This window comes from Lissotriton helveticus, chromosome 4_1 (genome assembly GCF_964261635.1).
Source record: "Lissotriton helveticus chromosome 4_1, aLisHel1.1, whole genome shotgun sequence".
Lineage (NCBI taxonomy): Eukaryota > Metazoa > Chordata > Amphibia > Caudata > Salamandridae > Lissotriton > Lissotriton helveticus.
In genome coordinates this window covers 35,369,348-35,513,526 of record NC_136063.1, presented here as the reverse complement: position 1 = coordinate 35,513,526, position 144,179 = coordinate 35,369,348, and the positions used below count along the sequence as shown (strand labels likewise).

The following is a 144,179-nucleotide window of genomic DNA, read 5'->3' as shown; positions in this document are numbered from 1 at the left end:
GTGTCATCTGAAGAGGGACAAATGAGAGACAGAAGGCTATGCATCCCCCAGTTAATGACAACTTGCTCCTGATATCCTCCATTGTGTGTGAAGCGTTCACTTTGTTGACTGTCACTGAAGTCTACCACATGGAACGGAGAATCTAAGTTGGACCAATGACTCAAACGCCTGTGAACTTGGCTCCGAAAATTTCATCTACTGGCACTACCAACTCCTCTGTGAGTTTTGGACTTCAAACCTAAATTGTGTACAGCACTATACCTTTCTTGTAAAATTTCACACATGCACTTGAATAAATTATTATTCACACAATACGTGCTTCTGTCATAAATGAAACACGGTTTTCAGATAGAAATGATGATGAAAAAAAGGAATGGAATGAAAATTACATTGGCTGAAAAACAAGTACATTAATTTACCAATTGTCTTGTGAGTAAATGTAACCTGACACATATGAAAGATACACACAACAAGGTCATCACAACACACAGAGTACATTGCATAGATCCTCATTGCCTCAAATAATGTAAAATGAAACAACATTTCTATGCACAAACAATAATCATTGTCAGATAAACTGAACATCAGGGCACATATACATTGTGCAAATGAATGTTGGATGTTTGGAAAAGGTCAAAACACACCTCAATTTGGGGAACAGGTTTATTACATAGGCACTACATATTGCCTTCACAACAAATGCAATCAAATGCAATCAAATCACACTGTGACAATAAGCACAAATTAACCAAGACGTTTTAAACATTTCAGAAGTGAGTGTTTGGCACAGATTCCTGATCCCAAGAAAAGTTGCTATCTGGAACTGCATTTTGTGCCTGGGAGGTTACATGTCTCCATACAACAGTCAAAGGACGCTATGAAGGAGAGACATAGAACAGTCTGCAAATCCCAAATTATTTGCATACATCTTCAAGAGACATTTCATACTTCACATTTTGAACATGTTCACACTAGCTAGTAGTCATGTCACCACTATACTGGTGACCAAACTAACTTAATAGACACCAAACAACTCCAAGGATCATGTTAAGTAACATAGACCCACACATTTACAAACATATCATACAATGGACACATATCATGCACAGACAGTGATTTGTCATCAAATCATTGCATCCTTACAATCATGAGAAAAGGTTGTTGATGAGCTATCTCCGAACATCCTCCTCCTCCTCATCATCATTGGCAACATGTCCCAGTCCTGGATCCTCCCCTGCTGGAGGCTGCTGATCTCCATCATCTTGTATGAGAGGTAGCTCATTTCTAACTGCCCAGTTGTGGAGCATCTAACACACAATGATGATCATACACACCTTTGATGGTGCATATTGGAGGGCTCCTCCTGTATGGTCCAGGCAGCGAAATCTTGTTTTTAGTAGGCCAAATGTCCGCTCAACCACTCACCTGGTATGCCCATGTGCCTCATTAAAACTAACCTCAGCAGGGGTGACAGTGTTCTGGAGTGTTGTCAGCAATCACACCATGTTGGGGTATCCAGAGTCTCCTAAACTGAACACAGAAAATACTTCAGTTTTCTGAAAACAGGGTACAACCTGGCATACAAGCAACACACAACATAAACATACAACAATACCCACCAACAAGCCAGGCACCCTCATTTTGCAGCTGAGACATCATATGTGGGATCCAAATAGTTCCCATCATGTAGACATTGTGTGCTGATCCCAGGAAACGCACACATACCTGTGAGATCGCCATGTCAGGCAGACACACCACCAGGACATTTAAGAAGTGGTAATGCTTCTAATTCCTGTATGTTTGTGCATTGGCTTGTGGTGGGATCAAAGCCACAGGTGTACCATCAATGGAGCCAATGACATGTGGCATTCTGCCTAAAGCATAAAAGTGAATCCTGATGTCTGCAAACTGTCCTGGTGTTGGGAACTTGATGTAGAGGTTCAGAAAATGAAACAATGCCTCACGCATATCACGAAGCACACAGCTGTACATTGTCTGTGACATCCTACCAGCTGTAGCCACAGTATACTGGAAGGATCCTGTGTCAAAGAAGTTCAGGACTGCCATCTCCTTCACCTTGGGGGTCAGCGCAAAGGGACATGTGCGTCCTTTGCGCCTTGAGACCCTTACGGGTGAGTAGTCGCGCTTTAACAAACTCCTGATTGATCCAGTTTGCAAATGTGGGGCCAACTGATCTTCCAACTCCACAATGAGAGGTCTGGTTAAGTGGTATCATCTGATGCTATCCCATTCTTCCATGGTCTGGAGGTTGGCAAAGGGTTTGTGGACAGCTGGTGCCCTGCAGTACCTATGTTACAAGTGAAAACTTATTTTAGGACACTTTTCAATGTAGCAAGGAACATGCAATTACACACATACAACATTAAATAAAAACACAATGAAATCAGATGTGTAAAGTTGAGCCTAAACACAGAGCACATCTATGTGACTCTTCCCAGCCTTGTCACATTAATATGGTTGTCGTAGGATAGTAGGACCTGCTTACTATGGTTACTCCCACTTTTTGCTGATGTTTCACTGTTTTTCAACTTTTCTGGCTGGGGCCCTGCTAACCAGAACCCCAGCCTAACTGCTTCCTCTCTAAATTGATTGCATGTACTATAGGTACACTCCAGTTTGGTTACAAGGATACCCTTGTGAGTCCCTAGTATATGGTACACTAGGTACCAAGGGCATAGGTACACCAGAGGCCTACCAAGGGCTGAAGTATGTACTATGCCACGACTGGGAAGCCTTCCAAAATGGCACCACAGGACTGCCACTGCAGCCTGGGTAAGGTGGTGCAATGCCCCCTTACTAAGATATATGTTACCTATATCTACCTTTAATCACTGACACATATAAGCCTTTCAGTCACTCCTATGGCAGGCCTTATTAATCCTGAAGGCAGAGTGCTTGGTTTTGTGTGAGAGGGTGCCCATGCATGAGCTGGGACCCTCTGCAGCTTTTGGAGCCTATCCTCTGAGGCTGTTCTGTGATGCAGCCAGACCATATACTCTTTAGTGCATTATAACCTCGCGGTAAATGCTAACTTTGGAATGGCGGCATGGAAACATGTCGGGTTTGGTGTCCAGCACTTTGATATCCTACTTCCTCCCCGCCAGTCTTCTAGAGGGAGAGAAATGTTCACACTGGTCTAACCGGTAACAGTTTAAAAGAGCACTGGCATCACAAAATGGATGCTGCATCCAAAGACACAAGTCTGGCCTCCTGCTGCTGAGCGATACTCAGGCAGGGGAGGCCTGGACAATAGGTTTCCTGTCACAGGGAGGTGTAACTACCTCCCAGACAGGCTTTAGTCTATTGGGGCTGGGTGGGTGCACTCTGAGAGTGCTCTGAAGTCTGCACTGGGGGCACATTTGGTGTCCCTGTGAATCGTCCAGTCCAAACCGGTTACAGGGGCTACCAGCCCCTGCTCTGGTGCAAAACTGGACAAAGGAAATGATTGTAGCCACACCTCTTTCCAGACCCTCCCATAGGTGGGTCCTCAGAGTATGTCCAACCCCTTTTTTTAGTAGAAGTAAGAGAACCCTGGCAACAGGACTTTAGATTATACCTGGACGAAACTCTGAAACTGAATCCTGGAACTTCAACACTCTACTAAAGGCTAGAGGATGGAGGAATCTCCCTTGGGGTCGTGGGTGACTCCCCTGCTCAAGCATGCACCAATGAAGCATTTCCCGGCCTGCATCTCTGAAGCTTCCACCAGGCTCCGAAGTATTTATAGCCCAGGAAGAGGAGTTGCAGACTTCTTGAAGGCTGACCCGAGTTCCCATCAAAGCTGTGACCCGCAGCCCACACGAGTGATGTGGAACCGGAACTCCTGGACACTGTGCCCATTTGCTAAGTGCATAGACTTCCAGTTGTCGTCTGGAATTCTCACTGCTGGACCGGCTCTTCGGTCCTTCTTCTCCTTTAGATTACAAGGAATCTGAGGAGTAAGGTTCAGGGGTGCCCCATAATTCTCAATTTAGGGGTGTTATAGGTGCTGGCAGGTACTAGCGAATGGCCTACTTACCTTTAGGGTCACAAAACCCTTTATATGTTCCCCCCTTTGGATAGGGGGCATACCCCTAATCCTATTGGCTAAAACCCTCACCACCAACATGAAGGATTTTCAAAGGGGTGGTTTAATTCAGCTCTGGACACCTTAGGAGTGGTTGTGGGTGAGAGGAGACACACCTCTCCTACTTCCTAATTTTCCTACTGACTTTGCAGCCAAATGTGGGGCTTGGTCGGGGGGCATATCCACTAGCTGGAGAGGTGCTGGTTAGCATAACAAATGGCAGGAAGCTTTGAGGCTCACCACCCTTAGATGTTGTTCCTGCTTAGGGGTAGGTGTGAAGCTTCTCTACCTAGAGCAGGCTTTGACTCTGACCCACGAGAGCACAAGGCTCCCACCTCAGGGGGAAGAAACATCTATGGAAGTGGCAGACTGGTGAAGACCAGTCAGCTGCACAGTAGTGGTTTGGTATGTTTTCAGAGGGCACCTCTGAGGTGCCCTATGAGTGCATTTATTATTGAATCCAACACAGGCATCAATGTGGGCTCATTAATCTGAGATGTGAAGCCATCATGGAGCTGTGGAACTCATACTGACAATTTCTCAGCCTGTTTACTCAGTAGTACCTCACTACACACTTATAATGTCAAAGAATAGACTTAGACACCATAGGGACATATCTGCTAATGCAGGTTTGCCATCACAAGAGGTATAGCACTCCCTGCCTTAGGGCTGTACGGCCTGCTGTAGGGGTGACTTACCTATGTCTCTTGCAGTATTGGCAGGGCTAGCACACAGGGATGTGTGCCTGGTTGACTCTTCCCTTTTAGCTGCACCAAAACACACAGGCTGCAATGACAGTGTGCCTGTGTTTGGTGAGGGGTCTCTTAGGGTGGCATAATACATGCTGCAGCCGTCAGGGACTCTATCTGGTCACAAAGCCGTTAGTACCACTGGGAATTTTTTACAAGGGGATTTTATGTGGGCCAAAGGTGTGCCAAATGTGCAAATAATGGTACAGTTTTGGGAAAGAGGCACTGGGAGTCTGGTTAGCAGAGACCATGCAAAAAGGGGCACTTTCCCACCCCAACCTGCTGGAGCTTCATTTTGCAGGCAGTCGATTTTAGCACAAAAATTTCACATAGCCGTCGCGAGGAGTCCACAACCTCTGCATGTTCACCTTTTTCATGAGTTCACACTAATATTAGTCAAGGGCTCAATACTTAAGAGGGTACCTCTTGGGGATCAGGTCTTACTCTAGAAGAGGCAGTAGCAGGGGTCAAGCAGGTCCAGACAGGTCCAGTTGGTACTGGTCAGCTGGACAGTTGCAGGTAGGCCCATTTAGAAGCTTGCTGTGACCCTGTAACTCACACAGGAGGTCATACAAGTGCCCCTTGAAGTTGCTTTGGGTACCTTAGGTCCAAGGCAAGCAGGTCTAATCTTCCTCTGTCAGTCAGCAATATACTCTCTCTTCCTCAGACAGCAGGGCAGTTCTTTCTCTGAGTTTTTCACTTGTTGATATGTTCTGAAATGTCCTACTATTATTCCTGTTGCCAGCCTTTGTGTGGGAAAATTGCCTGGCCTGCCCCAAAAACTGGTTCTGTTAAAATTTTCTCCTTCGCCTGGCTCCTGATTGTCTATGGTGGCAAAGGCAAGGGCAGTCCTGCTGTCAGGCTCCTAAAGCTCTTTAGCTAAACATCTGGAAGCAATACACAACCCACAACTGAAGAGGCATTCACAATCATCCTGGTAAAAAGGAACAGCTGGTTTAGAGCAGAAAATGTCAACTTTCTAAAATGGCATTTTCAAAACCTGACTTTACAATTAAAGAGGATTTTAAATTACAAGTGACACAATGAGTGCTGCTGTGCACTAGTAGCATTTCATGTACAGGCCCTGGATAGAGGCGGTGCCATTTTATTGGTCTCACAAGTACATTACCTGTGCCAATCAGGTGCAGGTCAGTCTTGCCATGTTTATAGGAGAGAGCACAGGCACATTAGCACTGGCTAGCAGGGAGAGAGTGAACAGAGACCTAATGCTATCAAAAAGCAGTTCAGCAAAACAGGACTGAAGACAAGAAGCCAAGGGAGAACCATGGCAAGGATTTCAGGCCTCTCATGTATGTACTGTGTAAAATGTGGGAGTTCGTGCAATGTAGCTGGTTGCACAATTTGCTCATCTGTCCTCAGCTTCGTTCTCGATATGTCACTAAAAGATGCAGTGCTGCTGTTCACCACACGAGAGCAGCAAATGCACGTTTATTAGAAGGAGTCTATGGCGTGGATGTGGGGGGTTGACTTTCTCCTCCTTAAAACCATAAAAAGAGCAAACAGAGTCTTTATTGTGCTGAGTTCAATGTCCAATCAGAGCAGGTGTGGTACAGGCACGCTATCACCTGGCTCTGATAACAGGGTAATCAATACATAATATCAATGAAACGGTTTCTAGATAAGATGCAGTTGCTAAGTTCCAGGCAGTCACGTGATCTAGTAATTGGGAGAGGTCTGTGAACCCCTGAGGGGCAGCGGTGGCCGCCGCCAAAGCCAGCTTGACCTGCTCCGTTTAGGCGCTAGCTGCCTCCTTACATAGTAACAGGGGAGGGTAGGGGCAGAAGTGCAGCCCCTGCTTATCCAGACCCCACAGCTTTAAGTGGGCCGGGTCCTGTTGGTTCTCAGCACCCGCAGTTCTAAAAATCAGGTGCTGAGATGGGTCCCTATCTGGATTTCCATTCAGGGCCGGCTTTAGGGCGGTGCGGGCGGCGCCACAGCACCGGGTGCCAAGCTCGGGTGGGGCGCTTAAAGCACACATGCTTTGGAAATCACTTTGAAGAGAGTCTATTCTCGGCAATATGTTCAAGTCATTCACTTTGCTCTCTAAACCCCAGATCTTCTTTCTTTTTCAATATTGAATTAACCCTTACGGTAATACAAGGTAGAGGTGCTGTCCCTGTTTAAGAAGTGGTTATTCTTCATCTTCTACAGTGTTTGCGTTTTACAGATGTGTTTTTGTCATGTGGCAAATGACTCTTACATCGCGTAAAGTCACTTCCAGGTGTCTGGGTGATTTCAGGGTCTGACGGGGCTGTGTGCGGGGGAAGGGCCCTGCTAGTGGTAACGCTGACAGTAAATACAGTCTGCCATTGAAATGCGATTCTATGCTGTCTTATATTAGATGTTTTATCTTTGCAAATAAACATTCTTATCTGGTTCTCGGCAAAGACAGTAACAACCCTTAAAGTAATTCTAGACTTTTGCAAGATATCCATCCATATGGCAGTGACAATAATCAGAAGGGGTATTTACCAGATATATTTTTAGAAGTGTTTATATGCATGCCACCAACAGCTCATCTGCTGATTCCATTTACTCAGGACCTGTCATCTACACCAGTTGAGCAGCCCACAGAGCCCGCCCTGGAGCACTGGATAGTGTGCGTGTCCAATGGAGGCTCACCAGGTGCAGTTCCAACCCATTAGTCTGCACCTGCATGATCATTCCGTACCTGTCATCTCTGCAACCAGGCTTGCAGAACAAATGCATCTTCTGTACCCTGTGACCTCCATCTGACTCACATCCAAGAAGAAGGCATGGGATATGCCTACAATGCTGAAACCTGTTGTAAGCCAGACCCACATGGCTGCTCCTGCAGTAACTTTAGTACAAGTCTGAGTCAGAGTGATGTGACCCAAATAAACCTTTCTCTAGGACAGATTTTCTCTACCCCACTACTTAATTTTTTCAATGACCCCGCTAGACACTCACCAGTGTGGGAGCATCAAATGACTACTTGCAGTGGTGCATTTTCTCCTTATATCATGGAGTCTCACCAGTTTGAACATTTATCGTCTTTCTCATGGAGAGCAGGTCTGTGTTCTTCAGTGCTGTAGAAGGCTAGCTTGAGTTGAGTTGAGTTGAGTTGAGGGAAGATTTGTATAGCGCTACTATACCCAGAGGCGTCAAGGCGCTAAGGATGGAAAAGCTGTGTGAGGGAAGAACAAGGTGAACTGGTTAATGTTAGGCCTCCCTGAAGAGCCAGGTCTTCAAGGCCTTTCGGAAGAGAGAATGGGAGGTAAGTTCCTTGATCTCAACCGGAAGAGTGTTCCAGATTTTAGGAGCACGGGAGCGAAAAGCTCTATCGCCCCATCTGACATTATTGCTTTTGGGTACAGACAGAAGATATTTGTTGGCTGAGCGGAGTGCCCTGCTGGGGACATAAGGGGTCACCAAGGGTTTAATATCTTCTGCGCCAAGCCCGTGCAGTGCACGATGGGTGAGACACAGGACCTTAAACTCTATTCTGGCCTGGATGGGGAGCCAATGGAGATCCTTCCTAATAGAGGTGCCTGATGCAAGCCTCGGGGCATCAGCAACAAACCGGGCTGCTGCGTTTTGTACTGTTTGTAAGCGTTGTATCTGTGATTTATTAATTCCAAGGTACAATGCGTTACAGTAGTCTAGCATTGAGGAAATTAGGGCCACCGTAACCAGTTTGCGGGCATCGGTGGAAAGATAGTGTACTAATTTCCTCAGGGTTCTCAGGACACCACAGCAGGTGGAAGTCGTCCTACTGACTTGTTTTTCGAAGGAGAGCTTGGTATCAAAAATAACACCCAAGTTCCGAGCGGACTGAGAAGGTGTAGGACAGGCTCCAAGAGCGGATGGCCACCAGTCCATTGACCAAATCTTCTCCTTACCTCCGAAAATCAGCACCTCCATTTTTTCCCCATTTAATTTGAGGAAATTCCTCACCATCCAATTTGCAACCGCTTCCATGCAGTTCTTAAAGTTTCGGGCTGTAATGTCAGCAGTTTGTGAAAGAGAAACCATAATCTGGGTGTCATCAGCGTAGGAGAGAACCTCCAGCCCAAAAGATCTTACAAGCCTGGCAAGAGGTGTAACATAAATGTTAAAAAGCGTGGGGCTCAGGGACGAGCCCTGAGGCACCCCGCAATGCACAGGTTTAGCTGGGGAAAGAAAATCACCCAGCTTGACCCTCTGTGCACGGCCATCCAAAAAAGATTTCAGAAGGCTAAGTGCCGGTCCGTCCACTCCTATCTCCTTGAGATGTTTAACCAAGATGGAGGGGGACAGGGTGTCGAATGCGGCAGTAAGGTCGAGCAGGACCAGAAGGGTAATCTGGCCACTGTCAACCTTAGCACGGATGTTGTTAGTGACAACTGTCAGGGCGGACTCGGTGCTGTGATCCCTCTGAAAGCCGTGCTGGGACCGGTCAAGAAGGTTGGAGTTCTCCAAGAAGGCACTCAGATGGTGGTTTAAGTGGGCCTCCAGCATCTCTGCGGGAGCAGTGAGATAGGCCGAAAGTTTTTTAGGATCCTAGGATCCAGCGAGGCTTTTTTTAAGAGGGGCTTAACTATGGCCATTTTCCAGGAAGTCGGAAAGACCCCTTTCTGGATTGCCATGTTGATGACTTCCAAGAAAGCAGGAAGTAAGACATCTCTGCATTCTTTCAAAACCTTCAAAGGACAGGGATCGAGAGGAGATCCTGATTTGAGCTTGTCTAGATGTAAATCAAGTTGCTGAAGTAGCTCAAGCTTGGTATATGATGCACACTTATTTAAGTGTAGCACCCTGCACCAATCCTGACAACCCGTATAGTGATTTTAATGGTTTAGACTAACGCTGGGCAGAGCTGCAGTAGTGCTTCTATGTATAGCTCCACCGAGTTATAATAATATTACGTGGAGCTATGCATACCTCTGCTTTGCTCCCTCCCTGCTCCCCCCCACTCCCAAATGCTTTAACCCCTTCCATGCTCGTGTTGGAACCACTCCGTCATGAGCCAGGGACGCGTTGTGCTAATGACGGAGTGGTTCCGTCATGGCACGGCCGCCCCGCCTACACGGCATCAATTCCGCGCCTGCGCAGCGATTTTATTGAGCGGGCGGGGCCGTGACGGAACAACTCCGTCATTAGCACAGCACGCCCGTGGCTCGTGACAGAGTGGTTCCATCACGAGCATGGCGGCGCCGTCGGCCCCCCTCACCCTTAGCGCCGCGGCGGATTTACTGCCGCGGCCAAGGGGTTAAAAAGGTATAACAAAGGCACTTACCTGTGTTTCTGCGCCTCCCATGCTTGGCCGCTCTCCTTCCTGCTCCTCTCACATCCTCAATGTCCTTCTTGATAAAAAAAAACACTACATTGTAACTCTTGTGCATGCACTCCAATCACCGCTTTTGATAGTATAGCAGCACTATATAGAAGTGAGTGAGGAGAGACAAGCCTCTGCAATAACACCTCACTAAAGCATAACAAGTCAGCAGGGTAGGGTACAGAACGGACTGGCCTTTGCAATGAGACATCTCACCAGGATGACAAGGATCCCCAGGGTGTGCAGTAGGATTGGCCGCTACACTAACAATTCTCTTGAATGAAGAGTGTATGTATTGGGGTGTAGGAAGAAACTGGCCTGTACACTGAGACCATATATATAATTAAATAAATATAATGAAATGTATAAATATAAATATATATTTATATGTATAATTATAATTATATAAATATCACTTTACTGTGTAAAAATGTGTAAGAGGGATTAGCCTCTCCACTAACAATTCTCTGTTGCATGACACATATGCATAGCAGGATTTAGGTAAGGACTGTCGTCTATGCCAACAGCCGTCTCTTGGATGCTACCTGTGCATAGTAGGGTATGGGAATGTACTGCTGTTCCAAACAGGTGTATTTCTGGAATGACAGATGTTGCTGTTAACATATAAACACAGATAAAGTAGAGTGTGTACATGCAATGGCCTATGATAACATAGTAGGGTTTGCTAAAAGAGACTCTCTGCTTAGACATTTCTCTGAGATGATGGGTGTGTGTATTAAAATGTGTGTATTAGGATGTATACATTGCCTGGCCACTGCTGTCAGATCCATCTCTCACATGATGGCTGTGCTTAGTAGGGTGTAAACATCGGCTACCCTCACCTGCCAGTCCTCTTTCTCAGATGACCGGTGTGCGTAGTAAGGCGTGTGGAGAGAGAATGGCCTCTCCACTGACACCTCTGACTCTGATGACAGATATGCATAGTAGGGTGTGGGAAGAGAGACTGGCCTCTCTGCTAAGAGATCTCTCTGAGATATGGGATATCTGTATGAGAATGTGTATATGGACTTCCTTTTTCTGTCAGACCTGTCTCCCAGATGTCAGATGCACATTTTCAGCAGGTGCGGTGCGTCCATTAGGGTGTGGGGGCGTAGCCCCCCCGCCCGCAGCTCCCTTGGCGTTTCTGAAGTTAAGTAAACTGAATCAGTTTACTTAAGTTCAAACGCTGAGGGAGAACTGACAATCATGTCAGTCAGCATGACGTCAGCGTCATGTTGACTGACATGATTGTCACCAGGGCAACAAAGGCAGCAACACAAGTGCGCATGAGTGGGGACGGAGGGTGAATTGTTTACCCGTACCCAATCATGCGCACTTGTGTTTGTCTTTTTTGGCATGCCCATTAAGAGCCCTTCAGTCTCCTAATGGGCGTGCTGAGGGCGAAGAGTAACCTGTGCCCCAAGTCAATCCTGGCGCTGCAGCAGCGCCAGGATTGGCTGAGAGGGGCTGCTGGACATTCATGAGGACGTGAAGCCGCCAAGGGAAGCAGAGGTGAGTTTTGCTTTTGTTTTAATATTTAATTCCCCCCTGCACGACATCCCCCCCGTGAGCCGCGACTGGTCCTGCCTTCCCCCATCACGCGCAACCCTCCACCCACCCGTCATGCCGCCCGCAACTGCACATAACGCATGCTTTAATCCTAAAGAGGAAATACTCCTAGGCCTTTAAAATGCGTTACCAACTTCGAAGTGGGACAGCATCAGTTTAAGAGAAGACATTCCTGGCTCGAGGAATCCTTGTCCCCTGCAGGATAAGTAGTGATAATCATCAGCAGAAACACTAGCAGACCTTTTAAGACGGACTGAACAAACACAGGAAAAGAGGACCCACATCTGGAGGGGGCAGAAAGCTGACAGTCAGGCGTTCTCAAAAAGGATTCTTTCTCTGAGACCTCTCAGGAACTTTGAATTTCACCTACGACATTTTCAATATGTAATTTTCCATCTGCATAAAGTTTATGTCCGAGAGACCTTTTACCTCAGAGGATGCGCGTAATTAAAACACATAAATGCAAATGAAATATTGCGCACCCCTTTGCATATGTTGCAGTATGAAATTAAAATTAGATACAGTTTGCAAAAGGGTGTTAAAGTGGTGCAGCGATAAGCCTCTTATGGAGCGCGGTCTGTAAAATGTACAAGAAATGAAAGTGTGCCGAATGGGAATATTCACAGTGGAAAAAGGCAAGGCAGGCAGTTTGATTTAAACATGGAGCTTAGCAGATTTACATGAGCTAATTCGTGGATTAAACTGCAAAAGTCCTGCCAGGGACTTTTTGCACAGCGGCTGGGATCTCTAGAATATGATAATACATTTGTATACATTTGTATTCTCTCAATTGGGGCCGGAATGGCACACCACCGCTGGGTGGACTGCCATGACCCATCCATAAAAGCCACCATGGCCACAGTCTCGTCACGCACTAAGCTGATTTGAAATGCTTTTGCAGGGACTAATTATGGTTTCAAGACAAGGTCTTTATTTCGATTTGATGGCAGGAAGCTACAGCATCCTGTAGATTCACTCAGCTGTCATCTTCCGTCATCTAAGTTTTGAAACCTTTGCTACTAATATTCGGTTGGGTTATTTGGTCTGTCCATTCGTTTTAAACTCAAATGCTATGAGATATGAATCTAGGATGCCTTGGGGGTTGGTAAAGATCTGCTACCCTAACGTAGGCTGAGGAAAGCAGCTTGTTTATAGGCCAGGGGACGCAGGAAGAGCTCAGCATTAAAGCGCTATTTACACTGTTGAAGTATAACACTTTCAATGTGCGATGAAGAGAGATGCAGAGGTTGGCAGGGGCCTCAAGCTCATTTAATTAGGTATCCGAATACTAATATAAAAAAAATACAAATTACAAAGGTTGGTCTGTGAATCTGCAGATGCAGCCTGCGGTGCAACCAAGTATGCTTTGGATGATGTGGTTTGATGTGAGATGTTTCTTCACTTACCTTGCCATCTGGTTGGCACACTGCATCAGGTATTTGAATAAAAACTCTATTTTCTGTGCAAATTAAAAAATATGCACATTTACCCCTTTGTTACGCATGTTTAGGAAAATGTCATACGTGTACACACTACTAAAGGAGGCGTTTATATAGGAACTTTCTCCAAGTACTTCATTTTCCATCGAAATTCCCCTTATACGGCAGGTGCAAAGATGTGTACACACAATTACAGCAATGCTGTTTCCTCCCGTCACAAATGGGATTACCTCTACGTCCCTCGTCCTCGACCCAGTCATCACACATGAGGTATTCCACACGACAGGAAACAAAACAGGAAACGCTTTTAGACTCCACCCACCCTCCTGTCAGGTGCTATAACACACCTCACCACCAGAAGCAAATCCTGTTTTGTTTCCTGTCGGTGGTTTACTTGATGGGAGACGCTGGGGTGAGTGCCGGGCGCTTACCTGCTTCGTTTGTCCTATGGATCCTCCTCTGCTGGGCTCTGGGGGGCTCCCATGGACCGTCGTGGGATTGCTTGGAGTGGGGCTGCTGGGCTTCCCTTTCTCCTCCTGGGCTCAGGTGACCTGTACTGCTGGGCTTTGTGGGTCTTCCTGTTTCGTTTCCTGCCCTGGTCGCGCTGCTGGATGTGCTGTGGATCTTCCTCCTGCTGCTTGCTGCTTTCCTGCTGGATCCTCGTGCCGTGGACAAGGTAGGGGTTTGGGGCTGTGAGCGCTGGGCTGTTCTGGGGCGCGCTCCTCCCCTTTGGATTCCCCGATGTCGCCATTGCCTCTTTGCCTTGTGGGGGCCCTGGTGACGGCTCCTGCGTGTGCCTCCGGGACGCGCTGACGACTTTGGTGGCAGGTGACACGCGGATGAGTGTTATCCCTTCTTGGGTCATCGGGAGTTCGTGGATTTGGACTTTCCTGCTGCGCTGGGACGGCCGGCTGTCTCGGCGGCGTTTCCTGTTTGCGCGCATGCGCTTTGCCCCCTGTTACGCCCTTCGGCCGTGTTCGGTGCCGGGTGCTGGTGTGGGCGGACGCCCGGGTGGTCTCCGGGCGCTCCGGTTCTCGGAGCGGAGTCGTGCCTGTTCCGTGGTTCTGCACGGTTGCGTGTCTCGGCTGGTGGGCGTTCTGTGGGAGCCTGTGCCTGTGCCTGATACGAGTGACTCCCGGAGCTTCCGGTGATTGCGCCCGGGGACTCTTCTGGGGGATTCCTTCGCTCTTCCGGGGTGGGGAAGTCCCGCTTCCGCATGGACCCTTTCTGATCTGTTTCTCCAGTGGCTCAGTCGGTGGGTGTGCGGTACTTCTTCGGCGTACTTGCGCTGGGCCATGCCATGGATGGGAGTTTGAGCCTCACCTGGAGCTGCTGAGTGCCTTTCATTCTCCTTTGTAGTGGTCTTTGCTACGCTTCCTCGGCATTATGTGTTCTACGTTGCCTGAGCGCTGTGGACAGGACGCTGACCTTCTGCTTACATCTTGGAGTCCAGGCGTGGCATCTGGTGGGAGTCTGCTTACGGTACGTGCTCTGCGATGTTGGTGTATATTGCGCTGTGCTACGTTTCCTCTCCTACCCTCTGCTGTTTTGCTGGGGTAGTTGCCCGGATGCCTGGAGTTCGGCTTTGAGGCTAGGTCCGTTGGCTCATTGGGCTATTGAGTCTGCTGCAGGGGCCTGGGCTCGGCCTCACGGTCACTGGTTCAGATCCCGGTGGGTGCTCTCGGACTTTCCTCTTTCTGCGTTCGGTGTACTGTGTGCTGTGGGTAACTGTGACCATCTGTTCTTCGTCACCAGGATGCCTTTCTCTTTGACTTTGGTCGTGTGCTACCTCCGTCGTGAGGGATGCTGTTACTCTCCTGGGCCTGCTTCTTCCCCTTTTTCCGGTGGGGCCTCCTCCCCTTTCCTGTGATGCCTGGAGGTGTGCTGATGCCCGGTTTGGGCGCCTTCTTCTGGATCATCTGTTGCTTGCTGTTGGGCTTTCTGATTTCTTCGGATTTCTTGTAGCCTTTTCTCTGCCAGTTCCTCTTTTGTGGAAGGGAGCAGTTTGGCGCAGCTGGATCATGCTGGGCCCATGAACCTGAGGTCGATGGATCGAGACCACTTCGGTGGTTCTGTTGCGAGTGTGGATGGTGCCGGATCTTTCTCCATGCCCTGGTTTGTGTCCTTTATTTCTCCACTTGGCCTGTCTTCGTTCCTGTGGACTCTGTGGTGCCAGTCTTGTGGGTCATCCTTCCATGGCTGCTGGGCACGTTCTGTAGGACGGTGTGGGCTTGTGGATGGATTCTGCCCTGAAGATGTCTTCTGCCGTTTCTCGTCTGGCTGTTCGTTCTGGCGTTGTCCAGTCTTTGCTGCCCGTTTTGGAGTACCTGTTTTCGTCCTCGCAGGAGGGTGCCAGTTGTCCGGTGTTGCTGGGGCCTATGGCCCGCCTGGAGGTGAATGTATTCCGGACGTCGCCTTTGCTTCTGTATGGGCTTCTGCTGTGTCCTGTGGTCCTCTATTGCTGCACTGTATCCTGTTTCTGCGGGATTGGATGGCGGACGTGGTCCAAGGGTCCGTGGCTTGCGGCTACCTTTCGCTGGGGCCTGTCTGTTTGGTGACTCGCTGGTAGGTTGGCTACGCAGGGTCTTCCAGGTGCACATGCATTCTTTCTCTTTCTTGACCTTCCGACCGGGGGGGGGGCTCCCTCGGTTTCGGGTGCCTGGCCTTTCCACTGGCCTTCCAGGTTTCTGCAGTCCTCCTTTCGGATTCGTCGTGGCTCTGGGCATTATTTCCTCCGGGCATTTGGGGAGAGGTCCTGGAGGGGTGCCGGGTCTGGTCCACTGCGTTCCTGTCTGGGCCGCCCTTGGGGTCGTTTCCGCTGGTGTTCCTCCTCTGGTTGGTGGGAGACTTCGCAGGTTCCTTCCTGCTTGACGCCTGTCGACCTCGGATGGATATGTGCTGGATGTCCTGTCGTGGGGCTCCGGATCAGATTCTTGTCCCCCCCTCCCCCTCCGGGGTGGTGGTGACCCCTTCTCCTCGGGATGCTTCCCGCCATCTGGCCTTGTTGGACATTTTTTGGTCAGCGGACGGGCCGGTTGTCCCGTTTCCCCTGGTGGAGCAGGGGTTGGACGTTTACCTCCTTCATCTTCGTGGTGCCATTTTCTCGGAGGGTTTCCGAGAGTTCTTCTGCCTTCGGGGCCTGTTCTTGTTCGTACGGAGGATACCGTTCGGGGTGGAGGCCCTCCAGTGGGGTGAGCTCTGGCAGTTCTGCGTCCTCCCTTTTGGATCTTCGGTCCACCCCCCGGGTGTTCGCCGAGGGGGTGGCTCCCTTGGTGGCCCATCTGCATCTCCTGGGGGTGTCTGTGTGCCCGTATTTGGACGGCCGGATGGTTCGGGCTCCGTCCCTGGAGGTCTTGTCTGGCCGCCTTCCCTTGACCGTGTCTACGCTCTGGGACCTCGAGTTTTTGTTCACCTTGCCCGGATGTCTCCTGGTGCCTGCGACCCGGAGGTCCTTCATCGGAGCCGTGTTCGGTTCTGTGTCGGGGAGGGTGTTCCTGGCGGACGCCCGGATTCGTCGCCTGCAGTCATTGCTGAGGTGGTTGTTGTCGCAAGCCTCGGCTCCCTTCCTTCAGTGGCTGGAGGTTCAGGACCGCGTGGCTGCTTCTGTTTTCACTGTGCCCTGGGCCAGGGTTCGGCTACGGCCTCTGCTGTGTCCTGTGCAGCGGTGGGTCTCATTCCTGTCCTGGGTTTTGCGGTTCCTGTTCCTGTGTCTCTGGATGTGGTGTCTGCTTTCCTGTGGTGGTTAACCCCTCCCTCCTTTCCGTGGGGCTGTTGTTTCGTCTGCCTCCTCCTCTGGTTGGGACCTCGGATGCCTTCGCCTCGGGCTGGGGAGTGACTCTGGCCTGTTGGGTGATGCTGGCGCGTTAGCTCCCGTCGGTGTCTCGCAGGTTGTCCTACTGGGGAGTGTTGTCTGCAGTGGTGAGGGCGATTCTCTATTTCCATCTTCACCTGGTGTGTTGCCTTGTCCTGGTGGAATCGGCCTTCACGTTGACTGTGGCGTGTCTGAATCACCGGGGTCTCTGTCCCTGTGTCTGGCTCCCAGGACTTTTCAGTTGCTTTGCCTGAGGTTCGGGACTCCGTCTCTGGCCTTGTTTGCCTCGGGGTCCCATGCCCTGGTGCCCCTGTTCTGCTCCTTGTCTCCGGAGGGGGGCGCTGGGGGGGATGGATGCCATGTATCTCCTTCGGCCTCCCTGGCTTCTCTATGCCTTTCCTCCCTTTTCCTTTGGTTCCTGCGTTTCTGCTGATGAATCGGCGGGAGGGGGCTCAGGTGGTGGCTGTGCTGCCTCTCTGGCCGTGGAGGTCCTGGTTTCATCTGCTGCTGGACCTGGCGTTGGGGCCTCCTTGGTTTCTACCCCATCACCCCTCTCCTCTGAGTCTCTGTCTCTCTTTCTGGTTCCCCTCTCCTTGGCGGTTTGGGGGTTGACCGGGTGTCTCTTGGGACCCGTGGTCTGCCCGTCCTCTTGTTTTGGTGCTGCGGACTTCTTGTGGGTTGTCTGCTTTGTCTTCCTGTTCAGAACGGGGGTCTTCATTTCGAGGTGGTGTTCCTCCTCTGGTTTCCTTGCTGGACCTTTGGGCTGCTTTCTGTGCCTTCCGGGTCCCGGATTCCTTTCTTCATTCTGATGGCTTGTTGGGTTTCTCGCCTGGTGGCTTTCTGTTCTTTCTTTTGGCCTCAAACGTGCCTTGTGCTTTCTGTGGCTCGTTCTGGGGTGTTTCGCTCTTCTGGCTCTCTCTCCGTGTCCTTTGGCTTGGCTGGTTTGGCTACGGCTGCTTCCTGGCTCTCTTTGGGTCGCTGGTTTCTGGCGGTCTTTGCTCTTGCCTGTCTTGATGCGGGTTTGCCCTGTCCGGTGGGTGTCCTGGCGCATTCCGCTCGGGGAGTGTCTGTCTCCTGGGCTGCTTCCTTGGGAGGATTTGTCAGGCTGGGTCCCGGGCCTCCGGGTCCGCGTTCGTGCAGCTCTGGTGGTGGGGTTGTGCCTTGTCTGACCGGACCGGTTTTTGGTCGTGGGGTGTTGCTGGCTGTGGGGGGTTTCCCCTCCACTGTGGTTCTGTTGTTTCTTGCTACTTTGCCTTGCTGCACTCCTTTGTGTCTGGTCTGTGTCTTGTTGTGTGTGGGTTGCCAAAGGCCTGTTTGGACGTTGCTTTGGTATGCCTCATGTGTGATGACTGGGTCGAGGACGAGGGACGTAGAGGTAATGCTATGATTACGTATGGTAATCCCCATTACTCTTAGTCCTACTCGTCCTCGACCCAGTCATACATCCCGCCCGCCCTCCCTTTCCAGGCCTTTGGTGCTTGGTACATCAGGATTTGCTTCTGGTGGTGAGGTGTGTTATAGCACCTGACAGGAGGGTGGGTGGAGTCTAAAAGCGTTTCCTGTTTTGTTTCCTGTCGTGTGGAATACCTCATGTGTGATGACTGGGTCGAGGACGAGTAGGACTAAGAGTAATGGGGATTACCATACGTAATCATAGCAATAAAGTACTACATTATAGACACTGACCCCAGTCTTCCAACACACGGAAGCACTCGGATGCCGATCAACCACTCCTCCAAAACATTAACTCCTCCCCACTTTCAAATGTCACCAGCCGCCCCTGGTTTTCAGCTGTGTACATTGACTAGCCTATCCTGTCAGATAATGTGAGTGTGTAGTAGAGTTTCTGCATAGAGTAGCCTCTCCTTCCAGATGCTGTCTCAGATGAAGAGTGTGCGCAGTAGGGTGTGTGGAAAGAGACCGGCCTGTCCAGTGACACCTCTATCTCAGATGACAGGGCTCCATGAAGAAACCTCTCTCTTAGATGACATGTGTGCATAGTATCTCAATCCAGGAACTGTCCTTCCTGTTAACACCCCTCTCTCTAATATTGGGTGTGCATAGTAGGATGTGGGAAAAGACTGTACTCTACTTACAACTCTTACAAAGCTGATAGGCATAAATAGGAGACTCTGACAAACACCAACTCTAGTAATACTCTATCCTGCAGGTGCAAGTGTACATACTCCAGTGTATTTAAAGATTGCCTATTCCTTTCTACTGTTCACAAGTCCACTAGAGTCTTGCAAGATGGTCATTTATTTTTAAAATAAGAATTAACCATCTAGTCATCACAGTACTTATCTACACTTCCTCTCAAAACCAATGACCACCATATGATCCCAACTAATGGAGTGTATTCTCAAATTAACTACCCCTTTTTACTATTCGCAAGACCGTGAGAGTTGGGGCAGGTCAGAGAAATTAGTATAAAGCAATATACATTAATTTGTATCACAGTGGTTACCCCATAGACACCTCACCTCCAAATCTAGGGAGACATCATGCCATTCTGCTGCCCCCTTATATACCTTTTTTCTTAATTTCCACAACACCTTGAATTTAGCACAGTAAACAGTAATAGCCGCCATTTCATTTCTATCATTCCGACAACCAGCCAATCAGAGTGCTTGTTCTTGGGAGACTCATGGGAGCCTCTTGCTCACACACAAGAGCAAGAAGGTTCAAGGAAAAAAACTGTCTCTCGCCATTTACAGGCCTCAATTTTTTACATTTGCAATCTTGCTAAAGCCTCATGGGACTCTCGCAAGCTCAACTTTCAGACCAAGATCTAGTTTCCTGCCAAATTTGGTGTTATTCTGTTCAACAGTTTTTGCTGTAGCCATGTCCAATGAAGTCTATGAACATGCATGGGGATTTTACTTTTTGGGACCCCCTTTTTTTCTTGGCCCGCATGATGGATCTCCCTTAACATTTCCAGGACAGAGCTGAGGTGGATGAACTTTTTTTGGGAAAGATTTAGAGAAGATTCATCAAACAGTGTCAAAGTTATTAGAAAACAAAAAACAATGCTACATCTATGGGAAGGTTGACCTAAGTATAAGTACCTAGTGGCCCTTTCCTCACAAGATACAATCCTGCATGCTGCATTTGACCTACGGTGTGATCACAGGCAAAATTGATTTAAGAAAATCTTTTGAATATTTAGTTGAAGCATTTGCCAGCAGATGCCTTTGATTTTGTGCTGCAATGCTTTTATTATCACTTCTGAAAAGTGTTTGTTTTATCTTTAATGCTTTGTCTGGCAATCAGTGGCCAAGGATGAGATGTACACTAATTTCCAATACCATAATCCATCTAGTTTGTGTACTCACAAGAGCTTCTTTATGACACTCCCCTCATATTGCCTAGATGATGGTTGCTAATAAGATTTAAACATACATCAAATAAACAAAACGAGAGATTCACTAAAAGAAATGCAGAAAAATGTACACTTGCCTGGCCTTGACTCGGGGGCACTGGAGAGAGTGGAGTATGTGCCCTCTCTTGCACGCACTAGGATGCTGTTGTGGACTATGTTGGTCAGATGTGGGGATGTTGGCCCAGCAGAGCAATGGCCTGTAGGTCAGAATTTGGTGAGGTGAGAGGGATCACATGTCTGAGACGTGAAGACCTAGCCCCAAAAACAGAGGCCTACATAGTAATACCACACCGCTCCTCTGAACTACTATAGCGAGGGTTGAGACCAGAGCTTTAGGCCTGCTTGACGGGGTTTAGGAAGTTGGGTGTCTCCTGCGAGGGGGCTGGGCCCTCTCTGGCTGTGGACCTGCAGTGAACAAGGCGTATTGAGAACCGGCAGTCGCTGGCACTTCTAGAATTGGATTCTCTAGGCTGAGAGCCTGACTGGTGCTAATTTGGGACATTGCCATCATACCCCTGCCTGCTTCCAGTACATAACTGGGCCCCCAGAAACAATGACAGTGTGGGAGTCCCATCCCTATTGGTAGACCATGCTGGCGGGGGCATTTGAGAGACTGAGTGTCACCTGTGCTGGGTATCTCACAAGAAACTTAACCCCTACAGCTCATCCAGAGGCACCGTGGAGCTGTGCTCATGACGAGCTGAGCTCGTCATAACTGCCACGGAACGGCCACACAGGGCTAATTCCCCGCCTGTGCGGGTGTTCCTAAGAAGTGGACGGAGTTGTGATGAGCTCAGCTCGTCATGAGCACAGCTCCACTGTGCCTCATGACGAGCTGAGCTCAGCATGAGCACCGCAGCGCCGCGCGTGGCCCATCCTCCCCCCGCACCACTGAGGAATTCGCCCCGCGTGGAAGGGGATAAATACTGAGGCTGCACAGCAAAGTTTATAAAGGGCCTAGAACTGAAAACCCCCATTAAGGCTATGAAGAAAGAGGTTGGAATGCCAAAGCAGGTCGAGCACCTAACCGCCTTAATATTGTAGCGATCTCCGACACCTACTGATTGCGCTGTGTGTCATTGATGCGAGAGCACCCTCTGTACCACTATGCACATTTTAAGAATTGCCTGAAGCCTAGGCTAGGGGGGAGTTCCACTGGGGCTTCTTAGGCCCACTCAAACCTACTCGCTGGGGGGCCCTCAGATGACCAGAGGCAACATGATGAAAGTCAAGGCAACACAGCTTCAGACCAACAAAATCATTAATTACACCCAGGCAGTGATGGCAACAGAAAGTACAGGGAAGAAAAGGACAGGCAACAACCAGGACTGTACTCCAATAGAAACAGCAAAGGGCCATCCTTAACAGATGATATGGAAGCAATCAAAGGAACCTGTTTTGAATAGGGAACTAATATTGACTCAATCACCATTGATGTAAACCTCTTGAGGACAGACCTTTGCAAGGGGGCATAAAGGGTGAGGACAACTGAGGAGAATGTTGGAGACCTACAACAAGAGGTAACCACCTTGAAGCAGACAGTGTCCTCTCTACCAAAGCTGTCTGTGAGATTAGAAGAATTGGTGCAAGACTCCGAGAGACGATCAAGGAGGAATATTTTGCATTTTGTGGGGTTCCGAATAGTACCAATGTACAGAAACCTTTTTGGAGGAATGGTTCATGCCTGTCATGCCTGTACAGGGGTTCTCCAACTTTTTTACAATGAAAGAGCACACAAGTCCCTGGCCTCTCCGAGGTCATTGCTCGCTCATTCAATTATAGGGACTAGGACGCTAACCTGCACCATTAAGGCTACATAGCCAACCACAATTTGAAGGAAAACCATTCTAAATGTTTCCTGATTTGACAAAAAATGTCCAGAACCAGCAGAAAAACAATTTGAATGTCAAAAGGCGTCTGTGAGCTTTGAATTTCAGATACAGTGAAATTAAGAGTGGGGCATGAGGGCAAAGTACATTTCTTTTTCAGTGATAGAAAGGTGAATGATTGGGTCGTCATGCTGGATGTGGCCTCTGTTGTAAAGTCATCCTGTGCCCTGGGTACCCACCCAACTTTATGCATACTGGTACTGGTGGTAACTGACTCTGACCCTAACCAGGCCCAGGACCAGTGCTATGCTGAAGGAGACACATTAGAATTTAGTTAAAATACCTACATACACTAGGGTACACTATGGAATGGTGGGGTACCCCTGTGATTGGCATGACCTACCCTACAAGCCCCTAGTATATAATGGGGTCGGGGATTGAAGTTGCCCTAGAAGTCTTCAGTGCCCTGGGGAATGGCAGTTTAGTGGCCAGCAGCATTTTCTGCACCTGCATGTGTGCACTGCTGAAGCCTGAGATCAGTTTAAAAACAGCCCTGTGTGCCAGGACTGCTTTTAAAAACTATATTATGCCCAAACTCGATTTTGGTGTTTGGGGCACTTAAAAACGGATAACCTACAATGTGTTGACATATTAGGGACCCCCAGGGTCTCAACAAGGTATCCCAGGGGTGCTGGGTCAGGTATTTATAAGGTACACCCTTATAAAATGAGTTTTTATATGCCTGGGTTAAGTGAAATTTCACATTTCACACCCCACATTGTGTAAAGTGCTGCACAAAATCAAAATGATGCTAGGAGCACTGTGGAGTGGGGATCTGCAATATTACTACAGATTCAGAACCCCTAAAGTATCCCCTAGTTGTACAAGGGGTGGGGTCCTGTAGAAATTAGGGAACTACTTATAAAATATGTTTTTAGAAGCCCTACTGCTGGAAAAGTGGCCCAAGTCCTTTTCCCCATTGCAAATCCCATTCCACATAGGTTAACATTGCAAGAAGTTATCAAACAATAACTCCTGATAGGAAGGGGATAGAACTACCAATCAAAGACTTCCCAGAATGGTATTAAGATATCCAACAATAGCATATTGTTGAATTTCTTCTCAAATGTACAGACAAGAAGTTATAAGACATTCTTGTTTGTAGAACCAAATTCAGCCTTCCAGTGGTCTGTACTGATTGGCCCGAGTTAAGTGGATTGGCCTGGCTGCTTTGAAGAAGTGATAAAGAGCCTCTGGGGTTAACCATCTCTGCTGGGAGGGCAGTGTGCTGCTACACAGTAATGCCAGAGCATGGGCAGGAGTCATAAACCATGGTCTTCAAAGGAGGGGGGATGGCTTCAGTGTCAGTTTCTACTCCAACCTTTTGATCCTAGCTAATGCTAGGATTAGGGAAGTTATGTGCAGATGATAGGGGAAAGAATCCATGGAAATAAGCCATCCTAGGGGGTGTGTTTAGCCAGTTCTTGACTCTCTGATGGAAAATCAGCCATTGTTTTTTTGGAGGATTTGGTGCACTCTGGGACAAAATAATGCCACACTTTACAGGATGTGATCATAGCCTTGAGGAGTTACCCTGCTCCCATTGGTTAGGAGTGACCTCCTGCTTGACCCAGTGAATTCTGATAAGTATCTGAGAGGGGCAGAGTCTCTCAGATCTGCTGCTTGATACTTACTGAAGCAAGAAGTGGCCCTGCTGAGAATATTTTGCTGTGCAAAGATTTCTAAGGCCTGACCTCTGCAGACCGCACCATCTGTTACTACAGCTCTGTGGATTACCTTGCTGAAAAAGGACTAAAGAGTGGACTCCCTGAAAGCTACAGGTTAAACAAGTTCATCTGGAACATCACCAACAACAACTGCACCTTGGAGAACCACCAGGGGATTTGTAAGGGTTTTGGAGCTTTCAAACCCATGGAATGATTTTGAGACACGTTGGGGCCCTTTGAGGATCTTCAGGAAGAAGTTCAAGAAGTTTGGAGAACTTTGGAGGAACTTTGAAAAAAAGTAGCTGGACCGACTCAACCTGGCCAGCCAGGCCACCTGCCTTCAAACCTGAATCGGCCAAGCCATCCATGTTCATCCCGCTAAAAGCTCAGTCAGTCTGACTTCCAGAGTTTGACCGGTAGTAGAAGAAATCTAAAGCAAGAGAACCCTCACCGAATGCGGCTACATGAAGCATCGAGGAACCCCGTGAGAAAAAGCTTCAGAAAGGTTTCTAAGTCTGCTCGAAGAAAAAGTGACCGGAAGCAACCGCGAATTCCAAGCCGCATGCCTTCCATCGCGTGTCAGCCATGATTCCTGGGTTGCCCCACTGAAGCCCTAAAGAAAAAGTTTCTAAGTCTGCTCGTAGGAAGTTGACCAGGATCTTGTCACAAGGCAAACCGGCAAACCCTCACCGAATCCTGACTGGCTGAGAGCATCGAGAGACCTCAGGGAGAAAAGCGCCACAAAAGTTTCTACGTCTGAAGGTAGAAACTGAGACCGGGAACTGCCGCGAGCTGTAGCCACCTTTGGACTCTTTCGTGGTCGGACTGAAACTGTAACTTTGACCAGGTCTATTGCGAGCAGGTATCCCAAAATGGTGCTATAATCTTCTAAGCTATATTTTGCTGTATCTTTGAAAATTCATATCTCCGGTTCCCTACCTTGGATTTTTGTTGTTATTTACTGAAATTGTGTTTTTTATTGCTTTACATGCCTGTCTTTGAAGTTCAGCCTGTCTGCTCGCCGCCACGTTATCAAGGGTTTGTCATTCTGCACGTTAGGATGACATACACTATAATTTTGGCAGGGGACTGAGTCAGTCTGCCCTTTTCCCATATGCTAACCTTGTTTACCACGTTCCAGCTAGCTCAGAGGCCACTAGAAACTTCTTGACGACAAGAAGGTAATAGTTTCTGGCAATCACATAACAAGGAAAACCCTGATCCCTCAAAATCGGGGAAACACTAGATAACGTTTTGCACAGCTTATCATGCCTGCTTGGATTCTCAGAGCTACACAAAAATAACAGACACGTGTTTCAATAAGTATATATTGAACAGTCAGTTTTCTTGTGTAAGAGATATGAGCTATTGCAATCATAAGTCAGTATGCGGGATATATCATGCACAGCGTTATCAGCATAAAGAAATAATATAGCTCTAGCAATGTTCAATTCTTATGAATACATTTGTATACATAAAACATGTAGCTAAAAGTACAGATACTCATGAGATGCGTTCCTAACTATTTCTACACAAGTGTACCTAACCTAAGTGTAGGACAAGGAAAGAAGTAGGTGCTGTATGCTATAGGATAGTATTGGTGCACAGTCTAAATATCGATTCCGAAATATCTACCTACAGTAATATCGAGTTGGAAATATTGAAGGTGAAGAATATCGAGGTCAAGAATATCGTTGGACAGAATATCGACCCTAAGGTAAGTAATATCGATTTTTTTTTTATATCGATGTAAGTAATATCAAAGTTAGTAATATCACTATCAAATATATCAATGTTACTAATTTCGATGTTACTAATATCGATATGTTTTTATTGTTATGTATTTTATTATGTATTTTATATGTATGTGTTATATGTTTTTTGTTAAGTATTGTATTTGTTTTAAATTATATGTGTGCTATTTTTTATATATTAACAATGTTATTTTTAAGTTAATTTTATGTTTTAGTACTGGAGCGGGTAGTGGGTTTATAGGGGAATAGGGTGGGAAGTAATTTAATTAAAGTAAATTAACTATTAATTTTTAGTAATTGTAAATTAATTTTATTTAATTTTTGCGTTTAAGTTTTGTAGCGGGTTATGGGCTTATAGTGAAGTGTGGCTCAATGGTTAGAGCGGCAGACCCTGCGGCAGACCCTGATGCAGCGGTCTAGCCCGGGACCAGGGTTCAATTCCCCGCCTCGGCGGGTCTTGGGCTCAAAAATTCCACGGACCTGATAATTCTCGCCTCGGTGCCTATTCTAAACATAGAGTCCCACTCTGCAACTCTGGGCAATAGCTTGCTTAATCTCCACAACGGCCCCCACAACGCTAAGGATGCCTGGCCTTCACCCTGGGGGTGCCCAGGAGTGGACGCCTCACAGGGAAAGCCAGGATGGGTTCCACAGCGGTATTCGTACAAGCGCCTTGAGACCCTTGCGGGTGAGTAGTGCGCTATACAAGTATCAATTTACAATTTACATTTACATAGGGGAATAGGGTGGGAAGTAATTTAATTGTAATTAAGTAATGATTTTTTTATTGGTATTGATATTTATTTTATTTTTAATTAATTATTAATTGGTAATTAATTATTTTAATTGGTAATTAATTTTTTTAATTAGTAATTAATGTTTGTAATTGGTAATTACAATTTTTAATTGGCAATACATTTTTTTAATTGATAATTACTTTTTTTAATTGGTAATTCAAATTTTTAATTGTTAATTACTTGTTTTTATTTGGAAATATTTTTTATTAATTGGTAATTATTGTTTCTTAAAAAAAATTGATTTAAAAATAAATCTATTGTTTACCATTTTTTAATTGTTAATCAATTTTTAATTATTAATATGTTTTTTGATTTGAATTTTTTTTTTAGTTCAATATTTATTATTTGGTAACTAATATGTATTAATTCATATTTATTGGTATTATTAATTATTTCATTGCAATTATGTTTTTAATAGTTATTAACGGGTATTTGCAAATAATGTAGAGTTATTTAAATATTAAATTATTAATTATTTTATTTACAACAATCATTTATAAGTATGTTATATTTAACTTCTAGGCTATCCAACGCTTTCCCTACTGTTGCACTCTCTGGAGTTGGATTAGTAATTTTTACCCCTATGCTATCCAACGCTTTCCCTACTGTTGCACTCTCTGGAGTTGGAATAGTAATTTTTACCCCTACGCTGTCCATCGCTTTCCCTACTGTTGCACTCTCTGGAGTGGGAATAGTAATTTTTACCCCTACGCTATCCCTACTGTTGCACTCTCTAGAGTGGGAATAGTAAGTCTTACCCCTACGCTAACCAACGCTTTCCTTACTGTTGCACTCTCTGGAGTTAGAATAGTATTTTTTACCCCTACGCTATCCAACGCTTTCCCTACTGTTGCACTCTCTGGAGTTGGAATAGTAATTTTTACCCCTATGCTATCCAACACTTTCCCTACTGTTGCACTTTCTGGAGTTAGAATAGTAATTTTTACCCCTATGCTATCCAAAGCTTTCCCTACTGTTGCACTCTCTGGAGTCGGAATAGTAAGTCTTACCCCTACGCTAATCAACGCTTTCCTTACTGTTGCACTCTCTGGAGTTAGATGTCAGAAGTGTACCTGAATTCCAGAGGTTCTCCGTGGAAGCCGATGACTTGAAGGGAGGACCCCAGCTGAATATTTCCTAATTCCCTCACCTCCCTGGACCCGGATCTCTCCGAGGCCAGGAACGAAAGGGAAAGGGGAAGTGGATAGACAAACAAGAGAGACGTCCACACAGGTGTCTGCTGACTCTTCTTACACTGAAGTCACACCTAAAACATTAAGAACATCATTAATACAGTTCCCATAACTATTGGCCTTCTCTAGCACTACACTCCCTCGAGACTTGACTCCTACCTTAAGCTTGTCTGGAATTAGCTGCTCTCTTAGAATGTCCAAAATGACTTGAAGTAGCTTGAGAATATTTAGCTCTATTAGTTCAATGACAGGACAACCTTTATCTTGAAGAAGAAGAAGAAGAAGATATGGTGGTACACAGCAGTATTAATTATATGCATACAATTGAATACCCCTATCTACTAGAGCTCTTGCAGGCTGTCACAATTGCAGGCTGATCGATGAGAAAACCTTGACTACAAAAGTTCCAGAAGTTACTTCACTCCTTGCTCTTTACTGTAGGACAAGGACTGATCTGTTCAAAACTATTACTTGCCGATTACACACAAAAAAATAGGCTGGTAATTGCTAGTAGCTTCTTTAAAGCGGAAGTCTTTAAACGATTGTCTTTAGAGTTGGTTCAAAATACTTTATCTCACAAAGGGAACTCAAAAGGAATCCTCCTACTTGTGGTTCAGACCAATGTCAGGAAACTCTCAGGAAGGACGACCCACAGGAATCCACTCTTCATTCAGAAGTGCGTAGATACTCTGACTGTGTTTGACAGGATAACTGGCTCGAACTCTGCTCCAGACTCTGAGGAGACGAAATGGTGAATATAGGTGCAGGAGCACCTCAGAATACAGAATCCGTCACTGAAAACTAAGAGACGGAGACGTCCCATATGACGGAAAGTGAAGTTCCACAAATGTCAATTGAAACCGCACTAACAGGTAGTGCCGGAACTCTGAATTATGCGGAGAATAGACGCACCAAAGGAAAGCGCGTCCGTCCGCCAGAAAATGTCAGTTGAAGTGCGCGGTGCTAGGCACGCGAGCGCACGAAATGGCCGACAGTCAGCTGGGAGCTGGAACGCTAACCTAAAGGGCAGAAAGGCACAACCAGGAACCACCCAGAACCTAAGCAGCCCACTGTTGAGCTACTCGCTGAAGCCAACTCCACAAGGATAGAGTGGGAACAAAACCTGAAATCAAAGGACATTTAAGTCTCCCAGACCTGGTTTGACTAGCACCAGGTCGGACTCTGACATTAGAATTGTAATTTTTACCCCTACGCTATCCATCGCTTTCCCTACTGTTGCACTCTCTGGAGTTGGAATAGTAATTTTTACCCCTACGCTATCCAACGCTTTCCCTACTGTTGCACTCTCTGGAGTGGGAATAGTAAGTCTTACCCCTACGCTAACCAACGCTTTCCTTACTGTTGCACTCTCTGGAGTTAGAATAGTATTTTTTACCCCTACGCTATCCAACGCTTTCCCTACTGTTGCACTCTCTGGAGTTGGAATAGTAATTTTTACCCCTACGCTATCCAACACTTTCCCTACTGTTGCACTTTCTGGAGTTAGAATAGTAATTTTTACCCCTATGCTATCCAAAGCTTTCCCTACTGTTGCACTCTCTGGTGTGGGAATGGTAATTTTTACCCCTATGCTATCCAATGCTTTCCCTACTGTTGCACTCTCTGGATTGGGAATAGTAATTTTTACTCCTACGCTATCCAACGCTTTCCCTACTGTTGCACTCTCTGGAGTTGGAATAGTAATTTTTACCCCTACGCTATCCAATGCTTTCCCTACCGTTGCACTCTCTGGAGTTGGAATAGTAATTGTTACCCCTACTTTAACCAGCGCTTTCCCTACTGTTGCACTCTCTGGAGTTGAAATAGTAAATTTTACCCCTACGCTATCCAACGCTTTCCCTACGGTTGCACTTTTTGGAGTTGGAATAGTAATTGTTACCCCTACACTATCCAACGCTTTTCCTACTGTTGCACTCTCTGGAGTTGAAATAGTAATTTTTACCCCTATGCTATCCAATGCTTTCCCTACTGTTGCACTCTCTGGAGATGGAATAGTAATTTTTACCCCTACACTATTCAATGGTTTCTCTACTGTTGCACTCTCTGGAGTGAGAATGGTAATTTTAAGTTCTATGCTATCCAACGTTTTTATTACTGCATTTCTTTTACTTATGGATTTTGAATAGTATTTTTATTTATTTAGCTATTTAATATTTTTTGTATAATTTTAGATAATGTAGTATATAATTATTTTAAAAATATTAAAAGTATATTTAATTTTTTTATTTTATTAAACATAATTATTTACTTTGTATTTATGTTTTTGTTTTATGTTTGTAAATGTATTTGTAATTTATAATATTTTTTATTAATTTATAAATTATTAAAATAATTATTAAAACGTATTGTTAATTAAGTATATATTATATATTTTCTGTATATGTTTAATTAATGTATTATTATTATATATGTATTATTTATTAATTGTAAACATTATTAGATATTTTTAACTATGTTTATTTTATTTAATAGTGTTATTTACTTTATTTTACATTTATATTTTTACAGAAAAAAAACAATATTTTTAATATCGATTTTTTTTATCATCTATATTTTTATTTCAATATTTTTTTACTTACCATGGTTTAGATAGGATGTCGATATTCTTGCCTTCAACATTTCACCATCGATATTTCTGTAGGTCGATATTTTCTAGGTCGATATTTTGTCAGTGATTCATAGTATTCTATAGTTTAGTCTGCCAAGAGTCCCCTCTATGTTCTATTCAGCTCCATACCTGAAAATGAGTGAGTTGTGGAATCTCTTCCTTGGTCTTGAATTCCAATACCCCACAAAGTGAGTAAGAACACTGGGAAATGGATCTCTGCATGCAGGATGGCAGCGTCTCTGGTCAGTGCTTAACGCCGGGAATAACGGGCTCCTCTGGAATTGAGGTCTCCTCTCGTTTGCATCGGCAAAGAGTGGAATATTGACACCCAAAAGGTGCTATGGTATGTTAGCATTGACGTAATGTCTGATAGAGGAAGACGTCAGGAATGAATACTAGGGGATTAGTGGTTCATGCATAATACATGAGTTCTTGGAGAAATCAATAATCCTGTGCCGGGGAGAATCCCTGGAGTGTAAGGGCCTGTTTCCAAGAACTAGTTGTCACATGGAAAGTGGTTGAATGTAGGTGAAAGACCATGCTTGTATTTGGAGTGCATGGCTCATGCCTAAATAAGGACTAGGTATTCTATGCCTAAATAAGGGCAACGTGATTTGTGCCTATACAAGGGCATGTTTCGGTAAAGTCTATATTAGGACAACTTTGCAGGATACAACAGTTGCGCATTGGAATAATTTTCTAAGACCTATTCTGAGCCTTTACTGTGTTAGTGGGCTTATTGCTAGTGGCAGACTCACATTTGACCCTACCAAAAAACCACTTTCCAACAGCCTCTGATTATAGTTCTGCACATGGATAATCGGTGACCTTGGGCGGGTCAAGACAGTAAAACAAGTCCAGGAAGCAGGACAGATGGGAGAAAGACTAGACATCATCTGGAATGTTGGGTCATATTGTGGTAAGAGCAGATGGAACCCTCATGGAACCTGCGGCAATGATGGACCATAGTGCCTCCTTCCGGGAGTGATGGAGCCACCCAGGATCATGCACAGAGAGTACAGAGGAGGAGAGGAAATAAAGAAGGTGTGATAATCTTGGTCCAGGCTGGCAAAGGCTGTGGATATCATTTCTAGCCTCCATGACTCCTGAAACAATGCTATGTTTGAAATGAACAGTGGCAAACCATTGGTGAAATATGGGTTATTTAATTTCCAGGGTAGAGGCTACTGTTGAGAAATCTTTACAGACCATACTACTGTTAATTTCTTCATTCTGGCAGGGACCCAGGGCCCTAGGCATTGTGGGAGCTGCTTGAGTGCTTCGGCCTCATGGCACCTGTGATATTCTGGCCACAAAATGGCGGCGCAGTGTCTGCGAGGATGAGCCCCTCTCGCAGCCGCCTTGCAACGAGCAGACGAGGACAGCCCAGTGCAGATCGTGACCACAGCTCAGGTAGCGTTTAGCATGGAGCGCTTACAGCGGCGGTAACGCTGCTGCCTTGATGCTGCATCTTACCACCCTGCCTGACCCTAAGTTGGTGGCCGCTTAACCCCCGGTAGCGGCGAAATGGAATATCGGTGCCTAATCTCTGGGACCTACTGACACTGGTGGTCTCCCTCTCGGTAGGCCTCTCTGGAATACTGCTAGCTCTGCTTGGCCCTGCTCACCTTGTACCACTCCTTAGAGGTGCTTGAACACTTCTCTGGGGACTCACCACCGTAAGTCAATACAGCACCAGTAAATAGTAAATGACTGCCATTTTCGGCCTGCCCGCCATCTTGGCTGCCCGCACGGTGAGACGTGCCAAGTAGCACAGCTGGACTGAACCAGGAAAGGAAAGTGTAGCCAATTGCACGTTCCTGACTCATATGGAAGGCTCCTGGTGGGCTGATTGCAATCAGTAGTGGCTGGGGAATCTGAAGGAGAGCAGACCTGAGAGGAGGAGAACCACTGATCAATAGTGGTGCACGAGGTGGCTGTAGGGCACTAGAAAGTGAGGCAGAAGGGCCACATGGTGCTGCAAATGGGGAGCTTTGATGTGTCCCTGCGTGTACACCACCCCTGCTGGGAGATCCAATGCTGCAAACTCATCTAGGCTGAAACATCCCATGATGGCGACTATAACAGCCCGGGGAGAAAAGCTGAGACCTAGATACTTTTGTATAATGCCTGGTGGAGCTACCTCGCTAGCTATGGGGGAAATTGACTTTGGGCTCACTCCTTTGACTATCACCTACCCAGCCGGACTTCGGGCTAACGCTTCCGCGACTCTCCTGACCTTATCTTCCCCCTCTCCCTTACCCCAACACTCCTCCACTCTCCGCTCCTACTGTTTCCAGCTTCTGTCCTCTTCCCTCACATGCCCTTGCCCTTTGTCCCCACCCTGTTTTTCTGTGAACCTCTTCCCTCACCACTTGAGACCGAACTATTTTGTCTGATGCCCGATGGAGCTACCTGGTTTAGCTATAGGGGAGATGGGCCGTGGATTCCCTCCTTGGTCGTCTCCTACCCAGTCAGTCTTTAGACAGACTTCCTTTCATCTCTACGGTTGTCTCTTCCCTTATCCTCACTTTCTCTCCTCCCCTACCCCCCACTACTTTCTCTATCCTTTCTCTCCTCCCCAAATGTATTGCTGATTGTTTGATATAATGTTTACTTGTTGAACTTTTTCTGGTATATTGTTGAACCACATTGTTGCACTTCCTTTCGTCTCTCCTGTCGTCTCCTCCCCTTCCTCTCTCTATTCATGTCTCTCCTTCCCTCCTCTCTCAATGTATTGAGACTGAACTATTTTGTCTGTTGCCCGATGAAGCTACTTGGTTTAGCTATAGGGGAGATGGGCCGTGGATTCCCTCCTTAGTCGTCACCTACCCAGTCGGTCTTTAGACAGACTTCTTTCCGTTCCTCCTTATTGTCTCTTCCCTTATCCTCCCCCTTTTTCACCTCCCCTGCCCCCCACCCACTACTTTTCTCTCTCCTTTCTCTACTCTCCTAATTGTATTGCCTATTTTTGGGGATGTATTGTGTAATTGTTGAACTTTCTCTGTTACATTGTTGATTCTCATGTAAAGCGCTCTGATACCTTCGGGTCTAGCCAGCGCTATTTAAAACTCTTTAAATAAATACAATAAAAATAAAAGAGTGTTGTTTTAGGGGATTGGAATACTTACAGGATGGGAATGGGGTGAGTTATGTATGCTCACTCCCAGCTTTGCCACAGACAGGCAGGATGGCTTAATTCCCCAAAGAAAGGGGGGCATTGGGATGCTGTTATGATTTTTTTGGTTTCTAGTTTACAGGGGGCAATTGCTACTCCTAGTGTGGATGATTTGGTGCCAGCAACAGTGGTACCTTGCATACTGGGTGAGTGCTGGTGCGGTGAAGAAGGCTGTTGGTGGATGGCCTTTTAATATAGATGGCAAGGAATGGAGGAGGTATTCACATGTGTGATATAGAATGAGAGGGGCCTGACACAACTTGAGGAGCACTGCAGAGTACATGCTTATCTAAAGCCATATCAGGTTTCAATTACCTTCTTGGAGGAGAAAGATGGAGAGGGGAAATGTATGCAATATCATATTGTATTGTAATGTAAATGTATTGGCATTTATATAGCGCACTACTTACCCGTAGGGTCCCAAGGCGCTTCGACCGCTGCGAAACCCTTCCTGGCTTCCCTGAGAGATGGTCCCTTAATGGGTATCTCCAGGGTGCGACCAGGCATCCCCGGCGGTCTGGGGGGCCGTTAGTGAGGATGAGGCAAGCTAATGCCCAGAGTTGCCGAGTGTGATCGCTGATCAGAGTGGGCACCGAGGCGAGAGAATTATCGAGTCCGCTGACCCTGGTCCAGAAACCTGCCGCGCCGGGAATCGAACCCTGGTCCCGGGCCGTCCTCTGCTCTCGGGTCTGCCGCCTCTAACCAGTGAGCCACACTACTTCAGGGTATAAACACGGGTATGCTTATTTGGGTTGTGTCAGAGTCCCGTTCCAGCACAGAAGCCATATACTCAACCCAGAGGGAAGATATGTGATCCTTTTTGGTAATCTGGATGGATGTGAGATGTACCTGATAAATGTATACGCCCCTCATATTTATTGTGGGGAATTCTACAGTTGGGTGGTCACTGATGCCTCAGCATTTTTAGAAGCAGTTATAGTCTTAGCAGGAGTTTATAATTGTGTGCTTGATAAAGAGCTATATTGTGTACTCCAGAAACTGCACCCAAAGGGACACATGACAGGGCAGTTATTGTATCTCCATTGAGAACTCAAAATGTTAGTCCCTTGGACACAGAAGCACTAGAGTATTCTCCTTTTTTGTTTCACAATTCTAAGGTATACTCATTTTTTGTTTCACAATGCTAAGGTATACTCATTTATTGTTTCACTATTCTAAGGTATACTCATTTTTTGTTTCACAATTCTTTATTAGGATATCAGAATAAAACTGTATGGGCGAAAAAAAGGAGGATTCACAGGTCCACATTTGTGCCCAGACTAACCAATGGGATTGTGGGGAGGGGACCAAGGAAGAAGGAACCACGACAAATGGGGATAGAGGAAAAAGAAAGGCTAGTACAGAGTGTCCTGGAGCAAAGGTGCTCAGATTTGAAGGAAGACCTCTGTCTTGTCCTGGATGTTGTACATGACCCCATCACAGGAGTTCTTGTACATCATTGAGAGCTATTTATCATGGGAAGAGGGGTGGAGGAACGAGAATGGTGGAGAATTCAAACCTTAGCTGAAGAAAGTGCTGTATGCAAGAAATACCCCTGTAAGCGTGAGAGGCCTGGAGAGATTGCAAGGTCATGTAGAAGGATCAGGGTGTGAGATGGGGGGCACCAACCGCCTCCCAAAAGGGATGTATTAAGAGGCAGTCAAAGTGGATGTACATCAGACCACTGTGGTCATGGGGGTGAAGGCAAGAAATTAGTGTGAGGTAACAAGATCATCCGCTCATCCAGTACCAGTCATGCAGCGATTTAAAAAGACAAAACTTCAATTGCACCTCTCATGCTCCACAGTCAAGTGCCTCCAGGAGGTCAGCCTCATCTTCCGACTCATATAGTATCTAGAGTCTATTTTTCCAGGTGGTGTCGAAAGATGGGTAGGGAGAAAAGATGATGGCTTAAGAGGCTATAGAAGCTGGGCATCACCCAGTGGAAGTGGCCCCACTTCCTAAGATAAGAAACCACAGAGGAGGGTTGGAGGACCGAGGTTAGCACATTTAGGCGATGATTGAGGCAAAGCTGTAGTATCATATACCACCAGAATTGGAGGTGTGAGTGTCTGAATTCTTTGTGGAGCATCACAAAGGGTTTGAGGGCACCCTGATCAAGGATCTGATGGAGACTGCTGAAGCTTGCTGAGCACCATACCTGCCAGTTCAGCATCTCGCCACTGACGCAGAGGCTTGAGTTGTCCCACAGTGGAGCATGCTCGTGAAGAAGGGAGACCATCCCAAAGAGGAGATGGGCCCATTGCCACAATTTGAAGATGGCCTGCAGCATCAGATTGATGGAACAAGGTATACTCCTGTTTCACACCTGAACCAGGAACATATAGCAGATTAGATTATTGCTTTGGTCAACTACCTTGGCCCAACAGGTTATGGACATCTCTTACCTTTCACATTGTCCTTCTGACCATTCCCCACTACTGATGAGTCTGGGTAGGAGACGTATACACTCTGTGATTTTACTCTGTTGCCAATGGGTTGAGGGGCTGATTGACCCCCCTTTAATCCAACAACTCAAGAGGAACTTTCTCTTTGTTTTAGTGAGAAATGGTTCTAATTGTAGGGCCCATGATTTGGAGGCAATGAGTGTGGTGCTGAGAGGAGTTTGCCTAAAAAAATACCTCTAGTGTGAGGACACAACAAGAAGGGGACCATTCCAGACAGGAGATTTACTTGCAAGACCTAGAAAAGGACCTCTTGTCCCTGCCATGTAAATTAAAGAATTGTCAATAGACCCAGAGAGAACTCTTAGATGATTGGCGTAGGCTGTAAAAACATATTTATAAGGTGTATCGTCATAGATTACATGCAGAGGGGGGCAAGACAGGTGCCCTGCTTGCATGACTAATTAGACAGCAGGAGACCCGGGAGCGAGTTGTGGTATTATGGAGCGGGAAAGGAACCTTAGTTAACATGCAAATGGTGATAAATGAAGCATTAAGGACCCATCTGAGTAACCTATATGCTTACCAAAAGGAAAAAATGAAGGATGATGGTGCTGCATTCTTGGCAGAGATAACCCTCCCTACACTGGGTATGGATGAGCGTCCCTCATTGTATAGGCATATTACCCGTGAAGAGCTTATGGCTGCTATTAGACGTTAAATATGCAGGAACAATATAGAAGAAACAGCTAGAGGTATACCAAGAAGCACACTGGCGGGGGAGTTTACCTGACTCCATGCGGGAGGCACTAATTGTATTGCACCCTAAACCTGATAAGAACCCAGTAGAGCCTTTGTCCTATAGACAGTTGTCCCTCCTAAACATGGACATTAAGATACTGAATGGTGTTTTGGCAGCACGATTACTCTGCCCCTACCAGTGCTCATACACACAGATCAGTGCAGGTTTATATCGCACAGAAGCACTATGTATAAACTTAGGTGTCTAGCTCATGTATATCATGTTCCACATTTGAAGGAGGGTCAGTACACCCTTGCATTCCTAGATATTGAGGTAAGGGGATTCAATATTTGGGTAAAAGGATGCCCAGGAGGAGCAGAAGGTCCTAGATCTTAACATGCATAGGGTAATGGAAGGCTTGAGGGCCTTGATCTGCTTCTGGAAGGAGGTGCCCCTGTCCTTGATGTGTAGGGCAGCTATAGCAAAGATGGTGGTACTTCCCAGATGCCTCGTTGGCCTACAGAGCACCTTCTATAAATCCCCCTGAAGATATTTTGCCTAACTCAATAGCCTGAATTTAGACTTATTATGGGCTAATAAAAGCATAATAATAGGTCTATCCATGCCTAAACAGATCTGGGAATGCATTGGTATTGAGATCCCAAGTGCAGAACTTTGCTACACAGCAGCTCACCTTCAGCAAGCAGTCCATTGACTGGATAAGGATGACAATTGGGGAAAACAAATCTATTAAAAAGGCACTCATGGGGGTTCAGGCACTGCTGGCCATACTTATAAATTGGTCATGGTTACAGGAAAAAAATCCATACATTTTTCATCAAGTGTGCAGGGTGTGAGATCGTGTGGTCACTCGTGCTATGGTGTGCATTTTACGCAAAGGAGCAATGGAGTGGGATTGTGGCACATCCTCTGTAAAAGTTCAACTAGAATCTGCTAGATTTATAATGGTAGTCGTATCTTTGGGTGCCAGGGAATGAGTCCCTCCTGGCCGGTGGGGACTCCAAATTTCAACAAAGGTACTGGGGGAGTGTAGGAGCCACCTACACTACTTCCAATGGCACTCCAGGTGGAGAAGAATTCTCTTTCAAAGGAAGTTCGATAAATGTAGTAAATGTAGTGTGTAGAAAACACTAATCATCAGTAGTCCATTTTGGTATGTTTATTTGAAGAGTCACGTATTTAAATCATAGCGACATCATTCGAAAAACATGTAATCAAATTGAGATTCGAAATATCCAATTGCATCAATAGTGTCCCTATGCATTTCGGGACTGTTGCCCTTCCTCAGGGGTCAGTCCCCTGAGGAAGGGCACAGTCTGTAAATGAATTCTTCATTCACGGCGATCAGACTAATCACAATTCTGCATTGCAGTGTTGTGATTGGTCAGGGGAGCCTGAGAGCTTACCTTGTGATTGGTGAAGGAGGCCTGTCTGCTTCCTGTTCCATTCCTGAGTAGAAATGATGGAGAGATGCGGCGGTAGGGTACGTTTTTTTCTTTTTTTATGGTCCCCTTTCTCCCTCTCACCTTTCTCCCTCTCACTACCCCACCCCCCAACCCCTTATCTGTGCTGCTCATGACTGGGGAACAGTGCAATATTTAGAATATGCAAAAATTGCAGCAACGGCACATAAGCTCTGACCATGCTTCCCAATGTAACTCCCCATCTCCCATACCATGACTATGCTTTTAACCATGGCAGGGGGCAACAGACTGATTTCCCATATATTTAGGGTGCTCAGGGAGGATATGCTCAGACTAATCCCTATAGCATAGGAGAAATGGGAGGTAGCACTGAGTGAACACCTTGACTGCACATATGTGGGAGAGAGTACATATTGGGGCAAAGAAGGTGAACTCCTATGCAAGCTTTAAATTAGTACAATATAATTATACACATCAGAGTAACGGGCTGGGAGACACCATTCACACCACAGGCACAATTGCTGGGACCAATCCCGTCACAGAACAAAAAGAATCTTAGGGCCAGATGTAGATGGTTAAATAGCGAGCGCTGACGCTGAAATCAGCGTTTGCGATAGCTATTTGGCTGCGAGCAATGTAGGTGAGTTTAAACCTACTAGCAAAATAATGAAACGCAAAATTGTGATTCCTTATTTTGCTGTTGCATTTAAGGAATCTCAAATTGGGATTCATTAAATGCATTGTAAGTAGCACAAATGAAAGTGCACTTTAGCCTTAAGGAATCGCTAATTAAAACCAACTTCAAGTTGGTGGTAATTAGCGATTTCCTTCAAATAAGCACTTTTTTGCTTTTTTAAAAGTGCCATGTGGCACACATTCATGCCCTTAGAGCATGTATGTGTGCCACATGTGCACACATGCACATTTCAGGGGTGCAACAGGGTGTCCTTTTGACACCCTGGCACCCTTGAAATAGCTCCCGCTATTTGCGTTTCTTTAATACCGAATCGCTAATAGTGAATATCTTTTAATTCATTCCTATGGGCCTCCTAGCCCATAGGAATGAATGGGTAGGTATTCCTTATGGCCAAATCTCAATTAGCGATTATTTATTAAGGAATATTAAGGAATTGCTAATATTTTAGCAATTCCTACATACATTCAATTTTGCGAGTCCTTAATAGCAAATTTTACCGATTCGCTATTAAAGACTCACAAATTTGATTTTACCTACATCTGACCCTAGGTTGTAAATTCGTGCTGCTGGGGCTACTACTTGCAAAAAGACATGTTGCTATTAAATGGTTGAGGGCTGGGCCGCCCAAATATGAAGAATGGTAATCAGGATTCTCAGTCCCTTCAGGGTTTAATCTGCTTTTTAAACATATATATATTTCATTATTTTAATCCTTCATGTTATATACAGATTGTAATATTGTATTGAACCATTTTCTTTTGCAATGATTTTAATTAATCTGCAAATACAGATATATTTACTTATTCACTGAGGCCTAGAGATATGGTAGAGTGGGCGGTGGCTGAAGAAGTGAGAATGAAACTTGAGAAGAAAGAGCGAATGGCTTGACTGCACGGGATCAAATGTTAACTGGAGTTGTGTGAACCACTGGATGAGAAGCTGAATACTGGGGGCGTGAGTGAAATGGAAGGGACTGCCTCTTTTGCACATATAGATAGGGAGAATATATGGCGAAGCTTGGGGCATATTAGCAAGAACCTCGTTAAAATAATCGCAGTTTTAGAGGCAGGAAACTCCTGCTAAAACGGCGATAATGGGCTTGCTAATATGTTTTATAGAATTCTAATAGAAGCCCAGGTTAGATGTGCAGGACATCTAACCTGGGCTTCTATTGGAATTCTATAACGCAAATTAGCAAGCCCATTATCGCCGTTTTAGCGGCAGTTTCCTGCTGCTAAAACGGCGATAATTTTAACGATTGCTCATGCGCCTAGATTTTGGATGACATAGCTCACAAGTAGCATGGGAGGTGGGTGATTGTTCACGAGGGGGGTACAGTTGCATGATTCGTGCTGGAATCGTAATGTTATGCTGCCACTGCTCTCTTTCCGTACTGGAAAAATCAATATTAAAAAGATTCCAGAGGAAGCTCCGAAGTCTCTTGCAATAAAAATATATTTAAAAAAATAATAATAATTTAAAAATGTTTTTGAAAAGATCTCAAGTCTCTTGCTCATGCACTGGTGTTCTCCAGAATAGACTACTGTAACTCTTGCTTGAACCAAAAACCCATCTCACCTCCCCTGAAATTGATTCTAAAGTCTGCAGCATGGTTCGTCTATGGGGCAAAAGTAAATGACCATATTACCCCCATGATGATCAATCACGCTGCAGTGGTTGCCAGTGGAAGCCAGGGTTATTTACAAGACTGTCTGCATCATCCATAAAGCTCTACACACATCCAGTCCCAGTTACCAGACAGACAAACTCAAGCTATTTGGATGCTCGAGAACTTTGCAAAACACCAAAGCAGTACTTCTAGAAAACTGGTCATTTAAAAATGAACAACTGGTGGCCCAATCTTTCTTGGATAACAGAACCAGATTCTGAAATTCATGACCTCCAATATAAAGGTAACCACCTGCTGTTAGTTGCTAAATGGAGCAGAACCCCCTTCTTTCCAATTATACTTTAGCAAACACACAGCAATCAGTTTTTGGAACAGACTCTACCCTAACCTTTTTACTGCTATATATATAGGGCTCCCAGTTTTCCATTTTTACAGATAAATACAGACAGAAAACTATTTTTTTCTGTCTGTATTTATTTTTAAATACAGAAAAACTGCCAGGCCAGTAGGTGTACAGATTGAGAGGTAGATGAGATGAAAAAAGACAGTAGATTTCCTAATTATGCTTAATTAAGGGCAGACCAACTGTTATTGATGCTATTCTACAATGCAAGTGTTTTCAGATAACGCTATTGCACTGTATACTGCTGAAACCTTTTGGACATTCAAATGTGAGTATACATTTGTCAGTCAAATAAATGTGGAAAAATACCCATGGTAGCTTCATTTATATAGAAAACACAAAATAGAAATGGATAAATACAAAATTAGCAAAAAATTAAATATGGATAAATACAGTTGGAAATGTAGAAAAAATTAATACCATAATACCGTAATATATACCTGTAGCAAGGAGCCTGAAGCGCGACTCAACGAGGAAGAAGCGTGTCGCTGTCGCTGCTGCTGTCGCATCTTGAATGTTGGCGCTGTAGTTGTCGTATTGCACCGCATCATGAGAAGGGTCTCGCAATGAAGGAGAAGCGTGTCGCCGTCGCTGTTGCTGCAGTCGCATAGTGGATGTCAGCGTTGTAGCTGTCATATTGCACTGCATCAAGAAAAACGCTTCCCATCCTCCGGAGAAGTGCGCCGCCGTCAGAGCTGCTGTCGTTGCATCTTGAATGTCGGCGCTGTAGTTGTCGCGTCGTGTGGAAGCTTCTCGCAACATCAGAGAAGAGTGTCGCAGGTGAGGCTGTTGCTGTCGCATCACAGAACAAGAGTGTCGCTGCTGCAGCTAACGCATTGAACCAAGAACTTCTCGCATCATCAGAGAAGAATGCCGCATCTGGAACGATCTTCACGTCTTTATGTCTTTGCACCGGAACTTTGCCGCATTTCCATTGCTGCGACATTTGCTTGCCACAGAAATCTCTAGGGTTCAGTCCCTTTGAGCTTCTCTATGGACACCCAGTCAGACGACCTCTGAGTCTGGTCAAAGAAAGCAGGGAGCAATCACCCGGGAAACCTCCCCAGGATGTATATAGCTACATGCTGGCCTTCAGGAACCAGACCAGGTGCTTCAGGCAACTCGCTCAGGTAAATCTGGAGGCCAGCCAGGAGGAGATGAAGCGATGGTATGACCAGATTGCCACTCTGGTAGAGCTTTAACATTGGCAGAAAGTGTGGGTCATGGCCCCAGTGGAGCCCTGTGTGCTCCAAGATAAGTGGACCGGACCATTTGAGGTTGTGGAGCGCAAGAGTCAGTTACCTACTTGTTGAACTTATGGTCTCTCAGGAACACCTTGAGAGTCATGCATGTCAACCGCCTTCATCCCCATTTGGAGAGGTCCGAAGTGGGCATGCTCCTAGCAACAGATGTTGGCATGGAGGAGGAGACTGAGCCTCTTCCTGACCTCCTGTCTGCAACAGAGCAGATGGGTCAATGGATGGTGTTAAACTCTCTTTCACCCTGACCCCTGAGCAACAGAATGACTGCCGCCAGTTGCTATGACAGTTTTCTGATCTGTTTTTATCCCTGGTTCCTGGTATCACAGATTGGTGCTTCCATGATGTGGACACAGGAGACAGCTTACCTGTAAAGCACAGGACTTACAGGGTAACTGACAGGGTGAGAGCTTGCATCAAAGAGGAAGTCTCAAAGATGCTTGCACTAGGGGTGATTGAGTCCTCTAGCAGTCCTTGGGCCAGCCCAGTGGTCTTTGTCCCATACGATGCAGCGCCGGGTGCCACACCCAAACTCTGGTTCTAAATGGCCTACCGAGGGCTCAATTCAGTCACGAACACTGACGCGCACCCCATCCCCAGAGCTGATGAGCTCATTGATCGGCTAGGGGCTGCACGGTACCTCAGCAGGTTTGGCTTGACGTCTGTGTACTGGCAGATCACCTTGACTTATGGTCCAAAGGACTGGTCAACATTCTTCACACCAGATTGGCATTTCCAGTTTGTGTTATGCCCTTTGGGATGAAGAATTACCCTACCATCTTTCAGAGGTTAATTGGACTGGATGAGTTCAGTGCTGCATACCTGTATGACATTGCAGTGTTCAGCGCCAATTGGGAGGAACATCTGCGCCTTTCTGTGAAGTTTTGTTGGCACTGCGGAAGACAGGCCTCACAATCAAGGTGAGTAAGTGCCAGATCGGGCAGAGTTCCGTGGTGTATTTGGAACCCCAAGTTGGTAGCGGCCAGGTGGCGCCCCAATCACCCAAGATTGGAAACATCCTGGCTTGGGAGCCCCCCAAAACCCAGACAGAGGTGAGAGCCTTTTTAGGACTCACAGGGTATTACAGGAGGTTTGTCAAGGGGTATGGCAACATTGTTATACCCTTGACAGAGCTGACTTCTATCAAGCAGCCCAATAAAGTGATATGGACTGACACCTGTCAGAAAGCTTTTAAGGCCCTAAAAGCTGCCATGTTCCCGGCGCCCGTGCTCCTGGCATCCAACTTCTCCAGAGAGTTTATCATTCTGACAGACGCTTCAGAGCATGGTGTGGGGGCCGTTTTGTCACAGATGAATGAGGAGGGCCTAGACCAACCTGTAGTCTTTATCAGTAGGAGGTTACTTCCACAGGAACAGAGGTGGAGTGCTATTGAGCATGAGGCATTTGCTGTGGTCTGGGCACTGAAGAAGCTGAGACCATACCTGTTTGGGACTCACTTCCGGGTTCAGACAGACCACAGGCCCCTCAGATGATTGATGCAGATGAGGGGTGAGAATCCAAAGCTGTTGAGGTGGTCCATTTCCCTACAGGGTATGGACTTTACGGCGGAACACCGCCCTGGTATAGAACACGCCAAAGCTGATGGTCTGTCCAGATTTTTCCGCCTTAGTGATGAGAACTCCCAGGAGTTAGGGTAGTACTCCCACATTTCAGCTGGAGGGGACACGTGTTAGACCTGGCACCATTGGCGTGGATCTCTCTTACATTTTTGCTGTAGCCTCATGTGTTTTTGCTAGTGTTAGATGCTTGGGGCACTGTGCAACTGCTGTCCAGTGCCACAGTGCAAGTGCTCACTATTGTAAATTAATGTATTCGATTGGTGATTCCCTGATTGAGTATTTTGTTTACTTGTCAGACCTTAGTACAGTGCACCAGGAGTGCCCAGGGCTTGCAAATCCAAATGCTGCTAGTGGGCTTGCAGCACTGGTTGTGCAACCCACAGAAGCACAGACTGTTCCCATGAGGCACAGGGTCAGACTGATTGCATATGACCATGTCTGAACTGGGGGTTTGTGGAGTGCAAAAAATAATGGATTTAGGCCCAGATCTCTGTACTGGGGTGATTGTATGGCATTGTTCTGCATTCTGTCCATCAACTGTGGTTTTTGCATTTGCCTCCCACAGAAGCAGCCTTGTAAAATGTGTCTAAGGTCTGCCATTGCTGCAGTCTGATATTGTCATGCTGACTGGGCAAGTGCACCTACTTGCCAGTCCCTAAACCTTCCCTTTTCTTCATATCAGACACCCCTATGCTAGGCCCAGGGGAAGGGTGCATTGTAAGTATAAGGTAGGACAAGCCCTGATGTGTGTGGCATGTCCTAATAGTGAATTACAGCCATTTTCGTTTTTCACTATTGCAAGGCTACCTGTTCTCCATAGACCAGAATGGGCTGTTGGATTATTACATGTTTATAATCCTAACTGACTCAGAAAACATGGTAGAAATTCGAGTTTACTATGCCTGAACTTAGAATGATAAAATAGATCTTTTAGTGAAGTTGGTTTTAACATTCTGTGTTGGAAAACACTACTTTTAGAAAGTAGGTATATTCTTGCCTAACCTTTCATGCCTGCCTCTGCTAGGTTGTGTATTCCTTTGTGTGGAGTTTGTGAGTGACAGGGCTGGGGATTCCAGGAGACAGAATGAGTGAGCCTAGTCGTGAATAGAGAGATCTGCATCTCGATGGGAGGGAGGAGTTGCACCGGAACCTTGAATAGGGCTGTGCCTGCCTTCCACAATGCTGGCTCCACCTCCTGGGTTGCGGCTGATGTTTATGCCCTGCACAGTGAAAGAAGAGAAGGAATCCTGTCAACAGAGTGCTCCAGGGCTGTGCTTACCCTCCACAATGCTGGCTTCACCTCCTGCGGGCGTATGATGTTTTTGCCTTGCACTGTGAAAGGAAAGAGGGAGTCAGGTAAACAGAGTGCTCCAGAACTGGTTTAAACTGGGCAAAGGCCCCTCTGCCTTCAGAGGACAAAGGATTTTTGGGTATAAACTATATGGGACCCTGATCCCAAGAAATTAGATCACTTTTAGACAAACAAGAAGAAACCTTTGCTGAGGAGTCGAACCAGAAGAAACTGAGGAGAGACTATCCCTAAGCTGAAGTGCTGCTTGGGTGATTGGCCTGCAGTGGGTGCCTGCCAAAGAAACGAGAAAGAAACTTTTTGTAACTTTATTTTCAACTTGTGAAGGAACTCCAAGGGCTTGGAAAAGAGTTTGCCTCCTGCTGAAGTCTCAGGAACAACTGACTTCAACCCCTAGCTCCCAAGAGCTCTTTGGAAGTGCCTAGTGCTATTTTGGGCCTTCCGAGGGACTGCGTGTCGCAAGGAGTTGGAAGCGCGACTCAACGAGGAAGAAGCGTGTTGCCGTCGCTGCAGCAGCTGTTGCATCTTAAATGTCGGCACTGTAGTTGCCGTATTGCACCCCATCAAGAGAAGCGTCTCGCATCGAAGAGGAAGCGTGTCGCTGCTGCTGCCGTCGCATCGTGGATGTCGGCGTTGTAGTTGTTGTATTGCACCACATCAGGAGAAGGGTCTCCCAACGAAGGAGAAGCGTGTCAATGTCGCTGTTGCCTAGAGCCTAATCAAGATCCTGCCTTGTGCAGTTGTTGGATATAGTCTATGGAAACTACTATGTCACTCTGTAGCAGATTCTCCCAGATTGATTGAATGTGTGTTTGGGGAAAGTGGTTCCATGGTATGAAAGTGTGTGTGTGAGTTGGATGAGTGTTTCCTCTCGCGGGGTCAAAATGCGTTGTGTATATTATGTCCTTTGATCTTTTGTTTATATACATTTTTGAATAATCTATGAATTGCTTTCTTGTAATTGTAAAAAAGAAAAATAATTTATATATGCTTATAAAAAAAGAGAATAAGATGATAAAAATATTTTTGATAAAAGAAATTAAAAAGATATTTTTTGTGAATTGGTTTGCGTTTTGAATAGTTCTTGGAAGGCTCACATATGAACAGCGATATATTACCAATGTAAAATAACTGTAGGTCAGAGGGAGACTTTTTTGCTTTGATGGTTTTGTATTTCCCCTCTTCTCCCTGAACTGCTCTTCCAGAGTGGGTCCCCCTTTTTCTGCACAGCTGTCGCTGTTGCTGCCGTCACATTGTGGATGTTGGCGCTGTAGCTGTCGTATTGCACCCCGTCGAGAAAAGCACCTTGCATGCCCCGGAGAAGCGTGCTGCTGACGGAGCTGCTGCCATCGCATCTTGAATGTCAGCACTGTAGTTGTTGCATCATGTGGAAGCTTCTCAAAACGTCAGAGAAGAGTGTCGCAGCTGAAGCTGTTGCCGCCACATTGCGGAACAAGGTTTCGCCGCTGCAGCCAACGCATCAAACCGATAACTTCTCGCATCATCAGAGAAGCGTGCAGCATCTGGAAAGATCTTCACGTCTTAATTTCTTTGCACCTGAACTTTGCCGCATTTCCATCACTGCGATATTTGCTTGTCGTGGAAGCGCGACGCATGGTAAGGTACATTGACGCAAAGTGTTGCATCTTAAGAACTGAACTGAACTAAGCTAACACTACCATTTTAAAGTAACATTATTGTGTATTTTTGTCATTAATGGTCTTGTGTTAAGTCTATATAAAGTATACTTTTTATATAAACCTTGTGTGGTGTCCAATTGCATATATGTGGCTTGCTACCCCTTGAGGTGTTGTAAGGCAGTCATCTAAAAAAAATAGCTTTATGTACAGCCTATGTATTACTAAAATCTATATCTTGGAAGCACCATGTTGTCACTGGGTTACTGTATGTGGACACAATTGCTTTACACATTGCCTCTGAGATAAGCCTGTCTGCTCGTGCCAAGCTACCAAGAGGGTGAGCTGGGGTTATTTTAGGAGTGTACCCCCTTACCCTGACTAGAGGCAAGGGTCCCTATTTGTCACAAGTACCTACCTGTGCCAACTAGAGACCCCAAATCTAACAAGGTTCATAATATGCAACGATTGTTGCAATGTAAATATTAGATTTTACAGAGATTTCTGCTGGACTTTGCTGTGAAACAGACGCAGGGCACACAGCTAGACAAGATTTTTTCTGCCAAGGGGCCTGCTTGCCTGAAAAAATGGCAAATGTGCACTTTGAGATAATCTGCAGGTGTAAAGGGTGCTCGAGAGCTTTAATTGATGGAATCACTACGCTTTTTGATGATAAAGAGTTATTCTTTTCGTGTGGTAGTGCAAAGAGTTAATGACTGAGCTGTGCAGTGCGTTCGTTTAATTGTAATTGCAGGTATATAGTGCATATATGTTGCTTGCTACCCCTTGAGGTGTTGTAAGGCAGTAATCTAAAAAAAAATAGCTTTATGTACAGCCTATGTATTACTAAAATCTATACCTTGGAAGCCCCATTTTATCGTAAAACCTTTTGCACATCATGGTCAGCGACTAGCTGCCGCCTCCCCCCCAATCCGGCACCCAACACCAAGGAACGTGGACACGAGACGTGTTTACTTTTTGGAAGGCGGGCGCTAGTCGCCCGGCCGTATTTATTAAAGTATGAAATTAAAAAAGGGTTTTAATTGCATAATCAACAATGAAATACAAAAATCAGCAGGACATTCAGTTATACAATCGTTATCAACAAGTTTGAGAGCCTGACCTTAACAAAACTCTAATACAAGTTGTTCCTAGCTTAACTAAACATCCTATCTTGATTTTTGTACATTTCTGGCCATATGGCAGGGTCACTACCGGTGTCAGGTCCTACAAGCTGCGCCTTCCCCTTAGAAGTGCGCATGCGCAGTGTTACCCCGGGAATTGCCCGGTCTACGCCCCAAACTCCATTTACCCACTAAAGGAGGGCCCTTACTCTGCGCCGGTGGCGTCATGAGTCCACGCGCGCGGGGTGGCTACCAGCCTAAGGAAAGCGTGAACTACTCCTACCCGCGCTCCTTTGCATATTACCTTGCCCCTGGAGTACTGGGAGTGGCCCGCAGGCCCCTCCCCCTGGGCGGGAACCTCCATAGGATGATGCCCGCCCCCTCAGACCTCAAATATGTGCTCACCGATAATGACCTTACCGCATGCCCCATACCTAATAAATACGACGACCTATGGAAATAAGTCTAAAGGACAACTACACTGGCTAATAAATAACAGTATCCACGCATAGCTAAAGGGGAAAAAAGGCCTAACGACACATGGCATAAATTACAATTCGGTTCACACATGTTGCTCATAATCACAATATCTACGTATATCTACAAAGGGAAAAAAGGCCTAAAGACACATATCTTCAAATATAGCTCACTTCATACATCACTTTTCTACAAAGGGAAAAAAGTCCTGACAACAGATCACAAAATACAACAAAAACCTACTCCCTCCCGCGGTCTATACCTATGAGACTTACCATTAGACCGGACATAACGCTGCTTAAACTTTGTACCAAGGGATGGTGGGTGGGAAACAAAGAAGCCCCGAACGCGGGGCACAACGTTCAGCGAGGGAGCGTCCAGGGACAAGGGGGTCTCCTGGGCGCTCCCTACCTCTTATTCCCGAGGGGCCGGGTGGCCCCTCCTAACGCCCGCCCCCCCCCGACCCGGAACCAGTCCATTGATTCCGGGTCAGGAGGGGCGCCGGCCAATCGGCGGTGGGCCGCGCCCCCAGGGCACGCCCCCACCGTCGAAGGACCCGAGGGGAGAGGGGGTGAGGCGGTCGCCGCGCCGCCATGCGTGCGGGGGGGCCGAGGGCCCCCCCTTTTCACATGGTCAGCGACTAGCTGCCGCCTCCCCCCCAATCCGGCACCCAACACCAAGGAACGTGGACACGAGACGTGTTTACTTTTTGGAAGGCGGGCGCTAGTCGCCCGGCCGTATTTATTAAAGTATGAAATTAAAAAAGGGTTTTAATTGCATAATCAACAATGAAATACAAAAATCAGCAGGACATTCAGTTATACAATCGTTATCAACAAGTTTGAGAGCCTGACCTTAACAAAACTCTAATACAAGTTGTTCCTAGCTTAACTAAACATCCTATCTTGATTTTTGTACATTTCTGGCCATATGGCAGGGTCACTACCGGTGTCAGGTCCTACAAGCTGCGCCTTCCCCTTAGAAGTGCGCATGCGCAGTGTTACCCCGGGAATTGCCCGGTCTACGCCCCAAACTCCATTTACCCACTAAAGGAGGGCCCTTACTCTGCGCCGGTGGCGTCATGAGTCCACGCGCGCGGGGTGGCTACCAGCCTAAGGAAAGCGTGAACTACTCCTACCCGCGCTCCTTTGCATATTACCTTGCCCCTGGAGTACTGGGAGTGGCCCGCAGGCCCCTCCCCCTGGGCGGGAACCTCCATAGGATGATGCCCGCCCCCTCAGACCTCAAATATGTGCTCACCGATAATGACCTTACCGCCACAGGCCAGTATTGTTAACCGACGATCTGGCCTCCCCCTCTAGCCCCTATCTAAGGACACATCCTCCTACCCCAGCCCTCTAGCCAAGCCCAGATATTGTCAGCCCATAGGACATTACCCTCTTCTGTCAGGTGAACCCCGTCCTTCAAGTAATACTTTTGACCCCAGATGCACCCATGAGGTATTGACTGTAACACGGGGGTTCGGAACAACCTATCCAACCGTGTGTTGATCCTCTTTACCGAGTGATTCAACGCCCTGACTGAATCGCCCCCCCGCCGCTGAAGTCGAGGTATTAGTTGTGACCATACTAGTGTGCACCCGGGGCAGGTCCTAGCTATCCAACCCGCTGTTGAGATAATCTCCTCAATCAAGATGCGCCTGCCCAATGTTGCCAAATCGTTCTCCCCAAGGTGAAGTATCACCACTGACGGTGGAGCCCGCTGGCGTGCTAACAGCCCTTGGAAGAATCCCCTAAACTCGGGAAGACACAACCCTCCTCTGCCAAAGAACGTGATATTCAACCCTAGTTGTGCCGCCCTTTCCTTCTTGTCACCTGACAGGAAGACACATTCCGCTCGCTTCACATATGAATGACCAACAATCCAGACATTGTTCTTTGTTGTTTCCTGGTCGCCGCTCCGTGCCGATGAATATTGGCGGTGCCCGACGACAAATTCCTCCCCTGCGTAACAGGTCTGAGAAACTGTAAGAGAGCGGAAAAGAGACCAAGCGTGAGTGACAGGTAATCATAGCATGTCAATCCGAACATAACGTTTATAGCAGTCTGACGACCACCTCCCAATTGTCTTCACTCTTTCCACTGGGAGGCCCCCCGCCACCGCCTCAGTTGCTGCCCCAATCCTGAAGGAATGAGATCCAAAATCTCTAGGATCAAGACCAGCTTTTGTGACCCCTATTTCGAACACTCTCCTGAATTGATACCTGGTCAAGGGGCTCCCGTCGGCGTGACAGAGCAACGCCCTGCTTGCTGAACCGACCAATAATCCCATGAGTGATTCCACGTGCCTCACCGGGCAGCACGGGTTGGCGGGGGCCCGTTGCAGAACTATGGTGTGACCCCTAGCTTCTTGATCGGTCTTTGATTTCTGGATAATCACCCACATGGTGTCACCCCTTATCGTCACCCCAGCCTTCTGCAAGCCACCTAGTATGTCAGCCTTAGATCCTGCCACAAGTTCACTAATTCTCAGTGCCCCATAAAATGCCAGGGAGAATGCCGCCCTAAAAAGAAGCACTTCCCACTCTGAGTTACAAACAATCTCCAGCGTGCCCAGTAAGGCTGTTAGCCGGGCCAACCCCATGGGCTTCCTCTTATCCTTCTGGTGTCCCTGAATACGGCGCCATCCCCTTAAAGCCTTGCGTATCATAAAGGTATTGGTGGGATCCCGGAAGCCCCTAGCTTGGGCGAAGAATGACACTGCTGCCCTATGTCTGGTTGCCGCTGCCACTGAGCGCCCCTCTTTGTGCATCCATTCTAAATAGGCTGCAAACCCATCCTCCTTCGCCCAAAGCACTCCCCACTGCGGCCCCAAAAAAGAACAATAAGACAGAAACGCCCCTTCGTACGCCGTCTTGGTCCTGGGGGCTAAGCTAGCGACCACGAGGTCTTGTAATCTGGGGCACCAATCTGCCAAAGTACCGCTGGGAAGTGTGCTGGCGAGGGGTCTGCTGTGGGGAGATGTTCCCTGAAAACCTGCATTTTGAAGCGAGAAAGGGAGTCAGCAGCATTGTTTAAAACACCAGGGACATGTTTGGCTCTAAAATTAGCATTCAGTTTAAGGCACCGCAGAACAATCTCTTTGATCAGACGAAGTATGAAAGGACACCGCGCCCCCTGTTGATTGATACATTCCACCACTGTCATGTTATCTGACCAAAACACCACTGATTGGTTACATAGGTGTTCGGGCCAAACCATCAGTGCCACCCATATTGGAAACAGTTCCAGGAAGCCAATGTTGCCGAGCAAACCCCATGTGTTCCATTCTTCTGGCCATTGTTGAGCGACCCACCTATTCCCTAGGATGGCACCAAAGCCCACACTACCGGCCGCATCAGTCCATAGTCCTAACTCCGCTGATGTCGTGAGCGGGCCGGGCCAGACCACCCTACCGTTAAAATCCTCCAGGAATGCCATCCAAATAAGCATATCCTGGCGAATTTCAGACGATAGGCGCGTGCGGTGGTGCTTCTCCCTCAGCCCCTTCATCGCGTGCGCGATGGAGCGAGAGAAGGGGCGAGCCATTGGGATGATTCTTAGTGCGAAATTCAGTTGCCCTACCACCTCCTGTAATTGCTGCAAAGTGACCTTCTCCTTCCGGAGGCATAACTGTAGCGACGTCTTGAATTTGCGCACCTTGTCCTTAGGTAGTCTAAAACATTTCTCCATTGAGTCAATCTCGATGCCCAGAAATTCCAAGCAGGTGGTCGGGCCCACCGTCTTCCCAGGCGCGAGCGGGACCCCAAAAGCCCGCATGAGCACGCAAAATTCCTGCAATGCCAGTGCGCACTCCTGAGAACCCGCTGTACCGAGGAAGAGGAAATCATCTAAGTAATGCATGACCCTTTGATGGCCTGTCACCTGTCTCATGGCCCATTCAAGAAATGAACTAAACATCTCAAAGTAGGCGCAAGAAATAGAACAACCCATAGGCATGCATTTGTCCATGTAGAACCTATCCCTAAAGGTGAAACCTAAAAGATGTTGGTCCGCCGGGTGGACTGGGAGGAGGCGGAAGGCGGACTCTATGTCTGATTTCGCCATCAGCGCCCCGGGTCCAGTGGCCTGTAATAAGGTCACAGCCTGATCAAAAGAGGCGTACTTAACACTACAGATACCTTCGTCAATGGCATCATTCAGTGAGGCCCCCTTTGGCGCTGATAGGTTATGAATCAATCTGAATTGCCCCTTCTCTTTCTTGGGGACAACTCCCAGTGGGGAACACACAAAATTGTGTACTGGCACTGCAGAAAAAGGGCCAGATATCCTGCCTAAGGAAAGCTCCTTGTCAATTTTGGCGGCCACAACAGCCGGATTGTGTGTGACTGATAATTGATTTCTACAGTGCGCACTGCCTGTGTATCCAGCGGCCGGGATCCTAAAACCTTTAGAAAAACCTTCCTGGAGTAGGGTGGCCGCTTTGTGGTCAGGGTATCTGTTCAACAATGGTATCATTGCCACCACATCCACTGGAGTGGGGGGGCGTGACCTGTCTGACTTATAGTGGCTTTCCCCTACCCCTCTGTCCCGTGTTACCTTGCTTGGACCTACAGGTAGATTCTGGATGAGAGGGGTGCCCACAGGAGGCACATGCATGCCTAAACTTACACGCGGCCCTTGTGCAGGTACGCTTATTAAAATCCCAGCACACCCCTTTCTTCTCTGGCCCACCTGCCCTAAATTTCCCAGGTACCTCACTCGTTTGGGGGGGCCGAAAGGGCTGCTGCGGTCTAGTGAACACCTTGCCCGCACCGAACTGAGGGGGAGGTGCAGTGTCAGAGAACTGTTTGTGCCAGGCCATGGAATCTACCGAGTCCCATGGTAATGATCTATTGAATTCCAATGCCTTCCTAAAATTTACATCATAACCCTTCCATGCTTCCCCAGAATACTGTTGACTCCACCCCACAATCCTGCTCGAGTAGCAAGCCAATGCAGCCTGCAGATCTGGAGGACGCTCAGCCTTAACTGCAGTGAAAACGGCCCATGCTTGCATCCAATTATTGAGATTTTCCTCAACCCTGAATCTAGTACACTGCGCCCTCCATTCACTTGGGAGCATCCACTCTTTCAGTGCTTTTGCCTGCTCCATTTCCCTATTATCCAATAATAAAGAATAAATGTACACGTATTTATCAGCCCAAATCATTTCTTTAACAGCTAAAGACACATGTTGAGCTAGATTTTCGCTCCTGGAAGGTACTACACCGTCCCCCAAGAGTGGCAATGCCACTTCCTTACCAAGTGCGGGCACCGGGGGCGGCTGCCCTTGTACTCCGTCCAGCTGGGGAACACTTGGACCTGCAAGGGGAGAAGAAATTGGTAATGCAACACTGTCGGCGACCGGTGCCGATCTGATTTTTTCTACAAACCTTGCCGCCTCTGCCGCATGGTCTGCAGAATTCGGGAAGGCTCCCCCTTTTTGGAGCCATGGCATCATGGCCGTTAACTGAGATAACAATTCGGGCGGCATTGAATCTATATTACCCCCCGGGACAACAGGTACCACTGGGGTTATGCCCAGTGGTCCTGGCACAGCTGGCGGGGCGGGCGCCGGGTGTGGCCCGCCTGTACCCGGGATTGTGGGCACCGGTGCAGGAGCAGACCCAGCGTCTACTGGTTGACCTGCCGGCACCGGCACCACAGGGGCAATGGGTGTAGGCACATGCGGGGGTGGGACCACCGCGGGCGGTGCGGCTGGTAACGGATCCACTGGGCCTGGGGCGGGGACCGCCTCCTTGGGTCTCTTGGACCTAGGTTTCCCTTGCGGGGTGACAAATTCCCCTCTTGGCACTGGTGCCACCCTCTTGCGGATCGGTCTGCCGGACGGGCCCGGTGCCTCGCCCTCTCTGTCCTCCAACCGAGCTTCCCGCTCCTTAATTTGTCCTAGCTGTTGTTTAATGTCGCTCATCTCCCGCATCATAGCCCGCATCATAGCCTCCACGTTGGACCCCCTCTTTCCACCCCTTGGACCTGGCATGACGCTTACCCCAAAAAACACCCGCTGCCTACTTAGTTCCCAACCGGTCAACTGTGTGTACCTTTCAGATGGAGGGTCACCAGGGGGCTTTCAGCACCATGCAACGGCGACCGCAACACTAGCGGCTTGTCCGCTTATGTAAGGGGTGAGTAAACCTAATGTAGACCCACCCGGCGGCCACCAGGAGCAATGAATGCCAGCCCCCCGTACCCCTCTTACCGATCAGTCCTGCGTTGTTGCCGGCGATATCAATCTGCAATCCCGCTCCACACCAGGAGTCCTTACGTCCTTATTTGTTAGTGAATTGGACCAGTAGTATCGATAAATGCCTGAAATATAGATATGTATTACCACCATGCAACAACAAACAGGGCCGATTTAGGTAAACCTAGTTTAAATATGCTGTAATTCCGCAACTATCACCCTAGTGGGGGGTGTACTATTAAATTCGTTTTGTACAGTAAACAGAAAATCAACACTCCCTCCAGGCCAGACTGATTATGGAACAACAGTCATTTCCCTTCTTATTCTCCACTGTACTGCGTTGAGCAACCCCCAATGGCAAGAGTTAATGCGGCTTTAACACGTTTAGAAAACTGCAAATTTTTGTTGTAACTATAGTTTTCGACCTCTTAAAATTATCATGCAATTCTGGGGTCGTTAATCACGCTCTTCACTCTTGCACACACTTCTATAAGGGTACAAAATTGCCCTACGAGCCCTAGCGTGAGAAAACAGAGAAAAAAGGCGCGAAGCGGGTATTTAACACTTAACGCGTTTAGAAAACTGCAAATCCACTTTTTGCTATATATTTGTCGACCTCTTAAAATAATAATGCAATTCTGGGGTCGGTAATCGCTCTTTTGCTCTTGCACACACTTCTATATGTAGGACCCCTTACATAAATTGCCCTACGAGCACTAGCGTGAGACAACAGAGAAAAAAGGCGCGAAGCGGGTAGGTCCCGACGCGAGAGCTCCTTCAAACCGCCCAACAAGCACTGGTAGTTCGTTACAATCCTCGAAACGCTGTCTGCGTTTACCCAGTCCCAACCCCCTTTCTTTAAGACACTGTTGGACCCCCTCGACACCCTCTTCCTACGGCAATACAATGTGGGGCGGGCAGGGACACAGAAACACTCTGCTCACGGAGCTGCACGTGCGGGGACGTTGACTGATTCCCAGGCACGTATTTGCCCTGCCCCTTCCCGCCGCTCCCACACAATACCTTACGAGGCCCGACCGCCTCACTTTTCCTCCGCCGCTCCTCGGCTAACCCACACCAGTTAACGCGACGCTCCGTGTCTCTCGACGCGGTTGGCCCCCACGTGCTCTTCGCCACCTCGGAAGCCTAACGGAAAGGGAAAATGAAACCAACGAAGGCGCTCTCTGTCCACTCGACGTCACCCTCCACACAGCTCCGGAAATCCTGAAAAATAAAGCACAAAGGATTATAAAACAAAGAAGCCCCGAACGCGGGGCACAACGTTCAGCGAGGGAGCGTCCAGGGACAAGGGGGTCTCCTGGGCGCTCCCTACCTCTTATTCCCGAGGGGCCGGGTGGCCCCTCCTAACGCCCGCCCCCCCCGACCCGGAACCAGTCCATTGATTCCGGGTCAGGAGGGGCGCCGGCCAATCGGCGGTGGGCCGCGCCCCCAGGGCACGCCCCCACCGTCGAAGGACCCGAGGGGAGAGGGGGTGAGGCGGTCGCCGCGCCGCCATGCGTGCGGGGGGGGCCGAGGGCCCCCCCTTTTCATTTGTAGCAGTCTTATCTTTTAATGTATGTAATGCACATTTAAAATAATGACTCACATATTTCCAGTGCTTTCTGTCACAGCCTAGGACCTCGTAGCACTAATGACACACTGTTTATTGTCCACTGCACCAACCAAGATTTAATTCTCCAGCCTTCTGTTCACACAGACCTCTGCAGGATTAACTGGGAGAGGTTTCATAATATGTGTCCTGCTGAGTAAAACTTTTTCTTATTTAGTTGTCATTCAAGCTGCGCGTTGTTTTATATGTAGCTAGCTGATGGTGAAAGACCAATAAAAAACACAGAATATATATATCTTTTTTTAGCCACACCTTTGTCACCTCTGTGACGCTCATGACCCCGCCTCCACTGCATGCAGCGTCACAGCTTCCATAGTTTGTGTCATGCAGCATGACAGTCAGGGCTTTAAGTGGGCCGGGTCTGTCCGGGTCTGAGCACCGGCAGTTATTTTTAGAGAGCCTCGAAACGGGTCTCTATCGGGCTCTATTTTCGGGCCAGAATACTTTTTTTTAAATATATTTAGGACTGTAAATAGAACAGTTACGGCATGTTTAGGGATAAATCAATTTTATACTACCGAAAATCGAATAGCGCCTAGAAACGTGCAGGGAATGTTAGTGCAGCAGTCAGTGCTCTCGAGGGGCAATCAGGAGAATGTGTCTGCTATGCACAGTGTCTCCGACTCCAACAGCACAGCAAACCCTGTCCCATCCTTCACGCTCTGGCTCTACAAAGGCCCGGTATTTCGCACATCATTTAGCAGCGCCGCCCATCCCCCATATAATCAATTACGGCTGTGCCACACCTCCACGACGGGGCTTTTATCCCTATTAATGACACAAGCACCGCCGCACGCTGCCCGCAGAGCGCGGCTCCAGGAGGCAATCAGAAAGCTATTTAATACTCTTTAATGGACTAAGTGATGGAATGATCAATATTTAAAGGCACCTTACTTGGAGAAGCTGGAAGGGTGAAATGTCCCATAAGTTCTGTGACTCAAGTAGCGGAAATGACCTACCCTTGAAGATCTTGATCCCTGCTTATTCTTTCTGTGAGAAAAGTACCCCTTTTCAAGATGCATGAGTTTGTGTGTGTGAAACAGGGAGACCTTCTCCTTCACAGGCTTTGACTGCTGTACAGGTGCTGTATGGCTGAAGGAAGCGTGCATGACCTCTGCTGCTCATGTTGTATCTACGCTCTGAAAGGAATAAATGCTTCTACTGCTAGTCCACACTTTGGGCAAATTTATCAACACTCAACAATATGACAAAGTGACGCAAAGTGTTGTTAAAGTATTTGGGGGCAGATTTATGAAGGCCTTGCGCCGCGTCACTTTTTCCCATGTTAAAAATGACACACCGGCGGCGCAAGGCCTTCATAAATCTGCCCCTTACTTTCCAGCACAAAAATTCTTTGCACTGTAAAGTTGCATTAAAAGTAAAAGCAGACAGACATGCAGGGAGGCGACAACTACACAAGACAGTTGCGGGTGAACCTTCTATTCATTTCAGGGCTTCTGTTGACATCACTCTTTGAAGATCGACTACACAAAAGTTTCCTTGGTCTTTAGGCAGTGACTGGTGGGGTGAACGGTGTGGGATTAAGATAGTACCCTACACTCACTGTACAGTTATTTTTGCACATCTACATTACACATATTTTTAATTTGCCGCATGGGAAGATACAATGATTTGCTAAGGAGCATACAGTGTTTAAGTGAATTGTAGAAGCACTGCACAGTAAATTAATGTATTTATTGTATAGTTAACACCATTACAAGTGTATCAGTGGGCGGATCTCACAGTTTATCACTGGCCCATAAATCAGCCACAGTGACCGCGTGTTCCAGTCTGAAGTCTCCCCCACAGCAGTCCGAGAGGAAATAAAGCAAATTGTCGACTTTATCAAAAGGTTTAATGTTTATGTGGCCACATTGTTGTGCTCTATAGATTGCTGCTGCTTTCACCGGCTTTCTTTTATAATACAAAATATCTTTCTTTTATAATACAAAATCTCTTTCCATTAATGAGTAAAGCATGATCATCTTTTATTTAAAGAATTGAAGTCTCGGGTAGTTTTGGAAAATGAGTTAAGCAACAGCAGCATTTTGGTGAAAACATTAAATCTAATGAATGACTTGTGAGGACTGTGTGATGTTTGTAAAATCTGGGCACATCAATGTTCGCTATTTGTATTTGGACACTGTTACTGTTGAATATGTTAGTGACAAACAGACAGAAAGAAGTGCACGAGTGCAGTGTGGCCTTTCTTAGGACTCTGGAGGGTTTTGGTGTAACTGTAAGCAGGGTGCTGCTATGTACATAAACAACAACGTTGGTCAAGCCTAATTATTAATTCGTTTAGGCCAACCCTCACCTCGTTTTTGACTGTGAAGAGTAAAGTGCACATGTTCTCAGATTTGCTTGGAAATGCACCATTTGCCCACCCGTTTTTCAAAATTTTCTCTACCCGAACCCTCCTTAGGTCGTTCAGGCTGGTTCGCTCGCAGCGGTGTGCTCCACCACTAATTTTACGGGTCACCACTTTCAAATGTTACCAGCCGCCACTGCCTTTTATGCTCAAATAGAATTTGTGTAAAGATTCATTAATGTACATGAAAATGCTTTTGCGCGACCTCCAGGCAGGAATAGTTAGTGCTACAAAAAAGGAGATTCACAGCCTTTAATTTCCTTCCAGGCTTCTATCCCCTTAAGTGTCTCACGCAGGGTTTGTGGGCTCACTTTCCCGCACTGTGTCCTTTCGCCTGGCTGGAAAGAGTGCCCTACACTGTGCTCCAGTTGGAGGGCAGCGAAATCATGAGTCAGAGTGAAGACGTCATGCTAGGTGAGCTGCCTTGTAGGAGAAAGTGAAATCCTTTGAGGAAAAAGTTTTCCAAAGGTAGGCTAATTGGAGGGGTTTTTTATAGGCACACAATGCTAGTTATCTTGATTTAGACCACGCCCCTGCGTGGATAGGCCACACCCCTTTAAAAGGTTTGCCCCGCCCCTTTTAGAGCACCCCCAGTTTTTTTTTTCCACTTAAAGGCCTGGTCATGCTCTTCCACCGCTGGCTGTGCACCTGAGTTCAACCCGCCCCATAGGATTACCTCTCTTAGGCAGAGGCTTCCAGAGGTTCTGTGCACGTGAGGAGGGCGGGGCCCTGCACTGAGAGAGGCGGGACTACAGCCTGACCGGCTCTAGAGAGAGCAGAGTGCACACTCACAGGCTGAGGAGTGGTTCACTTCCCTCCTGTGCTCCTGCTGTCGGGATGGCGGCTGCAAGCCCTGTGCAGCGCCTGAAGGATGAAGCCACCTGCCCCCTCTGCTCGAACTTTTATAAAGATCCGGTGACCACGGAGTGTGGACACAACTTCTGCTGCTCCTGCATCATTGAGCACTGGAGGAGAGACGGGCCCCGGGCCCCCTGCAGAGAGTGCGGAGTCATCTGTGCACAAGAAACCCTCAGACTCAACAGGAAGCTGCAGAAGATGGTAGAGCTGGTGAGACAGCTCCCTGTGCGGCCAGAGCCACCTCTGGGGCAGAACCTGCGCGAGGAACAGGTGAAAGGCTTCTGTGGAGAGGCTTCACAGCCCTTCCGCGTGATGTGCAACACCCCAGCGCTGCAAAATGCTCAAACCATCAAGTCTGACCTGCACTCACAGGTAAGAAGTAAACATGCTCCATGTCAGTGCTTCAGCTGTAGAAACGTTTCACGCCCAACATTCTTTTCTCAATGGTTGAGGTGCCAGACAGACCCACCTCACGCCTCTCTAGTCCAGCAGCAGACAGCGCCCACCCATTTATCGAAATTCTAGCAGGTTCTTTTCACCCGTAATTCACCCGTTTGCCACAGTTTATCCGTCTGTTTCTTCTTGCTCGAAATTAAAGTTAGTTAAGGTGCTGTCTCTAAAAACAAACACCAGTGGGCCTAAGGGACAAACACCGGGTCAAATTAAGCCCTGCTTTATTGCAATGCCATTGCCACTTGCTGCTCGGCACACAGCATGAAGGTGATAGTTCAATTCATCCAGCGCCTTGACACCATACCACTGTGCTTTAGAACTGTGTGCGCAAGAGTCTCGGACTCCAGGCGCTACAGCCCGCTGCCTGCACATGCCAAGGGGCACAGCACCCGCTCTTTCTTGGTTGTGATTTGTGACACAGCAGAGATGTGCGCCATCACGAGCAGCCACCGAGCAGCAGTAGTTGCTAGAAGGACGAGGGACAAGATAAAGTGCGAGACAGAAAACGGACGTGACGTTATATAGGCCGCGGTGACGCCTGGCACAGTAGTCTGTGAGGCCTGTGGCTCCCACTCTTGTCTCCCATCTGTTGTGTGTGCTAATTCTCCCGAGAATTTGAAATGCCCTTGCAGTTGTATGCACCTGGCCTTCTGACGTTTTCTGTATTAGCATTTTCGTGAGTGTTATTACTGAATGTACAAAAATCGCATTGTAGGTGCTTCTAAACGCGTAGATATGTGCACATATATATGCAACCGTATAATATACACTTATTTTAACAACGTGTTTTTAATTAACTAGTTCCCGGATGTCTGAATATCTAATCTCTCTCTAAATATGAGTTTTTGCTATTAGTTATGCCATGTGTTCAGTTTACTAATCGTTGAAAGATGGAAGGCCGAGTCAGCCCTTCCTTTCAGACAGGGCTGGCGTCAGCGCTTGTGGTTGACCCCCCATGGCCACCTACTCGGATTCCCTCGCTACCACCTGGCAAAAGTGCCCCTCATCTCTCCATAGCCTGTCTCTCCCATACATTTCTTTTGTTTTAAAGCACTGGTGATTCACTAATCTACTCAGCGGTCCACATAAAATAAGATGTGTTCTTTGCAGCAGGCACATTAACACTCTGCGCTACTTTATGGCGAGTCAACACTGCCACTTGACAAAACTCTGATCTCTCTCTCCAGCAGGAACATTAATCCCAAGAGTTATCTTGACATTTTTATTGCTGCCTGAAATCTGGAGCACAGGGAACTCTGCAGCAGGTGCGTTTAAATTAACAGTTCACAGTGGCGGCTCCTCCACTAAAGCAGAGGGCCGTCGCCCCACTGCTTTTAGGCAGTGTGAGGACTGAAAAAATAAAGTGATAATTACTTGTTGCTGTTATAATTTTAATGCTTCCAACTGCTCTGTGGGTGGACAGGCAGGTGGGGCAGCTCTGCACTCAGAGCAGGGCAGGGGAGGAGTGGTTTGCCCACTTCAAGTGCGCATGAATGTTTCGCCAGCCCTCTAGGGTCGGTCAAACATTCATGTGCACTCTGAATGTTCACCACACAGACTGCATTTCAGCCTGCTTGGAGAACATGCCTGTGGTGATGCGTGGGCGCTAGCCCCACATGCTGCTGAATGAAGGGACACAGACACAGTTGGTAGGGGTAATTAACTGGCCCTGAGCACGTGCGCTCAGCCCCTTTTATTTGCAGGGTCAACTGACTGATGACGCCTGTGGTGGGTGGGTGTTCAGTGTGTGACAAACATGCTGAACACTAGACAGTATCTCTGCGATACTACATCCCTCCCAAACTTTAATGAAGGTCCAAACAAAATGAAGTCCGAACCTGCAGGATTAAAACACAAAATTGCATCAATGCTGGTCATCTGCCGGCGAGGGTGTCCTTGCAGCCGGGACCATTAGTTCTCCTCTGCACAATGTTCTGATGCGCTGTGGACGTCCTTTGTGTACCTGCGCCATGGAAGTATGCTTTCCAGTTCCTTTCTTCCAACACCGCAGTTGGTGAAAAGGTGCCGATGGAATGATGGTGAAACATTGGTGTTCTGCTGTCCACTGTATGCTCCTGGTTGAGGTGTTTTCTCCAACTGGTGGCTGTCTCTGACAGGGTCTGCAGTTGTAGGGTATCACTCTCACCGATACCCCTCTCTCGTGGGTGTCCCCTCCCACTGGACGACCCAGAGGCCCTTTGCTGCCAGGCTTCCACTGGACCGGTGGGCTGCCGCCTTGTCGCTCCAAGCGTGTTGGAGGAGTCGCTACGGATCCCTTCTCCGTGTCCGAAGCTCCACCTGAAAAGGGTGTTGTTGGCACTTGTCCTGTCGCATGCTACTGTTGTTCTCCCTGGATCTTCAGAGCAAGCTTCAACGGTCCATCTCTCGTTTTGGGATCCGCTGCCACCTGTGTTCCTGAGGCCCCTGCCCCTGGATATCCACGGTTATGTGTCCGTTCCATCCCAGAGGTGGTTGTTGCCAACGGACCGGCCTGCTCGCCTCTGTCATTCCCGGGTGATCTTCGGGTTGCACATAGAGGTGTGCTCCCAGTGGTGCTGATGTTTTCCAGGTGCTGTGTCCGGATGTCCATGCATCTCTTCTTTCCTCATCGGGTGTTCCCCTTTTCTGGTGTGTGTTGTGTTGAACTGTCACGCACACCTCTTTGCTCTTCTCCTTTCCTCTCTTCTTCCTTCGCCGTGGCGTCGTGCCACTCAGGATTGGTCTTCTTATCTTTTCTTACGCTTCTCTTTTCTTCATGGCATTGTGCCACTCACTCACCATCGTTTCTCTCCTTCCCTTTTGCGACGCTGTCTAGTCTCCTTGCTTTCCTTCTCATCCTGACCAGGCTTCTCCGAGCAGCGGGCCCTCTGCTCGTTTCCCTCTGGTTTTGTCCCAGCACTAGGACACTGTCTTTACTTTGCTCCGTGACTGGACCTGTCGTCGCAACCTTTTGTCACATGATACTTCTGATGTCAAAGTGATGTTGTGGGACTTCGCGACTGTCACCTTCTGGTCCTCTTCGCGGACCTCCTCTGGGTCTTCTTTTGTCGAGGTCCCTACGATCTTCGTCTTCACATTTGCTCTGACCTCTGGGTGGGTCGGCATCCTCTGTTGCGACCATCTGATGGGTCGGCTTCATTGTTGCGACCAACTGGGTGGTCAGATTCCTCCTTGCGACCAACGGGGTCGTTGGCTTCTTCCTATTTTGCGACCAGACTGGGTGGTCGGCTTCTTTTCCCTTGCGACCAGAGTGGGTGGTCAGCTTTCTCTTCTTTGCGACCAGACTGGGTGCTCGGCTTTAACTTCCTTGCGACCAGACTGGGTGGTCGGCTTCCGTCTTGTGAATCTTCATACTTCTGATGGTCAGCGCAACCGCTCTGTCGTCTCTCTGCAGTTGCAGTGCTTCAGCACGCTTCTGACTGCGCTCTCCTGTCCCTTCTGTGACTTGCTGCTTTGGGCAGTTTTCTTGTAATCTTCTGTTTCTGGAGCTGTGGTTGCTGTCTTTGTGTTGCTGTGCATTAGTTGATGCTAGGTTCGGCAGCTCCTGCGCTGCCTTCACCTTGGACTCTCTCCAGTGTTGTCCTGCCAGGATGGGCTTGCTGCTCCTTTCCTTTCAGTGAAATGACAATGTTTTAGGGGTCTGTCTTCCCTTCAGTCAAATCCTGTTTGCTTTCTTCATTGGCCGTGTAATTGCTTGGTGCCACTCTGGCATGGCAGTTCTTTTGCGTAGTCTTTATGCACTTGACAGTCCTCACTGTCCTCCTGCACTTGGCAGCTGTACTGATGAGGTGGTTTCAGTTGCACCGTGTGGATTTACGTTGGGTGCTGGCCTGTCCCTTCGCTGAAGGCTTTGTCATGTACCGTCCGCGTCCGGGGTACAACGGCGCGTTTCCATCGGTTGCCCTTGAACCTTGCGGTAGACTGTCTTGAATCCCCACTGCTGTGCTTCGTGATGCTGTTCTCTTCACTGTGGTTGCGGTGAGCACCTGTGGCCACCAGACGTCAACACACTTCTCCTCAGTAGTGAGTGTGGGTCGCAGTCTCCGTCTGCGTCGCTGTAGGCTTGCTTTCCTCTAGTAATCCTTTCCTTGGCTTGTCTTGGACTTGTTTACTACTTTTGGTGCAGTACTGCCCGGTGTCTACTAGATGGCGGTGTAGGATTTGGCTTTAACCCAGCAGCAGCCTCCTTTGCTGCTTGACATCCTTCCATGTTATGTTATGTTATGTTATGTTATACTTAGTCTTGTATAGCGCACGGCTACTCAAAGAGTGTCCCGGCGCTTTAGTTTGCACACCTATCTCATAACATACCAAAAAAAGGAACAGAGAAAAAACAGAGTAAGCAGAAAGAAAAAGGCCCAGAAAAACAACTAAGAGGTAAAAAGCCAAGTTTTAAGCCCCTTCCTAAAGGCCAGCAGGTTTGGAGTACTGCGCAAGGCCACTGGCAACGTATTCCATAACTGGGGGGCCAGCAGTCTAAAGGAACGGCCTCCAATGCGCGCCCTCTTAACACGGGGGACTGCGGCAAGGACCAGGGATCCTGACCTCAAGGGCCTGGACGGATGGTAAAAAGTCATCCTTTTTTGAAGGTATTTCGCTCCGGAGGCATGCAGAGCTTTATGCGGCAAAGTCAAGGTCTTAAAAATTATCCGCTTCCGGACAGGAAGCCAGTGCAGTGCCTGCAGGAGGCCCGAGGCTCTGGCCCGGCAAGATAGTCCAAACATAGCCCGTGCTGCCGAGTTCTGGACCACCTGAAGCCGTTGAAGCAGATATTCTGGCAGGCCGAGATAAAGAATGTTTGAATAATCAATTCTCGAGCCAATTATCGCCTGCACTGTGATCTTCCTGTGCTCCTTCGATAGTAAAGGAAGAAACTTACGCAACATCCGGAGCAGGCCAAAACAGGTGCCAGTAAGGCCGATGATCTGTGAGCGCAGTGTTAGGCCGTTGTCAATCTTAATCCTTAGGTTTTTAGCCACCTGGGACGAACTTGCTGGTGGAAACATGTTCTCTGGCCACCACACCTTCCAGTCCGAAACTGAACTGCACCCAAAGAAGAGGACCTCGGATTTATCCGAGTTGCACTTGAGGCTGTTAAGTTGGAACCACTGAAAAACAGCCTCAAGGCAACCCCGGATCCTCTCTCAGTCGAAGTCCGCACCCCTCTCACAGGTGAAGAGGAGCTCGGTGTCATCAGCGTAGGAAACGATCTGAGCCCCGAAAGACTCCGCCAGAGCTGCCAGAGGGGTCATAAAGATGTTAAATAGAGTCGGGCTCAATACTGAGCCCTGAGGGACTCCGACACTCAGTGGCGACATCTCGGCGGAGCAAGCAGAGGCCCAGACCATTTGTCGACGGCCCATCAGAAACGAACAAAACCAGTTGAGCACCGTCCCCCTAAGGCCGATCTCACAGAGCATTGCGAGGAGACCCTCGTGAGGGACGGTGTCGAAGGCCGCCGACAGATCTAACATCACCAGCATCGCCCTACCACCTGAATCCAGCACCTCCTTAATCGCCTCCAAAACTTCCAGGAGTGCTGTTTCGGTGCTAAGATTGGTGCGGAATCCAGATTGAGTGGGGTGCAGTAGATCGTGAGACTCCAGATAATCGGCAAGCACCTTATGCACGTGTTTTTCAATGATCTTAGCGAAAGCAGGCAGAAGTTGTTTCTCTGACAGTCCCAGCTTGCAGCACCTGTATCTCGTGGACTGTGCAGGAGCCACTGCTGATCCCGGACATCAGGAGCAGGACATCACCTCCTTTCAGGTAAGTCTCATCTTTTCTTTTAACCTTAGGGTCAGCAGGGCACCAGAGTGTGCTTCTGTTCATAGGTCCTGCAGCAGTGCTTTCGACGCTGTGGGGGAGCTCCGCATTGTAGCTCACGACGCTGCGCCGGTTGCTCCCACTAAAACACTACAGCCCCTCGCAGCAGGCCCCTCGTTTTACCAGGCGGCTAAAGGGGCCAGAGCTGGTAGCAGGGACTTTCCTGTGCGTCCTTGAAACGCTTCCTCCTTCCTCTCACTACCACCCCTGCAGCAGTCCTCTCGCTCCTCTGCCGGGGACCCAGGAAGTGGGGGCACATTTCTTTTCCCTTGCAGCAGCCATCTTCTGCATTTCTTCGCCCTCCCTGCCCGCGGCAGCCTCACACAGTCCTCACTCGGGCAGGGGGGGGGGGGGCTGGGGGCCATGTTTGGACGTGCGGGATAGGCACCCGCCCTACAGACAGTGTTGGCGCTTAACCGCTTCCTTTAGGCAGTGCCCGGCAGCTCTCCACACGCTCTGGGCTCATTCATCCCACCGCCGCAGCAGCCTCAGTCACACGCTGCGTGGCAGGGGTCGCTGCTGGCAGGCCGCGGGTGGGCTCCGATGGCCTTGTTTCACTGGGGGGCCCAGTGGCGGGCACCAATGACCGCTCGTGCTGTTGGGGGCCGAGTTTCTATTTACAGCGGGTGGGCTCCGCTTTACATGCTTTCTCGGCGGCGCTAGCTGGCTGCCGCCATTCTCTCTGCTGTGACCATTGTATGTGTGCTCCGCTTTCGGTATCTGTCTCTGGCCCTGCACTTGCGCATAGGCTCACCTTCAGCCAAGGGGCCACGCGGGTGGGCTCTGCGAGGGCTTCACCATGGTGGGGGATCAGTTGCGGCCGACGCGGGTGGGCTCCGGTCGGTCCGCTATTTCTCCTGCGCTGGGGGTCCCGGGTGCAGGTTGGGCTCCAGCTGGGCCTCACTTCCTTGTTGCGCAACGGCAGGTCAGTCATGCCGATGCGGGATGGGCTCCTGCTGGGTGGCTCCGTCGTCCTGCTGTCGCGACCGATGCGGGTGGGCTCCGCTCAGCGCGCTCATTCCCAGGGGGCACTTCACAAGCCCTGCAGGCCTCTCGGTGCTCCCACATCCTGCACGGGGGTGCCCTCTATGCGGGCAGCAATCTCCCCCTTTTTCCCTCCATTTTGCGGCTGCTACACGCCTGGGCATGGCTCTGCCTCGTCGCCAATGTAGTGATGCGTGGGCGCTAGGTCCACGCATCACCACAGACACAGACACAGTTGGACACAGACACAGTTGGTAGGGGTAATTAACTGGCCCTGAGCAGGTGCGCTCAGCCCCTTTTATTTGCAGGGTCATCTGACTGATGACGCCTGTGGTGTGTGGTTGTTCAGTGTGTGACAAACATGCTGAACACTAGAACGTATCTCTGCGATACTACAATGCCCAGGCCCCCATTCACTGGCTAAGTACGAACTACGGTGCTCAAACCGAACACAACGCTGCATTGTGACTGCTCAATGGAGTCTGGGTGATTCCTGGTTCCTATTCCAGCCAAGTCATGACGCAGATGAGAGACTGAAGAGATGCAGCAGTGATAAACTAAGCTTTATTATTATTCTTTTTTTTTTTACATTTCCCACCTCCACTCCCGCCACCTCTTGAGATGCCAAATACTGATTCATGGCAATAGTGATGCAATACCATATTCATCTGGTGGGTGAGCAGTCCCCAGGTTTAGCGCTCTCCGTGCTGCTGCACCACTCTGCCTTCGCCCCATTTTTCTGAGTGTTTCTCTTGATTTTCCCTCATTCTTCCCTACCTTTTATTTCCTTTGCCCCGTTTTTCTGAGTGCTTCCTCCTGCTTTTACCTAATTTTTCACTGCTTACATTGCTGTTCAAATGAACAGAGTAAGTATGGTCGAATTTTGCAAATTCGCAATCCGCAAAATTCGCGAGTTCGTGCGAATTTGCGGATTTTTTATTTTTGCGTGTTCGCGGGGAGCTTTGCGTGTTCGTGGGGCTCTTTGCGTGTTCGCGTTTTTTTTTCCTGGTTCATCATTACCACCCTCTCGTTTTTTATGCCCTTCTGCCCTCTGTACCACTTGTTTTTGTGCCTTTCTGCCCTCTGCCCCACTCTTGTTTGTGCCCTTTTGCCCTCTGCCCCACTGGTTTCTGTGCCCTTCTGCCCTCTGGCTAACTCATGCCCTCTGTCCCACTTTGTGCCCTTCTGCCCTCAGCCATAAGTCAGCTTCAACAGGAAGCACTAATAGATAAAGTAAAGCAGGTGCTCGAGTTGAAGGTCAAATTAAGTTACACAGTCATTAATCACCCCAAGTTTGGGGTGATTAATGATTGTGTAACTAAATTTGAGCTTCAACTCTAGCACCTGCTTTACTTTATCTGTTAGTGCTTCCTGTTGAAGCAGACTTTTGTAACTATTTTAGAGGCTCTGGCAGCTTGCCGGCGCCATTCTAAAATAGTTACAAAAAGTCAGCTTGAACTTTTGACCCAATCCGTTCCGCTCGCGGATTTTGCGGGAAATTCGCGAATCTCGCGGATTGCGAATTTACCGAAAATCCGCAAAATCCGCGAGCGGAACGGATTTTCCGTCCATGCTTGGAACAGAGCACCGCAAAGCGGCTAGCAACTTCAGCGCCTTGAGACCCTCACAGGTGATTTGCTGTGCTGTATACATCCTATTTGATTGATTGATCTACAGTCGGCAAACCAGGGAATTTCTTTTTTGGAAGTGTTGTGATCACCTAGAGCCGCTCCTCCTTGAGCAAAGTAACCACCATGAAGTGCTACTTGCATTGGCTCCTGCTGCTGGGCCAGATTAACCCACATGAAGGCTACAGTGCCATTCACCCAGTGCTTTGACACCATAACCTTACTTCGCCGTCTGCCTTCCTCGTCACAGTCATTACTAATGAGGCTCCTGCCTCTAAGATAGACCTTCCCAATAAAAAAAATACTTAAATCACTTTTCTATTTTTTTATTCTCCACTGCTGAGCCATGTCCTCCTTATTTCATGGATACAAATGAGGGACTTACCCCACCACATCCTGTTCCTTTCTGTCTCTCTTCGAGTCCATCATTTGTTTCCTTTGTTTTTCATGACATTTATTTGTTATGCTACATTTTCATCACAAAATGATTATGTTGGAACAGGGTGCCATGGTGCTCCATATTTTATTGGTACCCTCTGAGTGTTTTGTTTTTGTTTGTAAGTCAGAAACATATATTCAGAGCCAGTACTTCTTACTCTAATGTCTGAGGTTCTTGATGTCAGTCCGGCACGGGGGGGAATTGGAAAGCCATGGATGTGCTCAGCCAGCACGTCTTCCTTTGATTTGACTGGTGTCTTCAGAGTTACCAGAATGGCGGGGTGCAATTCTGGTTGAACTACGACTGAGCAGAGCCGCTGCGTCTTCAACTGCAGTTTGATGTTTAAGTTCCTGCCGGCTTGTGGGTCGATTGATCGCCTTCAGCACAGCTGTCAAGTTTCCAGTTTGCCTATATGTGATATTTCCAGCTATCATGTGTGAAAAAGTGCCTCTTTTGCATGGTTAGCCCACACTTTTTTTGCCTGGTTTTGATGAGGTTTCGATTGTAGTGAACTTGGTTCCTGCCAACCATGTCCCATGTGCCAATGTTCTTTCCTAAAAACAACCCTCCAACTGGTACTACTACCCCCTGTAAGTCCCTAGTAAATGGTACCCTGAGTACCTAGGGCCTGGGGGCTGAAGAGGGTTGTCTGGGACCAGCCTCACTGGATCATACCATTGCCCTTGCTGCTTGCATGTCCCTGTGATGGAGGAAATGACAAAGTCAACATGGCAACTTGCCTGGGTGCCATGCCAGCGTGCACTGACTGAAGGCATCAGTAAGTCACCCCGCTAGCGGGCATCACAGCCCTAAGGCAGGGTGCACTATACCACAGATGATGGCATATTGGAATGAGCAGCTATGCCCCAAGTATATTGGGGTACATTCCTTAATATTATAAGTGCCAGTGAAGCCATAAAAAGTACATGGGCTGGAAACTTAACAACTTGACTTCCCCAGCACCATGATGGCTTCACTGAACCGAGGAGTGTTTTGTACCACACTACTCCTCTCAATAAATCCACACTGATGCCACTGTGGAATTAATTGTACCCAAAGGGCACCTCAGAGGTACCCCAGCTACCCTGCCAACTTTGGTGTAGTCTCTTGACAAGTTGTAGGCAGCTAGCCACCACCACATATGTTTCTGGACCCTGGGTTTGAGACCCACTACTCTAAAACCTGAAATAATGCACATCCACATCCTGGCCAGAGTTTTCATACCTCCCCCTATCTGTTGCCTTTGTGATATTCGCCCAGCTTCTGCTGCTTGCAGTAGATGGCAGCCCCTGGTGTACATCAGACTTTGGGCGGGAAAACTAGTGGAAAAACTCAAGAGAATAGGAGGTATCCGCAATAAATCAATTAATCAATCAGGGAATTGTAAGCGTGCTTCTCACCCATGGGGGTCTCAAGGTGCTGAGGGATGGGGGGTCTGCAAGTCTGATCAACCGAAGAGCCAGGTCTTGAGGGTCTTTCTGAAGATGTTCAGGGAAGGGGCACATCTGATGTCTGCCGGTAGCTAGGTCCAGGTCTTAGCTGCAATATGAGAGAAAGATCTTCCGCCTGCTTTTGCTCTGTGGATGCGCAGGGTTTCGGCCAGTGCGAGGTTGGAGGATCGGATGTTTCTTTTGGGTACACGGAAGTTGATTCTGTCGTTGAGGTATTGGGGTCTGTTGTTGTGTAGGCATTTGTAGGTGTAGGTGAGGATTTTGAAGGTGGCTCTTCTCTTCACGGAGAGCCAGTGCAGTCTTTGTAGAAGTTGGCTGATGTGTGCGTGCCGGGGGATGCAGAGGACGAGCCGGGCGACTGTGTTCTGTATTGTCTGTAGTTTGTGAAGTAGGGACTTGTTTATACCAGCGTAGAGTGTGTTTCCATAGTCTAGTCTGCTGGTGATAACTGTGTGGGTGACTGTCGTCCATAACTCAGGAGGATCCATTTGAAGGTCTTGGGGAGGGTGTTGAAGCAGCTGGAGGTGACGGCGTTGACCTGTCGGTTCATGGTGAGTGATGAGTCGAGTACAATGCTGAGGTTTTTGGCTTGGTCTGAGGCGGTTGGTGGGCGAGTACTTCTGTCTTCTCTGCGTTGAGCTTCCGGCAGCTGTTGTTCATCCAGACTGCTATGCTGTGCTTTCCTTTCTGGAGGTTGAGTTTGGCAGTGGTGGGGTCTTTGGTGAGGGAGAGGATGAGCTGGGTTTCGTCTGCGTAGGATATGATGTTGCGGCTGTGTTGTCGGATGTTGGCTCCGAGGGGGGCCATGTAGATATTGAAGAGGGTCGGGCTCAGTGATGAACCGTGTGGGACTCCACAGGTGATTTTCGTGGGATCGGAGAGGAAGGTTCGGATTCTGATCCTTTGGCTTCTTCCGGTGAGGAATGATCGGATCCAGTCCAGGGCTGCTCCTTGTATGCCAGCATCGTGTAGTCTGGAGGCTAGTGTGCAGTGGGAGACTTTGTTGAAGGCCGCTGAGAGGTCGAGTAGGATAAGGGCTGCGGAGTGGCCTTGGTCAAGGAGGGTACGGAAGTCGACTGTGGCGGCGAGTAGGGCGTTATCAGTGCTGTGGTTTCTTCTGAATCCAGATTGAGAGGGTTCTAGGATGGCGTTCTCTTTGATGAATTATGTCAGTTCCCTGTTGACAGTTCTCTCTGCGACTTTGGCCGCAAACGGGAGGAGCAAGATGGGCCGGTAGCAGTGGGATTCTTGAGCAGGGGCCTGAGTTCAGTGTGTTTCCAGTAGTCTGGGAAGGTGCCTGATGAGAAGGTGGTGTTGATGGTATGTTCTAGTTCGGGTGCGATGGCGGTTGTGGCTCTGTGGTAGATGTGAGGAGGACAGGGGTCAGTGGAGGCCCCTGAGTGGATACCATTCATGGTCGAGGCGGTGTCTTCGGTCTTGATCAGTGTCCAGTTGGAGATGGTTGGCTGGCAGGTGTCTCTGGTGGGCGGAGAGTCGGCATTGGCATCTGGTGGGTGGTCGATGAAGTTGTCTTGGAGGTTTTTGATCTTGTGGGGGAAGTAAATTCCAAGCTTGTCAAAGAGATCTTGGGATGGTGTGATATCTGTGGCTTTGCTGCATGTGTTGATGAATTATTTAATCATATCGAAGAGCTCCTTGGAGATGGTGGAGTTTGCAAGGATTTTGTTGTGGATGAAATTCCTCTTGGTGGTTCTGATTTGGTTGTGGTAGTCCTTGTAGGTGGAGTAGTTTTCGGTGGTCTTGGTGTTTCTCCAGTTCTTCTCCAGGTGTTTGCAGGTGTGACTGGCTTTTTGCAGGTCGGTGGTGAACCAGGCGGCTTTCCTGGGGCGTTGTTTGTCAGGGTTGCGTGGAGGGGCAAGCTCATCTACGCATTTTGAGCTCAAAGTGTGGAGTCCTCTGCTTGTGATGTTTGCTTGGGTGACCATGTGGGTCGGTCCTGGATGAGGGTGGAGTTAAGTTGATCGTCGGTGACCTTGCTCTAATTCCTTTGTGGTGGGTGTAGGGCTGGCTTGGGTGCCTTAGGCTTGTTGATGGTAAAGTGTACACAGGGGTGGTTGGTCCATGGCGGTTGCATTGTGTAGCTGAAGTGAACGCTGTTTCCTGCCACGATGATGGGGTCGAGGGTGTGTCCTGCTCTATGGGCAGTGTGGTGATGAGTTGTTTGAGTCTGATGTCGGCGAGGTTTACGCGAAGGTTGGTGGAGTTGTCAAGGTGGAAGTTCAGGTCTCTAATCAGTATGTAGTTAATTGAGGCGATGGCGCAGGGTAAAATGAAGTTGTGATGGTTGTGGCAAAGGGTGTCTGGGGGCCAGGGGGTCTGTAGACGAGGGTTCCTTGAAGAGTTGCTTTGAGGCTGATCTGGATCTGGAAGTGCAGGTGTTCGGTAGAGAGGTAGGTGTCACTGGAGGTGGTGAGGCGGAGGGTGCTCTTTTGGGCAATGGCAAGGCCCCCTCCCGGGGGGTTGGGTGGTCCTTCTTCTGGATCTTGTGTACATCCAGGATGGCGGTGTTGATGTCGGGGCAGAGGATGCGCTGGTCCAGGAATTTGTGAAGAAGGCGATGTTGGGCGAGAGAGAGTCAAGTAGGTTCCAGATTTCTATGGCGTGTTTGTGTAGGGAGCACATATTGAGGAGGATGCATTTTAGGGTGGCGTCGGTGCAGGCGTCGGTGGTGCCGGGGGCCGGGGTGGTAGTGAAGATCTGCTGGCAGTGGAGGCAGGAGAACTGGCTGTGGGTCATGTTCAGTGAGGCCTGTTGGCAGTCTCTGAGTATTCCGGGGTTGAGTGTGAGGAGGGCGGCAGAGTCAAAGTGGTGGAAGGCTGTAGATCCATGGTTCCTGGTGCTGGCCATGGTCAGGTCGCGGACGGGCGCAGAAGGGCTTGCATGGCTGCCATTAAGTATGGGAGGGGGGAGGTACATGCAGGCTGGGAGATGGGAGCAAGGGTGGACAGGGGGAGGGGTCAGGGGTGAGAGGTGTCAACGGGAACAGGTGAAGGGAAAAATAAACAGATCACAATACAGCAGATGGGCACAACAACAACAGGTAGTTGAAAAAACAAAACAGATGGGCTGAATAGTAGGAAGAAATCAAGACGGATGGGCACAGCAAAAGAAGTGAGTCAATAGAATGGGCAGAGTGCAGAGACGAGCAAGTTAGAAAATAACAGCACGCCAAGGGGCCAAGCGTTGCAATGGGCACCAGTGAGTTCTTGAACTCTACCTGTGGTGATGAGAGGCAGGTCAGAGCACAGTATAGCTGCTGCGGAAGAGCAGATCTCAGACTGAGGGTCAGAGGTCTTGCTCGCTCTCCCCGGCAGTGGCTGCCATTATGTAGGGAAGGGAGGAAGGACATGCAGGCTGGGAGGCGGGAGCAGGGGTGGACATGAGAGAGGGGGTCAGAGGTGTTGGCAGGAACAAGTGAAGGGAAAAATAACAGATCACAATACAACAGATGGGCATAACAACAACAGGTAGTTGAAGAAAAAAAAACAGATGGGCACAATAGTAGGAAGACATCAAGATGGATGGGCACAGCAAAAGAAGCGAGTCAATAGAATGGGGAGAGTGCAGGAACGAGCAAGTTAGAAAATAACAGCACACAAAGGGGCCAAGCGCTGCAACTGCACCAGCGAGGTCTTGAACCCTACCTGGTGGGGATGAGAAGCACGACAGAGCACAGAAGAGCTGCTGGGGAAAAGCAGATCTCAGACGAGGGTCAGACCTCTATCAACTCCACCCTTAAGATGAGAGAGGTGAAATGAAGCACATCTTTCAGTATCCGCCATCTTGAAGATGGGCGGACCCCTCCAATTAGAGCTAGGTCTATGCCCACAGGTGAGGAGCCCATTGCACCTACCTGCTACTCCCCTAAAATGCCTCCTAAACTTATTATTTAGGTGAATCCCCAGACCTAGAAACTAGATCTGCAATGACCTAAGATGCAAGAAGACAAACCTGCCTTGGCCCCAGCCCTGCATTCCTGTCTCAAGCTTCTGCGAACCTACGACCAGACTTGCAGCCAGTGACTTGTGAAAACCCTGAGAGTACTGCTGCCTCTGAAAAAGACTACAAATCACCCGCCACAGCGGACGTGTCCAAGAAGAAACAAGCTACAAGGACCCCTGGATCACGTGAATCTGCGTCTGCTGCCCACTCTGCACCCGACACCCACAGCCCAAATCTGAGTGGCTCACCTGTGTAGTGAAGTCTCCCTGGTGGATCCTGACCTTGTGTCCAGCATTGGTTGACGTCTCCTGCCCTCCATGATGGTGCCTGCAATGTGAATCCAGAGGCCCCCCCCCGACTGCGACCGGCTCCGGTAAGAAGACTCCGACATAGAAAGGCTGCCCTGTACCCGAAGCCCCTGGGTCTTAGTGAGCTGAACCGACGGTGCCTCCACATCCCCCTACAACTCTACTTAACTCTGATGTTGTTGGTCTTCCTCAAGCAATCTCTGTTGCCACACCTGCAGCCTCTTTGCCAAAAGAAGGATCCCCATTGAAAAGCATTGGGGGCCCAATGCCGAAATTGCACCCTGCACCCGGCCGCCCCTGTGCTGCTGTTAGTGTATGTTTGGTGCTGCTTTGTGCTCCCTCCCTGTGCCTAAACTAACCCCTAAAGCCTGGCCCTGAAAACAATTTACCTTCCTGCAATCAGTCTGACTCCAGGCACACTCAGTCCCCATTAAAAATCATTTGGCAAAACTCCGATTTTGACCTCGCCACCCAGCTGCCCCAGTGCCGCTGGTGGTGCAGTGTTGGTACTTACCTGAACCTTGCCCACGGCTGACCATTGGTCCCGAAGACTTTAACAGTAAGTTGCAAGTTGTGTATTTACCTGATTAACCCCAAAACTGTTTTCCCCTTAGGATAATATTAAACAATGCTGAAAAGTTTCTAGTGTCAAATTTTCAAAGTGAAAAGTAGTTTTAATAAAAAATTTACTTGCCTTATTTCAAAGATCTAGGTCGTAAAATAAAGTACAAACAAAATATGATTTTCTAAAATTGGTCTGGACCGCTTTCTTGAGTCGTGTGTCCAATATTGGTCAATGTTGTGCAATAAATCCTCTGTGTTAGGCCTAAAGCTGCTCGCCCACACTACCACTAATAGAGCATTTTGAGTTTCACATTAAGCCCTGTACATTTTTGGGTAACCCCTGGACTCTGCATGGTATTACCACCTAGTAGTAATATCATATACAGAGACAGTTTCCTACATAATGTATATTTATGTGTGATAATTTATCGTGAATGGAATAATGCAGTTAGAGCCATGATAGAACATAAATGTCACCTTTTGCAATACATGACTTTATAAATTGCCTTAAAACAGACAAGAAAGCAGAGGGATCTTGTATGAAAAGCCAGGACAAAGTGAAGGTTTCAGCCACCGAAGGCAAACGATGACGTGCCAACTATGTCATTGCCCAAGCTTTTGACAGTAAGAACTTGAACTACTGATATACCTTAAATACCAAACATAATACAAATCATTTGAGATGTCCCTTAATTCATGGGGAAATTAAAGACAATCTTTTTGGACTACATGAATGTTGAGTTGAAGGCGTACACACACTCAGGGATGACCATCATTTAATTTTCTGAGAAACAATGGACCACTGACAGAATATCGAGGAGCAAAATATCGACCTGCCAAAATATCGTGGAGAAAATATAGAATGCCAGAATATCGACTTCCTATCTACAAACAGGTAAGTACAAAAATATCGACGCCAAAGTATCGATTGTAAACAATATAGACAGTCAAAATATCGAATTTTTAAAATTAATATAATAATAAATATATTAATGTAACTTAAAAAAAAAATGTAATACACATATATATATATATATAGGATAGCAAGAGGGTTCAATTTACTATTACCACTCCAGTGAGTGCAACAGTAGGGAATGCATTGGATAGTGTAGAGGTAAAAATTACTATTCCCACTCCAGAGAGTGCAACAGTAGGGAAAGCGTTGGGTAGCGTAGGGATAACAATTATTATTCCCACTCTAGTGAGTGCAATAGTAGGGAAATCGTTGTATAGCGTAGGGGTTTAAATTACTATTCCCACTCCAGTGAGTGCAACAGTAAGGAAAGCGTTGGATAGCGTAGGGGTAAAAATTACTATTCCCACTCCAGAGAGTGCAACAGTAGGGAAAGCGTTGGATAGCGTAGGGGTAAAAATTACTATTTCCACTCCAGTGAGTGCAATAGTAGGGAAAACTTTGGATAGCGCAGGGGTTTAAATTAAAATTCCCACTCCAGTGAGTGCAACAGTAGGGAAAGCGCTGGATAGCATAGGGGTAAAAATTACTATTTCCACTCCAGTGAGTGCAACAGTAGGGAAAACGTTGGACAGCGTAGGGGTTTAAATTACTATTCCCACTCCAGTGAGTGCAACAGTAGGGAAAGCGTTGGATAGCGTAGTGGCACAAATTACTATTCCAACTCTAGAGAGTGCAACAGTAGGGAAAGCGTTGGATAGTGGGAGGGTAAAAATTACTATTACCACTCCAGTGAGTGCAACAGTAGGGAAAGCGTTGGATAGCATAGGGGTAAAAATTACTATTCCCACTCCAGTGAGTGCAACAGTAGGGAAAGCGTTGGATAGAGTAGGGGTAAAAATTACTATTCCCACTCCAGAGAGTGCAACAGTAGGGAAAGCGTTGGATAGCGTAGGGGTAAAAATTACTATTTCTACTCCAGTGAGTGCAATAGTAGGGAAAGCGTTGGATAGCGTAGGGGTTAAAATTACTATTCCCACTCCAGAGAGTGCACCAGTAGGGAATGCGTTGGATAGTGGGAGGGTAAAAATTACTATTCCCACTCTAGTGAGTGCAACAGTAGGGAAAGTAAATACTTCATATATAAATAAAAATAACATCAATATTAATACCAATTACAAATTAATTTAAATAATTAACATTTTTATATATTACATTAATTAATCTATTAAAAATACAAATACAAATTAATTTTTATTAATACTTACCTACTAATACAAATTATTTACCAATTAATAATTAATTAATTAACTACAAATTTAAAAATAATTAAAAATAGATAAAAAAAGAAAAAATGTAATTACGTACAATTAAATTACTTCCCACCATATTCCACTATAAACCCACAAACCACTACAGAAAATAAATTAATTAAATTAACATTATCAATTAATCAATTATTTAAAATTAATTAACAATTATATTTTAATTAATTACCAATTAATAAATAATAAACAATTAAATCAAAGTAAGTACCAATAAATAAACATATTTAACTAATTATAATTAAATTATTTCCCACCCTATTCCCCTCTAAACCCACAACCCTCTGCAAAAAATAAATGACTACAATTAACATATTTATCAAATAATCAATTAAAATTAATTACCAATTATATTTTAATTAATTACCAATTAATAATTAATTAACAATTAATTCAAAATAAATACCAATAAATAAATTAACATATTTAAATAATTATAATTAAATTACTTCCCACCCTATTCCCCTCTAAACCCACAACCCGATACAAAAAATAAATGACTACAATTAACATATTTATCAAATAATCAATTAAAATAAATTATCAAGTATATTTTAATTAATTACCAATTAATAATTATCAATTAATTCAAAATAAATACCAATAAATAAATTAACATATTTAATTCATTATAATTAAATTACTTTCCACCCTATTTCCCTATAAACCCACAACCCGCTACAGAAAATAAATTACAAAAAATAACATATTTATCAATTAATCAATTAAAATTAATTGCCAATTATATTTTAATTAATTACCAATTAATTAACAATTAATTCAAAATATATACCAATAAATAAATTAACATATTTAATTATATTAAATTACTTCCCACCCTATTCCCCTATAAACCCACAACCCGCTACAGAAAATAAATTACTAACATTAACATATTTATCAATTAATCCATTAAAAATAATTACCGATTATATTTTAATTCATTACCAATTAATAATTAATTAACAATTTAATCAAAATAAATAACAATAAATAAAATAACATATTTCATTAATTATAATTAAATTACTTCCCACCCTATTCCCCTAAAAACCCACAACCCGCTACAGAATTATATTACACAAAAATTTAAAATAATATTAACTTCCTTACCTCAAATTCGATATTTTTGTTGTCTATATTCTGTCCATTCGATATTTTGTCCATTCTATATTTTTGATTCGATATTAATACTATTCTATTTGATATTTTGGTAGTCTTTATTCTTTCTAGTCGATATTATGTCTATTCTATATTTTGTACTCTATATTATTGCTACTCGTTATTAAAAACTCGAAATTTTGACTGTACACCAGAAACAATACATACAGTGCAAACTTAACTTGTAATGAAAACTTTACTTTTAGCATTGTCATGCCCCAAACCAATTTTTTTCAATGCATTTAGCTTTTTGTTCAGCTTAGCATCACACTTTACTTGCAAAATACTGCCTATATGCATCAAATCATCCTAAAGCCTTTTTCAAACTTTTTTTCACATTTCCATTCAGCAAATCAACTTTTCTCATTGTGTGACTTCCACTCAGTCTTAGGGTCAGTCTCGGGTACAGGGGTGATATGACTCTGGGTAGTACGAGCACTCTGTTTCCGATAATACAACTTACCCTGGTGCAGTACTCCTTTTTGAGGATTACACCACAAGAGGGTGTGGCTTAACAGCTAGAGCGATTCTAGTCTAACTGGGACTCAAGCAATAATTTCCATGTGCCTAAAAAGTTATGTGTCCGTCTGTGATGCAACTGGTGCTCATGTAAAGCGCTCTGATACCTTCGGGTTGAGTTTGCACTATAATAAAAGTCCCAGAATTTAAACAAGCATCTGCAATGCAATAGGTCTCGCTTAATGCAAGTGTGAGCTATTGATATTGTAAATGACAATGCCCTTTATTTATGTTTTTTTGTTTTTAAAACATAAATAAAAGGCATTGTCATTTACAATAGCCCAAACTCTCGCAAATGTGAGACCCATTGCATTTCAAATGCTTGTTTAAAATTGTGTGCGTGGGTCGGGGGTGGGGTTGCAAACAGAATGTAGCAGAAGGAACACAGATGGGAAAGGTGTGGAAAGCAAAAATGATAGTGCAGTGGGGGAAGGGGCATGGAGGACATAGAGGAGCTAATGATAGATCAATGTGACGGGCAGGGGGAGAAAAGCAAATGAGCGAGAGCAACATTAAGCTGGGGGTGAGAGCACACCCTTTACAGGAAATCTGAGCCCAGGAGCAAAGCGCAGCAAGCAGCCACTTTAGAAGTGGTGAACTACTCAGTAAAGCGCTCCAATACCTTCAGGTCAGGTTCACACTGTATTAGAAGGTAGTGTGGTCAAGCAGCTTTTGGCTTAACACAGAGAAGCATAAGACATTTGCAAAATACACATAATAGTCAATAAATGACAGACACGACTCAAGAAGGAGATCCACAGCAATTTATAAAAATAGCAAGTATCTTTATATATGTTTAGGGATTGGAGAAAAATCGTTCAGGTAGCTACATTTTCAAATAGAAATTATTTTCACTGTAAGTTTAACGAGAGATTTATTAAAATCATGAACAGAATACATTCATTGGAATACATATAAATAAAGCATTAGAAAATTAAATAGAAAAGAGCACGGTCAATAAAAATAGAAACAAGGGGGAGGAAGAAAAGAGAAAGGACTGAAATACAAATGAAACCACATTGCATAAATAAAGAAGAACACATCATTATGTAATCAAACAATAATAATTAGATAAGAAAAAACATTGCAAGGAAAAAAATAGGAATCAGAGGGGTGTAGCCTCTTCAGTGCGTCAGGCGGCCGGGAGCCGTCTGACGCACCAGAGCTCGTGTGCGTCGGACGGCTCCCAGGAGTCCGTGCACATGGCCCTTGAAATCCCTATGGTGCAGGCATCAGAGGGATTTCTTTGAGCCCTGCACAGCCTCAGGAGGTGGGGAAGGGCTTTCCCAACTCCCAAGGCTGTTCTGCTGGTTTCAGGTAAATGACGATCAGCGAACATGTCGTACCGACTTAATTTCTCTGAAACCACAACTGAAATGAGCCAGTAGGCTCATTTTAGTTTCTCCTTCTACATTCTCAAGGGGTTATCTCAGTCTGCTGAGCACATAGATAGACAGGAGAGGTATCATTGGAAAGGGGAGACTCCCTAGTGGACCGCAGGAGGGGGATCAGCAAGCAGGGATCCAACCACTGGACACAAGGGAGGGTGGAGTGGCCCCTTGGGCAGAAAGCCCACTTGATGCCAGGGACTTTTTTAATTGTATTTAGGGGTGGGGGCTGCCCGAGATGGGCATGCCACAGCCTGACCCGCCCAACAAAATTTCACAGTCTTGCTGCTCCCCTGGGTGGCAGATGGGGGCAGTAGCCCGTTATCTGCCACCCCAGGGGGAAGGAAATACATCTAGATGCCAGGGACTATGTTTATTATTGTATTTAGGGGTGGTGGCTTTCGGAGATGAGCATGCCAATGCTACAATACCCCCACACAATTCCACAGTCTTTCTGCCCCTCTGGGAGGCAGATGGGGCAGTAACCCCCAATCTGCTCCATGGGGTGAGCATAAATCACACTAGATTCCAGGGATCCTTTTTTAATTGTATTTTAGGATGGGGGCTGCCTGTGATAGACATGCCAATGCCCCCACCCCTTCAAAATTCCATAGTATTTCTGCCTACCCTGGGAGGCAGATGGGGGAAGTAGCCCTGAATATGTCCCATCAGGGGGTCAGAAAGCCCACTAGATTCCAGGGATTGTTTTTTAAAAATATATTTAGGGCTGGGGTCTGCCCAAAATGGACTTACTAATGTCCCGACTCCCACAAAACAATTACACAGCCCCTGGGAGGCAGATGGAGGCATTATGCCCTGATCTGCCCTTCCTGAGGGGGCAGAAAGCCCACTAGGCACCAGAGATTGTGTTTTTAATTTTTACATATGGGTGGAGGCTGCGCAATATTGGCATGCGAATTCTCACATCCCCAAAAAACTTGCTACAGCCTTTCTGCCCGCCAGGAAGCAGACGGGGGCATAAAGGCTTTTTATGCCCCCCCGGGAGGGCAGAAAGCCCACTAGGCACCAGGGAGTATGTTTTTCTATTATACATAGGGGTAGGAACTGCCCAGAATGGACATGCTATTGCCCCCAACCATAGTCAGTCTCCCTGCCTCCCCTGGCAGGTAGATAGGGGCAATAGTTTTTAATTTACCCTGGGGGGTAAAAAGCCGACTAGGCACCAGGGATTTTCTTTTTATATGTAGGGGTTACGGCTGCCTAGAATGGGCATGCTAATGCCCCCACTCCTAAAAAAGTATTCCTGCCTCACCCCCCGGAAGGCAGATTGGGGCAATAGACCCATATCTGCCATCCCGGGGGGGGGGGGGCAAAAAGCCCTGAAGCAACAAGGATATGTTTATGGGAATGCCGGGGGGGCCCGCACAGTAGTCAGTGTAGGAGTGTTGGGAAAACGAGGGCTCATAGGTAATGGAGGAAGATCAAGTCATAAACCTCCTCCAGAAAGCAGAGAGTTGGTAGGAGTCTGCAGATTAAAAAATGGGGGGAAAGGTCAGCCGCCAATTTAGAGGGATTTGTAAGTTCTCAGGGGCCATGATGGTATGACAAAGCCAGGATTCCCCACAAACGGCCACCGGCCATAGTTTAGTGATGTCACAGTGTGGGGTCAAGCCAGTTGCAGCGTAAGGCAACAAATTCAGGAGACTGTAGAGAGGTGCTCCGATGCCCCGATAGAGTTGCTAGGTCAGTACGGAGAGAGGTCAGCTGCCATTTTGGGGGTATTTGTCAGGGCTCAGGGGCCATGGCGGAATGGCACGACCAAAGATTCTCCAGAGACGGAATCCAGCAGGAATTTAGCTGTGGGGTCAGGCTGGTTACCGCGTCAGGTAACAAATTCAGCAGCTGAGGAGACTGTTGAGAGGCACTCCGGTGCCCCAATAGAATCATAGGGTAAGTGGGGCAGAAGGGCTGTTGTCAGGCTAGCCTCAACTTACTGAGTTTGGGGGCGGTGGAGTCCATGAGACTCAGACACAAACTCGTCCTTGCACAGCAGGATAAGTTCAGGCGGGATCACGCTCGATTTGGGAGCAGTGAAGATGATGCCGGTGAATCTGGAAGGGCAGTTTGAGAGAGGTCAAGGGCCGGGGAGCTGATCATGTTCCCACTCCATGGAAAAGTGCAACTGAGTTGTTTTTTTTCCCCTGGGGGATCAAAAACCATGTGGCAGATCAATGGAGGTTGGCCTCGGAGGGCGAGGTCTGTTGAATCCCAAACCGGGCAGGGGGCTGGGAGGAAAGTGCTGGATTATCAGAAGGTGCTACGGGTCAGGCGGGAGTTGAAAGTACCAGTGAGCCCACTCTTAGCAACATTGCTGGATTGCTGTCGGGCACCTTGGGACAGCTTCTTTTGGCTTGGTCTGGAAGTTGGGCAGTGAGGAGGACAGCATCGGAGGACATGGCCCTGTGGGACCCAGATCCGGAAGGAAAGGCCCAGTGATTCCCAGTGCCAGTAGGGGGCATCAGTTCAGCCGGAGTGCTCAAATGGTCAGGATGGAGTAGACCAATGCCTCCAGTCACTGTTCTTTGAGGCACTGGTGGGCCTGTTCCTGGCACCAGAGGAAAACCGATTACTGTCGGACACCTCAGGACAGCTTCGGTGTAAGAGGATGGCTGGTGTGATCTGTTAGCCGAGCAGCAAGGAAGGTACAGAGTGGGCAAGTCGGGTCCTTGGAGAGTTGAATTTGAGAGGCACGCCACTTAAGAGGTATTTTCCTTTAGTTTTCTTCGATCAGTATTTAAAGAGGGTAAAAAAGGTGTCAGATGGACGGGTAAACCAGAGAATAAATACCGATTTGGTATTCCCCAAGCCAGGAGCTCCTTGGGAGACCTCCAACTCGGCACCCATCTTGATGAGGGAAACAAGCCCTCATTTGGAGGCTCTCAGACTTGTCCCCAAGTCCCCCTTTGCAGCTTGTTTCAGGTAGCCCCAGTCTCTGTAAAGCCCAGCTACCGATCTAATCATCACCTTGCTCGTGGCTAAACCTGAGCATTAGTAGTATCTACTGTAGCCTCTCAAACCAATTGAGGACATTCTGGACTCTCTGCATTGTGTACCTATTTTCAGTGCACTATATAGAGAGCCATCTTCCTGCAAATGGCTTCATGCAAACCTGGAGCCATGTCATCTCCCTACGATAATTCTGTTATGAAGAGTAAGTCAGGTTGTGTGTCAGTGAGTAGGTCATGTATGTGGTGCTTGTTTTTAGAGAGTGTGCAAGCATTTAATAAAAGGTAGCTTAAAGATTGTGCTGTGTTGGTGATGTAACTGTTTTCTAGAAGAGAGAACAGTACATTTTGAACTTGTAGCAGGTATGTCATTAGTGATGATATTAACTGTCTGAGGGTTGCAATAGAGATGTTTTTCTACATTGGATTCCTCATCCACCAAGCTTAGAAGGGTCTACGCATGTTGGTAGTAGAGATGGTGGTTGAGAGTGAGATGGTGAACTGTGGTTTTTTTTGTGGAGTAGCCTTACGTAATAGACATGGAGATACAAAGTTGGGAAGTTTGACATGTTGGTTATTTTGTTTGCATCTTTTGGGTGAAAGGTGTATCAGTTAGGGGTGATGCATGTGGGTTATATTTTAAGGCTCTATACTGCAATAAAAGTTGTGTTTTTGCATTTTTAGTAGACATTGTTGAAGATTGAAAATTTGGGAGCAAAGATAATGTAGTCATGAGGGTGGGAGGGGGTGTATGTTACTAATTTGTGAAGGGAAGTACTATGAAAGTATGTGTGTGTGGCTGTGTATGAAATTGAGATGTGCTGTGTGTGTTATATTTTGTTTTTGTGAAGTAGGGAGAAGGGATATTGATGTAGTAGTTTGCTTAAAAGGATTTTATGTAATGGACTGTTGATGAGTGTAAGGGGCTGGTGGAGTGTTTTGGGAAAGAGTAAATTTGGTATGTGAGAAGGGATAAACAAGGGTTATTAGTGCTTGTATTAGATTTGATCTCTGGAAGAGGTCATATGTGTGGTGGAGTTGAGAGTAACGATTGATTGATTATGTGTTTTTAGCAAAAAGAGGAGGAGGGTGTTGATAGATGACAAGGTGAAAGGCTAGGTGTAGGTTTGGTAATGACAGAGAGGAGTCTGTTAGGAGCAAGTTGAGGATATAGCTCATGTTTTGTGGGAATAAGTCGTTTGTGTCTGCATGGGTTAAAGTTATATAGATTGTGGGTTTATGTTGTGTTGCTGATGTCTGGATTTATTAGTGCAATAGGACAGAGTGATGCATTGATTGAGAATGAAGGTGCCTTTATGTGGTAGTTGGGGTAGAACAGTATATATGTGTGATTTGTGGGGTTTTGTAGAGGTTGTTGAGACATTGAAATATGTACAGGGTTTGCTTGTGATACATGCGTAGTGTGCATTTGCTGGGACAGTGTCAATATGTTTTGTGGATGTGGGTAGACTAACTACTTCTGTGTACAGGATGGCTTGAAGCCATCTGGGCATACAGTACTCCTGTGAGCAGGATGGCTTGGAGCAGTCCTGGCAGACAATGCAGGAAATGCCTTTGGTGCAGACACCAGAGGGATTTCCGATATAGGAAAATATCCTCTGCAGCTGGGAAAGAGCCTCCCCAGCTCCTGAGGCTATTTCAATGTTTTCATTGAAATGATGATTGGCGTGCGTACCGAGCTGGCATCATTTCAATGAAAAGAAAGTAAAATGAGTCAATCAGCACATTTCACTTTCACTATATCATTGCTCGGGGGCTATTTCACCAATTCAGATGGGTGTGGTATCATTGGAAGAATGAAATCTCCAGGATAATCTCCCCTTTCCAATGGCACCTTTCGCAAGTGGAGTCCTGCTTGAGGATCGGCAAAGGAGGGCAATTCCTAAGCAAGGATACACTCCCCTAGACACAGTGAGTTATTTTAGTTGCGGGGAAAGGCCCCTTTGGCAAGGACTGCTCATCATAATTGGGGAGATTTGTTGGCCATTTTCTTATTTTTAGGCTGGGAGGGGCAGAACCATCAGTCCCCCAGAGATTTTTATAAATATATATATGTACAGGAGAGTCCCCTTGAGCAAGGGTCCCTCCTCATTAAGGGGGAATTATTTTGGCCATTTTCTACCCCCAGGGGCGAATCAGCCATATTTTTAGGCAGAAAACCTCCATACACCGGGGCTTTTTTTTATAGTACAAGTCAGGAAGCAGCCCCTTATGGGGGAGACATTATGGTGATTTTCTGCCCCCACGGGAGCAGACCTGCCATATTTTTAGACTGATCTGCCTCCAAGAGGATCAGAAAACCACTAAACACTTCTTTTTTTTCTATTTCTAGGTGTGGGGGCTGCTCAGCATGTACATTACCAAGCCCCCCCAAATGGGAAACCGTCTTTTGGCCCCACTGGGAGGGTAGACGGGGCAATCACCCCATCTGTTCCCCCAGGTGGGAGCAAAAAGCCCACTAGACACTAGGGATTATTATCTTACTTTATTTTGTATGGGTGGAGGCTGCCAGGTACAAAAAGGAAAATAGTATTTCTACTACCCCTAGGGGATGATAAGACTAATTACCCCCAACTACCCCCCTGAGGGTAGAAAGGCAGCTACAAACCAAGGATTACCTTAGTTTTGTGGGGGAGGGGTGTGCCCAGCACATCCATGAAGATGATAAAACAGTCTTTCTGCCCCCACAGGAGAGGGGCAGATGGGGACAATTACCCTCCCCTACACCCAGGGGGCAGAAGGCCCATTGGACACCAGGAACAGATACAGCCAAGGTCAATAGGAGACCCAACAGCAGGGCTCATATTGTCCTTGGTTTGATCTGTTCCTGTCACTGGCACACAAGTGGTGCACCACATTGATCAGCAGTGGGGTAACGGTGGGTAGTAGGAATTCTGTGGATTTTTGCAGACTCCGGAAGAGTCCATCACAAACATGTATGGACAATTTGTGAATTTCAGGGAACCATTGAGTTTTTCAGGACATTATGGGTATCACACCTCGTAGGATCCATGCACATCACTCCATCCTGGATTACCCTGGGATTACCCTGGGTGTTTAGTTTTAAAAGATGGACAGGTTTGCTAGGTTTCCATGGTGCTAGCTGAGTTGGAGCCCAAAAACCAAAGCAACTAACTCTGCAAAAAAGGTTCAGTTTTGAGTGGATTTTTTTTTTTATCCAAGTAGTGTTTTGTTCTGTTTTCTGTCGTGGGCACTAGTCCTAACCACACAAGTGAGGTTCCATTTTTATCAGAAGACTTAGGGAATGCTGGGTGGAAGGAAGTGTGTGGCTCCCCACTGTTTGCAGAACTTTCCATCACAAAAATATGAGGGAAATGTGTTTTTAGTCAAAGTTTGAGGCCTGCAAGGGATTTTAGGTAACACAGTCTGGTGAGAGCCACACATGTCACGCCATCCTGGATTTCCCAACATGTTTTTTAGGTACAGATGTACAGATTTGGTAGGTTTCTCCAGGTATTGGCTAAGCTGGGGCCCAAAATCCACAGCTAAGCACATTGCAAAATACAATGAAAAAATGAAATATACCCATGTTGATTTTTGCTGAATTTACTGTCACGGGCACTAGGCCTACCCCCACAGGTGAGGTACCAGTTTTATTGGGAGACTTAGAGGAACACAAAATAGTAGAATAAGTGAAATTACCAATTATATTTCGTTGCATTTGCAACTTCCAAATAAAGACAATGTGTAAGAAATAAGTAATTGGCTTAAAATTGGCCAATGGGAACCCTAAACTCTACGACCAATGACAGCCCCATCCCTATCTACCAAGCCACGCCTAAACCATAAGCCCTATATCAAGTTGAAACTCTAGCCCTAGGAACCAATCAGAACCCCAGACATATCAACCAATCAGAAGTCTAACACTAAACAGTACCTCCAATTGAAACCATGGTCCTAGGAACCAATAAAAACCCCAGACCTATCAGCCTATCAGAACTATAACCCTAAGTCCAAAATAAATTCTAGCCAGTCATTTCACAAATGCAACAACCAGTAAAAAATCTATATAAAGGGCATGTGAGCATAAGCTGGTGGGCAGGTGGCCGGGGGAGCGGCAGGGTTTTTGCTCTACAGTCAGAATCTCCTAGGATACAGACAGGCTCAATCCCCACTTTGCATGTCCTGTTCAACCTTGCAGATAAAGCTCAAATGTAAAGCCACTAAAGAGACTGCTGTTCAATCACTTCAGCAGAGTGCTACATATACCTTTCAAACACAGTTTAAACCATAAAACAGATCAAGCAGTCTCTCAAACACTGGTTAGCCTCTGAGATTTAGTTTTCCTTTTTACCTTTAAAAAAATTACAAGGCTTGGTACAGTACAGGGGAAAATTAGTAGAGAGATTTAAACAGTCATGTGTATCTAAAACAGCAGTTTTAAAAGTTCAATTTAAACAGTTCCAGGTGGAGAAAAAAGCAGTTTTAAAGTTGCAAGAATACACTGCACAAGTCTATTCTCTTACCACCTTCTTTGTCCTTCTGCTCACTGAGCTGTTTAGGGCACAGAGACGCGTGGGCTGAGGTGGCTGTCTTGGGGTTTCTTTCACAAACCTAAAGGGTCTGGACAGCTATGAGAGGGGGCTCATGGTTGCTTGGGGCTATAGGGACATGCTGGTGGTCAGTGGGTAGGAAGCTACGTGGCAAGTCCAAAAAATAAGTGCTATATAGACTTTCCAAACAGTTTGAACTATAATGCATAATAAGCAGTCTCTCAAACCTATTCTGCGTAGCCTCTGAAATTGTGTTTGCCTTTTTACGTTTAAGAAGAAAACACAAGCCTTGGCACTGCACAGAAGTCATATCCTAGGGGTGGATGGGCCGCATCACATTGTTGGCTATGGTGTTACTGCCTGGCCACTGGGAATTATCTGTGAGCAAAGTAAGGTTAGGTGCTGCACTGTTGGGGCCCAAAGATGAGGAAAATGGTTCCCCATGAGTGAGTTCAGTGGTTCAGGAGAGTATTGACAGAGGGATCCAACAGTTTTCAGTAAGCCGTAGAACTGACAAGAACCCCTGTAGTAGTGGTCATTGTCTATGTTCTATCACCCAAGCAGAGATGTCCATCAAAGTATTGATTAGTCTACTCTGGTTTAGGCTTGAGTGAGGTTGTGTTGGAAATGGCCCTTTCTGCAGGGTCACCCCCAAACATGTTGTCATCCTCCTCCCCTTTTTGCTAAATTAGTTTTTGTTGACTTTAGGACTCTGGCACTTTACCACTACTAACCAATGGTAAAGTGGATGTGCTCCCTGATAACTTTGGTGTATTCACAATTGACATATTTTATTTATGTAAGTCCCTAGTAAATTGCCTCAGGCCACTGAATTAAATGTCACCAGTGGGCCTTCAGCACTGATTCTACCACCAACTTAAGAAGTAATGCAAACATGTCTCAGGCCTGCCACTCTAGACCCTGTATGTGCAGTTTGACTGCTATATCAATTTGGCATTTAAAACCCCTTGCCAAGCCTTAAAACCCCCCTTTTATTATATATAAGCCACCCATAAGATAGGTCCTAGGAAGCCCCTAGGACAGGTTGCTAATTAAGTAAAAGGCAGGAAATATACTTTTTATTTTTACCTGTCCTGGCAAGAAGAACCCCCAATTCAGGGTTTGCAGCAGTGAGGCCTACCACTCTCAAAGGGTAACATTGGGGATTTCTTAATTGATTTATAAAAGAGATTTCCTACTGGAGAAAGAGTAAATAGGAATGCCTGGTACCTCTGTATTTGTAATGATAAATCCTCTTTAATGGTAAATTTGTATTTATGATTACAACTTTTTGAAAGTAGACATTTTTCTGCTCTTAATGTGACTCTGCCTGTCTCCAGTACACATCTAGGGTAAGTGGCAGCTAGGCATTGTGAATTCCCTCTAGACAGTTCCTCATAAAGGGATCTGAGGAGTGCCTGATGGGCCATTCATATCCTGATGGGCCATTAACATCTTGATGGGCTACCCTGAGCAGAATTGGAAGTTGACACTTGCACCTGAAATCATCCAAGCTACTTGGAATCACATTTATTCTATAAAGTAGTATGGCATTAGAGATCTGAAATCAAGTATAGAATAGCTCAGATTAATTAAGCATCATTACTGCCATCACAGATACAACCCCCATAGGTGAAACAAGCTATGTTATGTGCAACATTGACTCAATACCATATTCTACATGGTTTGCCTAGTTTGTATGAACAATCAACCACAGACAGAAGGGTAACCCCTACAGCACTGTGTTCAATCATTATATAATTGTTTGGAGAAACCCATGTACCTGCAGATACTCAACTTCTTTTACATATCTAATGCCCTACTATGAATGGATTTTACCTGTAAGATATCACTCACAGTTACCAAACCTCCAGTGAGAAAGGAAGTGAATACGAGTACAAAGGTGGGTGCTGTAAACAGTATTTACTCTATGGAGAATGTTTATTCTATACCACACCATTTGGAGACAGCACAACTCTCATGAGAAATGCACCGAACAGCATAGCATTATTATTATTATTATATTATTATTATAATCATTTATATCGCACACAGCTACCTCCAACGGAAGTGTCACAGCGTTAGTCACAACGGTATAGACCAAAAAGACCCCATAGAGAGCAGGAAAAAGAAAACCAACCTAATCCAAACAAAACAGCCATGTTTTCAGAGCTTTTCTAAAGGCCGAATCCAGAGAAACTTTCCTTAGCTCTTCAGGCATCGAATTCCAGAGCGACGGGGCACGTACTGAGAAAGCCCGCCCACCCATCCTGACTTTTGAGAATCTGGGGACTCTCAAAAGGTTCTGATGATTGGAACGAAGTGTCCTTGGTTGCCTGTACCTCTGAATTCTGGCTTTCAAATACTTTGGCCGGACATCGTGCAAGGCCCGATGAACCAAGATCAGTGTCTTATGAATAATAATAATGAAATGAATAATAACTTATATAGCGCAACTTTGCCCGGAGGCATCAAGGCGCCTATCAAAAAGAATCATAAAAGGCAGATCCCAAAACTAAGGGTAAGCTTTGGCAAAAAGCCATGTCTTCAGGGCCTTTTTAAAAGCTTGCATCAATGGCAGGGACCTAATTTCACAGGGTAAAGTATTCCACCATCTAGGAGCAAGGCTGGAAAAAGCCCTGCCTCCCCACTTAGCTCTTCGGACTCGGGGGACTGATAGAAAAAGCTTCTTGGAAGAACAGAGGTTTCTAGAAGGAGCATATGGAACCAACAGATCTTTTATTCCTCCCATCTCTTTTCTGGTCAAAGCCCCATAAACCAGACAGAGAACCTTCAAGGAGATCCTGGCTTCAATCGGAAGCCAGTGCAAGGATTTCCTAGCGACAGTGGCTGATGACCTCCTAGGCATGTCCAGCACAAACTTAGCCGCGGCGTTCTGCAAAGTTTGTAGTCGCTGTAGTAAGCACTTATTTATTCCTGCATATAAGGCATGGCAGTAATCAAGCTGAGAGGCTATTAGTGCAACCACAATTTGTTTCCGGGCTTGCAGGGACAAATAGTGCTTGATCTTCCGCAGGATCTTGATAATGCCCCAACAAGTGAAGATGTCCTATTCACTTGTTGACCCATCGCAAGGGCCGGGTCAATCATGACCCCCAGGTTTTGGGCCGGGAGCGTGGGTACAGGGCAAGTCCCCAGAGATGAGGGCCACCATTCCGCAGACCAGATGTCATCCTTCCCGCCGAACACTAGGATCTCTGTCTTCTCGCCATTCAGCCTCAATGAATTGTCAATCATCCATTGAGCAACTGCCTCCATTCAGTGTCTAAAATTGGAGTCAGAAGAGCTGACAGATTGGGCGAGAGACAGCAGGATCTTGGTGTCATCGGCGTAGGAGACTACCTCCATCCCAAACGATCTGATAAGCCTGGCCAGTGGGGTCACATAGATGTTAAACAGGGTCGGGCTTAAAGCCGACCCCTGTGGGACCCCACACTGCACCGGCTTGGATGGAGATAGGAACTCCCCCAGCTTCACTCTCTGTTCCCTCTGGTCAAGGAAGGAGGCCAACAAACTAAGGGCTGGCCCATCCACCCCTATCTCCCCCATCCAAGATATTAACACTAAGGGAGACAGGGTATCAAACGCAGCCGTAAGATCTAACAGGATAAGGAGGGTACTCGTGCCCTTATCTACTGTAGTGCGGATGTTATCAAGCACTATGGTAAGGGCCGATTCCGTGCTATGGCCCCTCCGAAATCCGTGCTGCGAATGATCCAAAAGACCAGAGGTTTCCAGAAAGGATGCAAGAGGCTGGTTAAGATGGGTTTCCAGCATCTTTGCAGGAGCTGGGAGCAGCGAAATGGGGTGAAAGTTTTTAAGAACCTCCGGGTCTAGGGTAGGCTTTTTCAAAAGGGGTTTAACCACCGCTCTCTTCCACTGAGAGGGAAAGATGCCATCCCGCATTGCCCTGTTCATAATCTCCAGTAGAGGGGGCAGGAGAGTATCCTTACACTGTTTGAGAAGTTTAAGAGGGCAAGGGTCAAGGGGAGACCCCGATCTAGTCTTAGTCAAAAGGACATCCAGTTCCTGTAGGGAAAGGGGAAAAACTTGACAGACAAACCAGAGTAGAAGGTCCAGCAGATACTAGGGAGGGAGTAACTTGAGAGGGGGAAAAAGATATTGAAGCCCTTTGTAATTCTAAGGCCGAGACAATCTCGACAATATTTGTATGAAAGTAAAGGGCAATATCGTCACAGAGCTGCTGAGTGCAGGTGACGGGGTCCGGGGTCTGCAGGGTAGTCAACGAGTCCACGATCTTAAACAACTCTTTCGGCGAGGTAAGGGCGGTGGTAAGATTCGAGAAATACTGCTGCTTTGTCTCATGACCTCAGCCTTATATCCCCTCAAAAGAATTTTATGGGTTTCCCTATCCTGTGTATCCCAGCTGGCCCTCCAAAGTCGTTCCTGCTTCCTACAGCCCTGTCTTAGACGTCTTAGTGACTCCGAGAACCAGGGGGCCGACGGCCTTTTTCTGGCAGAGTAGCGTAGGGAGGCTGGTGCCAGTTCATCCATAGCTACTGTGATGGTGCTTTCTAGCTTACACACCGCTGAACACACATCCTCGTCCATAGAAATGGCCGTAATGCGAATTAGGGGAGCCAGTGAGTCATTGGTTATACTCTTAAAATTTCGTCTAGATTCCATTTTACTAGGGCCCTTCGGAATGTTGTTGATAGAAGTAACATCCAATTTCAAGGGGACTGCAAAGTGATCCGACCAGGTGAGCGGGATAGGGGCATCGATAGTCAGCCGACTATCATTCGAAAAAACCCCGTCCAGCGTATGGCCCGCCTGGTGGGTAGAACCCTTAACTAGCTGCTGCAGGCCACAAGCAGATAGAGTATCAAGGAGAGAGAGGGTTTCACATTTTATAGATGGAAGGACACATGGTTCCTTATCAAGGATCTGGCATTAATCAGAAATCCATAGTCCCTACTTATACTAGGGATAGGTTTACCAGTAGTGCCTGCATTAGTGGGTCCAAGAGGCAACACAACTCCTGTGAAGCATGTCCTAAAGCACCTACAGCCGGGCGAGTTTTGGAAAGCCTCGGGGGAAAACGAATAGTGGCACGGCAACCGAGAAGGTTTAAGTTTCAGCAGGACATGATGTGCGTACCTGATACGACCGTGTCCACTCCTAGTAGAGCTAATCGCCCCTTCGTCCAGCTCGTTTTTAGCGCAGACGGGCGCAGGCGGGCTGGACTCTGGCGTGACTCCGGTGTTACTACGGCACACACGCCGTGCACATGCGCCGTGCGCTTGCATACTCAAGATTAAGTAGGGCTCTAGCCAGTCAGCCTGACTGCTAGAGCGCTAACCACAATGGCGTCCGGCCGGCGTCCCCTTCAAACTCCCAAGAGGGCGAGGAGACTCCCAGGGAGTGCGCAGGAGAGCCGCTGAAACCGCGGTGTGGGGCACAATTATGGTGCAGGAATGCGGAGACAGTTAAAAACAAGGGCGAACAATGAAAGTATATTTAAACTAAAACAGAAAAACGGGGATATTAAAAATACAAAACAGCGCTCAAATGTCAAAGTGTTACGCGCAGTAGTAGGTTGCCTTGTCAAGCTCTTAAAGAGGACTCTTTTCTTTATCAGCAGCCAATGCAAACTCACCAGATGAGGGGAGATGCTATGTCTTATAGGGACATTTCTAATAAGTCTGGCTGCCGCATTTTGAATAATCTGTGTTACGCGCAGTAGTAGGTTGCCTTGTCAAGGCTGACCCACCTTTCTTCTCTGCCTTAAGTAAGCCTCTCAATCACCTCTAGCCAGTCAGCCTGACTGCTAGAGCGCTAACCACAATGGCGTCCGGCCGGCGTCCCCTTCAGACCCCCAAGATGGCGAGGAGACTCCCAGGGAGCGCACAGGAGAGCCACTGAAACCGCTGTGTGGGGCACAATTATGGTGCAGGAATGTGGAGACAGTTAAAAACAAGGGCGAACAATGAAAGTATATTTAAACTAAAATCGAAAAACGGGGATATTAAAAATACAAAACAGCGCTCAAATGTCAAAGCGTTACGCGCAGTAGTAGGTTGCCTTGTCAAGATCTTAAAGAGGACTCTTTTCTTTATCAGCAGCCAATGCAAACTCACCAGATATGGGGAGATGCTATGTCTTATAGGGACATGTCTAATAAGTCTGACTGCCGCATTTTGAATAATCTGAAGCCTGGCCATCAAATATTCCGGTAGTCCTATAAATAGACTATGAACATAGTCTAAGCGCGATGTTATAACTGCATGGATGACTGTCTTCCGGCAGTGTACAGGGAGGAAATGTAAGAATAAGTGCAGGGTCTTGAGTTTCCAAAAACATACTGCTGACACCTGTGCAATATGCTCCTTCCCTGAGAGTGCGGTGTCCAGTTTAAAACCTAAGTTCCGGGCAGTCCTAACCGGTGTAGGGGGAAGATTAAGTTCGGGCGGCCACCACAGAGCCGATTGCAGGGGGGACCTGTTGTTCCGGTGGAAGGGAGTCTTGCCGGTGGCAGTGGCAGGCTCTTTCCGCTCGCGCTGGCAAATCTCACAGCTCACCTTGTTTAGCGCTGATTACAGCGTTCTTTTAATGCTAATGCACTAGCCTCTTTTAAAATTGTTTAAAATTGCTCTGTTGGACTGTAAACTTACTTACCTATCTGCCGACTCCCGCCCCGGTCCGCCGCGTCCATTTCTGGGCGTTTGTTTGCGGAGGGTGAGGAGGAGCCTAGCACTTCCGGGCTCGGGCGGATGGTCAGCGCTCTAGTCGCGCTGTAGGCTAATTGTATATAAACATCTTGTTTCTTCAGTCGCGCTGTGGAAGGGAGTCTTGCCGGTGGCAGTGGCAGGCTCTTTCCGCTCGCGCTGGCAAATCTCACAGCTCACCTTGTTTAGCGCTGATTACAGCGTTCTTTTAATGCTAATGCACTAGCCTCTTTTAAAATTGTTTAAAATTGCTCTGTTGGACTGTAAACTTACTTACCTATCTGCCGACTCCCGCCCCGGTCCGCCGCGTCCATTTCTGGGCGTTTGTTTGCGGAGGGTGAGGAGGAGCCTAGCACTTCCGGGCTCGGGCAGATGGTCAGCGCTCTAGTTGCCCCTACAGCCTATAAATGTGTATTGGCCAGCGACCGCGCAGCGGACGCGTGCAGCGGGCGCGCCGGAAGCGCGCCGAAGTCGAGCCAAAGTCAAGCCCGTCTGCGCCCGTCCGCGGCCGGACGGGGCGCGGGGCCACAAACCCTGGTCAACCACAGCCCCCTCTATTACGGTATGAAAAACATACTCTGCTCAGTCTACGTCCTACCCCTATGTCATCTTGTTTACACTCTATGGAGGCGCTATCTGTACACGATTGTTCTGTGTGCCATTTTACTCCTAGCACTTGCTCTTCTGACAACCCCCACAAAAGTGTTTTAAAAGCCACACTACTTAACTGTCGATCTCTAAGCAAACATAACATCCAAATATATCACCTCCTTGAGGATGAAGCTCTTGAGATCCTATTTCTGACCGAAACCTGGCTTGGTGAACACTCTGATCCTGACATCATCGAGGCGATGCCTCCAGGATACTCCCTCGCCAGGCTCGATAGGCAGGATGGTAGGGGAGGCGGAATAGCCATTGCCGTCAGAGCCCCTCTGGAATGCTCTTTATCGCCGGTGAATATTGATCACTGCGAAGCTGGATCTTTCACTATTATAGTGAGTCCTAAATACTCCCTATCTGGCATTCTCCTATACAGACCCCCGGGCAGATTGTCTGACTTTACGTGCAGCCTTATAGAGGCCACAGCCCATCTTGCTTTAAGGAAATCTAGACTCTTGGTACTAGGTGATATGAATATACACTTTGATGATGCTGGGGACAAAGACGCCATCAGCATAAAAGCAGAACTACTTTCTCTGCAGCTAGATCTTAAACATCAAAGCCCCACTCATAGACATGGTCACCTGCTTGACCCAGTATTTGGTAACTGGAACGGAGTAAAAGTGCTTCCTCCTATTCCCGTTCCCTGGTCTGACCATTTTGTGATTCCTCTACATATATTAGCAACTGAAACTATAGTCAAGAATGAAAACTTGCAGACCTATCGATGTCGCAAATGGAAAAATTTTAACCCTAATACGTTTGCTGATAAGCTTGAACTGGCTGGACCCCCCAAAGGCTCCGACTGTGAGACCGCCTACACTTGCCTAAAAAATACTATCCTTACTGCCCTTGATGAAACTGCTCCCATCCGGAGATCAGTGACCAACAAGAAATTGAGGAAACCATCCCCATGGTTTACATCTGAACTTCAAGATGCAAAAACCGCCTGTAAAAAACTGGAACGAGATTGGCGTGTCAACTTCTGCCCCACTGCTAAAGACCACTATAAAAAAGAGCAAGCGAGATACTATAAACTGATCCGTTCCGCTAAAGCTCTACACTATAAGACCCGTATAGGTGAAGCAGAAAACTCCTCTAAGGAGCTTTTTAAAATTTTTAAGGAAATCTCGGTAGTCACCAACGAGAGCAATGCCCATAATGACTCGGTGGCGAAATGCAATGATATTGCCAAATATTTTGCTAATAAAATCACTACCATTTACTCCAATTTTTCCACCGACCTGCCATCAGGATCTGACTTTACTGAAAATCTGGAGCTCATCCATGTTAAAAAATGCCTGACCAGTTTCTCTGTTCCTCACACTACTGCTTTAACTAGCATCTGTAGGAGCATTAAGTCTGGCTCTCCCCGGGACCCTGCCCCCCCCAAGATACTCACAGCCAGTCTGGAGGTCCTTGAGTATCACTTCAGGCACATCCTCCAACTCTCTTTCTCTACGGCCACCCTCCCTATGGAATGGAAAAAAGCTATTGTGCTGCCGATAAAGAAAAAACCCAACATCAGTCAGGACACTCTGGAAAACCTTCGGCCCATCTCGCTACTACCCTACTTAGCGAAGGTGGCTGAGAAAATAGCTAATAGCCAACTTATGGCCCATCTAGAATCTAATGGTGCTTTTCACAGCTCCCAATCAGGATTCAGGTCAGGTTATTCTACCGAAACCGCCCTACTGAGAGCGACAGAAACCCTACGGGCAGGTGTAGATGCTGGACAGACCATGGCACTTATAATGCTGGACCTGAGTGCGGCGTTCGACACTGTAGCACACTCCATCTTGCTACAGTGTCTGAACAAAGCCGGGGTCACCCAGGAAGCATTGGGTTGGCTGAAGGCTTTTCTTACCAACCGCTGCTTTCAGGTTCAGAGAGGTGCTTTTCTCTCTGACAGCATTGCCTTGGAACAGGGGGTGCCTCAGGGCTCTGCCCTGAGCCCTACCCTGTTCAACCTGTATATGGCCCCTCTGGCTGAAGTGGTTCAATCGTTCGGCATTGAATTAGTTTCATATGCCGACGATACTCAACTTCACATCTCCCTATCCCAAGCCCCCTCTGTTTCTCCAGACAACTTCAAATCTTGCATGCAGGCTCTGGCAGGTTGGATGACCCAACACTGCCTGAAGCTTAATGGCTCGAAAACAGAGGTTCTTGTTATGGGAGGTAGGGATACGAGCTGGACCAAGGAGTGGTGGCCTGCATGTCTGGGACCGCTACCCACCCCCTGTGAAGCAGCCAAAAATCTGGGGATTTGGGTTGACCCCAAACTCTCCTACGACTGCCACGTGAACAGGGTGGTCGGCAAATGCTTTGGGGTCTTGAAGACCCTTAACCGTACCCTGGATCTCCTCCCTCTTGAAGCAAGGCGCACTATGACACAGGCGCTAGTGACTTCCAGAATAGACTATGGGAATGTGCTTCTGCTTGGAACATCGCAAAATAACATCAGGAGACTTCAAGTCCTACAGAACACAGCAGCACGTCTAGTCCTCAGACTTCCCAAGAGAGCTCCATCCAAACCTGCTTTAGATACCCTCCACTGGCTACCCATAAAAAAAAGAGTTCTTTTTAAAGCATTACTAATGTGCCATAGGATCATCTCCCAAAAAGCTCCTCCCTATATGAATGACTTAGCCATTCCCTATGAGCCCAATAGAACTCTTCGCTCTGGGGGAACTGGCTTGCTCACAGTACCTCGTATCAGGAAGGCCAGAATGGGTGGCTGCTCTTTTCGGGTTATGGCCGCCAGGGAATGGAATGCTCTCCCTATGGAGATCAGACTAGCGGACTCGGAGACCGCCTTCAGGAAAAGCTTAAAAACTCACCTGTTCTCCCTGTAACTCCCTACTCTCACTTGACTTCTTTCCACAGCGCGGGGACACGCCGTGATGGCGTCACCAGGCGCTTTATAAACTCCTTTGTTGTTGTTGTTGTTGTTGTTAAAGAAAAGAACCTCAGTTTTCTCTGTATTCAGCTTCAAGCAATTGTCTGTCATCCATGCAACAATATTTAGCAGACAGGACTTGAAGCTGGCTAAGTCCACACCATCCTTTTCCTTGAACGAGAACATCAGTTGCGTATCGCCTGCATAGCTAATGATCTTCAGACCACAGTTCTCCACCACCGCAGCTAAAAGGGCCAGATAATTATTAAAAAGAGTGGGGCTAAGCGCCGAGCCCTGAGGAACTCCACAGGAGAGCCACTTGGTTTCCGAGGTAAAAGGGTGAAGAACCACGTGTTGTGACCGGCCTTCAAGGAAAGAATGAAACCAAGATAACACCTTGCCCGACACTCCCAGACTTTCCAATCTGTGCAGCATGATTTTACGGGACACTGTGTCAAACGCTGCTGACAGATCTAATAACACCAGCATTGCACAGTGTCCCTGATCCAAGGTTTCCCGCAGAGTCTCAGTAACTTCTAGCAAAGCTGTCTCTGTACTGAAACCCGCTCTGAATCCTGACTGAGAACTGTGTAACAAATCATTGGCATCTAAAAAATCAGGGAGCTGACTCTGTACCTCTTTTTCCACAATTTTGCGGGGGCTGAGAGCAAAGAGATGGCTCAAGAAATTTTCAGGACCTCAGGGTCAGCACCTTCTTTTTTTAAGATAGGCTGAACCGCTGCTATTTTCCAGTCTGCCGGGTAAATACCTGTCTCCAGCGACTGATTCCAAATAGCATTAAGAGCTGGATTCAGCTGTGAGGCCAGTATCCTGAAAAACCCGGCCGGACATGGGTCCGCTGGAGAACCTGATTTTACATTAGATAGATCTATCAAAGATTGATTGCTCTCAAAAAAAGTAAATGATGTCCACACTTGGGTAAGGCCCATCGTGACAGAATTCCCGACCTGCTCTTTTGGAGGAGGAAAGGCCGCATATATATCTGTAATTTTATCATGAAAGAAAGTAGCTAAGCTATTACAAAGGGACTCCGAGGGTTGAATGGGAGTTTGGGAAGCCTTCGGGTTAGTAAAACTTTCCACAATTTTAAAAATGTCTTTCATAGAGTTGTTAGCGGACTTAATCTGCACAGTATAATGCTCCCTAATGTTGCGACGTTTGGCACGCTGGAAGGACCGAAGTGCAGACTCATAAATTAGTTTAGCTTCTGGAGCATAGCTCCTTCACCAAGCCCTTTCCAATCTTTTACAAGCACTTTTAGCTATGCGCAATTCATCCGTAAACCAAGGAGCGGAGGGACGTGACCTCACTGCCTGCCTCCTTTCTACTGGTGAAATTTTATCCAGAGCAGAAGAGACGCATATCTTGAATGCAGCAACATCGTGACTAGGGTCACCTGTTATTACTAACGGTATTCTGGCCAATCCCCTTTCAAATTTAGGCAGAGTAATATTACTCCACTTTCTGGTCTCCTTTACTTGGAGCAAAGAATGTCCCATGGAGGAACACCTTTCTAACGTAAAGGGGACCAGGAGGTGGTCGGACCAGGTGACTTGACGAGGGACATCTGTACTAAGAGTACAATCATTGCTAAAAATAAGATCTAACATATGCCCCCCTCTATGCGTAGCTGCATGGATTTTCTGAGCAAGGTTAAACCCCCGAAGCACGTCCATCAATTTACTAGCAGCCGGGTCATTCGCCATGTCGGCATTCAGGTTGAAATCGCCTAAAACTGTGAAAGTTGGGTACCTTAAAACTAAGTCCCCAATAATGCCATAAAGGCCCACCAAATGTAAAACTGGCGAGGTAGGGGGTCTATATGTCAGTAATCCTGCCATGATAGACAAATTAGAGCAGAATATATTAAACAACATAGCTTCTATAGGACCAGTATACGCCACTTTTTTTATAAGAAATCTTCCACTTGTCCCGTATTATGACTGCAAGACCACCCCCCAATCTGTTATTAACAAGATTAACCGCCACCATCCTGTAACCTGCAGGGACTGCCTGCGCGATATCTGGCTGGGAGCTGGCCCTCAACCAGGTCTCTGTTAACCCGTTTAGTGCTGCGAACGTTCGGCGGACGTCGCGTACACTACCTCACTAGTGCTGCGCACGTCCGTTGAACGTCCAGATCCCGTTAGCGCAATGGAACGTCCGCACTGGGGCGGAATTTGCGGCGCGCTTAACGGGTTAAGAAGACCAGGTCCCATACCTCATTTTGAATGCTTAGCCAAATGTCCTCTGCATGTTTAGGGAGGGACCTGCAGTTGACATAGCAGGCCTTAATCCTACAATGAGATGAGCAATTTTTCTCCCTGGCACGAGAATTGACCTTCGTTTGCCTCCATGGAGCTGTAATCCGGAACGGACAGTGCTTGCAACTGTCATAATCCTGCTCACCTAAAGACTCTTTCCCATCCCTGAAGTTAATCCTAATGGTCTCCGGACAGGTCAGTGGTGCAAGATCATAAAGTTCCGCCCTAGACCATCGGATAACCGGGGATACTATACCACGGGCAGCCTGGCTAGCGCTGGCTGCGGTCAAGACGCGGACACGCGCAGACGGGCTTTCCTCTGGCGCGCCTCTGGCGTGCCATCGGCGCGCCCGCTGTGTGCATGCGTGGTCATTGTTTAAGTGAAGGGAAGAGCTTCAACCACTAGCACGCTAACCCCCAAAATAGCGCAGACCGGCGCCCTCAATAGTGAAAACTGAAGAGGAACAACCGGGTTCCACGTACAGGTAGCGCGAAATGGTGCAAAGATCCCAGTTAAAACCCTAGCAGCAACTCTACAAACAAGATTAAAACCAATAAAAGCGTGGCAGCTGAGAAATAGGAAACACGATTTCCTTTACATTAAAAAGTTGCTACTAAGCATAGTGTTTACTCTATGCCAGACATGTCCAAAGAGACGCTATTCACTTAAACACCCAAGGTCTGAAAGTGCTAAGGGTCACACTACCTGCATCCTTCATACTGTTGTGAAAACTTTACAGATAAACCATCTTCTGAATCTAATTAAACACATGCGCCTAGGTCAGAACCTGGTACATACAGTCTTCTATTTTATGTAGAAGTTGTCAAGATGAGACAATTCAGTCTAAATCATCAAGGCTGCTTACAAAACATATTATGTACTATATAGAACTTTAGCCTTTTTCGAAACCTTTTCTGCAGAACCCAAAACATTGTGTGTAACATACTGGACACAAGTTGTCAACTGTCACCTACACATAGAGTTACTCTTGAACACAAACATTTACAATGTGTTAAATTCCTTTACACGCCTTTAAAGACTTATGGATGACATGTGTTTTATAAACACTTGCGCCCATTAGCTGGACACACACTTCACAAAATGAGGCAGAAAATGAACAAAGAACTTACCCACCACTATGTAACCTTTAAAAAAAAAAGACTAGCACACTCTTGAACAAAATGATATCTTATCACTCCAATTTATGTCACCTTAACATTTGGTTTTTCCAGTGAATATTCATTTATTGGCCTTATTTCTAATAGCACATGTTTATATGTAACTATGCAAGTCTTACAGCCAGCAAAACAAAACAAAACAGGAAAAATGTGTTGGCAGATGCAGCAAATGGATGTAAGTTTTTTACACTCAAGATATATACTTTTCAATATCCAATTAAAATTCTAAAACCAAATCCTGAATGCAAAAGTACGTGTCATGTATTCCTTTAAACCAAGAGTGTTCAAATTGGTCCATGAAGTCTGGATTCATGCCCCTTTTTAAGTTTAATCATTGCCTTTGTAAAATGTTTCCTATGTTTTAACAATGACATGCATATATATTGCCAGTGGATCTCCCAAATATCTGGCTTTGATTGGTTCCTCATAAACCAATGACGTGCGCCATTTGTTTTTCACCAATCAAGTGCCTAATCCTTTGCAATGCAATGTAAACATATCACTTTTCTTTTTTCTCTGTATTTCAGGTTGACAGAAGCACCAACTGCAGGTAAGGCTGGTTTGATTTAAAGCCAACCATGATGAAGTACATCATGAGTGAGCTGTGAGGGTCTCATGGGTCAAAAGCCTTGCTTGCATGCATGCTGCATTCCACAGAACACATTGAAGGAGGAAAATGCCTTCATTGATAGTTTTTGTGCAGGAAGGTGTCACTTCCTTCACAGAAATAATCTCCCCACAACACAGACATCCTTGCACCATGGTGCAAGGGTGCCTGCGTCAGTGCATGGCTGCAGTATGTGTGCCAGTGCAGAGGAAAGCATAGAGTTGCGACATATTCATGTAAATATGTCACATCCCTGTGCTTCGGAAGTGCCACAGCGCTGTGCAGCTTAATGGTTTGCACCTATAAATTCAACATACACTACTAATGCATTCTTTCAGTCAATCATGCTCTACATATATATTCAACCAAACTTTCAGACATTACCATGCAATTATAGTTCTTTTTTTTAACCAGATAAAGTAGTTCTGATACAAATTTTTTTTTCTTCTTTTTATGTTTTTTTTCAACAATTTTGTTTTTGGGGTGTTTTTCTAAATACTAAATAATAAAAGGAAAAAAGTAAAGAGGTAACTTTTGGAATTAAAGATCATTCCCCCACAAAAAAATCCAAAAACTTAACATCAGTGGTTGCGTTGAGCAGCACAAATAGCATCCATAACTGCTCTCCGTAGCAAACTATTTTGTTTGCACTTGATCTAGTGCTGTTTTAAAAAGGCAAATTCAGCCTTTATATCTATAGGAGGTTGAGATGTAAACGCTCCTGATGTACTTGCTCCAGTGGCTGGTGGATATAGAGCAGCTCTCCTCATCTCCTCCCAAGCAAGATTACATGGTTGTAGTGTACGTAAATGCCTGTACATGAAAGCAGTGCCACAAGAGTACTTTTTATCACTTCCTCTTGAAAGGACCCTCTCACAAATCTTGCAGGTCACCTTCTTGGCATTGACCTTTCTTCCCCAGGTGGAAAAGGAAAAAATGTCCACACAACAGACTTGGGCCTGTGCTTGGGTGGTGCCTCCTCCAACAGTTCTTCATCCAAAGATACTTCCTGCTGCTGCTGTGCTGCTCCATTTTTATTCTCAGTTTTAGAAAAACACCCCAAAAAAATCCAAAGATGTTCTTCTGGGACAAAAGATGTTCCTCTGAAGGTGCTCCAAGAAGAATGATTAAAATGGTTAGGGTACTTCAATAGTTACAGTGGGAAATGTTAATAACCAATCAAATCCTTTTTTTTAAGGTCACATGGGAGTAACTGACCCGGCGCACGAAGAAACCACCCGACGCGACTCTGTGAAAATATATGATTTTTATTAATACATTAGATAATTTCTTGCACTAATATGTACATTAAAGACACATACATATCATTTTAGAATATAAAAAGTTTTGTGGGAGTTGCGCACCCAGTGCAACCCAGCACATATATGACTTCAATAGGGGTCCGCCACCATGCAAGTGTCACGTACCATAATGCGCATGTGTCCAAATACACAGGAGAAGGAGTTGCGCACCGGTCGCATACCAATCGCGCACACCACGTAATATTATACGTATATGGGGTAATTGAAAAACACGCACCCGTCGCACACCGTACGTGGATCCTTCACAACTCTTTCGAAATGGTGGCTAGACTATGCCAACCCGCCGTGGTAGGTACGCTTTGGGTGCGCAATTACCAAAACATTTTGGGATTTTTTTTTTTTAATAAAATAATATAAATATATTAAAATACATAATAAAACAAAATAATGAAACAATATTTCAGTTCAATTTTTTTTGTGCAATTTTCAGAAAAATATAGAATGTAGAAAACATAAAAAACTGTAGAAAGTCAGTACAAAAAAATAGGTATACCTGCTATTATATTTCAAAATTACCACTTATAAAACCTTTGAAATTCACTGAAAAAAGCATGGGTTTCAGGGGCGCTATAGTTAGAAAATAGCATTTAAAAAACCTTTGAAATTCACTGAAAAAGCCATAGGTTTCAGGCGCATATGCAGAAAATGGATGTAAGTTATTTACACTCAAGATATGTCGTTTTAAATATCCAATTACAATTCTAAAACCAAATCCTGAAGGCACAAGTATGTGTCATGTATTCCTTTAAACCAAGAGTGTTCAGATTGGTCCATGAAGTATGGATTCATGCCCCCTTTTTAAGTTTAAACATTGCCTTTGTAAAATGTTTCCCATGTTTTAATAGATACATGCATATATATTGCCAGTAGATCTCCCAAATATCTGGCTTTTATTGGTTCCTCATGAAACAATGATGTGCACCATTTGTTTTTCACCAATCGAGTGCCTAATCCTTTGCATTATTTTAGCATATGCAATGTAAACATATCACTTTTCTTTTTTCTCTGTATTTCAGGTTGACAGAAGCACCAACAGCAGGTAAGGCTGGTTTGATTTGAAGCCAACCATGATGAAGTACATCATGAGTGAGCTGTGTGGGTCTCATGGGTCAAAAGCTTTACTTTGGGACTTGTTTGGCTCTAATTTTCTTTCAGCAAAGCAAGGAAGAATACCAAAGCTTTCAAGCATCCTGCAAGCATGTACAGGGTTGATAACCATCAGGTAGGTTTGAAAATAATCCATGTAATGTGAATTAGGGTCATCATTTTCAGGAATGTTTGTTTCTTAGAGTATGTCTACATGTTTTAGGCTGTTGCTTAACCCAAATGTTGCATTATTGTCAGAGTGAAACTTGAACTTGTATAATCTGGAAAGGGCCAGTAACCCCCCGCCCCTCTTCCCTCTGAATACATTTCATCAGAGCCTTTTAACAGAAAAGAGCTTGGAGTAGACCTTAGCAAGCATGGATGAACCTCTCATAGGGTAACTAGTGATGCTAGTTCTTATAGAGATCAGAAAACTGGCTTAGATGCTGAGTTAAATGTTGGTGAAAAGGCTACTTCATTGCAATGGCAATGGGGTACCATTGCAGCCAACATGAAGGTCCGCCCCCTCATTTATTGTCAGACAGGCCCTTATTGTTTAGACGGTGCAGATTACTCCATGCCTACTGCCTTTACACAACATTTGTCCATCTCACATATTTAGATTAGGAAGACACACAGCCAATTTTCTCTACCTGTCACCACCATGAGAAATGTGAGAGTAATGGCCAGTAAAAACTTTTATATGACCCCATACTATATTATAATGCTCCTATTCTGAGGGGGCTTATTGCTCTTTTTGTTTTTAAAAAGAAAATTACACTTTGGGATTTTCTTTTTTTTAAATAAAAAAGAACCTTTTACATTTGATGTACGGCTTTGTAATTTTGATAAAGCTGTCGGTCAAACTCAAAATGCATTTCCAGGAACTGCTGTTATGGTGGTTCCTGGAAATGCTAGGGATTTATTTTATTTATTTGTTCATTTTAATGTTTTATAGAGCCCAAACTTGACCTCTGAGGGTATTAGAGCGCTTTACACAGTTACACGGTAAACAAAGCAAAATAGCAAGATGACAAGGCAACGTAAACTCAAGTGCAGAAATATACAAAGTTTGGGGAGGGATAGGGTAGCTGAGGAGCATAGGATACAGTTATAGATGACCCAGTAAAAGCAGAAACAAAAGCCCCACGATTACGTATCAGGGCGAGTTGGTAAACAGCGGAGGAGGCGATAGTTATGGATTCGATAGGCACACTGTGGTAGGTGCAAGCATGTCATCGGCCTAGAAATTTGCCCATGAGAAAGGTTTTGGTTTCCTTCTTGAACAGTGATAGACAGGGGATTTTTTGGATATTAAGGGGGAGAGAGTTCAAAATGTCTGGAGTTCCTAGTTCCTCCAGACATCACCAGTTTCTGCGCCAGATAGGCAGGGGAGTTTGTGTAGAGGGATTTGTGAGTAATGCAAGCAATTTTCAGTTGTATTCTGGCCTCCATAGGGATCCAGTTTAGTGCTTTCAGATGTGGAGAAATGTGGCAAAATTTCCTGGTGCCTGTGAGTAATCTTGCGGCTGCATTGAGGCAGACTTTTAGAGGAGCAAGATAGATTTTGGGTAAACCAGTGAGGGTAGAACACCCTTATTCCAGTCTCGATATGACTAGTGCTTGGACTGACATTTTTAAGTCTAGAGCATCTATGAAGGGTTTTAACTTCCACAGGTAGCTCAGGTGGAATCTGACGGATTTAGCCATTGAGTTGATGTGGTCACGCATGTTCAAGTTACTGTCGAGGAGTATGCCCGGGGATTTGGCAGGGTTCACCATGGTCGGCGGGCAATTTAAGGCTGTGATAGCTTTGATCCAAGTCTCGATCGCCGATTGCGGTGTCTTTGAATTGCGGGTCCCTGGTAGAACGAAGGAGATGGTGTGGTGGTTGGACCAGTCGCATGGGTCTATGGAGACAAGTTTGACTGCGGATTCTTTAGAGATGATCCAGTCCAGGGTGGTCCCTTTTGAGTGAGTAGGCAGTGAGCAGGCTTGGGACAGGGCTTGATCAGAGAGAAGGTCTTTGATAGTATTGACGTGGGGGTCTCTAAGGTCATTCCAATGTAGGTTGAAGTCACCAAGGAAGATTTCTTTAGTATTGGAGGGAATCTTGGTTGTGATGATGTCCAAGAGGAGGTCAGTGAAAGAGTGATTCGAGCCAGGGGGGTGGTAGAAGATGTGCAAGTTGCAAAGGTGTAGTGACTTGCTGGAAATGGAGAGGGCAAGGTATTCTCAGGAGTCAGTGGAGTCAGCTAGGAGTTCCGTGACCAAGAGGGAGGATCAATAGATGCAGGCGATGCCTCCACCTTTTTTGTTGGAGAGCCTGTCTAGCCTAGCCTAGTAATGTTGTAGTTAGGGGGGACTAATAAGTCGAGGCAAGGGGAAAAGCATTCATTGAGCCAGGATTCGGTTAGTATAGTTAGTTCTATGTTTTTATTGAGGATGAGGTCAGCGATATCCGAGGCATGTTTAACTGCCGAGCGGCAGTTAATTAAGAGGCCTGATAGAGGGGAGTCCGGGGGAATGTCAGGGGTCAGGTCGGATAGAAGCACCGGTGCAAGGTTGCTTTTAACCACACTTCTGTTGTGAAGCGTAGCTGGTCTGTTGGGGTTGATGGAGATTGTGCAGATGTGCTGTTTAGGACTCGTATCTTGAGGGCAGGGGGAGTCTTGGGCAGGGTTATGGTCTTGGAGGATAGCTAGGATTTATTCCCCCGTGAGGTCCGAGTGAGAAGAGGTGGCCGAGGTGGAGTTGTAAGTGTTTGCAGGATCTCTGGATTCTACCTCCGATAGGAGGCAGGGATGTTTGCGAGTACGAAGACGTCTTAGAGGTAGCGCAAGAGGGGGCATGAGAGGGTCCGCGATCTTAGGGTGGGAGGATTGAGGCGACATGAGGCTGGTGAGGGCGATCTTTGGGGGGAGGATTGGGGTGTTTTGAGGTTGGGGAGGGTGAGTTTGGCGAGGCTAAGAAGGTTCATAAGATCCAGAATGGATCCATGGATGCTTTGGGTTAGATTTGTCGATCTGGAGTGTAGAGTTTCAAGATCCGTAAAGGCTAGGGGTGCTAGAGTGGTGGGGTGTGAGGGTTCGGGAGCAGTGTCAGTAGCACATGGAGGTGACAGAGGAGAAGGGTTTACTTGAGCCGATTCAGGTTTCTTTGGAGGCGTTACCAGTTCACGGTAATGGAAGATGGTTGGCGGGAAGGTGAGCAGAGGTCTGGGGGCGACTCTGTTGGAGGGATTAGAGTGCGAGCTGTTGTGGTTAGGTTGACCCGTAAGGGGGTCCGCCGAGGGGCAGGTTAGAGCTGAGGTCGGTATTTTTGGGGGAGAGCCAGCTTTGCGGTTGGTGGGGGGCATTAGGTGGGGGGATCAGCGGTACAGGGAGGGTCTCAGGCCAGGGTCAGAGGAAATGGTGGGGGGTAGGATGAACAGTGATGGAAGCCGTAGTGGTGGGGGTAGGCGGGTGGATAGGCAAAGTAGACTGGGAGGACGTAGGTCCTACGGTGCGGGAGTTGGATACCTTATTCGTGTTGTGTACATGATTTCTAAGCAGGGGAAAAGATCGGCAACTTTGTTGAGGTTATTGGATTAGGTTTGGAGCAGCAGAGATCTCTAAATACTGTAGGCAGAGGACCCACACCATGGTGTGTATATATAGTACATGGCAATGGTAATTACTCTGTCTGTCCATAATTTAAACAACACCTAAGCCTTGACTTATCTTTATGTTTAGAAAGATTCCCATGGTCATCTAGCAATGGTTATATATTCCAGTTCTCTTTCATTCTAGGGTTGAACTGAATTTTAAGAGGTGTTTTGCAAACATAATTTATTGGATGAAAAAAATAACATTTAAAATGCAACTGATAAAATCAAAACACAATTAGAAGTGGCAAGAAAACTGGGAGTCAACTTTGGTAACATACTTTTCTTTAGCCCTTAGCACTATCAGTGACCAGTATGTGGTCTTCAATTATGAAATCTTTAATAAAACATATTTAATTTTTTCCCCCTATCCGTAAAGAAATCAGTCACTTTTGCCCTAGTAACACGGAGGCTGGATTATTGTAATAGTCTTTAAGCAGGGAGTTCAAAGCAGTTGCACTATAAGCTCCAGATGACCCAACACATGGCTGCCAGACTGGTACTTAAACTCCCTAAGCACTCAAGAAAATGCACTTACTTCCTGTTCATAAGAGGGCTTAATTTAGGATTCTCAATGTGGTCTTCAGAGTATTTCATGCTACGGGCCCCAAATATCTAACTTCCCAGTTCTGCTGCCATAGGACTTGGGGGATGCAGAGATTCTCCAATGCCAATTTGATAAAACCTCCGTCCTTCAGACTCAAATCCCATGGCATTAGCTTCAAAAGCTTGGAACTAACGTCCAGGCCTGTTTCTAATAAGAGTCTGAAGGCTTGGCTCTCTTTTGTGCTGGATACTCTGTGACTTTCTTTATTATAGTTGATTGCCCCCACAGTCTTCTCACATACGTATGCTTCCTATGTTGGTGCTCCTTGGTTGTTCTTTTTCTGCATTGATCTGTAGGTGGAGAGAAGATTGAGGTTGCACCTGGATGCTCTTGTTTGAGTGGTTCTGCGCGGTTCTGCGCGCTGGCCCCTCCTTCCCCTTTTCTTTTTAAGAAGTTTTTTGTGGGATACCTGCTGCTCTGAATTCAAATTCAATCTTTTATTCCAGTTTCCACCCTCCTCTTCCTCTTCGCTGAGTAAGGATACACTCAGGTCTGACATGACCGAATAGTCGGTGAGGGAGTAGTAAAGATCGGTATTATCTGGTGTATTCATCAACACTCCTTGCAACTCTCCCCCTGCTGCCTCGGAAAGTTGTTGAGGGATAGGCCCTTCAGTTCTTAGGGGTGTGTCTAGAGAAGGCGTGGATCTCTGGTTGCTAGATGGAAAGAGGGTAGCCGGTATAGCTGGGCATGAGGGCGCGGCAGTATTGATTCCCTGCGGGGTTGAAGCTGCCGTGATTTGTTTTGGTGTATTAGTTACAGTTCCCTCGGACAAAATGTCCAGTCTTGCTGTGGCCACCTCATCACTCACTGCCTCCAAGCTGGCAGTGATTAGATGCTGGCAGCTGATTGTTTTTTTCGGTGAGGCTACGATAGTGATTGAGGGGCCTTCCTCGAGTGATCTGGCCGCTGTAATAACCTCTTTATGGATTCTATTTGTGCCTGCTCTGCCTTTAGTGTTTGGAACCTCTGGGTTTGAAACATCCTGCCGGAGTTCGTCAGTTTTCCCCTGCAGAGGAGGTATCGAGGTCAAGGTCCCGTTATTAATCACAGTGCTACCAGTAGTAAAAGTATTGTTAGGCTTGCCCCATCGGCCCCCCTTACCCGTCATATCCGCTAATGGCTCTGAGGCACAAGACCCAGGGCTGTTATGTCTTTCTTGCACCGTAGAGGTTTCGCCGCTTTCCATGCAACAGCTGCTCTGCCAGAGCCGATAACAATGCACCAGGTCTGTCAGAATCCTCCTTTGCTTGCACAATCTATTACTTTGATGAAAGCTGAAACCCAGTCTGCCGTGACTCATCCTGCCGTGACTAGATCTGTTACTCGGCTCGCCTGTGCGGGGCTTACTCAGTCCGGTCAGCATCCATGGAGCAGGAATGGAGTCCCATTCCCGGTATTCACGGCAGGGCAACGGTGTATGCAGAAAGCTGTAATTAAATGTTATGGCGCAGGTAAGAGCCACAGACACCTTTTCCTTTCGTTGCGACCGCCGCATGCCTTCCTAGGCTGTAACCGCTCCTTCCTAGGCTGTAACCGCTCCTCGAAGATGCATTTTCAGGCTGGTTTACAGGATGAATGTTTGTGAGGTTCTCAGAGATGCTCGGCGGAGGCAAGTTGCTTCCCTGTTGTTGCTGTAGCGGGGCAGTGAGCAGTTCGGTGCCCCTGCAGCTCCATCTAAGGTGGTTATGGCGGCAGCGTTCTTCTCGGCGGGACTGCCGAATATATCATCAAAAGTTCATCCAAGGGTTGAGGACGCGCACAACATCAGGTAGCTCAGACAGGAGCTATGTTCCGCGTCCAGCTTGCCTTTGTCCCCGGTTGGTTATAATAGGATTTGGAGTTCGTTTTCATCACATACGAACTCTGATTGGTGCGCAGACAGCGTAAGGAGGAGGGGAACAAGTGCCGGTGATTATTTTAAACAGGATGAGAGCATCAGGGACGCGATCTTTACAGCTGAAGGCGCTGAAGAAGGCCAAACTGCCGAAATGCATCGCTGGGACTTCGAGAAATAAAGCTGTGTCCACCCTGTTCTCCCCTTATGGCCTCTGTTCTTTTTCGTTGAAAAGGATTCTCCTCATATATTCTGAGCCAGCCAGCAGCTCAGTCCAGATGGCCCTGCAGCACTAAGCGACCCAAAGTTAAACTGGCACTTCGCGGCTTGCAGCAAATCTATAACCAGGGGACTGGTATCTTCGAAGTCCGCCATGATCGACCGGAAGGAGTGAGAGGATCGAGGTATTGTACTTCAGTAGGGCGATTTGTCTCGCATTTGACAGCCCCCGCTCATCTACCAACCGAGCGCATCTGGCAGCTGCAGTATACAAGGGGACACAGAAAGGACCCATCTTATTTCAGCGGCTCCATGACCCGCCCGACTCACCTGAAACCTGCACTGCCAATATTGAACACTAACTCCTCCACGCAACCATATCGGGATACCAACATGAGGCATGCTGGGATTTGGACCCTTGTTCACAGGCTATACTTCGGAACTCACCAATGAGAATTCACCGAGGGCCGTGCTGGCACATGAATAAATGGAGGGCGTTGCAGTTGATGTGAAGCACCGGGTGATTCCGCCTAGATCCTTTTCGGACCCGGAAGCTTACGCGACTCAGACGCGGCTTGTTTATGCAACGAGGAGACTTTTCTATGCACCGTGCTCTGACCTGACGAGGCGGACACACATGGGGCACCGTTATGGACGCTTGAGCTTTTCAGCCAAAGTGTTATTCCTGCCAGCCTAAACAAAAACTCTAAACACAGAATAAAACACAGCAGGTCACTGGTGCATACAACGAAATTTGTGTACACGTCGCGGGCAATTCATCCTCCTTTTTTCAGAAGAGAGAGAGATTATGGTCCTGATGAGAACTCCTAAATAACGCGAGTTCGAAACGCGTAGACTGTTTATAAGCCTAAAATACAGAAAGTCATTTAAACTGGAACAAAATAGGCTTTTCTGTTGAAAATACTAACTGTTTAATGTCTTTGTTGTGAATATTGTGTATTCCAGCACTCATTTAAATTTCTTATTTGTTGCTGTTTGTAATGGTGTGAGAGATGTATGTTTGAAAGTTTGAATGATGATCTTTCGAAATGTGTTGTTGTAAATATTAACTGTTTTGAGTAGTTTTTTTGTTGTGTACATAAGTTCTTAACAAATATAAAATTGAGAAAATCAAAATACTAAATAGAAAAGTTTAAAATAACAAATGATGAAGTTATTAAAATAAAAGGAAACAAAAAATACAAAACATTGCGTTTTATTCGGATGTTTTGAGATAAGGTTCCAGGTTAACACAGTAGCGGCACGTGCATCGTTTTTGTTTATTAGAAGCTTGTGGCAAGCTGTGCCGTTGGGAGCCCTGACCCACTGGTGGTTTATCTGGATCTACATCACTTTGGATGTACCTTGCTTCAAGAGGAATAAACAGTGGAATCCAAGCTGGAAGCTTGATTTGTACCATCGGGCCCTGCATTATGACTGACTGAGCCTGCTGCATTATCTGATACTATAGCCCTTTGGCTGTACCTTGTTTCAAGAGAGATAAAGAATGGGCTCCCTGCAAGCTACATGTCAACAGAGCTCACCTACATCAATTCCAGCAAGGGTCCCCTGCCTGGATTGTATGTAGTGGACTTTTAAGGGTGTTGTCCAGGTGCATTTGTGGGAATTGTGATCCCAACATTTGTTTGTGTTTTGGACACTTTAGACCCTCAAAAGGAAATTCAGGGAGAAGTTCCAGAAGTTTGAAAAAGTTTGGTGAACTTTTGTGGAAAAACTCCAGAGGACCCTCACTGAATCCTGCCAGCAGGAGGAGGCTGCACAATGATTGGTGAGAAATCCTCCAGGAAAGTCTTTCAGTATGAAGGTAAAATCTTGACCAGGATCTCCTACTTAGTGTATCGGACTAGGGCTCCATCGCGGTTTGCCTCAAACTTTGACTTTGTCCCGGTCAGAGGCGACCACAAGTCCAGAAGGGGCACCATTAATTTCTAAGCACTAGAAAGTGTTTAATCTTTAGAAAACCATATCGCGGGGTCCCTACATTGGATTGTTTTCATTTTGGTGTCATTTGAAATATGTGTGTTGTGTCTTAAATATCTTGGGAATTGGTGTTTTTAAATGATTAACATACTTGTCTCTGAAGTTAAGCCTGACTGCTTGCAACCAAGCTGCCAAGGGCTGTGCATGGGAATAATTTACTGAGATCTATTCTGTGCCCTAAGCTGTGTTAGTGGCCTTATTGCCAGTGGCAGATGCACAGTTGCCACTACTGATAATCCACTTTCCAACAACAGATACCAGGCTGTCTTACTTGTTTGGCAATGTGTTCCTTGATGGTGTGGTTGGTATCCAAGTTCAATTCGAATAACTTGTTATTCAGTGATGGGTGGTATGCAGTGATTCTTTGTTAGATGCTAGGCTGATGACATACTAATGGGAATCCTTGGCACATGGGGATAAATGCTGGCACTGATACTGGAGAAAAAGCTTGCCTTGGGAGCTCTCATGGCAAAATACTGTCACTTGTAAATTGGAGGTATTTGTTTGCATAAGGGAAGACAATAATGGAATCGTGCCACAAGAAAAATGGAAGCAAATGACAATGTTGGCCATGGTAAAAAATGCAGGTAGTCTTTCACATATGGCAGGGCTCCTATAGCACATAACTAAAAAATAGGATGAACTCCTTGGGAGTGTTAGTTTTCATGGGCTTGTTACACAATGGAAGGGCTTGAATATTTAATGATTGTCCCATTACAGCCCCTGGCTTTTTGGCAAGAGGTATGTGAAATTGTACTTTGAAATGCAGTCTTTACACTATTTACTAGTTTTTGACCCCATTTATTTAAAAATATTCCTGAGGGGAGAATGCCCTTACCCCCAAAACACTTCCTGTAAGAAACCAGGCTCAATTTCCTCAGCCCCTATCACTAGGCAAGCGTTAAGTCTCACACTTTCAAAGTTTACCAGCCACCACTGCAGCTTCTACTTGAACTTTACACTTTAAGCAAGTGTAGTGCAAACTTTTATGATTACATAGAACATTTGCTAAAACACAAACACATGTTTATTAAACAACCTGATGTCAGGTTTCATTTTTGTGAATACAGGAAACATGATGTTTGATTAAAACATTCAACTCTTTACTTCACAGGAGTGATAGTCTCTTGCAACCTATATTGCAACTTATATGAAATCAACACGAATTAACAAAAGGAAATAGTTTAAGTCAATGACATAATCAATATTCAGTACATTGCCTACATCAATTAATACATGTTGAAAATAACTAGTATTTCATCTTTTTCCCTATTCCTATGATTTTTCAATACATTTCTTGTTGCTGTTTACATTAGAGGAATTATTAAATCATGACAGATCATTGTACAAATTATTAGGGTGCAAATGTTGTTCTGTGTTGTGTGTCACTATACAGCCTTCAGGTGAACACATAATTGTTCCATATAAAGAGAACTCAGTAATAAACCTCTGGCCTATAAATAGCAAAAGCAAGTAAATCTGCATCCGTATGTAGGAAATTGAAAACTATCTGTGTAAATTGACCTCTATGATTTGAAATGTTTCAGATTGAATGCAGTTCCTTTTACTGAACCAGCTCTTGCTTTACTAAAATGTCTGCAATATGAAAAATTCTTGATTGATAGCAAGTACTATCTTCTCCCCTGCCTAGACTAAATGAGCTTGTGGAGATCCACTAACCTTCTGTTATTTCTTTTCAAGAAGCATGGGGAATGGAAGCAGACAAATTACCCAAGGTGAAGATAAAGGTAAGTAGCAGATCTAAGCTGGACAGATTTTTCCAGGAATGTTGTTGAAGGGGAGGGTGGGACTAGTGAGGTATTATCCATATATGTTATGGATTGCAGAATGACCACCAGGGGCCACTGGGTGAAACGTGCATTTGTTACCGCTTTGCTTGACCAAGAGGCACTTTTGTATTACAGAAAGGGTGGCAGACACTTGTGCTGCCCTTTCTGTAATCAGATAGTGCTGGTGCACATATAGCGCTATCACCAGAGGGTGTTCCCTGATTTGCTTGGGAGCGTGGCCCCATACAAAGGAGGTTTTCCTGTTACTTTGGCGCCTGCATTGTAATATAAACACAGGTGCAAAGGCAAAGAAGCTGTCATAAGGTGCACTGATAGTGTGCCATATAAAAGGTGACATGCTGTTAATGCGCCCACTGATGGTAGCCCTCTGGAGGGGGGAAAGGGATACTTTGGACCCCCAGGACATCCCCTTGCAAGCAGGTGCAGCCGCTCATCTTCCAACACGTGGTTCTCTCTCCCTTCTCAAAAGTGCAGGTGAATTGCCGCCTGCACAGTGAAACGCAGAGCAGCTTTCAAGCAGCAGCTCAGTTTTTATTTATTTATTTACTTATTTATTTAATTAATTTATATGGCGCAACAGCTACCCGGAGGGTTCCCGGCGCCCTGGGCCTGCACTAAGTTAAGGAAGAGTCAAAGAAGTTATTTATTAAACAACCAAGTCTTAATGCCTTTTAGAAATTTTACATAGTTCTGTTCAAGCCGGAGCAGGAGAGGTAGCGAATTCCACAGGACAGGAGCCAGCTGAGCGTAGGAGCGGCCGCCCATCCGCACGCGTTTGAATCTAGGGACCACAAATTTAGCCTGATTCAATGAGCGAAGATGACGGGTAGGGATGTATTGTTTGACCAGCTCACAGAGGTAGCTGGGAGCCTTTCCAGTATTGATTCTGAACATGAAGCAGAGTGTTTTGAATTTAGAGCGATTACCAATCTTAAGCCAGTGTAGGTCGCAAAGGTAGTCAGAGATGTGGGTCATTCTGGGGAGGCGATATAGCAGTCTAGCTGCAGCATTTTGGATCACTTGCAGCTGACGAGTGACATCTTTATTGGCTCCTAAGTATAAGATGTTCCCGTAGTCCAGCCTTGAGACATTGAGGGCCTGGACTACTGTCTTTAGAGCCCCTTCTGGTAGCTGCCAAAGGATTTTCCTCAGCCACTTTAAAATGGCAAAGCATATTATGGTGGTCTTAGCTGGTTGTTGTCGCATGGACAATTGGTCATCAATCATGATGCCCAGGTTGCGAACAGACTGCGCTGGTTGAGGGGTAGGACCCATTTCACTTGGCCAATGTAGAGGACCCCCAGAGCTCCTTCTGTTCCACAAAGATAAGAAGCTCTGTTTTGCCTCCATTAAGCTTCGCTTTATTGGAGTCTTTCACTTTAATACAGTGCCCCAGGGCAGCATGAGTCCAAAGCTGCCCCAGAGCAGTACATTAAATGTAATAGGGTACCGTTTCTTTGTTTGCACCCAGCACACCTGTTTTCAGGTGCGCTTTGGTGCAAACAGAGAAAGTGCACCCTATGTTTAATAGGCCACAGATATATTGTGAAACTCTATAGTCTAATAAGCATTTTGATATAATTCCATAAAACTAAGGCAATAAGCATGCACTGGATTTGATGGGTAGCCTTCGTGGATGTCTACCCATTAACAAAGGCTGGGTTGCAATTGTGACTGCTGATGTCCCCCTGGCTACCCCAGGCAGTACAAATGCGAACCCTGGTATCAGAAGTTGTTAAACAAGTGCTAAGAACAAGAGTTTAAAATGGCAATAGTGGCTTTAGTGATGCAGCGGTGGTGCAAACCTCTCAACCATATTTGTGAGCAACCTTGCCTTCCTCTGCATCAAGGAGGCATTCCTTGGGCATTGTGTTGTGTTTTCCCACACAACACCCATGGCTTTTGAGCATTCCCAGAGTTACAAGAACTTGTAAAACAGGGGATGCACCAAAACCTTACACCTCATGCAAGGCACAATGAGGAGAAAGATCTTTATTTCTCCTTGTTTTGTCCTCTTCCATGTGTTCTGCAGTGTGCCTCCCAGGATATTTTTTTGTACAGGAAGGTGTATTTACTGCGACAAAACAATCCTGCCTCCAATGCAGAGACCCTTGCACCATGGTGCGAGGGGGCCTGCATTGGCACTGGAATTCTGAAATAGTGCCAGTGCAGGAGGTAAGGGCAGGAATGTTATAAAAAACAACAAATAACTGTGGGTCTAATGATCAACTCAGGACATGATATGTATGGCTGGCTATGTGTCTGCTAGTACTGTTTGAATAGGAGACAGACTGGACAGTTAACCACTGTGAAAAATGTCCATCAGTTACTCGTTCTTAGTCACCCAGTACATCATCTGGTCTACTCCACAGTAGTTTGACCACCACTCTATCCCCATAGATATATATTGGAGATAAGTAGTGTGGGATGGATGTCTGGTAGGTGTTGTTTATTCGTAACTGAGAGCAGTGCATAAATAATAAGTGAGAGAAAAAAATATAAAGTGTAAGATTGGATAGTGCATACAATATTCACTTTATTCTGGGGTCATGCACCTCCAATATTAAAAACAACAATAGTGCAAAAAAGTCAGGTGGTTCAAACAAATACCTTCTGACTGGGTGATCTGGTCGACATGTTTCTGCGGACTATGGTCAATTACTATACCTGCCGCTTCCTCAGGACCCATAAACTTAATTGCTACTGCTTATGTGATTAAAATAATAAGTGAATAACAGGACATTTGTAAACAGAAAAAAGTGTCACCTGTACACTTCCATTTCCTCCTTAATTTGTAAGGGGAATTGCCTCACCTCACCTGGCAAACAGCTCAGGAAAATGAAGCACCGCTCTCTCCGTCGGTACTCCAGGCAGCCGGCCGGGCTGTTTGGGGAGGTTTTCCTGAGCTGTTTGCCAGGTGAGGTGAGGCAATTCCCCTTACAAATTAAGGAGGAAATGGAAGTGTACAGGTGACACTTTTTTCTGTTTACAAATGTCCTGTTATTCACTTATTATTTTAATCACATAAGCAGTAGCAATTAAGTTTATGGGTCCTGAGGAAGCGGCAGGTATAGTAATTGACCATAGTCCGCAGAAACATGTCGACCAGATCACCCAGTCAGAAGGTATTTGTTTGAACCACCTGACTTTTTTGCACTATTGTTGTTTTTAATATTGGAGGTGCATGACCCCAGAATAAAGTGAATATTGTATGCACTATCCAATCTTACACTTTATATTTTTTTCTCTCACTTATTATTTATGCACTGCTCTCAGTTACGAATAAACAACACCTACCAGACATCCATCCCACACTACTTATCTCCAATATATATCTATGGGGATAGAGTGGTGGTCAAACTACTGTGGAGTAGACCAGATGATGTACTGGGTGACTAAGAACGAGTAACTGATGGACATTTTTCACAGTGGTTAACTGTCCAGTCTGTCTCCTATTCAAACAGTACTAGCAGACACATAGCCAGCCATACATATAATGTCCTGAGTTGATCATTAGACCCACAGTTATTTGTTGTTTTTTATTACTTGCGTGGGGGGTTATAACTGTGCTCAGGTCTTTAAATACTTCCCTCGAACCCTCGAATAATTGATTGTTTATTGTAAGGGCAGGAATGTGCCATAGATACAGCACATTCCTTTCCTTTAGCAGCAAGTTGACTGAGCCAAATCCCCTTAAATGTTGTTCTCAGGCTTGAAAGGGCCGGGTCAATAGTTCTGTAACTATAAGCTATAGCCATAAACTATAACTTTAAGCATCAAAGCGTGAAGAGGAGAACATGTGTTAATTTGTCAATCAATGAACAAGAAATTCTCTGCCACAGAATAACCACAGACAACTACGTATGGTTAGTTAATTCATTATAAAGCAAAGAATGGCTGAATATAAGACACCTCAACATGAAAGTGCAAAAATAGATCAGAATTAGCATGATAAAGGTGACATGTGTATGTATATACACGTTTACAGAGTGGAACATTATGAAAGAGTCACGAACAGCTGATATCAGCCGAGAGTGACATAGATTCGAGTGAGAGGCCCTTTAGGCACACAACACCTGTTGGGAAGAACAGGCCTCAGCTCCTCCATCATCTGCCGTTGGCTGGAATGCCCGGACTGAATTTGGTGACTGCCAGCCCGACCTTCAAATAGGGTGTTCAACCATCGGTAAAGTTCACGGACTGTCCCTGATTTGTATCTCACGTCCGTTGTCCATGATGATATCTTTTACGGATGCCTTCAGTTCATAATTTTGGGCATTTTTGACAAGCTTCAACTCCCTGATGTGGCCGCTTTGCACTCTTCCTCTGAGCACAAGACCAGCACCAAACGCACAATGTCATTCTATCTGCGGCTTTAGAATTTCACATACAGAATGACAATGGGCCAGTCTGGGCTGTTACATCATAGTGTTGGCCTCTTCCAGCCTTGGTCTAGAGCAGGGAATTCTGTTTGAACAGTACATAAAGAAAAATGTTGCACCTCACAAAATGAAAGAATGGTCAGAAACCATTTGGGGAGAGGAGTTGCCTTACGGGTAGGGCACTCGACCTCGGACCTGGGGATCTGGTTTGAGTCTCGGTAACAACGCCAAAAACCTCCAGTGATTCTAGGCAAATCACTTAATCTCCCCGTGCCTAAAATGAATGTGTGTGTGTTCTCATGTACCGTAACTGGTGCTATGTAAAGCGCCCTGATACCAGATTCGGTTCGGGTCTTGTTCGTGCTATATAAAACTCTGAAAAAAAAAATAATTTAATGTATAGAAGCCAGCGAAATAAGTTAAAAAGACGGAATTATGGGTATTTCACAGTCTCCTCGTTTTGGAACTGAAGCATTGTCAATATATTCTACAATGAAGCCATAGTTGCTGCTTTTTTGTTTTATGCAACTAACAACCATTGACAAAGCCAATAGTCCTGGCTTGTTTTAGGTATAATGTATTATATATCTGTATGCAATAGCAGAACTAGCAGAAAACCAGTCAGGCAACACACTGTGCTAAGCACAGATTTTTAGCTACCCTGTTTTAATCCACACCCTTAATTACATTGGACACGCCCTTTGGAGAGACCCCCAATTTTTTTCAACACACTTAAAGCCCTGGAAACAACATCATGTCACAGTCACCTCAGGCATGACTCATGACTTCCAAGTGTTCAGGTTGCCTATGTGCAGGGGCGTAGTGACCCCTCCTCAGCCTCACTCCTTGCTGTAGGAACTGCACCAATGGTGAACTTCTTGATGGGCCTCTTCTGTCTGCGGCTCTGCATACAAAGGCTCAGCTCATGATGTGGATGGATGAATGGATGGATGGATGAAAGGATGGATGGATGATGGATGAATGAGTGAAACCGTGGATGGAGGGATGGATGAGTGAAATGATGGATGGAAAGATAGATGATGGATAGGTTTGGAAATGGTTGAATAGTTTTGGATATTAATGGGCACACAGATGGAAGAACAGAATGAATGGCGAAAGACTGAATAAAGGATGAAAGAATGAATGGATGCCACACCCCCGGGTGACTCAACCCACCATCTCAATCTGACCCATGATGTCAGGCAGCAAGCGCAGAACTCAAGCTTGAAATACTCCTTCTGCCTTCTGAAAAGCACAAACAAAATCCTTGTACGGCACTGTGGTACCACAAGAGATGTTAGACGGTTGTGCCACTGGGCTACGCTGCTCTCATGCCACCAGGAAGCAGCGCAATCAGCTCCTACCTGCCCGAGGCCATGAGAGATGCATGAGGGCTTATCTCTATGCAGCCATTCTGCGGGGAAAGGCGGGCAAGAATAATAACCTGCAGTTGCAGACAACAGCACCGAAGAGACTCGGGTCACTTCCACCACAAATATTTTTTTCATTCAAAATGTTGCACCCCTAAGAATATCACACCACGAGCAACCAACCCTGTAGCCCTGCCCCCACTATGCCACTGCCAACCAGTATTGAATACATCTGACTCTTATATCTTGTTGCCCTCAATGTCTTAAGTAACATTTCCTATATATTGACTTTCACATTTATGAGTCATTGTCTCTATATGTGTGTGATGTAATGCACTCCGACATCCTGCCGTACATACTTTGGATAAGTAACTCTCATGTTGATTTATATGCCATGCAAAGCCACCTTGCATTGCTTTGACTGGATTCATAAATCATGACTAAGGCGATGCAGCGCAAATCCCTATGTCGCCTTACTCTGCGCCCCAGAGGCGTTCTATGGGTGGAATTTGATGGTGCCCAGATTTACAAAGTCATATAAACCTGGTGAAGTGCCAAATCCGTATGCGTACCAAGGAGAAATATGTTCATTTCTTCTCATTGTTTCCTCTTTCTATGTGTGCTGCATTCTGCAGCACACATAGAAAAAGGAAAAAACCTATTAGCATTGTTTTTGTGCATAAAGGTGCCCCTACCTGCACCAAAACAATTCTGCATGCAACTGAGGTACCCTTGCACCATGGGGCAAGGTTGCCTGCATTGGCGCTAGGCTGCAGAAACAGCATCAGAGCAGGGTGAAATTACAGGAATGCACCACATTGCAAAAATTAGATGCATTCTTGCCCTTTCAAGTTGGCGTACAGCAGCACAGCTAGGTGTCTTGTTGCACTGCCCTATGCCAAATTCCCATAAATAAGCTACTAAGGGCCAGATGTATGACGCACAAAATAGCACCTTGCAAATGGCGAGTCTTTTGCGACTCGCAATTTGCGAGGCACTATTTTGCATGTACAACAGTGTGCTTAACACTGTTTGCGATTCCCAATGTGGTCGCAAATTGCGAGGCTCATGAATATTAATGAGCTCTCCACAATTTCTGAGCCCATTGGGATTGGCAGGTCCTCCCAGGTATGGTGGCCCACTGGGCTCAGCACACCACCATGACTGGGACTGCTTTTAAATAAAGCACTTTTTTTTTATTGCAGCCCTGGGACCACTGCCTTCCATTAAAAAATATTTTCAGAGCCTGTCACAGAGGGGAAGGGGTCCCCTTGGGACCCCTTCCCATTTGCAACTCCATTACTACCCTCTTAAAGAGGGTGGTCATTTTCTAGTGTTTTGCAACCTCAATAGCGGTTGTAAAATATCCGTACATAGGTTACAGCAGAAATTGGTCCTACATCTAGTCCCAAGAGGTAAGACAGTTGTCATGTGCACTCTAAAAGTGACCTAGGTTTTTATTATACATGTAGAAGCACTTTAGACAAGTAAATCTAGTGCAAGATGTTTTATACAGTGTTCACGTATTTCAAGGTGCTGCCATATGCAATAATAAATAAAAGACAGTATGGTGGAATTAAATATTGCCTAGGATGACAGTATTTAGTCAAACAAGGAAGCTGGGATTAAACTCAGTTTTTCTGGTTTCGCATTGTGAATTTCAGACACTAGAAGGCTATTACTTTCTCCAGTTTTACATCACAGGTCAATGCTTTGTTTTTAATTCTTGCTACATGAGAGTGTGAGTGGCAATACAAAACCTCAGTTTTAAGTGTCCTAGAGTACCTCAAGGTGAGCCAGAGCAAGGCATCGGTCTCGAGCCTGGCTTGACCCTCCAGTCACTCAACCAACTCTAAAGCCCGCCAGATATGGATTTGTATTTGAATTCCAACAAAGGCATCTTACCTTGGAAATGGAGAAAGACTTATGACTCCGCGCTTAAGGCTCAATATGTCCAGGTACAAAAAAACTACCACAGAAACATCTGTAGGACACGAGCTGCATACTATGCTAAAGAAATTGGTATTAGTCAAAATCCCTCTAAAACCATTTTTAAAATACTAAAAGATCTCAGCGCAAAAAAAGCTGTCGAGGAGTCTCATACCTCTCCCACACATTGTGAGAACTTGGCATCTTCTTCATCGATAAAATTCAGAAAATATATAACTCCTTCCCAGCCACTCTATGTTTCAATGCCTCAGCCACTAAGACTAATCCCAAGCTCACTAATATACCTGTGCTGAGTCAAGAGGACTTTCTCAAACTTTGTGAAAAAGTCAAATCAGGCTCGCCTGCAGACCCACTAAAACCACCGCAATTTAGAGCAGCAGACATGACGGTTCTCAACCCCCTTCGGGACATCATAAACTCCTCTCTTACCACTGCCATCATACCCACTAGATAGAAGCAGGCATGGGTTTCCCCAATTATAAAAAAAACAACGTTCGACCCCAATCTGCCCGAGAACTATCGGCCTATCTCGCTGCTTCCCTGGCCAGCTAAGGTGGCCGAGTCCCACGTTAATACCATTCTGACGAAATTCCTTACATCCAATACCACTCTGGACGCATCCCAGCATGGCTTCCGTGCAGGCCACAGCACCGAAACAGCACTCCTGAGTGTGACAGAACACCTCCGGACCATTTTAGATTCCGGCAAGACGGCAGCACTGATACTATTAGATCTCAGTGCTGCCTTCGATACGGTCTCACACGAGGTGCTGTTATTTCGGCTAGAGGAGGTAGGAATATCGGGGCAGGCCCTGGACTGGTTTAAGACATTTCTGTCTGGAAGGTCATTCCGGGTCTCCACTCCTCCGTTCCTTTCTAAAGAACATTTGATCAAACAGGGAGTGCCCCAGGGATCTGCACCCAGTCCAACATTATTTAACATATACGTCCTACCACTGGCTGAGGTAGCCAAGAGATGGGGGCTATCATTAGTATCGTACGCTGACGATACTCAGTTAGTGGTGACACCGAGGGATGAAGCTGGACTGAGTGCGCAAAATTTCAAACAGGGCCTTACAGCCATAACCAGCTGGATGACAGCTCACTACCTACAATTAAACGCTGGCAAGACTGAGGTCTTGCTTGTAGGTAAAGAGGCAGCGGCTTGGGGAGACAAAAGTTGGCCTGAGACCCTTGGCAAGCTCCCTGAGCCTAAAAGTCAGGTGAAAAACCTCGGAGTTTGGATAGACTCCTCTCTCAACTGTACCCACCATACTAAAAAGGTTGCTGTCTCGTGCTTTGGGATCCTCCAGAACCTTAAGCCGATCCTAAAGTTTTTCGATCCCCAGATGCGCCAGCTCGTGGTACAGTCTGCCATCCATTCGCGGCTGGATTATGCAAACTCCATACTCTTAGGGGTTAACCAGGCGGAGAAAGTAAGGCTGTAATGAGTTCAGAATGCAGCAGCGAGAGCCTTGACAGGTCTCCCCCGTCATCACTCTGTAGCAAGTACTCTCACTAAACTCCACTGGCTCTCGGTGGAGAAGAGGATTCATTTCAAGACCCTATGCCTCGCATTCAGAATTCTGAAAACCACCTCCCCACCCATGGTATGCCCACTCCTGACCGCATACATGCCTCGACGTACTCTCCGCTCGGAGGGCCAGAATCTGGTAGTGGTCCCCCGTTTTAAGCAAGCCCATATGGGAGGTCGCTCCTTCCGGTACCTTGCAGCTAAGCTTTGGAATGCCCTACCCCTCCGGATTCGTGGTATAACTGTTCTCTTGTCATTCAGAAAGGCCATAAAACCCATCTCTTCTGCTAGACGGTTACGTTATGTGATTACCACTGTTCCATCTGCTGTGGCGTACTCTCTTTCCTTTCTGGAAAGTGCCGGGATGCCCCTTTGATGGGGCAGCCGTGCGCTATAGAAGATCATATAACATAATATAACATAACCTTTGCAACCTTAAGGGGTCAATAAAATAGCTAACCCAATCCTGCAAAACTATAAAATATCATGTAGCCTGTGTAATGTAGAGCACAAATGTATATATTTAACTTAAACAGTTTTCAAGCAATGCTAAGTTTACAAAGTGTTTTATTCTAGACCCTTACAAATAAAAGATTAAAAACAACAGAAGGGCATCAGTTATGTTGCTTTTTTTTTATATCACAGCACTTGCAGATATCCTAATTATGTTGTGGGCTGTGGAGTAATGATTAGTCATTCAGAATTCAATACAGCTTTAAAAGGACCATCAATTTCAAAAACATTGGAGATATATTTTTTAAGTGTTGTTGTTTGTAGTGCCCACCTTTGTACTATACTTAAAATGTTGTATTATATGAACATAAGTGGTTACTGTCACCGATTCTGTTTGACCTAGTTTATTTCTAAATGTATTGTAGCTCCTGGTACAGCACATATCCACATTGCAAGCCCCACAACCACAACATTTTTCCCAGGTAAATTTCAACAGGTTTTATTTGCCAAATGTACCTGGGAAAAACTTAGCTGGGGGATTAGTGCCTTGTAAATAACAGCACATGCAGGTTTTGCTCCAGAGAACACTGAAAGCTGCATCTTATGTCCTATTTTCAGACAATTGAAGCGATTTATCACATTGGATAAATTGAGACCCTCCCTCTTAACTTAACATGTGCAATAGATATCACATTTTCCTCAAAAGCATTTGTAATGAGGGCCTAAGTAGAATTACGTAGTTCACAGTGCAAAATTGTGCAGTCCTAATGAGTAAAATTTCCATTGTGTTTTTGAGAAAAGATATACGCATGCAATTTTGGTAGATACACTTTAGCTTGGAATGGAGCTGAGAGGGGTGAGAGATTCAAATACATACCACCAGTACATAGGTGACTGACTCAACTTTATGCAGTTGGTAGGATTTGGGCCTGCTTTGCGGTAGGGGTGTCACCTTTAACACCTTGGCTGCTATGGCTTTTCCCTCCGGTGCTGAAAGGTCCAGATCTGCATTGTTCATGACAAGCTCAGCTCATCATAAGCACACGACCAGTGTACTGCATGACGAGCTGAGCTCCAGACATTGTCATGTACCCCACAACACATGTGTGAACCCCCAATAGTTGCACTTACCAACAGTTCTTACTTCCTCCAATTAAAGGAGCTCCAGGAGGGGAAATGTGAATCAGTGTTTTACTGCTGGATAATGATATCTGCCTCCCGACCAGTGCTTGACTCACTTCTGAATGTTTTTCCCACAGATGGTCGTCACAGATGGACAGATGAACTGAGGCTACTCCTCCTTGGAACCACCGGAGCCGGGAAGAGCGCCACTGGGAACAGCCTCCTGGGGAAGAAGGTGTTTGAGTCCACTGCCTCAGCGGTGCCCGTGACCAGACGGTGCCAAAGCGGGGAGGGGGAGTGGGGGGGCAGACCTCTGGTGGTAGTGGACACCCTTGACTTCCTCTCCCTCACAGTCCCTGACGAGGAGCTCTCCTCAGAGATGGGGCGGTGCGCACAGCTCTCCGCCCCCGGCCCGCACGCCCTCCTCCTGGTGCTCCAGGCCGGACGGTTCACCATGGAGGAGCAGGGGTCCATGCAAAGGATCCAGCGCCTCTTCGGGGAGGAGGCGCTACAGTTCACAGTGATCGTGTTCACACGGGGAGAGGACCTGGAGGGTAAAACTATAGAAACCTTTGTGCAGGAAGCTGAAGAGAAGCTTAAAGAGCTGGTCAGGAGCTGTGGGTGGAGGGTCTGTGCCCTCAACAACCGAGTGACGGGAGCAGAGAGAGAGCAGCAGGTGGGGGAGCTCATTCAGAGGGTAGACAAGATGGTGGAAGGGAATGGAAACAGATACTGCACTCTGCGGCAGACTAGGGTGGCTTGGGGGCTCTCCAAAAGGATTTCCTCTACTACTGAGTGGAAGTTGAGAAACAGTAAATAAGATGTACATGTGTTGAAAGTAGTCCTGAGCAACCTGCAGCTATGGTCTTTGCTCAGCGAACCATTCCAAAGCCACAGACACACTTACTATACCATCTAAAGGTATATCACATGAGATACTTATGAATAAAATATATTTGGTTAATTACTTACATCTTGTGTGATAGATCCTACATGTATCGTTTATGAATGTCGTTCACTGAAATATTTATTGTATAGCTTCATTCTTTGTCATGAGCTGTGACATCAACACATTGAATCATGAATGTATGGATTAGTAATGCTAAACAATTACTCTTGAACACTGACCCTCACTCATCCTCATACTTTCACTCACTTTCTAACTCTCACAATCATAATCACTCTCAATCTCACATGCTCTCTCAGTCATTCTCTCTTTGACACTCATTCTATCTCTATTTCATGTGTTCCCTCCACTGTACAGAGCTGAGCCAAATTTGCTAAGAATAGCCCTTTCTCCATTCTGCACTGGTGCACAGGCAGGCTGCCTAGCACCATGGACACAGCCTTTCATCATAGTGCAACCAGAATAGTTCAGGCAGGGGAGTGCCATCTAGCTGTCTGCCATATGTGTGAGCGTTGGCAGAATTATGGATTACTCTTATCTTAGGCCTAGACTTCCACTCCACCATGCCTTATGAGCAGCTTGGACCGGGGCTTCTCTGGCCCCATCCAGTCTAGTGTCAGCTTCCGATGTGCAATACATACATGTACCAGTGTTGCCAGTGCAGCCCATGCTCCCATATCACATTACAGATTCAGCAGGTGTCATCTTCCTAGTGAGCACAGACCTCAACACATCTGCCCCTCCCCCTCCATGTGCCCCCTAATTTTTCAAGTAAAGTTGGTGAGCCACTCATCCCCCAGAGATTCAGCATTATCAAGGCTTCCCATGCCAGCCTGTGGGTAGAAGGAGTTTCATCTTGCCCTGTCCCATGATATTACTGGTTCTGTAACTGTCAGACTACCTGAATATCACAGATAACCAGCACATGCACTTCTCACACTCCACAGTGAGCCACTTGACATGGAAAACTGGGTAGTGTGCCCACGTGAGATACTGAGATGGACTGAAGTTCACATTAACACATTCTGTACTCAAGGTTTCATGTCCATCAAAGCTACTACACCGTGCAACCTCACCCATCTAATATCCTGTTTTGCACATCAGTTTTTACCTTGCTTGCACACATAGGTTTTTTATTATATGATCCAATTTTCTGTACTTTGCTTATGGACCTTTAATACAGACATGTATAATGTGCACCCTCTAGTACTCTACAATGGATTGAGATGCATTACACAAGAAACCACAAATGAATTGATGAGTTAGATACATCTGGGCCAAGCAGTGCTTAAATAATAGACGGTGCTTTGCTTGCTTCCACATCATGTCTTGCCAACATACCAGGTGCATTTTACAAGCAGTGCCGCTTCAGTTCCATCAAGGGTACACCTTTGTGTTACAAAACATTCTGGAACCAAGGGACCGAAGTCAGCCTGATATAATCTTCCTCACACTGGAAAAGTGTGGCTCAATGGTTCGAGCGGCAGACCCTGATGCAGAGGTCTAGCCCGGGACCTGGGTTCAATTCCCCGCCTCGGCGGGTCTTGGGCTCAAAATTCCACGGACCTGATAATTCTCGCCTCGGTGCCTATTCCAATCATGGAGTCCCACTCTGCAACTCTGGGCAATAGCTTGCCTAATCTCCACAACGGCCCCCACAACGCTAAGGATGCCTGGCCTCCACCCTGGGGGTGCCCAGGAGTGGACGCCTCACAGGGAAAGCCAGGATGGGTTCCACAGTGGTATTCGTACAAGCGCCTTGAGACCCTGGCGGGTGAGTAGTGCGATATACAAGTATCAATTTACATTTACATTTACTTTTGTACTTTTGGGCATCCCCCTTTGAGTTATGTATGTTAATTTATTTAAGAGATGTATTTTTTGTTTTAAATACAAGTGCACAAATGCCAATATTTCAAAAGTATCTGTTTCATTGCAGCATCATACATCAGCTTGCCTGAACGTATTCATGTTTTATTTTCACATGGTGTATATTGCGTTTCTTGTTATTGTTTTTGAGCAATGAAAAAGGTTTGATAGATTTTCATAATATTTTACAGACTGCAAATAGGGGAAAGGTTAGAGGAGCATTAATATTGTTTGCTCCGAAGATGATGAACAACAGGAAAACAGAGTAAATACAATGAAATGAAGTGTTTTTATAAGAGCACATACACACTGAAACATGGGCAGAGTAACAGCAAATGCTGTTTCTTTAGTGGACACTGCTACCATTGTTCAAAAAAGTATTCTGTTGTGAGGCACCTATAATACTACAATAGGCTCATTTTCAGTGCTAACTTTAACTTAGTTGGCCAAGGAAAAGGAGGTGTTGGAGGATGCAGAAAGACCGTACAATACCAACACAATGCTACATTTTCTTATGATTTGTTACCTGCACATAAATATCATTAGCATTTATTATACCACTAAATATCATATTAGCAATCATATTTTGTGCACTAAGATAGTATTTTGATTTAATAACATCGAGAGAACATATTCCTTGATTCCTAGTGTTCTTGAGTGTGTCTACCCATGATGAAAGAGTGTTGGAATTCTACAACTACTCCTGTGAAGTTTCATCAGGTTCATCATTACCAAATACTCAAAGCACTCATGAGATGCTCAGTTGGTTGTTGGAGGTTCCATGCCAACAGCTTCTACGTCTCATGTGAACAACATTGACTAAGTTCTTGGTGCCAGGAGGTCTAGAGTACTCTCTACTCTTTTTGGGAGGTCTAGAAAATATATCAAGCCTTACAATGAATGCTGACACTGAAGATTTATGAGAAATCCAAAATGGATGAATGACAATACCAGACTTAAATGACTTAAAAAGACATGTTGCAAATCTTAAACAAGCACTGAAGGCTGTAATTCTTCCAATGTATGCAGAATCACTGTCATGTCTGCCATTAACAAAGATATTGTCTCACCTTATGGTCAAGAACTGTGAAAGTGTCAATTACATAGATATAAACACCCAATATGATATCAGTCTGAGACAATTGCATAGGTATAACAATGTCAAAGTCAAACAAAATAAATTATAGACATATAGCCAAAATAGTGCAGTATAAATTGATGTCCCTTTAACTTATATGATCTTCACGTAATGCCTGTGAAATATACATTGATGCAAATAAACTATGTCAGAAATTTCTGAACTTAAGTCAGAAATCCCAATCCTTGAAAGAGAAGATATAAAAAGGATGCTACCTAACCATTAGTCAGAAGAGATCCTTTATCCAGATTGTCACATGTGATACTGCCAGAGATAGTCTTCACTGTGGTGAATGCACCAAGAAGATGTTACATTGCATTCAAGGCAGATAGCAAGCTGAGTCCAGGAGAAAGAACGCATCCTGTCATGTGGGTTTTCCTTTCGCAGGGAACACTACTTTCACACCTCGTATAAGCTTTTGCTGTGAACAAGGTATGCAGTCTAAGAAATCCTGATTGCAAGTTTTACTCTCCATGCTCTCCTAGACTCATGCATTCAAGCAGATGTGATGGTGTTACAAACTTTTTAGATGACATGTCAAATATGTTTGAAATGTTCATTTTATTATTGTTGTCAGCAACGTGCATTCTTGTTATTTTTTAAGAGGGGTTTGAAATTGTGGAATTTGCCTCCTTGGGAGTCCTCAAAGTTCAATAAAAACTCTTCTAGGGGTTGTAGGCTTCGTTGTTTCTTAGTACTTGTATTGGGGGGTTATAACTGTGCCCGGGTCTTTAAATACTTCCCTCTGAACCCTTAAATAATTGTTTGTTGATTGTAGTTGTAGGCTTCCGCCAACAGGTGAGAAATATGCACCAAACACTGCACTTTACCACCAATAGTTAGAGCAGTGCTGGAAATTTGCACGAACAGCACCATGTGTTGCACAAGCAAGCACATCCAATCAAGTTAATTTTGCTGCCGCTCGAGTAGAAAATGTACTCGAGCGGCAGAAAATCTCCTTGAATAGCAGCTCTCTGACCTCAGCTGCTCACAACTGCCCGTGACCGACCACTTTCCAAAATCTTGCTTAGAAACACCAAATCTCCCTTGCATTTGCCAGCTTGCATTTTCTGGATCCTCACAGGAGACAAACTCCCCCATGCGTCAATTGGCAGAATTAGCCAGAACAGTGTGCTAAAGAGTAACGTGGAGTAACCGATATGTTGCAGATTCCATGGACAGAAAATTACATTTCACCCTCTCTATTGTTTTTATGGTATCCTTTGTGGTTATTTTTGATGTGCTGGGAAACGGTTTACTCTGTTTTAATAAATGTTTCTAGTTAAGTGTCTATTTTTCTTATTTCCATTTGAGTGTATGATGTGTAAAGAGCAAAATCGGTCTTTTTCCAATGCCTTGATGCCCCAGATCCCGCTTGAGGGATTTTTAGTAACTCACAGGCAATGATTAGGCCTGGACACAGTTCCACCAACGCGGAACTCTGTGATGTGACACAAAAACTCCACTGCTTCAGAGTTCCGTGAGTGGCGGAGTGCGTTAGGATGTGCCATTCGCTCAGATTTTTAGTGCTAGGTGTTTTTCCCACGCTGGAAAATCAGCTGCAATGGCACCATGCACAGCACAAGAGGAAGTTGCTTCTTTCTGAAGCTCGAGTAGACATTCTACTTGAGCGGCAGTCATTCAAAGTGTCAAAATAGTAGTTACAATAAATACAACAACTTGTCAAGGCTAGATTTATTGTAGCTATTGCAGGAAAGTAGTTTTAGCATGAGTTCCTAAGGCCACCTATAAACAACCCTACAGCAGCCTTTTCTGATTAGACAGACTTCGACAAGTTGAGACAAGCTCCCTTGATTAGATGTGAAGTGGCCTGGGCTGAGACAAAGAGACAATTTGGTAGGAGGAGATCTGCAGCAGCAGGAGCCAGGACAAGAAGGGACTGGGTAGCTAAATTGGTCTTTATAGGGAGAAAGACACTAAAGACATGAATCAGGCCAACCCTCAATTCCTGCACCCCCAGCCAGATGGAGCCATGTAAGTGAATTAAGAGAGGGCCTGGAAGGGGAGTAAAGGGAAACTTCTGCCAAAACCTATGGGTTGGGTTAGCCAGACCTGAAGCTCCAGGAGAGATTTTCTCCATTTTGATATTTTTTGAGAAGTACTTTTTGGGACACAAATATGCCACACCTGTAAAGAAGTTGTCTTTAGAAAGGGCGGCACCCTGCACCACACTTGTTAGGGGTGTCCTAATCTCTTGTCAGCCCAGAAAATGGAGTAAATATGAGAGAGCTGCCCAGCAACTCAGATCCCTGCCTGGTAATATCAAGGGAAGAGAGACCCAAAGTGGATTGAACTCATAAGGAGAGCACCTGGTGCACACTCTGGGGTTCAGAAAGTGAACTTTGCTGGTTTCATAAAGATTAAGGAGCATACTACCTGAAAGCAGCAGGTTCAAAAGAGCTATAAGAAATCACCTTCATCAAGTCCACCGAGACAAGGTCAGCCGGCCAGCATCCCGTGGACTTTTAAGGATTTGACCATGTGCGTTGTGGGAAATGTAGTCCCAACTCACCAAGGATTAACTCAGAGCTTCTGGAACCTTGACAGGTACTGTGCACTGTCCAAGACCCCAAAATGACCTTCTGGAATTAATTGCAGAATTTCTGGTAAAAATCTCAGTAAGTTGCCCAACCCGTCGTCAGAGTCAAGCTGGAGGTATTGAACCGAGACTTGTCCTGAATTTCAGAGTAGCCTAACTGAAGCTCTTCGCTATCAACGATTAGAACCAAGACCTGCAAGAATCACTGAGGCCTCTCCCCGAAGCAAGCTGCCGTCGTTGAACAGCAACCTAGCCTGCTAAGGAGACTTGCTTGGCTTTAAGAGAAAAAGAACCAAAAAGTGATTTAGGGCCTGATTTAGATCTTGGCGGGGCTACTGTCATTTTGCTGTGGCAGCTGTTCCAAGTACTCTAGTGTGCTGACCGCAGTCCACCCACCATATTTAGATGTTGCAGCAATATGCAGTGAACTTCTACAGCGGTGGTCTTTTTGGCTGACAGTAATCCATCATCCTCATGCCTGCAGGATTGTGCCAAACATATTTAGATGTTCCTACTAAGCTTGCGATGTGCTAATAGCGGTTTACTGGCTAACTGAGTTCCTGGTGCACTGAAGAATAATAAGCACAACTTATTCATGGGTGTATATACACATATGTGTCATGTTTTTATGAAATATGCATGTAGGCGATGTGTTATGTCCCTTTGTGTCACATATTGCATGTCAATCGCACAACATCAATGCAACATTGAATGGCCACCCACATGATACTTAGGACAAATGTTCAAGTGGCTTACCTTTGATCCCTTTAAACAAAGAGAGAGGTAGGGAGAGTAGACTGACACTCTTATTCCCCGGTTATGATCAATAAACAAGCAAAGAGTGTCTTATGGTTATACTAAACCACATTAGGGAGCAAAAAAAGGAGGGAATGGCCTCACTTGGGACGTTAAAGAAAGCCCTCACTCACCACCTGGTGATGACATGCTTCATCATTGGGCTCCACCAAAGAGACCGAGTGTCTCTTTGGTGTGCTACAATGCCAGGTCTACTGCGGAGCAGGTTAGTGAGATTTAGGACGTGTTTGTGCAAACTAAACTAGTGGGTGGTGAGGGTATTAAAAATTGTCTGTGGTGTATCAAAAAGGAACTTTATTCTATGATCACTAAAGACATTGTATTAAAATCTATGTGTATGGAAGCAGTCCACATTTATTTGAGTGGTAGATTCCTAGATATCAGTCGACATGTTTCTTGCCACGAAATGGTGTAATTTTACCAGGCAATTCTTCAGGACTAAAAGTGTGTTTTAAACCCTGGCGGTATGGACGCGCTAAGGCCCACCCTTACCTGGGACGTGAAAGTGAAAATAAGGAAAACAGTGAAAAAGTTCAAAAAATATTAGGAAAAAAGGAATGTCTCCCTAATCACTCCTGGTTTAGGAGGCTTCAACTTTGCGGTTTCTGCACCTGTAAATAAAGGGGACATGGACATACATGTAGAACAGGACATACATTTAGTATTTGTTCTGATGGTAATCGTAAATCTATAGTGCTCCAAATGTGGTTCAGAGACAGTAGTGGCGAAATATAACCATATAGTTATCTCCACCTTAGCCCCTGAGTTTTTAGCTGCTATTCAGAAGGAAGTGCTACGTGCTATGCGTGGTACGAGCTAGGTGTGTAGATAAAGTAAAAACGGAAGCTTAACTTCCGATTTGCGATCAAATTAATAGTGCAGATCGATTGCGTAAAAACAAATAAGTTAAAATGTCTCACTTTGTTGGTGTTAAGGAAGAACACCATGGGTCACAGGAGGGGGGTGGGAACGTAATTGGCACACCCTGCGCGTTTGTAAAAAAAAGGGTAAAGAGACATAGAGTGAGTCATTGACATTAGAATTGGTACTTAGCTTAGTGGTGAGCCGATCGTTGAATCACAGGTACTACTCACGCCCTTGACACTCGGCACCCTCAGTGTACCTGCATCACCCTCTACTGGACCCCGAAGATGTGGAAGCGGGGCCAGGACGCCGTATATGTTTGAACAGCAACGAGGCGGGGATCGTTTTCGGGATAGGCGTGGTCAGAGGAGGGGCAGGAGGTAACGCCCTTGAGTGAGCCAATCACCGTGAAGTGACTGTGTAGTCACATGATCGGCATATCGTTGCTCAGCAACCGGGAACGTCTGGATGCGTTACCAGCTCGCGGTTTGTGAGAGACGCTCAGGCTGGAACCCAGAATTTGATACCGGTTGGGAAAATAGCTGCGGCGTGATGATTGTGACGCGCCCTAGCACACAAGTGGGCCGCTTTTATGATTTTTTTAAGAAAGAGGGCCCCATTATGGCAACAAAGGGGTTTCTGATTACTGGTTGCTGGCTAATAAGATTACAAAAAATACGTATTAAGACGAAGAGTTTGGCCCATGAACAAACACTGTGGCGTGTTTGTGGATTAGCTGTGTAATGCACACGGTTCTGTTGTAAGGTGGAAGTTCATTATATACAATATTCACTGAAAAAACCATAGGTTTCACACCAGTTATAGTTAGGAATTAGCATTTAAAAAACCTAGTAAATTCACTGAAAAAACCATAGGTTTCACACCAGTTATAGTTAGCTGGAAATTTTACTGACATAAAACCATTGAAATTCCATGTTATAGTTAGTTGGACTCACTATAACTTGCGCGCCTGCAATGCACTGCTGATGACGTCACATATTACATCACTCATGAAATGGTCAGTGATATCACTCATGACATCACTGATGACACCATCCAGTGAATGTGTGTCTTTCTGAAAAATAAATATGTTTTATATATGTATTTGTAAAGGTCGATGGAAGAATAAATGTTTAAATAAGTGTCTTAATAGATGTTTTTTTTTTTTTAATTGATTGGTTAACTGGCTTATTAAGTGTATCTTAGTGAATACATATATTAGCGAGTTTTGTTTAAATATTTAAATGTTTGTATCAGTGTTTCACTTTGTGTATAAGTGGCTGCATGGGTTGGTGAGTACCTACATGTGTGTGTATATGGGTTATTAGATGTTTTTTTAGTAACAGTATGAGTGTCTGTATGGTTTGGTGGGGGTGTTACTTAGCACATAGATGCATCAATGACTGACTAACTGTTTGTATATGTTTTTAAGACAGTATATGTGCAGGAATATATGGGTGGATGAGTGTGTATATGTGTGTGTTAGGGAGTGAATGACTGTCTCACTAGTGTCTTTATCAGGAACTACATATGTTTTAATCTAGTATAGGTGAGTATTGATGTATATAAGTGAGTATATGTGAGAGTGCGAGATTGAAAGAGTTCTTGTTTAAATAAGTATGTGTTTCTATAAGTGATTGTTTAAGAGAGTAAGTATGTGTAAGTTTCCTTAGAAGTAAGGTGGTAGTGTGTGTATAGCTGTATAGGCAAATAAATGGATGTTCAATAGTTTATTTGCATGTGTGAGTATGTGTGTGAGTAACTTTTGGATGACTGTCGGTGTGTTACAGGATGTATAGGTGTATCACTACATATGATGAGTGAGTATATGTATGAATGACTATATAGAACTGTTGGTGAATGAATGGATGTGTATATAGATGGTGGAATTACTGAATTGGTTGTTGTAACTGGTATGGGTATCTCCATTTTTTTTGAAAATGTTAGTTTCTATTTTTGAATATGTGTTTCAAGGGTTACTTTACAGTGAAGGAGGTCTGTCACTCTGTCACAAGGATGGTGTCATCAGTGATGTCATGAGTGATGTCACTGACCATGTCATGAGTGATGTAATATGTGACGTCATCAGCAGTGCATTGCAGGCGCGCAAGTTATAGTGAGTCCAACTAACTATAACGTGGAATTTCAATGGTTTTATGTCAGTAAAAATGAATCCTATATTGTATATTAATATAATACAATTTTTTGTTAAGTATATTCATATTTTTATTTTTATTTTTTTCACCCTGGAGCGCTCCCGGTGCGCGTACCGGTGAGCGCACCGGTAAGCGCAGTCTTCCGGCGCGCCCCGGTGCGCGTACCGGGGCGCATACCGTTAGCGCACCAAAAAAAAAAAAAAAAAATTAATGAAGGAGTGAGCATGAGGAAAGGGGACAGAGAGAGTGATGTAAAGAGAAAGAGAGGTAGAGGGAGGAACACAGAGGGAATGTGTAATAGATAGTAAGACAGAGAAAAGGTGTAAGAGGAAGTAACTGAGAAAAAGAAAATGAATAAGGGAGCGAAAGAAGAGAAGAAAGAGGAAGAAGACTAAAGCAGAGGTTCTGGGAAAATTTGAATGGGTGATGAAAGTAAAAGGAAGGAGAGTAAAGGATGAGGAATGACGGGTAGTGACGGAACGAGAGAAAAGGAACAGCGGTGAGGGAGGGAAAGAAAAGAGCAGTGAGTGTAAGTAAAGAGGGGTGAAAGAGGGTGGATGAAAGTGAATAAGGGTAAGACATGGGGAGTGACAGAGAGAAAGAACAGAGAGAGTAAAGGAAAGAGTGACAGAAAGGGACTAAGTGAACCAGAAAAAAAGGTAAGTGACGGAGTGTGGGTGAGCAGGGGCACTTAAAGAAGGTGAATGTGGTAGGAAAGTAAGGAAAAGATAAGTAAACATGGAGGATAAGAATAAGTGAGGGAAGCAGAGTAAGGAAATAGGGGTGAGGTAGGGTGAGAGAAAGGTAGTGAGGTTAAAGCAAAGGGTGATGACAAACTACATTTTTTTAGTCTCACTTACCATATAATTAATTTAAACTTAATTACATATTTTTACTACACGTTGTATCTGTGAAAGAGAGAAGAAAAAATAAGTTATAATTAGTAAAATATATATTTTAAAATAGAAGAGACAGGTCTAGAGGTAAAACATCATAAAAGTGTACTAAGAAATAAAGCAAGAGTGAAGGATACAGAAAGGAAAATAAAGTAATGTTGAAGGACAAAAAGAAGAATTGAAAAAGAAGGAGAGCAAATTACTAAGAGTAAGGCAGATAAATTCAGTGACAGAGAGGAAGAGAAGAAGAGAAAAATGAACTGAAGGTAAGTAAGATACTAAAAGAATGTGAGTTAGCAAAACTAAATCAGGAAAGAGGAGTAAGTAAAAGGGGAATGAGTGAGAGGGTAAGGAGTCTGATTTAGGATCCATTTACAAGAAAGAGAAATGGAAGATGACTGAGAGTGAGTGAAGGGGAGTCACAGAATGAAGGGATGAAGGGAGTGAGGATAATATAGAAGGATTGAAGGAAAAGGAGTGAGGAATTAAGTATATAGATGGACTAATAGAAGGACTGAGTGAAGTGGAGTACAATGAGTGAGGAAAGGAAAATGAGTAAGGGAGCAAAAGAAGGAAAGAAAGGGCAATAGGACTAAAGCAGTGGTACAGAGACAATGTGATTTGGTGATGAAAGTAAAGAGAAGGACACTGAAAGATAGGAAATGCGGGGTAGTAATGGAACCGGAGTAAAAGAACTGCGGTGAAGAATGATGACAGAGGAACAGTGAAGTTGTTGTAAGAGAAATGATAGAAGGTAGATAAACACAAGTAAGCATAACACAAGGAGACTGAGGGACTGAGGACATAGAGGTAGTGAATGAAAAAGAGGTCAAAAGAAAGAAGCAAAGAAAGATAAGTGAGGGAGAATGGGTGAGTTATAGTGACAGAGTGCGACAAAAGAGGTGAGTGAGTAAAGAGGAATTAGTAAAAGAGCAAAGGAGGAAAAGACGGAAAAAGGAAGTAAAGTAGAGAGACTGAAAGCTGAAAAGTGGTGCAAGGGAGAGACGGGATGCAGACAGTTGAAATGGAATTGAGGGGTTGTGGAAGAAGTGGAGTAAAGGAACGGGGATGAAACAGAGTGAGAGAAAGGCAGTGTGAGTGAGTAAAGAGAGCTGAAAAAGAGTGGAAAAAGGAAAGTGAGTGTGAGACAATGGGAATACAATATAAATTACACAATACAAACTATAGAATAACTTATACAACATGTTAGATAGTTTATTTTTGCTGTTCTCAGAATATATTGAATTTCACTAAAAACAGTGAGTTCAAACTCTTCATCATATGACAGCGGGAAAAAAAACACAATCTAAAAGATTGTGTTTAAAAAAAACATATAAACTTACAAATCATATATGTACACTAATCTTTGATTCACTTACTTTTCCTTGAGGCCAAATAGTAGATCGTGAAGGTCCTTTTCGTTGGAAAATACTCTGCTGTTCTCTAAAACTTCCATTTCATCGACTTTCTTTAAAAAAAGCTCTAAGAACATCTGAAATATATCTCAATATTTTCATTTCCTCCTTGTGTTAAATCATGACTCTTTGCTCATTCCTTCACCTTTCCTTACGGCCAAATAGTGTCAGATGTATCAGTATGTATTCAAATTACTCAAATCTAACTCTGAAATTACCGTTTACCCGATGTTCTGAAAGAAAAGCTCATACAACATTTTCACGATGTTTAAAAATTCATATTCCTATCTTTGGATCACTCATGTTCAAAATGTCCTATAATACTGATATCACTTATTATAAGATCCACTTACAGTACCTATATGAGAACTGGATTTTTTATATTATGTTGATCACTTTTATTCACAATATAATTTTAAACAGTAGACTAACTTTTATTAACTACTCCCGTCTTCATAGGACAAATACCTTTACTTAAATTTTGGTTCTAAAAACACTAGGTAAGAATTTTTTAAGTCAAAAGGCAAACGTTGTTTGAAAGTCAAATGAGTATCATTGCAGTAACTCCAACCTTTTTGACATTTTAGGTAGCATGTATAATGCCCTGATGTTATCGAAGGACCGTCATGATAAATAATAGCTACAGTTGTAAAGGTTCTTCCTGAAATTGATAACTGAGAAGCCACGAAATTTTTAATACAAGTTGTCAATTTAGTTCCATCAGGTCTACATCGTTGGAACACTAAAATGACATACTGACCATAAGTTTATATAAATAATGTAGACAGCATTGGACACTTACATTGGGTACACACCATATTATGATCAGCTGCTTTAACTAGATTATTAAATGACACTGATTTGCAGTCTGGTAAAGTCAAAGATATAAATCTTTCATGTCTTTTCTAGTAGTACTTGATAAACTACAATTGTCGCAGTCATGCTGCCATTGATAAGAAAAGCTAAAAACATTTTCTACATCTACACCTTCATCTTCCAAAACACCAAACAAAATAAATTAAAAATTCCTGACAATCCTGCTGAATGTTCTGTGAAAATTTTATTTGACCAGAACAATGGTCTAAAACATTTCGAATTTCTGTAACACTTTCTATTTGTGCTCTATCACTACTACATTTCTCAAACACAGAATTCAATAAACCGCAGAATCTTTGATCCCGATTTTCAACAATCTGTTCTTGTAAAATTTGAAGAAAAAAAACAACATTAACCACTACATTAGCATAGCAGTTGACACCAGAACTGTTTTCAAACTGAAATCCAACAACATCTTCAACAGAATCCTTTTTCTTTCTGCTTACAATTTCAGTTTCATCTACTTTTTTTCTTTTTGCTACTACCTCACTGCAATTATTCTCATTTCTTCTTTTTCGGCCTACCACACGTTTTTCAAACAGAGGATATTGAGGCAAATGTGGAGCATACTCTCTTCTTAACCTATTGTATTCTTTAACACAATCTAGATCTGCACAAATCTTTGTCTCATCACACTTAATCAAGTACAATCCTGATAAAGTTCTGACTCATGATAATGCCACATATGCCATACCCTCTTTAAACACAGAACTTCCAATGTTCACCAAAGCACTATCTACACTTAAACCTTGAGATTTATGAATTGTCACTGCATATGCCAAACAAACAGGAAACTGTTTTCGGCGAACATATAAGTCTTTTACAAGCAAAAATCTAGCAGAACAACAACTGATTTGTTGTACTTGCTCAATGCCATCAAATTTAATTTTTAAAAATTCAATTCCATCTCTATTTCTGTAATTCACAAAATCAACAACATGACCCATTGCTCCATTTACCAGACCTCTTTCAACATTTAAATTCCTTCTCAAAATGATACGACAATTTAAACACACATTCAGAGTCTTTTCAAAACCAGCTGTTTTAGATATACTCTTCTCTAATGAATCCAATTTTGATTTAAAATTTTCTGACAAAATAATTGTTGCTCCCATATGCTCTATTTTATCTATTGCTTCCAGTTTCACAATCTCTTCATTTTCTAACTTTAACATTTTGTTGTTGAAGATGGAACATTCTTGCAGAGTTGGCATCAAACATATCCCAGATTTGTTCTCAGTAATTTTCTTAGAAATATTCTCTGGAAGAATATTTTCATTTGGATACAAATTTGAAATTAATCGTGCATGTAAAGCTTCTTTCCCATGCTCACTTACTTTTCCGATTCTTACATCTTGTAGAATATTTTTATAATCTTCATCCTTTGCCTGTCGCATATTTTGAAGTAGTTCTGCATATTTGAAATGTAACCATATATTAACGTTTCCAATGCTTCCAAGGGACTTCCTGGTATCTTCATGCGTGAGCATTTGAAACACTGGTTGTCCTTTTACTGGAGTCAACTGCAGTAGATCTCCAAAAACAATAATGTGTTTCCCTCCAAATAACACATCATACTCTGTTCTAAGAATTTCTTGCATTCTCAAATGCACAAAAGCAAGCATTAGATTTGAGACCATGCTTACTTCATCAACAATAAGAAGTTTCATTTTCTTCAGGACTCTAGAAACTTCAGAACACGCATCTCCAGATAGCTTGTTGTAATGCAATTTATTATCATGCTCAACTGGCAGCATCAGTAAACAATGTAGAGTAATCCCTTTAATATTATGTGCTGCCAGTCCAGTTGGAGCGGTTACAACACAAGACAGCGGTGATTCAGTCCTTTTCTGCAGATAAGTTGCAATTGCTTTAATCAGAAAACTTTTTCCTGTTCCCGCTTCTCCACTTACGTACAGTCGGAAAGGCTTAAATGATGTACATGAGCACTCTTTTTTATCATGTCTGAATCCATGTTCAATCTGTTCTGTAACTTTCTGCTCAACGTTTAGTTGCTTTACTAAATCTTCTAAGTTAACTACATCCTCTTGAGCTTGTTCCATACCTCTTTCCACCTCATCCATGGCAGTGGCAGCTTCATTTTGGACAATTGGTCCTCCTAGTGGATCCTGACTCAATGAAGTAGAACTCTGACTGTCTTGAGAACTGTCTCTAGCAATCTCTTCAGCAATTGTGGCTTCTTGCTCTATTTCTTCGTTCAACATTTGCAGATAATTTGGAAAAACAGGACATTCTATGGTATCCTTGGTTGCATTTAAAGAATCTTCGTAACAGAGAAAATCTCCAAGTAGTTCCTCTTCTGTACGCCATAGCTTAAAGAGTTGCAAAAGAGCTAAATAGTAAAATTCTCTTTTGTCTGGAGATTCGCAACTTAATTTTCGATGATTAATCAAATGGCCTTTTCTCTGCTTCACTAGACATCCTTCATACCCAATGACAGCATATTTTCCATTATTGATATCTTCTGTGATGTTCCTCTTATAACTATAATTTTGCAGAACTTCATACAAACAAGTGTTCTCAAGGTGATTACTTCTATTTGGCTAGTATGTATCCAACATGTTTGTCTTCAAAATATCTGTACTGTTTGGTTCTTTCTCCGCCAAATACTCAATTTCTTGTACGGCTTTCAAAACTCGGTTTTGTGTTGCAGCAAGACCTAGACTCACCCAAATGATTGTTCTAGATTTGGCATAGAGACTTGCTGATGATAACCGATCAGAACATTCATATGCTCCAATTTCTCGATGCGACAACATCTTCAGACTAAAACTGTATAATTTTTTACTTATACTCTTTTCATGTGAAATGTCCTCCCACATTTCCTTCAGTTCTGTCTTTTCTTTTTTTGTGATGTAAGACGTCACATATCGAGCCACAGCAATAGAGTTGTCAGCAACGAACTGAATATCCATTTTAGCATTCCACATGGACAAAATCACTGGGTTGTAGTCATTAATATACTTGGACTCTTCGTTTCTTTTTAAATTGTATGTATTTTTTGGTGATTTCCTCGTCACAGTATGTCGCAGAGAAGACATCAAATTATTTACTCTTCCTTTAGAAATCACTGGTCGTGGAAACGCAAAACGACATTTTGTGTAGAACTGGTCCTTGTTTCTGAATTTTCAACGACAGTACTTTCCACAACGTAGGGATTGAAAGCGTAAAACTTGTTGCCTTAAATTGTTTTCTTCAGTAGTTTTCGGAACAGCACATGTTGAATATTCTTCAATGAAACTCATCACTGTGTCATCCGAATCAGTTCCAAATTTGGGTGCATCTTTAATCCATAACAACATCTGTATGTGAGGAGCACCTCTCGCTTGATACTCCTTCCTCCAAAAGAAATCCAAAACCTCTCCAAGGGGAGGATTTTTTTTGTTGGTAATAAAAGACAGCATAGCTTCAAATCTATGATTGAAATATCTGCATACATTTACTGGATCCAAAGAACACAGTTCTCCAGCTGTTTTGAATTCTATATTTTGTATATTTTCATTTGCCTCTCGTAGAAATTGAAGTAAGTCGACCCATGCATACTCAGCACAGCTAAGAGTGAGGAACCATGTAGGAGTTCCTAAGTTTCTTATCATACATTTCAATTCCCCATGACGACGGAACCAATACTCGTTTGTACCACGCTGACATGCCATGAGATTGATTAGCTGAGATTCCAAAATACTGTCTTGCAGATTGACTTTCTCCATAAAGTCCCTCGCCGAAACATTTTGCAGATGTGCTCCACTTTTCAGTATATGATTAACTGCATAAGAAAGCCCAGACAAGTCACTTTCACACAGTAGATGAAACAAATACGGAATGCATTGACGAAACCTTGGATCTTCAGTATATAATCTTAAAGTCCGGTATTCAGCTGCAGGAATTTGAACTGGTCGATCGTCATATCGTCCACCTCGACCTGTTGGAAATAACTGTGGAAAACAACGAGCTTCCAAACTTTCTTCCCATACACTAATGGGACTTCCTTTTGCTGCTTTCATTTGAAACAAGTCAATTACATTCCCCATTACTTCTTTAGAATGCAAAGGATGAACAGTATAATGTTCATATATTTCTTCACTTCTAGACACATCAACTTTTTCAATTTGGCCGACTGAACAATCACTGTCTTCTTCTGTAGCTGTTTCCTCTGCTCCAACACATACATGTTTGTAGTACTCATTGTTTTTGACCAAATACAACGTTGCCTTTTTGACTTTCCTAACATCCACTAAATCTTGCCAGATTTTCTTACTCTTTGTCGGAACACCATTAACTAGAATAACCAGAGCATCCTCTTCTACTCTTTCTACACCAATTGTATCAATATTTTTCTTGACATCTAGAGGCAAATAAACAACTCTTCCCTTTAATCCTCTTTGTAAATCTGAAGGAGGCAATTTCCCTATCTTAGGCTCCATGCAAACAATAGCCTGAAAAGGATGGACACATTGAATCAAAATAGATTCATAAGTATTTAAATCCATCAATTCAGAACGAATATCTACCAACTGAAGATTATTATGAACAGCTCTAGCAGGCATTCTGTTTTCATTTAATTTTTTAAAACAATAATTACAAATACGCTGATCAGAACTCAAATCAAAAGAATTCTCCACCAACAAATAAGTTACAAAATCCTTCCATTCACTATTGTTTTCCATTTCACTTTTTGCATATAAATCAACTAACATAGTCTGAATCTTATAATGAGTCCGTCGACAACACACACAAGTAAAATTAGGCCTTTCACTTGATTTCACCTCAAACTTGGTAATTTCCTCGTCAAACTTTTTTGTACTTAAAATCTGTACATTATCTTCCACATTACCATCTATTACTATATCCATTCCTACACTGTCCTCTTTGTCCCCAAAATAACAAAACTCAATTTCTTCACAAATGCTCTTCACATCTAATTCAGATCCATGCAAAAGAGCACTGTTTAACAGTTTAAGCTTAAGTGCTGGACTTTTTGCATAATACAACCTTCTCACTAATTTCCTCACTTTATTATGATGCACTGATAACATCCTAAAATGATGAAAAACACTCTGACATACTTTTCTAGAAAGACAAGCCAGTGAATGCCCATGCAAACCTGTGTTTTCTCTCACTCTACAAGGATCTAACTCTTTCAACATCTTCATTTTCTGTTTTACACTTTTCTTACTATATGTACGTAAGAAATTACGAAGCAAATCGATTGAATCCTGTTGCACACTACAAATACTACTACACTTCCATGTGTACACTGGACCCTTAGTACGTCTCCCTAAAACTTCATAAGCTAACACCTCTTCTGCATCTCTAGACACAAGTTTCTTTTTTTCCAT

At 45.5% G+C, this 144,179-nt stretch overlaps 1 protein-coding gene across 2 annotated transcripts; it reads left to right on the top strand.

The window, feature by feature from the left end:
* Positions 1-59,151: 59,151 nt before the first annotated feature.
* LOC144828311 (GTPase IMAP family member 8-like) lies at positions 59,152-126,293 on the top strand. 2 transcript variants are annotated; one of them, XM_078686399.1, is made up of 6 exons: positions 59,152-59,589; positions 101,904-101,926; positions 104,322-104,344; positions 104,461-104,527; positions 114,406-114,449; positions 125,460-126,293. In XM_078686399.1, exons 1-6 carry the CDS (start codon positions 59,197-59,199, stop codon positions 126,140-126,142), a joined length of 1,233 nt encoding a protein of 410 aa, XP_078542525.1. In that variant the 5' UTR covers positions 59,152-59,196; the 3' UTR covers positions 126,143-126,293. The 2 variants fall into 2 exon arrangements, with proteins under 2 accessions (XP_078542525.1, XP_078542524.1); XM_078686398.1 differs by having other exon boundaries at positions 114,403-114,449.
* The last annotated feature ends 17,886 nt before the right edge of the window (positions 126,294-144,179 follow it).

Bases quoted from the DNA above. Each gene is read 5' to 3' on its own strand.
- LOC144828311 (XM_078686398.1), top strand. From the start codon at position 59,197: ATGGCGGCTGCAAGCCCTGTGCAGCGCCTGAAGGATGAAGCCACCTGC. The intron at 104,345-104,460 runs GTAAGGCTGGTT...ATTTTCTTTCAG, and splicing joins GACAGAAGCACCAACAGCAG to CAAAGCAAGGAAGAATACCA. The intron at 114,450-125,459 runs GTAAGTAGCAGA...TTTTTCCCACAG, and splicing joins TACCCAAGGTGAAGATAAAG to ATGGTCGTCACAGATGGACA.